At 38.6% G+C, this 144179-nt stretch overlaps 2 protein-coding genes and 1 non-coding gene across 4 annotated transcripts; 1 reads left to right on the plus strand and 2 right to left on the minus strand.

Annotated features, from left to right (window-relative positions):
* Nucleotides 1-21288: 21288 nt before the first annotated feature.
* Nucleotides 21289-76182, plus strand: GLIPR1 (GLI pathogenesis related 1). 2 transcript variants are annotated; one of them, XM_047787220.1, is made up of 7 exons: nucleotides 21289-21561; nucleotides 60253-60539; nucleotides 61647-61892; nucleotides 70488-70600; nucleotides 72778-72863; nucleotides 75889-75915; nucleotides 76016-76182. In XM_047787220.1, the coding sequence occupies exons 2-7, from the start codon at nucleotides 60348-60350 to the stop codon at nucleotides 76159-76161; spliced, it is 810 nt and encodes a 269-aa protein (XP_047643176.1). In that variant the 5' UTR covers nucleotides 21289-21561; nucleotides 60253-60347; the 3' UTR covers nucleotides 76162-76182. The 2 variants fall into 2 exon arrangements, with proteins under 2 accessions (XP_047643176.1, XP_047643175.1); XM_047787219.1 differs by lacking the exon at nucleotides 21289-21561 and adding an exon at nucleotides 30400-30607.
* KRR1 (KRR1 small subunit processome component homolog) lies at nucleotides 75871-88126 on the minus strand. The gene is made up of 10 exons (XM_047787218.1): nucleotides 87989-88126; nucleotides 85621-85793; nucleotides 84127-84261; nucleotides 83830-83955; nucleotides 83659-83742; nucleotides 83055-83111; nucleotides 81509-81679; nucleotides 79169-79246; nucleotides 78974-79067; nucleotides 75871-77426 (listed from the first exon to the last, which is right to left on the minus strand). Exons 1-10 carry the CDS (start codon nucleotides 88053-88055, stop codon nucleotides 77284-77286), a joined length of 1128 nt encoding a protein of 375 aa, XP_047643174.1. The 5' UTR covers nucleotides 88056-88126; the 3' UTR covers nucleotides 75871-77283.
* A 15774-nt stretch (nucleotides 88127-103900) lies between these two features.
* On the minus strand, nucleotides 103901-104007 carry LOC125131899 (U6 spliceosomal RNA). The gene has a single exon (XR_007136074.1). It is a non-coding gene; the product is annotated as a U6 spliceosomal RNA (small nuclear RNA).
* Nucleotides 104008-144179: the final 40172 nt, after the last annotated feature.

Here is a 144179-nt window from a genome sequence, read left to right on the forward strand (position 1 = left end):
TCCTACTAAGCAATCGAAACTTACATAGAATGAAGCAGAGAAAATGCAGATTACGCAATTAAAGATTTTCTTTAAAGGAGTTCTAAAACAGAAATTATTGGAGATACCATTGTGCCTCAGATGGTTAAGAGCCCAACCAGTATCCATGAGGATGTGGGTTGGATCCCTGTTCTTGCTTAGTGGATTAAGGATCAGGTGTTGCCACAAGCTGTGGCTGTGGTGTAGGCCCCAAGCTGTGGGTGTGTTGTAGGCTGGCAGCTGCAGCTGATTCGGCTCCTAGCCGGGGAACTTCCATAAGCCTTATGAGTGGCCCTAAAAAATAAATAAATAAAAAATATTTTACAAAATATGAAGTAATAGTACCAAGCACAAAAGGCTAAAATAGTCTTAAAGATCCAACAGACGTTCATTTCATCTGCAAGGTGCCTGAAGGATAATTTCTAAATTTTCCTCCAAGGGTAGCATCATTGCAAAACAAAGCCCTGGTTGACAGTGGGCTCTCTATGTGTGAGACCTCATTTATCCTCCCACTCTCCTTCCTAGTGGAATCCAAGTGAGCAAAGGAAAGGAAATTTTTTTCCTGAAAAGTATTATTGACAGCATTAGGCTAGATAGTAAAAACAAGCAATACCAGACTCTATAGTTAACCTTATCATGCAGGAATGAAGAGCAACTGAAAGCTTCGGAAAATAATAATTAAATAAGGAAAGTGGGCAGATTCAGAAGATTAATTTGGAATGATCTTGGAGGAGGGAGGAGAAGAGAGATAAAAATAATAGATGTTCTATATTTCAATTAAAAAACAGAAGAGATGTTATAGAATGCTAGAATATTAAAACTGGAACAGTCTTCAAAGGTAAGAGTGAAATGGCTTATATATAAGTTGACAGGATAAAGACAGAATTAGTACTAGAACCCATATCTCCTTTCTCCTATATTTCCATGCTCTCTCTAGCAGACCAGGCCAACTTTCACTGAAAGAAAATATATTGCATTTTACAACTGGCTACTGGTTGAAGGGGGCATATCAAAGATGAGGTCGTGGTATCTGAAAAATAGGGGAATGACATTATTATTGTTGGGAAAATTATCTCATATTCTAGAGAAAGTAGAAATTTTATGCAATTCTTTATGAACTTTCTTTTTCTTTCTAGGTAATGCCGATCGTGACCAAGCCATATGTATGTATTGTTGTCCTTTATTTCTTAAATGATTTAACTACTTTATGTGAAGTCCAGCTTTCAATTGCTTCTTTATTTACAGATTACCGATTTTGGTATCCAAGATGGGAAGTGCCACGGCCAATTGTGTGTGATCCACTGTGCATATTAATTTTGTTTCTGAGAATTATGTGTTTTTCATTAAGTGTCACAGTTGTCTTGATAATACAGTCTCATTTTCCAAATATATTATCGGAAGAAGAAATGGTGTTTACCCCTGGTGTAAAGGAAGATGTAGAGGAGGAGAAAGAGGAGGAAGAGAAGGAGGGAGAGGGAGAGGAGGAAGAACAGGAAGAAGAGGGTGGGGAAGAGGAAAAGGAAGAAGAGGAGGAGGAGGTGTAAGATTTACCACTATTATAGAACAAAGTGTAATACAAAAAAGGCAAAAAAATTTTAAAAAAACATTGAAAAAAACCCCATTGAGCTTTAACAAGAAAAAATATGCACAAACCACTATCGCAATATCTCTTATTCTCTTCTCTTTCCCACATGTGTTCACAAATTTAAATTTGAAAAACAAACAGAAAACATGTATTTTATAATAAGTACTGTAAGACAAGTTCTTGGACATTAAGAACAATTAAAGATGTGATCTGTGATGGTAGAAATACTAAAAAAGATTTGAGCAGTCTAATTAATATTAAGATTTCACTGTATCATCCTGATAAAAGATGAAATTTTCATTTTCTAAATACATTTCTATTTCTGTGTTTTAAATATTTTTAAATGAATTTCTCAAATATTAAATAAGATTATATATGTAAGGTGCTTAGGGACAATTCCAAGTTCAGGACAACCATTTGATAACTTGATTTTGTTGTTTTATTCTTTCTGTCAGTAATGATGGTGATGATATTTTCCATGTGCTAAGTCTTCTAATACCATTGTTTATCTTTTCATTATATGTGTTCAGAAAGTTTAAGTGGCATTTGTATATTCTGTTAGGAGACATATTTATTATTTCTACTTCATGTTGAATATTTCATTAAAGCCTTGCTGTAATTCTTTACTAGGCTACATAACTTGTTGACACCAAGGGCTAAACAATGTCAAAAATTTTAATAAGTATTAATAGTTATTTATGGTTCTTCAATATAGTAAAAGTTCATAAATTAGTAATATAAATGAACTACTTACCACTTGTAATACTAATAAGTGAACTAAATAAAAATACCTAACTTATGGAGTTCCCACTGTGGTGCAGCAGGTTAAGGATCTGGCATTGTCCCTGCGCCAGTGTGGGTTCCATCCCACAGTGGGTTAAAGGATCTGGTGTTGCTGCAGCTGTGGCATAGATCACAGCTGTGGCTCAGGCCCAGAAACTTCCATGTGCTATGAGTGTGGGAAAAAAAATAAGCAAAATACATTAAATGGTATAAACTTCATGTCTGTTAATTGTATTATATTAAAATCCTGTTCTTAAATAGGACAAGATGAGAATACAAAAAAGCAATGCATTATCCCCTTGTATTTGATAGTTTCATGTTTTTTGTTAGTTTTCACTAGCTTTGTTTTTTTTTAAGAGCTTATATTTTATTTATATACTTATATATGTATATACACATATGTAATCTCTGTGAAGTCAGATTTTTTTCTATCCAGTCTCCTCAGAAAAAGCTTTGGGTAGAGAAAAGGGCTGATTATCTACAGAAATTTTATTTACTATTATTATTATATAAGTGTACCACCTCATAGCTTCCAAAGTGCTTTCACATAATTATTTAATACTCAAAGCCAATTTGTGGATTTGGCATTGCTTCCATTTTTAAGTTGAGAAAATTGAGTTTGCAAAGTGGTTCAACCTATGACTGAGAACAAATTAATTTCTGAACATTCTGATATATTTATAAGTATAAATTCCTTGTGATACCACATTCTATTCCCACTGTGACAGACTTGATATGTATCTGTATATCAAACTTCTACTCTTCTGCATCTACTCTCAACATATTCTCCTGTGATTTAATGGAATATTATTGGTATTGGCCAGTGATTCTTAACTGGGAGCAACTTTGCCACCTTTCCACTGATGACATTTGGCAATGTCTGGAAACATTTTTGATTGTCACAACCAGGAAGGTGCTGCTGGTATCTAGTGGGTAAATGTCAGAAATGCTGCTAAACATCCTACAATGCACAGGACAGCTCACACAACAAAGAATTATCTGGTGCAAAATGTCAATAATGTCATTTTGTTTTTGTGATTCTGTCTCTCTAGACGGGGGTGATTCACTGGCCACAGCTGAGCCCAAGCATAGTTTTTAGTTTGGGGATCCAGACAGACACTCTAGGCAGGTTCTTCTTGGTGGCTAACATTTTAATGTGTGAAGCTCTGGGGCTGTGTAGCACACTGAATGGAAATAAAGAATGAAATCCATACAGAGAGAGAAGCAGTGAAAGACTTTTCTTTGATGCCTAATTTCATTTCAACATCTCATGAACTTTTTTGTTTTGTTTTGTTTTTTCAGAATATTCCTATTTCCATCCAGTAAGTTTTCCTCTTTTCTTAGGTTATTTTGAGTTCAATTTCTCTTAACTGATTCAATTGAAGGACATTCTTACTATGAAGTTATTTTAATAAAAATTTTCATTATGCTGAAATAGCATGAATAACTTAATTATAGATGTTCTTCATATTATCATGTGGTCAGAGGAACAGTTTTATTTCCCAAGTCTTTGTTTTCAGTATCTTCTCTATCTCTTCCAGAATCATACACCCTATGTGGTTAGAATGCTTATTTTTACTTTTGCTACACAAGTAACAGTTTGACTCCTTCACAGCTAGCTCAAGTGATTATTAGCATGAATCCAAGAGATGTCTGGGATAATTATCCTTATTCTGTTTCCATGGCACTGAGTTCAAGAATGTACTTTAATCAGGATATTCTAGTATAGAGAAGCTGGGGTAATGGATGAGCAGCCAATGGAAATGACACAGTCTCCATATCCAATATGGATAAATCTCTGCAGGGAAAACTTTGGGATAATAAAGGGGACAGAGATGATATTGTGATACTGTCTTGGTTTTCTATTTGCTGGTAATTTATCTAAGGGTTTGAAAGAAGGTCAAAGAATCAGTTCACTTAATAAATATTTACAAAATGTTAGTGATTCATGCTGTCTTGAGTCCTCCACTTAAATGGTCAAAGATCAAGTATGTTATTCCTTGAAATCAAATAAAGGTGAAGATTGTTGGGTTTGCTATAGGTTCCTCAGTTTCCCATAGCAATGAGCTACAGTGCTGTGTGGTAATAGACACCATAAAAAGAAAGTCTGGGGAAGAGCAGGAATGTATATAGGATGTTTGCAAGGAAAACACACAGCAATTGGGAAGGAACTAGAGTCATGGGGCTCAGGGACTCTAGAGGTAATAGGACCTGAAATTATTTTCCATAGCCATGAACATCTTCTACATTATTCAACATCATGTTGCTGGGAAACCAGGTTGGTCAGCAGTAGGGGGCTAGGGTCTTAGAGTTTAAATGAGCCCAAAACTTGCAGAGCACAAAATCATTCAATGGGTCCTTGGAGATGATGATAATAGGGCCACTGAGTTTCCACTCCTTGATTCCTAGTCCCACGTAGTCCTGCTATTGGCAACAAATCTTTGCAGAAAATTTTCTCTAACCTAGCATGTTAGCTGCACCTTCAAAAGATTATCCCGGAAGTTTTTACATGGTGTGATGTCTCAATCAATGGATTTCATAGGAAGGGTCCCCATTCTGAAAATCCTTCATTGTGAACTGAGACTTCTGATGAGGTGCTAGATTATGTGGTTTTCTATTCCTGTGGATCAGGCACTCAGGAAATTCACACATGGTGGTATTTTCTAAGACTCCAGGGACAAAACTACTATGAGGTACCACCTCACATCAGTCAGAATGGCCATCATTAATAAGTCCACAAATAAAAAATGCTGGAGAGGGTGTGGAGAGAAGGGAACCCTCCTGCACTGTTGGCGGGAATACAAGCTGATACAACCACTGTGGAGGACAGTATGGAAGTATCTTAGAAATCTATACATAGAACTACCATATGACCCAGCAATTCTGCTCTTAGGCATATATCCAGACAAAACTTTCCTTGAAAAAGACACATGCACCCACATGTTCATTGCAGTACTATTCACAATAGCCAAGATATGGAAACGACCTAAATGTCCATCAGCAGATGATTGGATTAAGAAGATGTGGTGTAAGAAGATGTGGTGTGCTCAGCCATAAAAAAGAACAAAATAATGCCATTTGTAGCAAAGTGGATAGAACTAGAGATTACTGTACTAAGTAAAGTAAGTCAGAAAGAGAAAGACAAATATCATATGACATCACTTATATCTGGAATCTAATATATGGCACAAATGAACCTTTTCACAGAAAAGAAAGTCATGCACATGGAGAGTAGACTTCTGGTTGACAAGGGGAGGGGAAGGGAGTAGGATGGGTTGGGGTTAACAGATGCAAATTATTGCCTTTGGAATGGGTAATCAATGAGGTACTGCTGTATAGCATGGGAACTATATCTAGTTACTTATGATGGAGCATGACAATGTGAGAAAAAAGAATGTATACATGTATGTATGACTGGGTCAAATTGTTGTACAGTATAAAATTGAAAGAACACTGCAAACCAGCTATAATGGAAAAAATAAAAACCATTATTAAAAAAAAAAAGACTTCAGGGAAAGGAAAGTCATACCCATACCCAGGGAAAAATGTCAGAATGGGTGTCTGTTCCGATGAGAATGAACCACTTGCTTTTCCAGGATGGAAGGAATCCAGTGTAGTCAATTTGCCACCAAGTACCAATTGGTCTCCTCAAACTATGTTGCCATTTCTGGGACACAGTATTCATCTCCATTGTTGGTAGATTATATGTACAGAGATACTCAGATCAGCACTGATAAGTTAAAGTCTGTGCATCTGGACCTATGTGTGGTATCTATGCATTTTATTCATCTGCCCATCATGCTAATTCTGGGTGGGCCAAGTACAAAGCCTGGCTAATGTCAGCTGTCTACTTGTCTACTTGGTTGTTCATTGCTTCTGGTGTACATTAATACATAAAATTTTCTCACACACCATTCCCACTCCACTCCCCCATCTCCAGTCACATTCCTCTGCCACAGACCCTCTATTTCTGATCTTTCAATCATTTCCCTTCTAAACTCCTAACCTCTAGTCTGGCATTTTCTACTGTCCATGTGTCCATTTTCTCATCTCAGGACACTCATGCTTCTACACAAAGAGGGTAACTAGGTGAATCATTCAAAGCTCTCCCTTGAAGACTGTCTTTCAAGGCCACCCCTTAGTATGGCTGTAATGCAACCACTGTGCATTTGCAGTTTGCCCGTACATGTCAAGCTAGCCAATTGATTAGCTAAGATTTGTCCTCTTTTTCATTACCTTCATTTTAGAGGTATAGGACTTCCTCCCCCCCGCCCCGCCCAAGTATAGTCATAGGTATGACCTGAGATAGGGTTTTAGAGTAATTGTGCTAAATGAAATGAAGGTCTAAGTTGCCTGCTCTTTTAGTTTATTCATGTGCTCTGGTCCTGTGTGGATAAGTAACAGAGATTTCCTGGATTCCCGGGTCATTGTCTCAAGCTACAATATAACATACATCCTAGGGAAAGGACCTTATATCAATAGTGAGAGGAGAGAAAGATGCAGTAGTGTCATTGCCCATCAGTTACATTTACAGGAGGAATCTGCTCATGATTAAGACAAGATATATTTGTTGTCAATGGACTGAATGCTCCAATCAAAAGACACAGAGTGGCCGAGTGGATAAAAAAGCAAAAACCTTCAATCTGCTGCCTACAAGAAACTCACCTTAGGACAAAGGACACATATAGATTGAAAGTGAAGGGGTAGGAAAAAAATATTTCATGCCAATAGACATGACAGGAAAGCAGGAGTTGCAATATTCATATCAGATGAAATAATCTTTAAAACAAAAGCCATAAAGAAAGACAAAGAAGGACACTATTTAATGATTAAGAGATCCATTCAAGAAGAGGATATTACTGTCATCAACATATCTGCCCCAAATACAGGAGCACCCAGATACATACCACAAATATTAACAGACATAAAGGGAGAAATTGATGGGAATACAGTCATAGTAGGAGACTTTAACACCTTACTCACGTCAATGGACAGATCCTCTAGACAGAAAACCAACAAAGCAACAGAGATCCTAAAGGAAACAATAGAAAAGTTAGGCCTAATTGACATCTTCAGGACACTACATCCAAAAAAATCAGAATACACATTCTTCTCAAGTGCACATGGAACCTTCTCAAGAATCGACCACATATTGGGACACAAAGCTAACCTCAACAAGCTTAGAAGCATAAAAATTATTTCAAGAATCTTCTCTGACCACAATGCCATGAAACTAGAAATCAACCACACGAAAAGAAATGAGAAAAAACCTACTACGTGGAGACTAAACAACATGCTACTAAAAAAACCAATGGGTCAATGAGGAAATCAAGAAGAAAATTAAAAAATACCTCGAGACAAATGATAATGAAGGCACAACCTCTCAAATCTGGGACACTGCAAAAACAGTGCTCAGAGTTAAGTTCATAGCAATACAGGCCTTTCTCAAAAAAAGAAGAAAGATCCCAAATTGACAACCCTCCACCTAAATGAATTAGAAAAAGAAGAACAAAAAGACCTAAAGCCAGCAGAAGGGAGGAAATCATAAAGATCAAAGAGGAAATCTGTAAAATAGAGATTCAAAAAACAATAGAGAAAATTAATAAAACCAAGAGCTGGTTCTTTGAAAAGGTAAGCAAAATTGACAACCCCCTGGCTAGACTCACTAGGAAGAGGAGAGAAAGAACTCAAATAACCAAAATTAGAAATGAAAAAGAAGAATTCACAATGGATACTGCAGAAATACAAAAAACCATAAGAGAATACCATGAACAACTATGTGCCAACAAATTTGACAATCTGGAAGAAATGGATGACTTTCTAGAATCTTACAGCCTGCCAAAACTGAATCAAGAAGAAGCAGACCAACTGAACAGACCGATCACTAGAAATGAAACTCAATACATCATAAAAACACTCCCTACAAATAAAAGCCCAGGACCAGATGGCTTCACAGGCGAATTCTACCAAACATACAAAGGGGATCTGGTGCCCATCCTCTTTAAACCTAAGGTTTAGGAAGAAGGTCCACTCCCAAAGACATTCTATGAGGCCACCATCACCCTAATTCCAAAACCAGACAAATATACCACCAAAAAAGGAAACTACTGGCCAATATCTTTGATGAATATAGATGCAAAAATTATCAACAAAATTCTAGCCAATCGAATCCAACAACATATCAAAAAAATCACACACCTTGACCAGGTAGGGTTCATCCCAGGTTCACAAGGATGGTTCAACATACACAAATCAATCAACGTCATACACCACATTAACAAAAGAAAAGTCAAAAACCATATGATCATCTCAATAGATGCACACAAAGCATTTGACAAACTCCAACATCCATTCATGATCAAGACTCTCGCCAAAGTGGGTAGAGAGGGAAGATTCCTGAACATAATCAAAGCCATTTATAACAAACCCACAGCAACTATAATAATAGGGAAAAATTGAAAGCTTTCCCTCTAAAATCTAGAACAAGACAGGGATGCCCACTCTCACCACTGTTATTCGACATAGTTTTGGAAGTCCTAGCCACAGCAATCAGACAAACAAGAGAAATAAAAGGCATCCATATAGGAAGAGAAGAGGTAAAACTGTCACTGTATGGAGATGACATGATACTATACATAGAAAACCCTAAGGACTCAACCCAAGGACTACCTGAACTGATCAACAAATTCAGCAAAGTAGCAGGATATAAGATTAACATTAAGAAGTCAGTCACATTTCTGTATACTAACAATGAAATATTAGAAAAGGAATACAAAAATACAATACCTTTTAAAATTGCACCTCAAAAAATCAAATACCTGGGAATACCCCTGACCAAGGAGGTAAAGGACTTATATGCTGAGAACTATAAAACTTAAAGAAATTAAAGAAGATGTAAAGAAATGGAAAGATATTCCATGTTCCTGGATTGGAAAAATCAATACTGTAAAAATGGCCATACTACCCAAAGCAATCTACAGACTCAGTGCAATCCCTATCAAATGACCCATGACATTTTTCACAGAACTAGAACACACAATCCCACAATTTATATGGAACCACAAAAGACCCAGAATTGCCAAAGCAATCCTGAGAAACAAAAACCAAGCAGGGGGCATAACTCTCCCAAACTTCAAGCAATATTACAATGCCACAGTCATCAAAACAGTGTGGTACTGGTATCAAAACAGACAGATGGACCAATGGAACAGAATACAGAACCCAGAAATAAGCCCTGACACCTATGGTAAATTAATCTTTGACAAAGGAGACAAGAATATAAAATGGGAAGAAGAAAGTCTATTCAGCAAGCATTGCTGGGAAACCTGGACAGCTGCATGCAAAGCAATGAAACTAGAACACACCCTCACACCATGCATGAAAATAAACTCAAAATGGCTGAAAGACTTAAACATAAGACAAGACACCATCAAACTCCTAGAAGAGAACATAGGCAAAACACTCTCTGACATCAACATCATGAATATTTTCTCAGGTCAGTCTCCCAAAGCAACAGAAATAAGAGCAAACATAAACCAATGGGACTTAATCAAACTGACAAGCTTTTGCACAGCAAAGGAAACCCAAAAGAAAACAAAAAGACCACTTACAGAGTGGGAGAAAATCATTTCAAATGATGCAACGGACAAGGGCTTCATCTCTAGAATATATAAGCAACTTATACAACCCAACCGCAAAAAAGCCAATCAATCAACAGAAAAATGGGCAAAAGACCTGAATAGACATTTCTCCAAGGAAGATATAGAGATGGCCAGCAAACACATGAAAAAATACTCAACATCATTGATTATAAGAGAAATGCAAATCAAAACTACCATGAGATATCACCTCACACCAGTCAGAATGGCCATCATTAATAAATCCACAAATAACACGTGCTGGAGGGGGTGTGGAGAAAAGGGAACCCTCCTCCACTGTTGGTGGGAATGTAAACTGGTACAGCCACTATGGAGAACAGTTTGGAGATACCTTAGAAATCTATACATAGAAGTTCCATATGACCCCACAATCCCACTCTTGGGCGTATATCCGGACAAAACTCTACTTAAAAGAGACACATGCATCCGGGCCTGTTCACTGCAGCACTATTCACAATAGCCAAGACATGGAAACAACCCAAATGTCCATCAACAGATGATTGGATTAGGAAGATGCTGTGTATATATACACAATGGAATACTATTCAGCCATAAAAAAATGATATAATACCATTTATGGCAACATGGGTGGAACTAGAGACTCTCATACTGAGTGAAATGAGTCAGAAAGTCAAAGACAAATACCATATGATATCTCATAATTGGAATCTAATATACAGCACAAACAAATCTTTCCACAGAAAATAAAATCATGGACCTGGAGAATAGACTTGTGGCCACCTGGGGGGAAAGGGAGGGAGTGGGAGGGATCGGGAATTTGGGGTTATCAGATACAACTTGGAATGGATTTACAATGACATTCTGCTGAGTAGCATTGAGAACTATGTCTAGATACTCATATTGCAACAGAACAAAGTGTGGGAAATAAAATGTATACATGTAAGTGTATCTTGGCCCCCATGCTGTACAGTGGAAAAATAAATAAATAAATTTTTAAAAAGACAAGATATATTGGTTTGTGTAAGCTTTGGTAGTTTTACTTTCCTGAGATTAGTGTGCATGTGGCTGTCAATTAGGTTTCAATAGGCTCATTTCCAGAAAACCATGGAAGTTCCCTGGGCCAGGGATTGAACCCATGCCACAGCAGTGACAATGCTGGATCCATAACCTGCTAGGCCATGAGGAAACTGCTGAAATTGCTTTTTTTTTTCCCCTGGGATTGCCCAGTTTGTGAATAGCTAAAGACATTTATATTTCAGTCAGCAGACAGATCCCAAGGTTACATCACTTTTTCCCCATGGGAGCAACAAGTTATAATTAGGCTTTCTCTGGTATTGACAGTTTTTTTGGTCTTGCCTTTGTGATTGAAGCTTTGACAAAGACAAAAAAAGGGCTAAAAGACAAGGCTATCCACAAGTACAGGCCCAAACTTAGATATTATCATATCGGGGAATGGCATTTTTTAACACAAGTAGTATTAGAAAGGAAGGACCAGGAAATACAACATTGAAGTAATCCTCTCAACAACTCATATCAACCACAAAGCAGCAGAAAAAAAAATTGAAGTAGGCATTTTAAGCAATTACTAGACAAAATAGGTGGAGTGATAGAGCATTAAGTAATGTTTCATATTAAAAGAATATATTTCAACTCACACTGAAGGATGATAAAGGGACATCACCAGTGAAATTGTTTCTAAGAGATGGAGTTGGCAATGAGAAGATAGAGATGAAAGATGTAACTTATGTCAAAATTACCCAGGTAATTTTTTAGATAATTGTTGTTTCAGTCATTATTTTAAGCATAGAGATTCAATTATATGTCTCCAAGATAGATATAATTCCAGTAATCTGTGACTTGTTATACAAATATGACTGCTAGAATTTCATTAATAAGAGTGATGGGCTGGATCAGCCCTGTCTCTCAAACTAAGGCAGATTTGGTGCTTGAAGCATCTCCCTACCCAGAGGAAGGGAAAATCCATGGACAGCTTGAACGTAGGTTGGAATGAATAGGGGGAGAATTTGGTCATGCCATATTTGCTGCTCACTGTCTGGAATATTTCTCAAGTATGTCTCCTCTGATAGGGCAAAGGAAAGATGCAGATGGAGAAAAAGATAAATGATGGCAGAATCATGCAACCCTATACGGGCATTTTCAAGAAGAGCAGATACAAGAGAAAGTGCTCTAAGCATTCTTACTCTGTATTGTGTGCACCCCTTAAGGAAGGATCTTGAGAGAAGACTCTAGCACTGATCTGATCACTCTGAGCCTATTGCTATGGACTTGGGCAAAAAGTATCCCTGTATGGGCAATAATGAGTGAACATGGTGAATGTAGCCAATCTCTAATGGGATAGTCATAATTTGGAAATAGAAGTGGGAATAATAGTTTATTTAATCAGTGTTGAATTTTTTCCACAAGAACTCAGGGGAAAAATTACTTGACAAAATAGCCAGCCAGCCCATGAATAGAAAGGCAAAGCAGATACCATGTTTTAGAACCCATAAAGGTATTGAAATGGATGCAAAATTCCTAACAACAATGGAAAGGATTTGAAATGGCCTTACCTTGTATAAATGAATACATTTCATGCATAAAGCAGAATAACATGGCTTTTGTAAATGGTTTCTAAATCTTATATGAAAAATATAGTCTTGGCACAACACAGTGCAATGGTAATTGGATAAGAAGCCATGATCCAGAATGAAAAACAAAACTGATTTTTTATGAATTAGAGATATAATAAAGAGAAAGTGGTAAAATGGAAGTCCATGAAGAGTTTCTGTTCCTGGATCTCAGTCAGGGGTGAGAGCTGCAGAAGCTTTGTGAACAGACAATCTAAACTCAGAAAGCTTTGAGACAGAAGGGTTATGGACAACTCATCCCTTTAGATAGTTAGAAGAACTATTGGTTATACTAGGGATTAGGGGATCAAATGTCCATAGTTAGACAATGTCTGGGGATTCTGAGATCACAATTTAAGGGAGAACAAAGCCTGACCCATTTGGGGTCAATAGTGACATGGCAGGCCATTAGTGAAACTTGCGAAGTTAGGTATATCCCAAGAGAATGGTTCTCAGGCTCATCCTATTTTCCCACTGGTCAATCTAGGCTTACTGCCTGATAATAACCCTATTGGGATCCAAGATTCAAGTTATCAGGTGTTCTGGTCTCATATTAATAAAACATATCTAAATGCTTAATGCCTGCAAAAAGCTCTTATTGTGTGAATTCTCTCTCCCTTCATCCTTTCATTGGATATTTGTGGTTTTTTCTAACACATTATACAAACAACAGTAACTATTGATTTCCCTGCTCAAAAAAAGATTCCCCACTACTTGAGGCCAGTTTTAATTTGATGGGGACATGAGAGAAAGTTCTTCCTCCATGCCCCATCTCCACATAAGTCCCATAAAATAGGGGATAACAAAATCTAGGACTGTTCATTGGTAAGTTTTCTAAAAATGACCAATTGATAGGAGAGGAGAACAAGGACAAATGGTGAAGGTATTTGACTTGCTTTACTACATGATCTTTTGGAAAATGTTAACAATTTACATTCCTGTGACCAGCGGATGAGAGTGCCTCCACCTCTTGTACAATGTAGAATGCTATCATTGCTTTTACTCTCTGTAAATGTGAATAATTACAGATGCTATCTTCACATTTAAAAAAAATTTGTTATACTTGATTTACAACATTCTGTCAATTTCTGCTGTAGAGCAAAGTGACCCAGAAATACATGTATATATATTATTTTTCTCATCTTATCTTCTGTCATGTTCTATGACAAGTGATTAGATATAGTTCCCTGTGTTACACAGTAGGACCTCATTGCTTATCCATTCTAAATGTAATAGTTTGCATCTACTAACCCCAAACTCTCAGTCCATCTCACTCCCTGCTCTTCCCCCTTGGCAACTACAAATCTGTTCTCCATGTCTGTGAGTCTATTTCTGTTCTGTATATAGGTTCATCTGTGTCATATTTCAGATTCCACATATAAGTGATATCATAGGATATTTGTCTTTCTGACTTACTTCACTTAGTATGGTAATCTCTAGTTCCATCCATTTTGCTGCAAATGGCATTATTTTTTCTTTTCTATGGTTGAGTAGTATTCCATTGTGTATATGTACTTAACTTTTTTTTTTTTTACTATTAATGAGATAAGACTTTTTTTGGCCATTTCAATTCTTCTATTGTATGCCTGTACTTCTTTGCCCATTCCTCAGTTGGAGTTTTCATCCTTTTCTTATTGATAAATAAGAATACATATATTTAAGAATGATAACCATTACATATCATAAGGGTTGCAATATCTGTCCCCAGTTTGTCACTTGCTTTTATTATCTGTCTATGATGCTGTTGAAAATCTCTGTGTAGCACAAAAAATGGCTGTCATGCCTGTAGCCTTATATCTCACAAAGGAGGGACATTCTTCTTTATCAGCCTCAGCTCGAAACTCAGGAAGTACTCTGATTGGCTTAGTTGGGATTACGCTGTCCTTCCTAAACTAATCACCATGCCCAGAGAATGCAGAGAAAGACCATTCAAGACTCTGACTGGCTCAATCTAGCGTCTGTGCCCATTCCAGTACATGGAGATGGGGGAACACCATGAGAGACAGCCAAGCCACAGCTACACAGAGGTAGTGAAGGAAAATGACTACACAGAAACCAGAAACACCATAGTTGCCACAGTTAATTTCAGCAATGTGCCACTGCAGTTTTTCTCAAATTGATACCTGATTGTCTTGAAACTACTTTTTGAATAATCATCTAATGCCCAGATTTGTTTGGACACATACCAGGCCAAAAAAATTGCACTGCAATTCTGGCCAAAAACTATTTTAAATTTGAAATTTCAGCACTTGAAAATACTAAAGTAAACAAAGTTAAACTGATTTCTTTACTATACACTACATGAATTCCCAGAGGCTTTGACAGACTAAATATGAATTAGGAATCTCTAATATGTGTGTAAAATATGAAGAGTTTTTCACCCTTCTTAGCGTCAGGCAGTTACATATCTGCTCTGTTTTCAAGAAAATATAATTTGGTAAAATGTTGACAATATATTAAATTCTTATAAATATTTGCATTTACTTTTGGGCTTTTATTCCATTGATCTATCTAGTTAGGTTTGTAGTAAGAAATGGATTACACTGATGTGATGGTTAATTTTATGTATCAACTTGACTGAACTATGAGATGCTCCAATAGCAGGTAAAACACTATTTCTGGGTGTGTCTGTGAGGGTATGTCCAGAAGATATCAGCATTTGTATCAGTAGACTGAGTAAAGAAGATCCCCTCAACAATGTGCGTGAACATTATCCAATTTGCTCAGGGCTCCAATTGAACAAAAAGGTGGAGGAAAGGAAAATTCTTTCTTTCTGCATGAGCTGGGACATTCATCTTCTCCCTCAGACACCAGTACTCCTGCGGCTCAGGCCTTCAGGCTTGAGCTAAGATTGCACCACCAGCTTTCTTGGGTCTCCAGCTTGCAGATGGCAAATCATGAGCCTTATCGTTCTCTGTAATCATGTAAGATTACCCCTCAGATCCCTTTCTATATATCTATATATGTCCTATTCATTCTATTTCTCTGGAGACCCCTAATCTAACAAAGATGCTGTTAACCCAGAGACCTAGGAATATCACAGCCATCTCACTCCGCTCCTTCTCCCTGACACACACTCCCTAGCTGTGTGAGAATTATGGAAACCAAAGTAATATTCTACTGTTAGTCAGGACTTTGACCCCAAACTGCCACTAAAGAACCAAAGCTTGATTAAGTTACATCCAGCTATGGCCTGTGTACTCACCCACCCAAACCTGTGTACCTATCCATGGATGTCAGGATTTACCACTGAGTAGAACTGAAAGCCATACCTGCCAGTTATCAGAGGAAACAGAAGCAAAAGAATTTAGCACATGTATATCCCAGGCCTATCCCATGTGAATAAAGGTGAAAGTGGTACAAACTCCAGAAGGAAAGGTCCCCAAGTATGGAAGAAAAATAGAGGAGAGTTCACATTCATGTTTATTATAATTTTTTTCTTTGAATGCTCCTTTCCAAATAACGTGGCCCAGCTAGTGCAATGGAATATGATTAATGAAGTTTATTATTCCTGCAAGGGATGGAGTAAGAAGACTAGAATAAATATGAGGAGCTTGTGGCCAATTTGTTAATCCCTACACTAATAAGATTCTTCTTCTTATTATTATTAATGTTATAGTAATCACCACTTATAAACAGATGTTTGGTGTTTTCACCATTTACAGAGGCCCATAGCATATAGAAATTCCTGGGCCAAGGACTGAATCCATGTTACAGCAGAGACCCAATCCACAGCAGTGACAACACTGGATCCTTAACCACTAGGCCACCAGAGAACTCCAAAAAAGGTGCCTATGGACCCAGGATAACTGGTCTGGCTCCTACAGACCTACTCACCACCAGGTGAAAAACTTCAAATATATACCTTGTATCTTGAGGTGGGAGGCTGCTTGTCATCCCCACCCCTTGATTAATCATCTAAGAATGAACAGGGAGTTTCCATTATGGCTTAGCATAAACAAATCTGACTAGTATCCATGAGGACACAGGTTTGATCTCTGGCCTTGCTCTGTGGGTTAAGGATCTGGTGTTGCCATGAGCTCTGGTGTAGGTCACCAAAATGACTTGGATCTGGCATTGCTGTGGCTGTGGTTTAGGCCTGCGTCTACAGCTCTGATTTAACCCCTGGCCTGGAAAACTCCATATACTACAGGTGCAGCCCTAAGAAGACCAAAAAAAAAAAAAAAAAAGAGCGAACAGTATGAGGTTAGAGTTGATAGAGCTGACAGGAAGAAAGGATAATTTCTCTTTATTTTGCAGGAAAAAATTTACTCTGAAAAAAATCATTAAAATTTGTTAAATAAAATTTTTAAATATCAAAAAAAAATTTTATTTCTTAAATTTTATATTAAAATTGTTTATATTAAAGATATACATATGCATAATTTAATAAATCAAATAACCCTGTAAGGCCTGTAATAAAAACATAATGTAGTTGTCCCAGAACCACAGATGACAAAACATGCTCTAGAAGATGCTTTAACAAGGAAACTGAAACAACAACTACAACAAAAAACATTCAAAGGAAATGGTAAAATTGCTGTTGAAACTACCATTTCCTTAGAGGGGGCAAGTTCAAAATAGTTTCCTTCTTAGAAGTGAGAAATTAATTGGGCTAAAATGTGTAGCTAGCTGAGTAGTGTAAACACTGGATAAGTCTCAATGCTGTAAGATTATATTGGCTACATTATCTCTTGACCATTTATATCTTATATTCCTACCTGTAAACACAGATTATATTTAGGAAGACAGCTATGCTCACCACTATACCACCAATGCCAATACCACACAAGTTATATTTAGATGCCCAGCAAGTCCCCAGACTAAGCTTCCTAGAGCAAGCCCAGATCTGAAAACCATCACCAGTGCTGATGCTGCGTTACAAATGCCAGCGGCAAGTCTTTTATACAACTGCTGGCTGTTAGGAATTCTAGAAAGCTGCTATTAAACTGCAACCTGCAGAAGCTGTACCTATCTGTTGCTACTCATCCAGCAAAAATGGAAACAATGCAGACTGTTTTTTTCGTGTTGCTAATCTCCAAGTGATCAGAAGAGGCTATAACTGACTTAACTGTACATGGATGATTCTAACTGCTGGGAGAAGAGCATAATGTAGGGGGGAGGGGAGGAAGCAAGCAGACTACTTAGGAAGTTGTTGCAATAATCCAGGAGAGAGGTGAAGACAGGTTGGTAGAAGGGGAAGTGGTGAGAAGTGGTTGAACTCTGGATGTATTTCAAAGGGAGAGTCAATCAATTTGCCAATGGATTGCTTATGAGCAGTGAGAGAAGAAAAAAAAATCAAAAGGATTCCTAGATTTTGGCCTGAGAATTTAGAAGACTGGATTGTAATGTACTGATATGGGAAGAAAGATCATGGGTGGAGATTTTTAACCCAGCAGTGAGCACCAGACAGCAGGTGTTTGCAACAAAGAAAGGGTTTATTGCAGGATGATTTTGCAAACTTTGTGGTTTTACAGCAGGCAATTGTGGGCAAGAGCCTGTTAGGTGTGTGTAACTGATTTATCTTTATATGGTAGGCTCTGCTTGAGGAAGGCAACTCTGGTGCCTCAGGAGGAAGCAGTCTGCATTGATGTCAGCTATCTCTTCCTAGTCAATTTGATCTGAACATCTCCAGCATTTGTGCAGGACCAGATGTCAGGTGGAGTCTTCTTTGGCTCAAGCACTCTGAAGTTTGGCTGCCTTCTGGGTAGTGAGGAGGAGCTGGTATAGTCCCTTTCAAGGAGATTCAAGGGCAATCTTTGTTCTTAAGTGATTCTAAATCATAAGGGTAAGAAAAATTTGAAACATTAGTTTGTAGGGTCCAGATATTTGAAGAAACTAGAATTCAGGATCCAGTCCAGTTTACAGATATATACAAAACCTTAAAGACAATTGACATAAAGGAACAATCATCTCCATTTTTTAATCAAAAATAATCTTAGTAAAATGAATTTGTTTGCATTAAACTTGGCCTGATAATCTATATTGACTATATAAGCTCTTTTTTAAGACTACTTTGCTGAAACTGTTATGGCCGCTGCACAGCAGCTTCATGGCCACTGTGTATCAGCTCCAACAAGAAACCAAGAGAAACCAAGTGAGCACTCGGAGAGTTGGAAAACTCAGGTTTATTATGCTGCTGGCGGGCCCAGAGGAGATCACTCTCCAGAGTCTGAGCCCCAAGGAAAGGTTTTGCAAGACTTTTATGGGCTAGCTCTTCTGGGTCCAAGCTCGGCGGAACAGACAAGAGTGGGTATAGGCAGGATTAGGATTGCTGACTGGGTACAAGCAGGATTGCTGATGCAGAAGCAAATTTACAGAAGCATGGGTGGGGTGGTTAGGTTCTATTGGCTGGAACTTGCATAGTCATCACAACAGGGGTGTTCCCCTACTCTTCATCTTGTTGCGGAAACTGCAAAAACCGTGGCAGTGGAAGGAGACAAACAGCTCTCGGAGATATGGAAAAGCAAGGTTTATTCAGCACCGGTGTGGGCTAAGAGGAGTCACCTCCAGAGTCTGAGCATCAGGTCTTTCTTCTCAGTAACTTTTATACACTACAAGTTCTTGATTTTCCCATGTAAGCATCCTGGACCTCCCCCCATCCCCAAGCAGACAGTGTTCCTCCCTAAGAAAATGAGCCGGCAAGGTTACAGAAGCAGAACTGAAAAGCAATGTTGGGTACATGTTTAACAGGGCTGCTGGCTTGGATATAGGGTGCACAGTTGTTACATTATTACAAGAAGGGTGGTATAGTGATGAGCATAGCTGGAAAGGCTTGCAGCTGCCTTCTTAGCCAAGGGGGGTTGTTCTTTAGTTAAAACTCTATTTCAATCTTAGGACATTTTCTCCTTCAAAACAAGGTACTAGTTTGATTTTTCTTTTATTGTCTCCATACAGTCAACCTTAGTTCCTTAAAACTGTCCGGTCATATCTGAGTCTATGCATACCTCTCTCAAATATGACCATCCAATCAATCCCTTGATAATATAGCCAAAGTTTTCAATTGTGTCTATTACAAAGAGAATAGATTCTTAATGAATTTATGCAAATAACCAACTATATTGCCATGAAAACAATACTTAAAGGTTTCTAAATTCTAGAGGAATCATGGAGGAAAAGTGAATGGTTCATCTTTGTTTACAAGGGTATACTTTACCAAAATGCTGCAAGACACAGAGAAGTTTCCTTAGGTTTGGAAAAGCAAAACATAAGGAAACTAGCAATGGCTAAAACAAAAAAGTCACGGGAGTTCCCTTCATGGCACAAGTGGGAATGAATCTGACTAGGAACCTGAGGTTTTGGGTTCGATCCCTGACCTCACTCAGTGGGTTAAGGATCCAGCATTGCTATGAGCTGTGGAGTAGGTTGCAGATGTCACTCAGATCTGGCACTGCTGTGACTGCGGTATAGGCAGGCAGCTGTAGCTCCAATTAGACCCCAAGCCTGGGAACCTCCATGTGCCATGGGTATGGCCCTAAAAAGAAATAAAATAAAATAAAATAAAAAATAAAGTCATAAAAATTATAATAATGCCCATCATTTTATTCAGTCCCATGTAATTATACTCATTCTGATTGAATCAAAATTTTTTTATTAGTTTTGGAAATTTTTACCTAATTTCAGTTGGATGATTTTAAAGTTATCAGAAATTTCTACTTGTCAAAAGTGTTTTCCATGAATTTCTCTGAAGGTGAAATATTTTTGCAGAAACACTTTTGCAAAAGCATTGAGTTAAACAGTAACTGTACATAAAAGACTTTTTAAAAATGTCCATTATTTAAGATCTGATGAGAGTGCATTATAAATGGAATTTTCAAGGAGATGTATTTATTTCTGTGACACAATGTTTTATGAAAATGTATGAGCAGATCACTCAAGACGGTTTTTCTCTTGTTCTCAATTACTGTTTCACCTACTTAACCAGTTCCTGCTTCACCTACTCCCTACTGCAGGACTGACCTTTCCTCTTAGTCATAGATCCTTATCGGCAGGCCCCAGCTAGTGACTGTTCTGAAGATTAGAACATCTCTCCTAGGATAGCTTATCAAAGGGACGGTGCTGGGCATGCGCCTCTGCTAGTTTCCCTGGTAACAGATGAGCCAACCTGACTTCAATTCCCTTCTATATCTGGTAAATTTTCCCTACTCCCACCTCCCAACCATGCCCCCACCTCCCACTCTGTAGCAAAGATTATTGCCCTGTCCTGACTGCCATCTGCCACACACCCTGGGGTGTCGCTCCAGGACTTTGCTTCAGACATTTAAGATCCATCCCCTCCTCTGCCCATTAAATCACTGATGTCCCTATCATTGACTCTGTATTAAGGGAGTAATAAGCTCTGTATTCTATTTCAAGTTAATCACTAAAAGGATGTTGCCTGTAAACCTAAATTATACATTAAGGCCCATCCCTGGGAACCCTCCCTTCCAAGTAATGAAGATTAAGTTAAAATACCTTTGCTTCGCTCTCAGGAAACATCTTGACCAGGCCCACCTGTGGATAACTGCCAGAAGAAACAACACAACACCTCCACCTGAACCAGGAAATGCTTGACTTTATGCCCGCCCCCTTTAGTATAAAAGAAGCCTGAGTTCTGACTCGGATAACAGTGTTTGTTTGGGATGCTAGCTTTTTGGTCTACTGGCTTTCCAAGTAAAGTTGCTATTCTTTGCCCCAGCAACTAGTACTTCGATTTATCAGCTTGTCATGGGGAGTTTGGACTTTGCAGCAAATTTTGTCGCAGCCAGCTGGGAGCGTTACCACTCATGGTTTGTCGGCTCTGATTGAGGAATTTGGGGGCAAGGACCTAAAAGCTGCTGGGACATCTTGTCCTGAGGATCTTTACTTCAAAATTCCCCAAGGTGGCACAAGCTGCCCAGCACTTGGCAATTGGAGCAAGGAATCCACGTTTGAGGCTCCATGCAGTAGGGTAAGTCACTCCAGTATATACAGCCAGGACCTTTATTTCCTGTCTGTGCTTTTTCTCCAGAATAAGCCATTTGAGTTGGGGTTCTCTGTTGGAGTGATGAAATATTGCATCTCTTCTCTGGGGATTTCTCTCCAGAATAAGCAGTTTGTAGTGTATTTGAGTGGGATAAGCTGTCGGAGAAAGAAAAGAGCTATTGAACTTTTACGGAATTTGTGAATTGGTTTGTGTGTTTCTTTGCAGGCTAGCGTTTGCATACTTCTGTGTTTTGTCTTGAATTTCTGTCTTCTGGGGAATGGGGAAATGTTTCAACTATCCCTAAAGAAAGTCCTCTGAGGTGCATTTTGGATAAGTGATGTGACTACAGCTATGAATCCACGGGTGACTGGAAGATATAATTTAACAATGTGTGGCCACAGAACTTGTTAGGATCCCCACCAGGGGTTCAGACAGGGTTATCTTGAGACCCTGCACCATGTACTACCACCCTTGCTATGTTAATTACATCATTTATGGTCTCACATATCCTTGGCATATGTAAAACTCCAAGACCAAACTTATCACTGGCCAAAACTTTTTAATATTTTTGACAAACTTCCCCCAAATCAAATTCTTTTTTTTTTGTCTTTTTTGTTGTTGTTGTTGCTATTTCTTGGGCCGCTCCCGCGGCATATGGAGGTTCCCAGGCTAGGGGTCCAATCGGAGCTGTAGCTGCCGGCCTACGCCAGAGCCACAGCAACTCGGGATCCGAGCCGCGTCTGCAACCTACGCCACAGCTCACGGCAACGCCGGATCGTTAACCCACTGAGCAAGGGCAGGGACCGAACCCGCAACCTCATGGTTCCTAGTCGGATTCGTTAACCACTGCGCCACGACGGGAACTCCCCAAATCAAATTCTAAATGAAGTCCCTTTGAACTCCAGCTAACTTTTTTGAGGTTTTTCCAAAGAGTCCCTGCAATACCTCAAATTATTTTCTCCATCTTAGAGAGAAAAATTAAACTAATTAGGCTTATTTCATATATTAAATTACATGGGAAGCAGTGTTGAATAAACAGTGATAAAACTTCTTAGAGTGTATCATATGAGTAAATATTAATGTACACACACATTCTGGAAATTATATGGAACTTCCATATAATTTGGAACTTACCAAACAATAAGTAACAATATCAGTCATAATCTTAGTAATTATCATAAATCATTACTGCTGTGACAGACAAAAATTTCATTGCAATTGCATTGTAATCCTGGTTGGTTGATACCAAAGCAAAAAGGCATCCTTTTAATGGTTAGAGCTTATCAATTGCTACTTACCATGACTTTGGAATGAGTTTATAGCTACCTTGTGAAAAAATGGAGAAGAATGATATTTTACAAGTATTTGTGCTATTACATCAGGGAAAATAAAAGGAGTAGAATGAAAGTAAGGTTATGTTGCTTCAAAATTTAACTCTTCTAGATGAGCTCAGGACTTCCCCCTCCTTGTAAGGATTAACTAGAAAATTGCATGTCATTTTCTGGAGCACAGGACATTGGCCTGGTTATAACCATCTAAAACCAGACAGGGCACATAATTGGAGCCAGAAGCCATTTCCAGAGCAGGGCAATTTCCATGGCTATTATCTCATATTGGGGGCTAAATGAGAATGGCCAGCTGGGTTTCTCAGACTTATTTAATTGGAAAGATTTCAACTCTCCATTTATAGGGGGGCTCCTCTAAACCTGAAGCCTGTTTGGCAGTGCCCAGAGCTCAGCTAAATTGGGACCCCAATGAGGGAAGAATGTTCTTTCTAGAACACTACTTATAGCATGTTGACAGGGCTTTGAAAAGGAGAACAAAAGCAAGAGTTTGAACAAAATTTAAGAGACTCAGAAAAAAACAAAGCAAGCAAGCAAACAACAACAAAAAAAACCCCTCAATTTTTGGAAAGGATTTATCAGGCCTATAGGTACCATGTTAATACAGCTCCCAACACCTCTGAAAATCTTAGAATGGTAAATTTGACTTTGTCTTGGGAAAAGGGTCTCAGACATCAGGAGAAACTTGCAAAAAGTAGGTGGTCCACTTTGGCTAAAGACTTATACACTGGTAGAGGTTGCTTTTAAAGTGTTCAACAGGGAAGTACAGCAAAAGAAAGAAGATATAGAATGCCACCCTTTTTTTTTTTTTTTTTTTCCTTTTCTAGAGCCTCTCCCGCAGCATATGGAGGTTCCCAGCCTAGGGGTCTAATCAGAGCTGTAGCCATCGGCCTACATCAGAGCCACAGCAACTTGGGATCTGGGCCGCATCTGCGAAGTACACCACAGCTCACGGCAATGCCAGATCCTTAACCCACTGAGTAAGGCCAGGGATCGAACCTGAAACCTCGTGGTTCCTAGTCAGATTCGTTAACCACTGAGCCACAACGGGAACTCCCAAGAATGCCACTCTTTTTGGCAGCAGTATTGGACTCAGGAATGTGAGTAACCTAAAGAGAGGTAAGCACTTTGGGGAAGGAACAGTGTGTTGTTGACTATAAGTGATCTCAGAGATACAGTAGTGAGTGACAGCTTGGAGCAAGATCTTAATTCTCTGCTCAGGAATGAACCGGCAGCCTGGATGAAAGTCTGGGAATCCTAACCTCTAGGCCAGCTAGAGGCTGAAAGTAGAATTGCCCTGATTCCTGCCCCCTGTTGAAAGCAAGACTGTTGCAAGGAGTCAAAGGTTGTGAAAAACAGGTATAAAGTTTATTGTTAGAGTCACAGTACAACATGTGGGAAAAGATACAAAGAAGTAGTTTATTTAAGTCAGAAGCAAAGAAGAAATACACACCCTAAAAAAGGAGTGCAAGTGCAGGGGTTGCCTTCAGTGAGGAGCACACCAGAGAGATGATTTAACTTGTTCATACGTGGCAGTTCTTCTGGGCCTGTTTACCTTTGGCCAATTATCTTGTTTTATTTCTCACACTTGAGTGGACACAGGATCCTCCTCCTCCTCAGTATGCATGTGCATCTTTTGGCAAAGATGGGTTCCAGAGCAAAAGGTATCAGGGGATGGTATCAGGACATATTATGGCCTGGCTCCCTCTCCCTTGACCCCTGGGGGTCTTACTAAGCATGTGTAATTTGGGAGCTCTCTTTGACCCCAGGAGTGATTGAAGTGGTCATCTTTCTACTCCTGAAGGGCTCAGGTCCTGCAAATAACTTTCTCCTTGAGGTGTCAAAGAGAAGAAAGGCCCAATCTACTCAGACTAACAAGTCCCAGCTGTTCTCAGCCCAGGGGACCATCTATCTCCTACCTCATAAGGAGGAAGAACATTGAAACACAGATTGCCCTAGGCTGAAACATGAGAGGAAAACAATAAAAGACTGAGCCTCTCGTATAGTAGAAAGAGAAGAACACTCAGGAATGAATAGGCCCAGGATCTCCCTTGGATTTGAGGTGCCTAATTCCCCACAGGAACATGGCTAAAATTGACAGTGGGGAATGAGCTGATTAACTTTCTGATAGACCTCACCATGAAGTTAAATAGCTTGATATCAGAATCTAAAAATAACCCAAAGACTGCTATCAGACCTCCTCCGGAGATGGCTCAACACAGAGGAACCTGCCCCACCCAGGACTGGAAAATAGATGCTACTGAAACTTGAGCTGCAGGAAATGTCAGAAAACCTGCTAGTGTTTGTGTACACCTTTTCAGAATGGGTGAAAGAAAACCTGTCCTATCTGAACAGAGAATCTCTGAAATGGTAAAGTCCTCCTTAGGGAAATTATCCCCTGATTTGGATTAAGGCCTTGAAATTACACTCATCCTGGAGACCACAATCAATAGGAAAAACCAAGAAAATGAATCCTACATTAAAAAGAAAACTTCTCTAAAGTGCCAAGAGACTAATTAACTTGGGGTAAGGACTTGCCAGCTGCCCTACTACAGATCAATGGCCCCCAGAAACAGGCTTAAATTAAACCCCTTTGAAGTATTGTATGGTAGGCTCTTCAGGTATCTGCCTGGGCAGGAGAATTTATAAATATTCTAAAAGACCTAGCAGTTGCCAGTTATGTTAAAACTTAGGCAATATACTAACCTCTGTTAATGAGTTTACCTCTAACAGTTCTGCCTATCCAACTGGGATAGATGGTAATTTCATTGTAGCTGGAGAAGGGTCAACCAATTTGCTTAATTTTGCCCAAGTAAATAGCACAAGAATTTCCTATATATATATATATAGGGAACTGGAACTAAAACCCCAAATTCAATTACAAATTAGAAAACAAAAGTGCTATGGGGTTTCATCAGGTTCAAATAGCTTTAGATAAAGAACTGATTAAAGATTATAAGGAATATTCATCAACACCATTCAGCAGGAAATAACCAGAACTGTCTTCATCCCTTTTCCCACAAGGTTATGAAATGGACATTGACAGTGGAGAATTGTAATAGGGAAGAAGCTTTGTATTTTATTTCAGGTTAATCACTAAAAGTATGTTGCCTGTAAGTTGCCTGTAAGCCTATTACACATAATGACTCATGGCTGGGAACCCTGCCTCTTAGGTAATGAGCATTAAGCTAAAATACTTTTGGTTAGCTCTCAGGAAACATCCTGACCACCTTTTAATGACTGCGGGAAGGAAGAAATTAACACCTCCCCTCTGGAGGCTGACCGAAACCAGGAAAAGCTTAACTGTACTCCCTCCCCCTTTAGTATAAAAGAAGCCTGAGTTCTTAACTCTGGCAAGATCATTCTTTGGAACATGAGTCTACCATCTTCTTGGTCTTTCTGAATAAAGGCACTATTCCTTGCCCCAACAACTCCTCTCTCGATTATCAGCCTGTCATGTGGGGAGAAGTAAAAGTTTGTGTTTTTTCTTTGATCTTGAGGCTGGGCTAGTACAGACCCAGCAGTTCCGAGGGTGCAGCCCAATAGATAATTGGAATTATGACATAATATTATACCAGGGATCATCAGTTTTTTTAGGAATTTCACAATTTCCAAAACACTTATACACATGTATAAACACAATATAATCTATATACCTGTATAAACACAACATAATCCTAGACCACATGAATTTAAAGAATTTGCTAGTGTTTACTTGTTTTTAAGACAATTAAATAGAACTCTTGAACAAATCATAGCAATACTGTCCAGAGTTAGGTTTATCACACATCTGCTATGTGTATAAACACAACATGAACCCACAGATGTCCTTATATAGTCCTGTTCTAAAATTTCAGCTATGAGACAGGTATAATTAGGTAAAGCTCACTAGTTAGATTCAACTTTTTGTAAGTTTTTTTCTGGTAGATTGAATATGTTTACTTGCTCAGATGGCTAAATCCTTTCACTAATATCTGTGGAGAAACACTTTAAGATTTTTTTGGACACAGCATGCAGAAGTTTCCTGGGACAAGGATTGAACCCATGCCACAGCAGTGACCCAAACCATAGTAGTGACACTGGATCCTTAACCTGCTACACCACCAGAGAACTCATTAAATTTTTTTCAACTTGCCCATTTCTAACTGCATTGCCCCTATTTTGTTCTAATAAGTCTCTCCTTTAAGTTTATAAAACATTCATATCTCCAAGCACAGGGAAGGAATGCAAGTTCCTCCCAGAAAGACTTTGGTTTCTCAAGGCTAATATTTACAAACCTTTTGAGATAGGGAGGTTTTCTGATTGGTTAAAGGAATAACTTTGAACTGCCTCTGAACTGCCTCTAGAGCTGCAATTATTATTATTATTATTATTTTTACAGCTGCACTTACAACATATGGAATTTCCTGGGCCGGGGGTCAAATTGGAGCTGCAGCTGCCAGCCTATATCTATGCCACAGCAACACCAGATCCAAGCTGCATCTGTGACCTACGCCACAACTTGTGGCAATGTAGGATCCTTAACTCACTGAGCAAGGCCAGGGTTTGAATCTGCATCCTCAGGGACACTATGTCAGGTTCATAAATTGCTGAACCACAACAGGAACTCCTAGAGCTGCATTTCTAGTTTTACAAAGAATTTTAAGTACAGTTGTTCTCAATTTCTTAGGGAATTAGTTTGTAATTTAAATGACACCAGAGGTTGATCCACCCATAAATTATTTTACAAGGGTTTTGGAAAGTTTATCTTTCTCTCTGGGAACATAGTTTCATTTTAGCTTAGGGTGGAAGCTTTAAAAAAAAAATTCCTATCAAGCTCTGAATATCAGTTTCCAATTCAGCCAAATTTCTGATCATAAAGTTATTAAACCCCTTCAACTATCTTGCCATGTTTTAGCTGGAACAAAGAGTAAATATTTCTGGCAGTATTAAGTAACTCCATGGACCCAAAAGGTATCCTCAGAGAGGGTGCAAAGGTTACTACATTCCCAATATCTGGAGTCACTCCCAGAGTCACTCCCAAAGATAACCAAAGAAAGAACCAATAGCCTGTGTGTCCCAGGCAGACAGAAAGCTAAGCCAAGCACTTAAGATGAAAAATCAGAGAAGGCAGGAAGTTAGTTACTGAGTAGTTGGTAGTTAGTTATACTGAGTAGTTAGTAGTTAGTGAGAGAGGAAGAATCAGTAACTAATAGGTCTAGATTTAGAAAGGGACAATGTGAAATTTTATTTTTCTCTCTCAGCTGGGCATTACAAACAGGTTCTGGAGAACTTGCTAAGAATTCTCATCCTTCACTGGAATCTGCTAGTTTTTCCAGGAATTCCCTCTCCAGGTTCTAGTTTTTAACTTTAATTTTAGCCTCCCTTGGCTGTTTAAGAGCATAGCACTTTCCCAGGGAAACTCTTGAAGTCCTATCAGTTCTGGGCAGGGAGATGGCTACATGGGGCTATACTTTTAGGAGTGGATATCAGGGCATTCAAATTGATTTTGACAAATTTGCATAGGGCCTTGAAGGACAATCTCTTTTCCAGTGTCCCAGTTAATACAACTAAAACAATCTATGGGGTCAGTATTTTAATGATGGACCCCTAGGAAAATGCAGCATCAATGGGGCCCAGGTATGATTTTTAAGTGCCTGGCCTTGAAGCTGTTGTAGCTGTAAGGATAATGGTTTGGTCAACTTTGTTTATGATCTTGTGTCTTTAAATTTTCATTTGTCTTCTATAACAATTTTTAATGAAGCTATTTTGGAATTTGGAGGGGGTGCTTTTGGAGTTGTCTTATGCTACTTAAAATAGGCATCCTATTCTGTTTGCTTAATTTAAGAGCCCTTACTTTCAAGTACACTTTTTATTTATTTTTGCTATTTTAGGGCTGCATCCACAGCATATGGAGATTCCCAGGCTAGGGGTTGAATCCAAGCTGTAGCTGCCAGCCTATGCCACAGGCACAGCAATGTCAGATCTGGGCTGCCAGCCTATGCCACAGGCACAGCAATGCCAAATCTGAGCTGCATCTGCGACCTACACCACAGCTCACAGCAATGCTGGATCCTTAACCCACTGAGCAAGGCTAGGGATCCAACCCTCAGCCTCATGGATACCATTGGGTTGGTTAACCTCTGAGCCATGAAGAGAACTCCTTAAGCACACTTTTTAAATGATCTTATCTGACTTAAATGTTCTGCATAATGGCCATTGTAATACAGGTTGTAATTCCCCTGAGAGCTGGCAGCAGCTTTGTTGGACCTTGGCTCAAAAATGGAAATTAACCCACATCTCTCTCCAGCCACATTTTGGGACTGACAACCTCATGGTTACTAAGTCAAGTTCTCAAGATCACAAAATTATAGATGTTTTTAATAAAACTTTGCCTTAAAAAAAAAAATACTTGTAGCTTCTGCAGCAATAGTTCTTAGGTATACAATAGGTAAGTTGTGCCATAAGGTAGGGTGATTAACTCTTTAGATTTTAAGGAGTCTTGTTTTTATTAAGCCTTTGGATCTCTCAGAGCCAAACTAATTCCTAAAAAGGGATGTGCTGCTAGGTTGGAAAATGTGTGATATTTAGCTGTGTACTCGTTGCAGAGAAATTTCATTGAGGATGGCAGGTAACTTAGTGTCAATCTAACACATCCTGTGACCAACTTAGGCTAACATAGAAATCTCTTGGTTAGGTGGCAAGTGCTGTAACAGCTCAATGCATGTCCAATAGTTTTTTCAGCTTTTTTTAACTTCTACATTTCTCCCCTTGTCTTTTTAGGGCCGAACCCATGGCATATGGAGGTTCCCAGGTTAGGTGTCAAATCGGAGCTGTAGCTGCTGGCCTACACCACAATTCTAGCAACACAGGATCTGAGCTGCATCTGTGACCTATGCCACAGATCAAGGCAACACAGGATCCTTAACCTGCTGAGAGAGGCCAGGGATCAATCCTGCATCCTCATGGGTACTAGTCAAGTTCGTTAACCACTGAGCCATGACGGGAACTCCTCAGTCCAGTTTTTAGGTTGGACTCAGCAGCGTTTGGCTGGTACAACTAGGAATCTGAAGATCTTGAAACTGAGAAGGGCCTTGTGGGGCTCCTAGGTACAAAAGTCTGTGTCCCCATTTCTTGTTTTTAGAAAAATGGCCTCATTCAGCCTCCATGGCCTTCTCTGAGTTCCAAGGGGCACTGTCTGTAAGGCATTATCTGCTCTGGCCTCCTTTGCCTGGCAAAGAAAGAAAAGATATTTTTTTTCTTTTACCCAAAACTCTGTTTCAAAGTTTCTATTCAGCACCAGTGGACAGAGGCCAAGTTTTAGCAACAAACTTTGGGGGCTCGTTTGGGATCAACTGACTGGCAGCTGGCCGTGTGTGGCCCCTGGACTTCATAAGATGGCTTGGGGTTTCTCTCTATGCAAACCTCTTTCAAGAGAGCAGAGGGTTGGAGGATGACTCAAGAGGCCAGATCGTCAGAGATCCTGCCATTGGGCCATGCCCAGGTCACACCCAGCCAGCCGTCTCAGTAGTTGGAGCTCCAGGATAGGAACAGAGGACTAGAGAGAAACTGCCCAGCAGCTCCAAGGCCTTGAGGACATCTTTATCTCTTTGTGCCCACGCCAGCCCAAACCTCTTACTCTGAGAAATGATTTTGGGGAAGAACAAAAATAGCATCTGGGCCGTTGTGACACCTCTACCAGTATCTGGGTAAGTCCCCCAAGAGCACTCTGAGGCCCCTTGGATCTGATCCATTTGAGAATTCTCAAAGGGCACCACTCGGACTCAGGTCCTGGGCTTAGTGGCACTTGGAAGCCAATTTGAGTTGGTTTGTAGCTTCCTTTTGGCTGGCAATGATTATGCTTTTGCTTTCAGTTTTGTGCGTGAATGTTTCATTTGATTCAATATGGGAAGAACTTCTCCAGTTCCATATGATAGCTATGAGCCCAATGACCAAGAAAATTTATTCCAACTGTTATTTATAATAGTGGATTTTATGTTGTGATATCAGATCCATAATTAAGCTTAGAAAATGAAGATAGCATGATAATGTGAGAAAAAAAAAAAGTATATATATATGTGTAACTGGGTCACCATGCTGTACAGTAGAAAAAAAAATGTATTGGGGAAATAACAAAATTTTAAAAAATTAAAAGAAAATGAAGATAATGAGATCTGGTTGTATGTTTGTATACATTTTCTTTTTACCTTTGATATTATCAAAATTAATTTGTAAATGATCTATAGTTAATTGGCTTAAACAATTGAAATTAAGCACTTATAGAAATTCTCAAAAACAGAAGGTTACTGGCCAGAATTAATTTTAGGTTCATGTGAACTGGGAAATATTCAGTATTAAATTAATACCTGATATTAGGTTTGTTGATTTAAGTGATAGAGACATGTCTTTAGAGTCATCAAGATTAAGTATAAATCTTTATTGTACTTAGCTTTTAATAGAAGTAAAATAAGATGTTGCTGTATCTGTTGCAATTTATCAGCAAGAAAATAACTTGGTATGATAACATTTTTATAAGAAACTTAAATGTAAATGAGACAAGCTTTTGTGTGAACTCTTTAGGAACAATTTGGGGAAAATTGTTTTAGGAATATCTATTTTTAAAATAATCTCTCCAGATATCTGGTAATGTGAAAATTTAGAGTTGCACAAAACTTAAACTATGTTGAATGATGGAAGATTATGGAATAACTAGGTCATTTCCAGATAGGGTAATATACTGAAACATTAATTACTGGACATGGGCTTCACTTTACAGAGAAACTAAAGATATTTGGGACTATTAAATATTCAGTGCCACCCTGAGATGTTCTCTATAAGAAAACCTGTTTTTAGAAATTACTTATATAGTAGTTCTTGGTTGCTTAAGGAAATGAGGATGTATGTTTTCAGTAAAGAAGGGATGAGGAATGTCAGGAATGGCATTGCATTTTCTTAAGGGAAAAGAGTGATTTTTGTCCTAGAGGTGGCTGCTTCTGAATTTAAAAGAATATGGGGCAAAATAATAATGGATACAGAAAGTGATGGAAGGTTGGTGGGGAACTGGACACTGAGAGAAGATTTTGTGCATGGTTGGGACTATGTTTAGAATAAATTTAATTGAATAAATTAATTTAATAGTAAACTGGTGCAAAACTTAAATTTGGAATTATCTGTTAAGACAAGTTAATGCTGAACTGCAGATTGTGTGAAGTTCTTTGCCTTTAAGTGATCTAAATTTGCTCTTGAGATCTGCCATAAATTTGGTTAAAGAGAAGGGCTTATTTCACAGTGACGTATTATCTTATTTGCCTGAGTGTTTTAAAGCCCTTTGACAAACTTCTCAAATAGCAAATTTTAGTTAAAAGTTCTTTTGACTTCCAACTAACTTGGAATGTTCCAGGGAAACTCTGAAGCATCTTAGAGAAATACTAAGTTAACCAAGATTATTTGGTATGTTAAGTTACATGGAAAGCATTTTCAAATGAGAAACAAGCCTTCTTAGGTTAAACTGTATAGATAAGTGTTATTAATACAAATATTCTAAAAATTATATGGGATCTTTTTTTTCTTTTTCTGGCTGCACGTACAGCGTATGGAAGTTCCCAGGCCAGGGGTCAAATTAGTGCTGCAGCTTGTGGCAATGCTGGATCCTTAACCCACTGAATGAGTCCAGGGATTGAACCCACATCCTCGCAGAGACAAAGTCAGGTCCTTAACCTTCCGAACCACAATTTAGATGTTTAGGGGACTCCTAAAAATTATATGGAATTTTTAAAAAGCTGATATGTCCTGGCAAAATGTTTATCAGTCATAATTCTAGTTACCAATCTTAGTGTAATATGTCACAGTAGTAACTAAGTTTCCATGTCAAATCGCATTGTAATCAGATTTTAAACATGCCTTAAGTTTTTTGTCATTATAGACAGAGGTTTTACTCTGATGCCTTTGTAAAAGTGCTTTCTCTTCAAGAAGATCAATAAAAAGGATTTTTTAACTTTTTTTATTACAGTTGATTTACATTGTGCCAATTACTGCTGTACAGCAAAGTGACCCATTCATATACATATGTATACACACACACACACATAATATATATATTCTTTTTTTCTCACATCATCCCCGATCATGTTCTATCCCAAGAGACTGGACATAGTCTTATATCCCTGTGTTGTACACTAGGACCTCATTGTCAGTCCATTCTAAATGTAGTAGTTTGCATCTACTAACCCCAAACTCCCTGTACATCCTCCTCCCCCCTTGGCAAGCACAAGTCTGTCTCCATGTCTGTGAGTCTGTTTCTGTTCTGGAAATAGGTTCACTTGTGCCATATTTTGCTTTTTATGTGTGTGTCTTTTGTCTTTTTAGGGCCGCATCTGTGGCATATGGAGGTTCTCAGGCTAGGGGTCCAATCAGAATTATAACTGCCGGCCTACACCACAGCCACAGTAATGCCGGATCTGAGCCACGTTTGTGACCTATAGCACAGCTCATGTCAATGCTGGATCTTTAACCTACTGAGCAAGGCCAGGAATTGAACCCATAACCTCATGGTTCCTAGTTGGATTCATTTCTGCTGCACCACGACAGGAATTCCTGTGCCATGTTTTAGATTCTACACATAAATGATACCATATTTGTCTTTCTGATTTACTTCACTTAGCATGAGACTGTCTAGCTGGATCCATGTTGCTGCAAATGGCATTATTTCATTCTTTTTTATGGTTAAGTAGTACCCCATTGTGTACTACTTAATCCACTCATCTGTCGATGGATATTTAAGTTGTTTCCATTTTTTTTTGGATATTGCAAATAGTGCTGCAGTGAACATAGGGATGTATGTATCTTTTGAATGGTAATTTTGTCCAGATACATGCCCAGGAGTGGAATTTCTGGATCATATGGTAGTTCTATATCTAATTTTCTGAGGAACCTCCATACTGTTTTTCATAGTGGTTGTACCAATTGACATTCCCACTAACAGTGTAGAATTCCCTTTTCTTCACACTTTTTATTGTTATTTGTAGGCTCATTAATGATAGCCATTCAGACTGGTGTGAGGTGGTGACTCATGGTAGTTTTGATTTGCAATTCTCTAATAATTAGTGATGTTGGGCATTCTTCCATGTGCCTACTGAATTTATTTAGGTCTTCTGCCCATTTTTTGAAAAATGTTTGACTTTCAGATCATAATGTTGAACTCGGTAAGAAATTAGAGAATTCTAATGGGAAATCTGATGAATTTATAAACTGTTAACAACTGCAACAACAACTAAGATGAAGTTTCTGTCATGTCAGGTTCTAGTATCTATGAGGACATGGGTTCGACCCCTGGCCTCCCTCAGTGGGTAAAGGATCTGGCCTTGTGATGTGGGTCACAGACACAGCTTGGATCCCATGTTGCTGTGGCTGTGGTGTAGGCTGGCAGCTACAGCTCTGACTTAACACCTAGCCTGGGAACCTCCATATGCCTAAAGAGAAAGATTATTTACATTGGACTGAGTGAACTGGTGAATATGGTATAACTTTTTATGGTTTCTCTCTGAAATGCTATTGGTTTTAATCTGTGTTTTCTAGGTATAAAGAAATTCTTCCTTTCAAATTAAATTATGATGTACAGCAATTTGGTAAATTACACTATTGTAAGCAGAATTGAAAAATTTCTCTTTTCTCTCTACCTGATCCCTCCAGAGATTGGAAACTTAAGTTCCCACAGGTTTATTAGACAAACCAGGAAGGCCACCTTGCTGCTGGCCTGAAGGAATCTCAAAGTATTTTGGAGACCTTGAAAAGGGAGAAATTGACCTAAATCTGTAAGGCAAAAATCTCTCACCAGCCCTTGGCATGACTTTCCTGGCCCTGAGAAGCCATTAAAAGCTCAGTCTGAGATGCCTTTTTAAAGTCCTAGCAAAACCAATTTTTAGAAAAGTCTATATGACCAATTATATTTATATAAATCACTGGGCCAAGTTTTTTTGGAGACCAGGCTTAATTTGCAAATAAATGAGTTTTATTTTGGCTATATTGGATAAAAATGAGGGTAATTTTAGAAAGAAAGGGATATTTCAATGGACATCTGTTCTTCTGTTAATTCTGTTAATTGAGGTCTGTATTCATAAAGACTCATTTCCCAAGTAGTTCCTTGCTGTTATGTTGTTGCTCTTATGTTGTTGAATTGTTAAAAAAAAACACTAAGTTTGTTTCTGAAGCTTAACTCAGTAATCTATCTTTGGATGAAAAACAGATGCTCCATGATCTATAGCCAGGAGATTTAACAGCAGGCTATGGTACTTTAAATTTAAGGGCTCCCTTATGTTAGGAACAGTTAAACCATATTAGGGATACCAGCCGACTAACACTAGGAAATCAGGCAGAATGTTTTATGAACAATGCCTCCTATATCTAGTCATGAAATGTTTTATATATATATATATATATATATATATATACACACACACAATTTTTGATTAAAGACAAAGATTGGTACAAAGCAGACTGAGCTAGATGACCTGGGGATATACTGGACTGTACCTAATGAAAGTTCTCAACAAATTCTTAACTTATGACAGTACTAAAACTGCTAGCTGTATTTCTTTTTTATTGCCTGTTTTACAGAGCTGTTTCTCACATTATCAAATGTGTGACTGATCCTGTGATAAAGTGATGATATACAGTTCCATATGAGATCAATGACTACAATAGTGTAACTCTAGTTATGCGAAGAAGTAGCAAGAGGAAGTATTTTCCTGGACCACAAGAGACAGGGGGATCCACAGACTTATGGCCCCTGTTAATAAGGCCTAGTCCAGTAATAACACACTGAGTGGCCCATCAGTGAAGTCTTTGCCAGACCTAGGAATGAGTATTCCTAGCACCATGGGACAAAATGGCCATGAAATATTCCTCAAAGCATGAAGGGCCCTGTGAACTAAAAAATGGTACTTGCCATGTACCTCTACAAGCTACTGACCTTGAGAACATCTTGAAAAGAGTTCAGGGTGGAATCGGGAAAGATGGCACTCTGTGCTCAGAAAAAAAATATACTGGCACAACAGGCCTACACATAATTTGATATTTTGAGGTAAGGATTTTTATGAGCCCCAATTCCTGGATCTTCATATCTAGAAAAGCACTAAAATCATTAACAGTGATATCTGCCTTTGTCATTTAGGAAAAACACTATTACAAATTGAAATAGAATAGCTATGGTTCAGGCATACAAGGTAACACTAAGTGGCATTAGAAACATGATAATGAACAAGTTCTTGTGTTGCTGGGAGCTTGGGTTTTCTGAGCCGTGTTAGACTTGGGATGCCACCAGCAATTCTCAAAGCAATGTCTGCTAGCAGCTGGTAGCTGCAACCTTATGGTTTCAAGATATCCTCTTGTACCTATTCAATTTTTAGACAACAAAATTGCTTTAGATCATATAGTAACAGGAAGAATATGTATATGTAATGGCCAGTAGCTCTTGTTATGTGTACATTAATGCTACATCAGAAGTCAAAACCTACTTAGGTACAATTTAGACAACTGCTACCGGTCTCCCCATAGTGCCAGTTCCAGACTGGGTTTCAGACTTATTCTCCTGAATTTCTCACAGAATGAGAGCTATTTTGTCTATTAAAATTCTAGTTGTCATTCCTCCTACTTCTGACTGGGTCTGTCCAACCAAAATGCTCAAGGGATTAAGATCTTAATCATACAAGACTTGGATCCAGGTCTTTGAACTCAGGAATATTCTTTTTTTTTTTCTTTCTTTCTTTTTTTGTCTTTTGTCTTTTTGGGGTACACCCACAGGCATATGGAGGTTCCCAATCCAGGGGTCCACTCAGAGCTGTAGCTGCTAGGCTACACCACAGCAACAGCAACGCAGGATCTGAGCCTCATCTGTGACCTACACCACAGCTCATGGCAATGCCGGATCCCCAACCCACTGAAAGGCCGGGGATTGAACCTGTGTCCTCATGGATACCAGTCAGATTAGTTAACTACTGGGCCACAACTGGAACTTCAGGAATATTTCTAGTTCAGTGTTCACTCCCCAAATTGAGTCAGGACTCATCTTGGAGAGAGAGCAGTGATTGATGGCTTGAAGTGAGATCTTTAGTCTCTGCTCAGGAATTAAACCACTCATATAGGACATTTATTCCCAGTCTTTTTTTTTCCCCCTTTGGCCACTTATCTTGTTTTACTTATCATACCTGACCAGACACAGGACCCTCCCTGATATGCATGCACATATTTTGGCAAAGATGATTTCCAGAGCAAATGGTTATGGGATGATTATCAGACTTATTAAGGCCTGGCACCCCCTCCCTTCTTGACTCCTACGAGTCTTTCTGTGCATGTATACTTGGGGAGGTCTCCTTGACCCCAGGAATGATTGATGTGGTCACCTTTTTTTCTTTTTTCTTTTTTTTCACTCCAGTAGAGCTGAGCTCCTGCCATTATCTTTCTCTTTGAAGTGTCAAAGAGAAGCAAGGCCCAATTTACTCAGCTTAACAAGTCCCAGCTGTTCTCAGCCCAGGGGCACATCGGCCTCCTCCATCAGGACTACACCCCATTTCAGCAGGAAGTAGCCAGAGTGGTCATCGACCAGTTCCTGGAAGACTTGGGCAAAGATAAAACAGAAGTGAGGATTTAAAACCAATAGGATCTCCTGTTGTGGGTGCAACAGAAACAAATCTGACTAGTATCTGTTAGGATCAGGTTTGATCCCTGGCCTTGCTTAGTGGGTTAAGGATCCAGTGTTGCTGGAGCAGTGGTGTAGGTCACAGACATGGCTTGGATCCTGAGTTGCTGTGGTGTAGGCTGGCAGCCGCAGCTCTGATTTGACCCCCTAGCCTGGGAACTTGCATATGCCATGGGTGCAGCCCTAAAAACAAAAAATAAATAAAAGCAGGTACCAGGCTTGTGGTCGCCAAGGGGGATGGGAAGGGAATGGAATGGACTGGGAGTTTGGGGCTAGTAGATGCAAACCATTGCATTCATTTGGAGTGGATAAGCAATGAGGTCCTGCTGTATAGCATAGGGAACTATATACAGCCACTTGTGATGGAACATTATAGAAGATATTATGAGAAAAAGAATATGTGTGTAAAACTTTGCTGTACAGCAGAAACTGACAGTATTGTATATGTGTGGGTCACTTTGCTGTACAGCAGAAATTGACAACATTGTAAATCAACTATATTAAAAAAAGTTTTTAAATAAAAAGACCAAGTTCCCCTGCTGAGTTTGATTTAACATGTCTATCTAAAATATTTATTCCCTTTTTGTCCAACACCTGTTCTCAAGATGGAGGAGTATCAAAGAAAAGGAGGGGATGAAACTGAGCAGGGCCCTGTGGGGCTCCCAGCACAAAAGACTTTGTGTCCTACATTTTTTGTTTTTTAGGAAATGGGCTTCATTCAGCCTCCATGGCCTTCCCCGAGTTCCAAGGGGAACAATCTGCAAGGAATTAGCCTCCTGTGGCCTTCTTTGCCTGGCAAAGCAATAAAAGCTTTTTTTTTTTTTTGTCTATTTCTCTCAAGCATCTTCATGTTTATATTTGGCACCAGTGGACAGAGGTTGAGTTTCCAAAAGTCAGGGGACAAAACCAAGCTTAGCGTTTCCAACCAAATAGGAAATTGATGAAAGCCAATTAGATTGTGAGCTTCATGCAAAGACAGTGGAGCTTAGAGCCAAGGAACTTACCAATGTCCCTTGAAAATAATGAGAAAGACAGTGAACTCAAAGGTTTTATGGGGTACCACACCTGTGTTTCTCTTTGTCCCTAAGTGCCATCAGAAGATTGCTTTGGAGGTCACTGTCACTGCCAGCAAATCTGTTAAGTAACAAAAATTCAACTGTGACTATCTAATTGGCTTTATCTGGCAAGTAGCAAGAAGCTCAGAGGAGCTGTACAAAATGAAAGGCTCATCATATTTTGGGTGACGGAAAGGGGGCTATGTGGCAGATGACCTCACTGGCACTGACCAGAAAAATTACTGCCTGAGCAGTTCAGATGAAGTTTCTAGTTCTCACTGTGGCATATAATATAATTAGTAAAAGAAAGCAATTAAGAAAGGAAGAAATCATTTGTGAAAAGCTGGTTAGAGTAAGTTAGTGGGACAAAGCAGGGCATAACATCATGGAGACTGTTTTAACTAGTTTTTAGCTGTATCACTATTTCCTAATCATTAACTCTTGCATCAACCTTTTGAGACTGAGGGAAAGACTAGGAGGTCAGAGAAACATTTCACTTCAGAAACACAAGGCTACAGGGGCTTGTCCACAGTTTCAATCCCTGCTTTATTTTGATACTACTCAATCTTGAGAACAGGTGTGGAACAAGAAAGGGAATCAAGTTTTAGACTGAGAGATTAATCATAAATTTAGCAGAGGAACTCTGTTTGAGCTCCATTTCTGTTTTAATTTCCCCAACTCTGAGGGAATGGGGCGGCGAATATCCTGAGTTCCAAGCTTAGCATCAACATTTTATATGAAGAAAATAATATGTCCCTCTTTGCTTAATCATAGCACCTAGACAATCATTTGAAAATTATTAGACATATTACAATGAGGATAATGATCAAAATATACCTTTGTAGTAGTCTACAAGAGTCCTCTTATTTTATTTATTTATTTTTTTTGTCTTGTTGTTGTTGTTGTTGTTGCTATTTCTTGGGCCGCTCCCACGGCATATGGAGGTTCCCAGGCTAGGGGTTGAATCGGAGCTGTAGCCACCGGCCTACGCCAGAGCCACAGCAACGCAGGATCCGAGCCACGTCTGCAACCTACACCACAGCTCAGGGCAACGCCGGATCGTTAACCCACTGAGCAAGGGCAGGGACCGAACCCGCAACCTCATGGTTCCTAGTCGGATTCGTTAACCACTGCGCCAAGACGGGAACTCCGAGTCCTCTTATTTTAAATAGCAACCAGGAAGAAAATTTTGGACTATTTCCTTTTTACATATATTCAGTAACCAATTAGCCTTTTGAAATATTTTATATTTAGGTTTTAACTTTACCAGGGCTATTAATTATACATAATAGGAGCTATTGGCCATTATATATGTCCCTTTTTTTTTTTTTTTCTTAATGGCCAAAGCAGATGTACAACCTGTTTAATAGGTTACAAACAGGCTGTTTTGGTTAAAGTTCAAATTCAATCATATATGTCAGAATGACTTTCCCCATACCTCAATATATGAAAATTTCTTCTCTCATTTTCCCCTTTCAATTTGTAAATCTTTCCATAGAAAGCACTGATGTTCAAAACATTTTTCCAACATTGACAGGGTGGTCCTGTTACCTGCTCTGTGTCCATTCATGTCCCTTGGTGCTGGGCCTCTTTTTATTTTTGTTTTTTCCTAGTTCTCCATGTTGTGGGGGAAACTAATCAGATATCATGAACAAGCTCAGAAGTATGTTGATGGGGAAATGCTTTATAGGCCATTCATTTATCATTTATACCCAATCGTCACACAAGTATTGTACATGTGCTTTTAGCCATAGACTTAAAGCAGGAATCTTAAGTAATCTTAAGTAATTACACTTTGCAATAACTCCACTAGGTAATTTTTCTTCCAGAACATCAGGGCAAAAGTGTGGCTAACACAATGACTTTCATAAATATAGACATCAATGAACAGAACTAGAATTTAATACCTATTGAAACATAATTTTTAAAAAATTATCTCCATTAAACAGTTAAACAAAGACATTCATTTCCAGAATAAGTTTGAGCCACTGACCATATAGGGTTTTCCACACTGACTCTGGTGTAATTCTTAAGGAGTCTCAGGTTAAATCCCTAAAAGTCCTCTCATGGCCCAGACTTTCTTACCAATACCATACCATACCAAAGACCTGCCATCAGATTTTTGCCTAGGTAGATTTTTCTCTTCTAGAGGTTCCCAAAATATTTTGAGATTCCTTACATGTCAGGAGGCCATCTTTTATTTACCTGATAAAGCTCCTCACAACCCAAGGGTCTCTAATTTCTGGAGGGACAAGGCAGAGGGAAAAGAAAGATATTTTAATTTTACCCACTGGTATAAATTACCAAGTTGTTGTAAATCATAAATAGCTTAAGGGAAGAGCTTCTCTATACCTGAAAAACAGATTAAAGGCCAGTAATATGTCAGGCAAAAACTCATGCAAAACACTTAACCAAAGTAACAAAGGGTTTTAAAGGCACATATGAATCATTTAAAGACAAAGAAATTCAAATAATTTGTTACCAAAGGCAGCATTCCAAGAAGTCATTCTTCTCTTGACAGGGGAAAAAAAAATCAAGTTCTAATATTTATACTTTCTATCACCAAAAACATATATTTTATTTGCTTCTCACATGGGAATGTTTCCCTTAATACTTTAATAGCTTTAATTACATATTATGTTTTTTAACCCTTAAAAGACTTTAATCTCTAATGAAAACCAAAAAGAAAGCAGTTGTGAACTGTGTCATATTAGCTTTCTCTGATTGGCAAACTTAAAAACATATTCCATAACCTTTAAAAATATTTTCCCAAAGCACAATTTCTCTTTAATGTGATAGTGTATTTAATAAACCCAAACATCTTTAGTTTCCCTCTCACAAGAAAACAAAAGTAGGTAAGTTCACATTTGTTCATCAATCAATGTCCAGTATTTTATCTTAAAAATGACTAGACTTTAATGAGTCTTCATCACTTAATTTAGTAAAACTCTAAACTTTTAAGTCATCAATAATCTGGAAAAACTATTTTAAGTAGACATCTAAAATAATTGTTTTTAAGTGTTCATTTAAGAGCTGTTATCTCATTTTTCTCTATTTTTGACAATATCACATCAAGTAAGTTTCTTTGCTGACAAATGTTGTAATAGATACAGTATTAGCTTATAGAATTTCAGTAAACTTAGGAACAACAAAGGTATTAATATTAATGGCTCTAGACATGTCTGTATTAATAAACAACAAACTTTAATACTAGATAATAACATTGAATACTTCCCAGATCATGTGAACTTGATATTTATTATCTTAGCTTCTCTTGTATTTAGAATTGTTTGATTTGTTTACTTTTCTTAAACCAAGTAAATAGAACTTATTTATACCAAAGACAAAGATTCATACTAGACATGCATATATCAGACAGCTCATAGCTTTATCTTAAAATTTGGTATAGGGAGTATTATGGCCAGGTTATATTACAAAGGAAAATAATCTTTTTACATTTCATTGCATTGGTCTGTTACTGAAAGTGATCCAATTCTGGAGACTGCACCTCAAGGGGCTGCATTCAGGAGACAAATTTGAGTTTTCCATAGCTGGCACATTACATGTACATACAAGACAAATGCAAACATACAAAGAACAAAATCTGATTCCTGCAGGAGAAAATCAAAAGGGTGACAACATTCAATAATTTTCTCAACTTTTTAAGATAAACGTTATTCTTTTTAGCAATAAACACCTTGCAAATGGAAAGATAGTGAATCATGACTGCATGTGTCATGGCAATTCAACTGGCAAATGTAAAACCAAAAATAGCAGTTGGAATAGGTTAAATTTACTGACTTGAATTTAAAAGCCTCTTCTCCCTTCCTTCTCCCCACCCCAACACCCCTGTTTGAAGTTGTACTAAATAACTCAAGGATGAAGCTTCAGGCAAAATGGGCAGTGTTTGTATATTAAGGACATGATAAGAGTTAACTGCATGCTTTCTCCTGGGCATGTATTTGTTCTCTCAGGGTCAGAAATCTGAAAAAAAAAAAAAGAAAGAAAGAAAAAATTCATCAAGCCAGCTTTCTCTAACTGCATATGTATAAAGAACCGGTTTTGGAATTTCAAAGATTTTTGTCTCAACCAAGTTTCTCTGGAATCTAAAGAATATTTCAGCTAAATAGTTTAAAATCAATTTTTTCTTATTTACACTTATGTAACTATAGGTTGACTAGTCTGCTAAAATTTTCCCTAGGGGGCTATCAGTTGGAAATGAAGAGGTGTTTCCCATATTTGATTGAAGAAAAGCACTCATGTGTGGACTGAAAACAAATCAGAGTTCTGCCCAGCAAATGGAAGCCTCAAACCAGAAAAACAGAACCAGACAGCACAAACCTTAGATTGGCTTCCAAGTCTACTCAGCCTGTGACCTTAGTCCAAATGGCACCTTACAAATAGGATTTCTGAAACAGAAGATCCCCAGATGGGATCCCAAAGTTCCTCTGACAGACAGATCCAAGGAGCCTTGACGTGCACTGGGAACTTACCCAGATGCTGGCTGAGGTGTTGTGACATCCTAGGCACTATTTTTTCCTTCCTCCAAATAATTCTTTGGAGTAGGAAATTCAAGCTGGTGTGGGTGAGAGGAAGAGAAGGATGTCCTCAAGGCCAAGGTGGCCTTGGTAGCTGCTAGGGCAGTCTCTCTCCCACCCTCTATCCCCACCCCACTGCCAGGAGGGCAGGCCAGGTATGACAGGGGCGTGGCTCTGCATCAAGAATCCCTGTCCATCTGCCTCCCAAAGAATCTTCCAACCTTCTGCTCTCCTGAAAGAGGCTGGATGGGATCAAGGAAGACTTTAGAGCTTCTGATCAAGCCAGGGGGGCCCTTGTAGGGAGGTCTGCCTGCCCCTGAGTCAGATCCCATAAGAACCCCCAATTTTTGTAGCCAAAACCTGGCCTCTTACACTGACACCAATTAAGTCTTGAAGGCAAGAGTTTTGGGTGAAGCAGAAAGAACAGCTTTATTGCTTTGCCAAGCAAGGGAGGCCACAGCAGACTAAGGCTCTCAAAACTGTGCCTTCCCAAAGTTCCCATTGTGGTTCAGCAGAAACAAATCTGACTAGCATCCATGAAAATGCAGGTTCAATCCCTGGCGTTGCTTAGTGGGTTAAGGATCCAGCATTACTATGTGCTGTGGTAAAGGTAGCAGACATGGCTCGGATCCTGCATTGCTGTGGCTGTGGCGTAGGCTGGCAGCTGTAGCTCTGATTCGACGCCTAGCCTGGGAACCGCCATATGTCATGGGTACGCCCCCCCCCCAAAAAAAACAAACAAAAAACCATTTAAGAAAAACTGCCCTCCCTTGAGAGGGAATAATGAGGGGTTTTATATGTTTAGCTTGAAAAAAAAAATAGGACTGTTGATAAGGATTTTGTTGCCTGCATGTTTCCCCCTCCAGAGTCATTCAAAGTCATCAAGGCCAGAGTCAAGGGGTCCAGTGACAGTTTTTGGTGGTCTCTGGGGTTATTGCACCCTGACCTTCTCTCTATAGTGAAGATTGCTCACAAAAGGAAGGGGCTATTAGGAAGTGTTTCAAAGTAAAGAAAAAGACTAGGCATCCAATATAATTCTAACTAGAAGGTAATCATTAATTTTTATTAATGATTAAAGCAATTAAGGAAGGAAATCATTTGTGAAAAGCTGGTTAGTGTAAATTAGTGGGCCAAGGGATGGCATAACATGGAGGTTGTTTTAACTAGTTTTTAGCTGTGTCAAAATTTCCTAATCATTAACTCTTGAATCACCCTTTTGAGACTGAGGGAAGGCCTAGGAAGCTAAAGCCTTTTACTTCAAAACACATGGACACAGGGGCTTGTGCACAGTTTCAGTCATAAAAGTTTATGCTTATTGTAAAAATATAAATAGAGTAAATAATTTAAAATTAAAAAAATTAAAATACCACAATTCAGAGATAATCACTGAAAATAAATCTCTTTCTTAACACACATACTTTTTAAAGAGACAATGATGAAGAAGAAAGACTCAGTAAAGTTTTGAGCCTTCTGAAAAGTAGAGGCTTGCATTTGCTTAAGGTAAAAATTTCTGTTATTCTGAGAAAAATGCTTCTGGTTTTTGCTGTGGAAATGTAATATGTGGAAACTTAATTGAGTGTTGTAGTTCTGAGGAGCTGAATTGCTCTGCATAATAATGTAAAAATGGTCTCAGTAGCAGAAGACTTTCCATTTTGCTTATTATTTCTGGAAGTTAGAGTAATGTGATTTGTTTGTTTCATTACCAATATAGTATTGTTTATTATTGAGAGTCATATGTATACAAGGTTTGCTCAAGCAACCACAAAAAGTCACTGAATTTCCTTCCCTGCAAGTTCTCATCTTGTCCTTATGTTCAAAACACAGAAATCTTAACTCACAGAGACCCAGAGCAAGATGCAAAGCAAGCTTCAGGCCTGGTTACCACCTTAAGCTGGAGGAGGGTCTCACTGTTGATTGTCCCTATGTTGAACAAAAGGTTACCCCTGAGCCCCACACAAGAGGATGCTTATCCTAAGTCACTATAATGGAAAAGAATGCTGATATAAATTAGACAGTCTGGACTCAATTGAAATTATAGTTGAATACTTTGGGAGGTTATTTTTTGTACATGTGTATGGCAACAGTAATTCCACCTTAATGTTTCTTTACATTTTAGGAATTTCCATTAGGTATTACTATCTCTCCCACCCCATTGCATTCTCTATATCTTTTTTTTTTTTAATTTTCAACTTGAAAAATTTATTTCATAAAGAAAAGTTATGGACATTTGGGGGAAATGTATTATTTTATTGAAGTATAGTTAATTTACAATATTTATTTCAGGTATACAGCAAAATGATTCAGTTATACATATATACATAATAATTTTATTGAGATGCTTTTCCCTTATAAGTTATTACAAAATATTGAGTATAGTTCCCTGTGCTATACAGTAGGTCCTTATTGGTTATCTATTTTGTGTATAGTAGTGTGTGTATGCCAATCCCAACCTCCTAATTTATCCCTCCCCCCTTTCCCCTTTAGTAACCATAAATTTGTATTCTGTGTCTGTGGGTCCATTTCTGTTTTGTATATAAGTTCATTTGCATATTTTTAAAAATATTCTACATGTAAACTATATCATATGATATTTGTCTTTCTCTATCTGGCTTACTTTGCTTAGTGTGATAATCTCCATATCCATGCACATAGCTGCAAATGGCATTATTTCTTTTTATGACTGAATAATATTCCATTGTATAAATATACCATGTTCTCCTTATCTATTCATCTGTTGATGGACATTAAGATTGCTTCCATGTCTTGGCTATTTTAAATTGTGCTGCAGTGAACACTGAGGTGTATATGTCTTTTCAAATTATAGTTTTGCTGGGAAAAATGGCCAAGAGTGGGATTGCTGAATCATACAGTATTTCTATATTTAGTTTTCTGAGGAATCTCCACGTTGTTTTCCATAATGACTGCACCAATTATGTTCCCACCAACAGTATAGGAAAGTCCCTTTTCCACCACCTCCTTTCCAGCATTTATTATTTGTAGGTTTTTGATAAAAGCCTTTCTGACCAGTGTAAGATTATGCCTCATTATAGTTTTGATTTGCTTTTCTCTAATAATTAGCAGTGTTTAGAATATTTTCATGTGTTTTTTGGCCATCTGTATGTCTTCTATGGAGAAATATCTATTTAGACCTTTTGACCTTTTTTTTTTTTTTTGGTATTGAGATGCATGAGCTATTTGTATATTTTGAAGATTTAATTCCCTATCAGTTACATCCTGTGCAAATATTTTCTCACATTTTTAGGTTGTTTTTCATTTTGTTTATGGCTTCTTTTGCTATGCAAAAACTTTTAAGTTTAATTAGGTCCCATTTGTTAATTTTATTTTTACTTCTATTAATCTGGGAGATACTGCTATGATTTATATCAGAGAGTATTCTTCCTATGTCTTCCTCTAGGAGTTTTATAGTATCTGGTGTTAAATTTAGGTCTTTAATCCATTTTGAGGTTGTTCTTGTGTGTGGTGTTAGAATGTTCTAATCTCATTCTTTTACAAGTAGCTGTCCAATTTTCCTAGCACCATTTATTAAAGAAACTGTCTTTTCTCTATTGTATATACTTGCTTTCTGAGTCATAGACTGACCACAGGTGTATAGGTTTATTTCTGGGCTTTCTTTCCTCTTGTAGCATTGATCTATATTTCTGTTTTTGTGCCAGTACCATACTGTTTTGATTACTGTAGCTTTGAAATATAGTCTGAAGTCAGGGAGAGTATTCCTCCAGCTCCATTTTTCTTTATCAAGATTGTTTTGGTTTTCAAGGTCTTTTGAATTTCCATACAAATATTAATTTTTTTTGTTTAGCTTGTGTGAAAAAAGCCATTGGTAATATGATAGGGATTGCTTTGAATCTGTAGATAGCCTTGGGTAGTAAAATCGCTTGATAAGACACAGTATATATTTTCACCTGTTTGTGGTTTTTTGTTTTTTGTTGTTGTTGTTTGCCATGCCTGCAGCATATGGAAGTTCCTAGACCAGGGAACTGTTGTTGGTTGTTGTTGTTGTTGTTGTTGTTTGCCATTCCTGCAGCATATGGAAGTTCCTAGACCAGGGAATCACACCTGCATTACAGAAGTAACTCAAGATGCTGCAGTGAAAATGCCAGATTCTTTTTTTTTTTTTTAATAAAATATAGTTGAGAGTTCCCATCATGGCTCAGTGGTAATGAACCTGACTAGTATCCATGAGGATGCCAGTTTGACCCTGGCCTCCCTCAGTGGGTTAAGGATTTAGCATTGCCATGAGCTGTGGTGTAGATCTTGCATTGCTGTGGGTGTGGCATCATTTTCTCCCATTCTTTAGGTTGTCTTTTTGTTTTTTTTTTAAGCTTTCCTTTGCTGTGCAAAAGCTTGTCAGTTTGATTAGGTCCCATTTGTTTATTTTTGCTTCAATTTCTGTTGCCTTGGGAGACTGACCTAAGAAAACATTTGTATGGTTGATGTCAGAGAATGTTTTGCCTATGTTCTCTTCTAGGGGTTTGATGGTGTCTTGTCTTACGTTTAAGTCTTTAAGCCATTTTGAGTTTATTTTTGTGCATGCTGTGAAGATGTGTTCTAGTTTCACTGATTTACATGTGTCTGTCCAGTTTTTCCAGCAGCATTTGGTGAAGATACTCTTCCCAATTTAATATTCTTTCCACCTTTGTCAAAGATTAATTGACTGTAGGTGTCTGAGTTTGTTTCTGGGTTCTCTATTCTATTCCTTTGATCCATATGTCTGTTTTTGTGCCAGTACCACACTGTCTTGATTACTATAGCTTTATAACATTGTCTGATGTCTGGGAGAGTTATGTCTCTTGCTTTGATTTTTTTTTTTTCCCCTGAGGATTTCTTTGGCAGTTATGGGTCTTTGTGGTTCCATATAAATTTTTGGATTTTTTTTTTCTAGCTCTGAAAAACATCATGGGTAATTTGATGGAGATTGCTTTAAATCTGTAGATTGCTTTGGTAGTATGGCTACTTTAACAATATTAATACTTCCAATCCAGGAGCATGGGCTATCTTTTTCATTTCTTTGACTCCTCTTTAATTTCCTTCATTAATGTTTTATAGTTCTCACTGTATAAGTCTTTTACCTTCTTGGTCAAGTTTATTCCTAGGTATTTTATTTTGGTGGTGCAATTTTAAAAGGTGTTTTTTTTTTATATTCCTTTTCTAATATTTCATTATTAGTATATAGAAATGAAACCAACTTCCGAATGTTAATCTTGTATCCTGCTACTTTGCTGAATTTGTTGATCATATCAAGTAATTTTTGTGTGGAGACTTAGGGTTTTCTATATATAGTATCATATTATCTGCACAGAGTGACAATTTTACCTCTTCTCTTCCAATTTGGATACCTTTTATTTCTTTTGATTGTTGTGGCTAGGACTTCCACTACTATGTAGAATAAAGTGTAAAGTGAGCATCCTTTTCTTGTTCCAGATTTTATTTATTTTATCATTGTTGTTATTATTGTTGCTTTTTAGGGCCATGCCTGTGACGTATGGAGGTTCCCAGGCAAGGGATTCAATTGGAACAACAGCTGCTGGCCAACATCACAGTCACAGCAATGCCAGATCAGAGCTGCCTCTGTGACCTACACCACAGCTCATAGCAAACCCAGATCCTTAACCCACTGAGCGAGGCCAGGGATCAAACCCGCAACTTCATGGTTCCTGGTCAGATTCGTTTCTGCTGTGCCATGATGGGAACCCCTGTTCCAGATTTTAGTGGGAAAGCTTTCAGCTTTTCTCTGTTGAATATTATATTGACTGTGGGTTTGTCATACATTGCTTTTATTATGTTATGTACCCTCTCTACCCACTTTGGTAAGAATTTTTATCGTGAATGGAGGTTAAATTTTGTCAAATTATTTTTCTCTTATTTATTTACTTTTTAAATGATTTTTATTTTTTCCATTATAGGTGGTTTACAGTGTTCTGTCACACATACATATATATATTCTTTTTTCTCACATTATCCTCCATCATGCTCCATCATAATTGACTAGATATAGTTCCCAGTGCTATACAGCAGGATCTCACCACTTATCCATTCCAAAGGCAATAGTTTGCATCCATTAACCCCAGATTCCCAGTCCACACCACTTCCTCCCCCTCCCCCTTGGCAACCACGAGTCTATTCTCCAAGTCCATGAGTTTATTTTCTGTGGAAAGATTTATTTGTGCTGTGTATTAGATTTCAAATATAAGTGATGTCATATATTTGTCTTTCTCTTTCTGACTTACTTCACTCAGTATGAGAGTCTCTAGTTCCATCCATGTTGCTGCAAATGGCATTATTTTGTTCTTTTTTATGCCTGAGTAGTATTCCATGTTGTATATATACCACATCTTTTTAATCCATTCATCTGTCAATGGGCATTTAGATTGTTTTTGTGCCTTGGCTATTGTACATAGTACTGCAATGAACCTATGGGTGAATGTGTCTTTTTCAAGGAAAGTTTTGTCTGGATATGCGCCCAAGAATGGGATTTCTGGGTCATATGGTAGTTCTATAATTAGTTTTCTGAGGTACCTCCATACTGTTCTCCATACTGGTTGTGCCAATTGACATTCTTACCAACAGTGTAGGAGGGTTCCCTTTTCTCCACACCTTCTCCAGCATTTGTTATTTGTGGACTTATGAATGATGGCCATTCTGACTGGTGTGAGGCGGTATCTCATGGTAGTTTTGATTTGCATTTCTCTAATAATTAGAGGTGATGAGCATTTTTTCATATGCTTGTTGGCCATCTGTGTGTGTATATATATATATATTTTTTTTTTTTTTTTGAGAAATGTCTATTCAGGTCTTTTGCTCATTTTTCAGTTGGACTATTGGGTTTTTTGCTGTTGAGTTGTGCAGTTTGTTTGAAAATTTTAGAGATTAAGCCCTTGCCAGTTGAATCTTTTGAAACTATTTTCTTCCATTCCAAATGTTGTTTTTTGTTTATGGTTTCCTTTGCTATGCAAAAGTTTGTTAGTTTGATTAGGTCCAATTGGTTTATTTTTGCTTTAATTTCTGTTGCCTTGGGAGACTGACTTAAGAAAACATTTGAAAGGTTGATGTCAGAGAATGTTTTGCCTATGTTCTCTTCTAGGAGTTTGATGGTATCTTATGTTTAAGTCTTTAAGCCATTTTGAGTTTATTTTCGTGCATGGTGTGAGGGTGTGTTCTAGCTTCATTGCTTTGTATGCAGCTGTCCAGGTTTCCCAGCAGTACTTGCTGAAATGACTTTTTCCCATTTTATGTTCTTGCCTTCTTTGTCAAAGATTAATTGACAATAAGTGTCTGGGTTTATTTCTGGGTTCTCTCTTCTGTTCCATTGGTCTGTCTGTCTGTTTTGGTACCAGTACCAGACTGTCTTGATTACTGTGGCTTTGTAATATTGCCTGAGGTCTGGGTTATGCATACTACTTGGTTTTTTTCCTCCAGGATTTCTTTGGCAATTCTGGGTCTTATATGGGTCCATATAAATTTTTGGATTGTTTGTTCTAGCTCTGTGAAAAATGTCATGGGTAATTTGATAGGGATTGCATTGAATCTGTAGATTGCTTTGGGTAATATGGCCATTTTTACAATATTAATTTTTCCAACCCAGGAGCATGGAATATCTTTCCATTTCTTTATATCATTTTTAATTTCCTTGATTAATGTTTTATAGTTCTTAGTATATAAGTATTTCACCTTCCTGGTCAGGTTTATTCCTAAGTATTTAATTTTTGGGGGTGCAATTTTAAAAGGTATTTTTGTGTTCCTTTTCTTTTTGTCTTTTTGGCTTTTCTAGGACCGCACCCGCAGCACATGGCAGTTCCCAAGCTAGGGATATAATCGGAGCTGTAGCCTCTGGCCAACGGCAACACCAGATCCAAGCTGCGTCTGTGACCTACACCACAGCTCATGGCAACGCCAGATCCTTAACCCACTGAGCAAGGCCAAGGATTGAACTCACAACCTCATGGTTCCTTGTTGGATTCATTAACCACTGAGCCATGATGGGAACTCCTGTATTCCTTTTCTAATATTTCATTTTTAGCATACAGAAATGTGACTGATTTCTGAATGTTATTGTATCCTGCTACTTTGCTGAATTTGTTATCAGTTCAAATAGTTTTTGTGTGGAGTCCTTGGGGTTTTCTATATATAGTATCATGTCATCTATACAGTGACAATTTTACATCTTCTCTTCCAGTTTGGATACCTTTTATTTCTTTTGTTTGTCTGATTGCTGCGACTAGGACTTCTAATACTCCTAAATAAAAGTGGTGAGCATGGGCATTCATGTCTTGTTCCAGATCTTAGTGGGAAGGCTCTCAGCTTTTCTCCATTGAATATTATACTGGCTGTGGGTTTTTCATGAATTGCTTTTATTATGTTAAGGTATGTTCCCTCTATGCCCACTTTGGTAAGAGTTTTTATCGTGAGTGTATGTTAGACTTTGTCAAATGCTGTTTCTGTATCTATTGAGATGATCATGTGGTTTTTGACTTTTCTTTTGATAATGTGGTGTATGATGTTGATTGATTTGCATATGTTGAACCATCTTTGTGAACCTGGAATGAATCCCACTAGGTCATGGTGTATGATTTTATTAAATGTGTTTTTTGATTCGGTTGGCTAAAATTTCATTGAGATTTTTTGCATTTATATTCATCAAATATATTGGCTTACAGTTTTCTTTTTCAGTAGTATCTTTGTCTGGTTTTGGTGTTAGGGTGATGGTGGCTTCATAGAATGCCCTTGGGAGTGTTCCTTCTCCAGTCTTTCGGAAGAGTTTAAGAATGATTTGTATAAGTTCTCTGTATATTTGGTAGAATTTGCCTATGAAGCCATCTGGTCCTGGTCTTTATTTGTAGGGAGTTATTATTATTATATATTAATATATTACTATATATTCAGTAATATATTAATATAGTAATATATATTACTATATATTCAGTTTCATTTCTAGTGATCATTCTGTTCAAATGATCTATTTCTTTATTCGGTTTTAGTGCCTGTATTTTTCTAGAAATTTTTCCATTTCTTCTAGGTTGTCAAAGTCGTTGGCATGTAATTGTTCATAGTATTCTTTTTTTTAATTTCTGCTCTACAAGTTAATATTTATCCTTTTTAATTTCTTATTTTATTTGAGTTCTCTCTTTTATTTTTGGTGAGTCTGGTTATAGGTTTATCAATTTTTTTCCCTTTCAAAGAACCAGCTCTTGGTTTTAATGATTTTTTTTCCTATTTTTTTAAATCTCTATTTTATTGATTTCCTCTCATCTTTGTTATTTTCTTCCTTCTGCTGACTTTAGGTTTTAATTGTTCTTGCTTTTCTAATTTTTTATGTGGTATATTAGTTTATTTATTTGAGATTTTTCTTATTTTTTGAGAAAAGCCTGTACCACTATGAACTTCTAAGAACTGCTTTTGTGGCATCCCATAGATTTTGAATTGTGCTTTCATTGTCATTTGTCTTGAGATATTGTTGTTTGTTTGTTTGTTTTTGTTTTTGTTTTTTTGAGATATTTTTTAATTTCCTCATTGACACATTGGTTTTTTAGTAGCATGTTGTTTAGTTTCCATGTAGTCACTTTTTTCTCATTTCTTTTCTTGTGGTTGATTTCTAGTTTCATGCCATTGTGGTCAGAGAAGATGTCTGAAATAATTTCTATACTCTTAAATTTGTTGAGGTTAGCTTTGCACCCCAGTATGCAGTCATTCCTGGGTAATGTTCCATGTGCACTTGAAAGAATGTTCATTCTGGTTTTTTGGATGTAATGTCCTGAAAATATCAATTAAGCTTAACTCTTCTATTGTATCATTTAGGCTCTCTGTTGACTTATTGATTTTCTGGCTAGAAGATCTGTCCATTTGTGACACAAGTGAGGTTTTAAAGTCTCCTATTATTTTATTCCCATCAATTTCTCCTTTTATGTCTGTTAGTATATGTATTCTGCATTTGGGGTCTCCTAAATAGGGGATTATGTGTTGATTAGTGTAATATCCTCTTCTTGAATTTATCCTTTTTTTTTTTTTCCTTTTAGGGCCACACCCATGGCATATGGAAGTTCCCAGGCTAGGAGTCCAATCAGAGCCAAAGCTTCCGGCCTATGCCACAGGCACAGTAATGCGGGATCCAAGCCACATCTGCGACCTATGCCACACCTCACAGAAATGCCAGATCCCTAACCACTGAGCTAGGCCAGGGATCGAACCCACATCCTTATGTATACTAGTCGAATGCTTCTCTGCTCAGCTATGATGGGAACTCCCTTGAATTGATCTTGTTATCATTAAATACTGTCCTTCTTTATCTTTATGCCCTTTGTTTTAAAGCCTATTTTGTCTGATATGAGTACTGCAACACCTACTTTCTTGTAATTGCCATTCACATGAAATATATTTTTCCATCCCCTCACTTAGAATTTATCTATGTCCTTTGCCCTAAAGTGGGTCTCTTGTAAGTATCATATTGTAAACACAATGCCAGGTTCTTAACCCACTACACCACAGAAGAACTCCTGTTGGTGTCATCTTTGATTTCTTTTATCAGTGTCTTATATTTTTTGGAGTACAGGGTTTTTGCTTACTCAGGTAGGTTTATTCTTATTTTATTCCCTTTGATGTTATGGTAAATAGGATTGTTACCTTAATTTCTCTTTCCAATCTTTGTTAGTGTGTAGAAATGAAACACATTTCCTTGTGTTAATTTTGTACTCTCTGACTTTACTAAGTTGATTGAGCTCTAGCAGTTTTCTGGTAGCAACATAGGATTTTCTATATATGGTATCATGCTGTCTACAGTGACAGTTTTACTTTTTTCCAATTTGTATTCCTTTTGTTTTTCTTCTGGTGCCATGGCTGGGACTTCCAAAATAATGTTGAATAAAAGTGGCGAGACTGAGCATCCTTGTCTTGTTCCTGATCTTAATGGGAATTCTTTCACCTTTCCACCTTTGAAAATGATGTTAGCTATGGGTTTGTCATATATGGCCTGGAGGGTTTTTATCTTCAGTGGGGGTTGGATTTTGTCATAAGCTTTTTCTGTGTGTATTAAGATGATTGTATGGTTTTTATTTTTCAATTTGTTAGCATTGTGTATCATGCTGATTAATTTGTGGATATTGAAAAGTCCTTCCATCCCTGGGATAAATCCTGCTTGATAGTGGTGTATGATCTTTTTTTTTAATTCTAGTAGTTGATTTCTAATCTAATAGTGTTGTGGTCAGAAAAGAAATTTGATACGATTTCAGTTTTCTTAAATTTACCAAGTTTTTCCTTGTGGCCCAGCATGTGATCTATCCTGGAAAATGTTCCATGTGCACTTGAATAGAATGTGTATCCTGCTGCTTTTGGATGTAATGCTCTATAAATATTAAGCTTATCTGGTCTAACATGTCTTTTAAGGCCTATGTTTCCTTATTGATTTTCTGTTTGGATGATCTGACCATTGAAGTAAGTGGAGTGTTAAAGTTCCTGACTAATATTATGTTACTGTCAAATTCTTCTTTAATATCTGTAAAGTTTACCTTATATATTGAGGTGCTCCTATCTTAGGGCATATGGATTTACAATTGTTATATCTTCTTCTTGGATTGATCACTTGATCATTATGTAGTGTTCTTGTCTCTTGTAACAGTCTCTATTTTAAAGTCTATTTTTTCTGATATGAGTATTGCTACTCCAGCTTTCTTTTGATTTCCATTTGCATGGAATATCATTTTGCATCTCACATTCAGTCTGTATGTGTCTCTAGATCTGAATTGGGTCTCTGTAGACAACAAAGATACAGGTTTTATTTTTGTATCCATTCAACTAGTCTATGCCTTTTGGATCATTTAGTCCATTTACATTTAAGGTAACTATTAATATGTATGTTCTTATTGCCGTTTTGTTAATGGTTTTGGATTTGTTAATGCTGGACTTCTTCTTCCCTTCCTCTTTGTTCTCTTATGATTTGTGTTGTATATATATGATTGTTTTTAAGTTGCCAATCACTTTTTTTTTTTTTTAGGGCTGCACCCACAACATATGAAAGTTCCCAGGCTAGGGGTCTAATTGAAACAGCAATGGCCAGCCTACACCACAGCCACAGCAATGTGGGATCTGAGCTGTGTCTGTGACCTAAACACAGTTTATGGCAACATCAGATCCCCAACCCACTGAGTGAGGCCAAGGACTGAACCTATGTCCTCATGGATACTAGTCATATTTGTTTCTGCTGCACCACAGTGGGAACTCCATGATCTCTTAACTTCAAATGCATTTCAAATATCCTGCATTTGTACTCTCCTCCTCACAATTACTGGTTTTAGACATTATATTTGTGTGTAGATAATTTCCTACCTTTATTGTATGTTTGCCTTTACTGGTGAGGTTTCCTTTTCCTAATTTTCTTATTTCTAGATGTTGGCCTTATCTTTTACACCTAGGTTAAGTTCCTTTGGGATTTGTTGTAAAGCTGGTTTTGTGGTGCTGAATTATTTTATCCTTTGCTTAATGATGGAATTGCTAGGTATTCTTTGTTGTAGTTTTTTCCTTTTCATCTCCTTAAATATATCATGTGATTCCCCTCTGATCTGCAGAGATTCTGCTGAAAAAAAAATCAGCTAATAACCATATGGGGATTGCTTTGTAGGTTATTTCTTTCTTTTCCCTTGTTTTCTTTAATATCTTCTCTTTACCTGTAATTTTTGTCAGTTTGATTACAGTTTGTTTCAGTTTACTTTTCCTTGGGTTAATCCTCTTTGGGACTCTGCACTTCCTGGACTTGAGTGACAGTTTTCCTTTCCAATATTAGGGAAGTTTTCAGCAATTATCTGTTAAAAGGTTTTCTCAGGTCCCTTCTCTTTTTTCTCCTTATAAGACCTCTATAATGAGAATGTTTGTGCATTTTATGTTGTCCCAGAGGTCTCTTAAACTATCTTTGTTTCTTTTCATAATTTTTCTTCTGTTAAGCAGTGATTTCCACCACTCTGTCTTCCAGTTCACTTATTCATGCTTTTGCTTAATTTATTCTGCTACTGATTCCTTCTACTGTGCTTTTCATTTCAGTTACTGTAGTCTTCAACTCCATTTTGCTGTTCTTTATATTTTCTAACTCTTTGTTAAAAAATTATTGTAATTTCTTGCTTAGTACATCCATTCTTTTCCTGAGTTCTTGGATCATCTTTATAATCATTACTAGTGAATACTTTATTGGATATATTCCTATTTCTATGTCACTTACTTGTTCTTCTGGAGTTTTATCTTATTCCTTTATCTGGAAATATTCCTCTGCTGTCTCATTTTGTATAAATTTTTATTTTTATTTTTTTGTAGAAAATTCATTGTTTCTTGACCTTATAGAAGTGGCCCCGTGTAGGGTATGTCATATGTATCTCAGCAGTACACTCCCCTCTTGTCACCCAGTGGCCAGGGACCATCTGGACCCAAGGTAGGTTCTAATCTGTATTTGTGGACTTGGTTCCACAGGCTGCTGGATTGTAATTTTCTTCCTTCTGGTGTCTGTCCCCTGTGGAGGGGGAGGTACATATCTGAAGTAAGGTCTTAGAGTGACACTCTACTGTCCCATTCTCCATGTCTGGATTTTCTAAAACATTGGCATTTTCTAGAATCAGATCATACCCCACCTCTAGCCTTAGAGCTAAAAATTCTGTCCTCTAACTTCCCATCAGCCTTGTGTTAAAATCCAAATAAATGGCAGAATCTAGAAGTTCTCCTTAATCTGACTCTTACAGCTCTTCCTGATTGGCATAAAAACACCATTTGGATTCTCAATTCCATGAGACCAGGTGCCATGTTTCCTACCAGACACAAGCAGTACTTGAAGACCATGTCTATAGAGATGCCACAAAGCAGCTCTTTCTCTACTCTTGCCTTAACATCATGTTTCCAGATTCACAGCTCGATATCCAGTTCCTATCCCTGCAATATTCTTCACCTCTCCACCCTTTTTTCATTTGATCAACAACTATCCAGCTCATTGAAGACCTCACTGCTATGTGTAGGAGGCCATCTCTACTCTTTCCAGAATGGGTTAAGCATCTTCACCTGAATCTGTATCCCCCTGTGCTTTCCTCTACCTAGATCTTCAACTCTGGTGTATTTGTCACTACTAATGCACAGATCTTACTCCTGGGAGCTTCCTGAAGGCATTAATGATGTTTTTATCTTATATTAGTACTTGTTCTTGTATCTGACTAGTCATATCAATTGATTGTTCACTTAAGTTCTCACAATGTCCACTTAATTCAGGAATGGAAGAGTTAAAGATGCCAATAGACATTGTGTGTCCATTTCAAAAGGTGTCAGTCCATGTCTCCTATTTGGAGCATTCCATATCTTTGTAAGTGACCAAGGACGAAGATTCTGGCCACTTAAGTCTAATTTCTTGACAGATCTTTCCTAAAACATTTTTGTGTCTAGATTTTTATGTTCTACTTGCCTTGATGATTGAGGATGACATGGGGTATGAAATTTTAATGAAAACCCCAGAATTTCTGCAAGCAAGTGGTTTATCTATGTTGTAAAATGAGTTTCTTGCTCTGATTAAATCCATAAAGAAATTCCAGAGGGAGGAATAACCTCAGTTATTAATGTCTTTACCACTGTTGTGGCATTAGCACATCTAGTCTTATAGATTCAGTCCATCTGCTAAACGTGCAGATGACAACCAAACAGTGAGAATAGCCTAAAGCAAGGGAGGACATGTATAAAATTCACATGTAGTGCCACAAAGGGTAATGTGGGCCTTGGAGGCTAGGGGTAAATTGATTTCTCCCAAAAGTTTGAGATTCACAAGTAGTACACTGGGAAATAATTTGGTCAGAAATGTTACAGATACCTGGGAAAACCAATTATCTTGTAGTTCCTTAACTTTTCCTCATCTGCATATATGTCCCATTTAATGGGATATAAGCCAAAAAGTTAAAGGAAGGGGGATACAGGAAGTCCATTGGCCCACTGTATCCAACTAGTAATGGTATGGTACTCTCTTGCATTCATTTGTCTTTTTCAGATTATGGGGGATTTGCTTAATAGTTGATAATATCACTAAAGAATAAAAATAAGTTTTAAAATTGGGTAACAAAACCAACTGGTATCCTGAGGTTGCAGGTTCCATCCTGTCCTCGGGATCCAGCATTGCCGTGAGCTGTGATATAGGTTGCAGATGTGTCTCAGATCTGGCATTGCTGTGGCTGTAGTATATGCTGGCAGCTATAGCTCCGATTAGAACCCTAGCCTGGGAACATGCTGAAAGTGTGGTCCTAAAAAGCAATAAAATAAAATTGGGTAGAGAAAGGGAAAGGGATGTCCCTTTTGAGCTACATATTTAGTACTTCTATTAGTCCTGACATTTCCCAAACATAGAATATCTCCTTGGTGTGGTCTTAATAATGAACAATAGCAGTTTTAGAAGGGAGGTGAATATCTTATAATGCAGCAATTATAGACCCATTAGCAATAAAAGAGTACCTATGGAAGTTAAAAATCCATAGGATTTCCAGATTGAGCCAATAGCATGGCAGATTCCAAGGGCATATCTGAAATCTGTAAATACTAGCAGTTTGTCCTGCTAAGGTGCAAGCTCTCATAAGGGATATGAGTTCAGCAGCTGGGACTGATTTTCAGCAGCAAATAATGAGGCTCAGGAGGGGAAATGATGCCCTAAACAGTTGTTAAGTTTCCCAGGAAATCTCATTGATGGGAGAATCACAAAGTGTAAATCTGGGTTGTCTAAAGGGGTGTCTGAGAGAGCCTCTTATGGCTTTGAGACCATTTCTACGGTTGCAAGGCAGTCATGTGGGAGAGAGCGGGACTCTCCAGCAGAGAGGGCTGGTAAGTAGCTGCATTCAAAGTGTTAATATAAGATGATGAAAAGAGCCAGCTCATAAGTGACCTGTCACCATGTAGAGAGGTGCCATATCCTATGAACTTAAAAAAGTAGCTAACAGGAGTTCCTGTCGTGGCTCAACAGTAATGAACCCAACTAGTATCCATGAAGATGTGGGTTGGATCCCTGGTCTTGCTCAGTAGGTTAAGGATCTGGCATTGCTGTGAGCTGTGGTGTAAGTCATGGGTGTGGCTCAGATCCTGAGTTTCTGTGGCCGTGGCCAGCAGCTATGGCTCTGAACAGCCCCCTAGCCTGGGAACTTCCATATGCCGTGGGTGCAGCCCTAAAAAAGACCAAAAAAAAAAAAAGCTTGCATAGTATGGAGAAACACAGAGATGAGTAGGGGAGCCTGCCATACACATACTGGGCTTTGTCAATCAAGGTGGGAGCTGCAGCTGCTGCACATAAGCACAGGGCATACCTGATGCCTTAGGGTCTAATTGGCTTGAGGAATATACTATAGAACATATCTGAGAAGCAAAAGATTGTCCTAGAATGCCTGCAGCATTCCCACTATTTTCATGGAAGTATAGACGAAACAGTTTGTCAAAATAAGGTAAGCCAAGAACCTGGAGGGTGGACAAAGCTAATTATTAAAGCTTCAAAGGAGGAGAATGCCTCCAAAGGCCAGGAAATAGACTCTGGGCTGATATCTTGGGAGAAGAGCATACACAGGTTTAGCAAAGGCTGCAAAATTAGGAGTCCATTGGCAGCAGTAGTCAGCTGTCCCTAAAAATTTACATAGCTGTTTATTCATTGGGCAGAGAGGGGGTGGACAAAACTGACTCAACCCCATCACATTCACCATTGTGAGTGAATTCTAGGTCGAAGGATGATGTTAACCAGATACTTCAACCACAGTGTGCTGATATGACTCCAAAAAAAATGTTTTTGAGAAGTATTTTGCAAGAACTTTGCTGAAGTAAGAGAGATGTTTTTAGTTAACCACCAGAGCCTCTGTAAAAACTGAGACTGTTATTCTTGGAGATTCCAGAATTTCCTTTGGAAACATCCCCCCAACTCAAAGTCTGACGAAGCCTCCTAGAAATCCATGTAGTAATAGGTGCTGTGTCACTGAGAACTCCCGAAAAGACAGGGTTAAGAGCCACAAAAGGAGCTGCAAACCATACATGGATAAACCCTTCTTCAAACTTGCAGTGACCTCTAGTTCTGCTTTCTGTCTTAGAGCTGAATACTGTACAGACTGTGCTTTGTGAAACTGAGAGGCACGCACCCCCTTGGCACCCGCAGTGTCTCTGGATTCCAGCGGCCGGGAGCTCCATGCCAAGCAGCCTGAGCATGCGAGTCACACTGGCTGTGACAGCCTGGATGGTCTCTTTAGTCTCCAGCTCTTCCTCTCCAGCAAATTCTCTACCAGATATCAAAAATGAGGATTTCATCAAAGACTGTGTTCGAATTCACAACAAGCTCCGATCAGAAGTGAACCCAACGGCTAGTGATATGCTGTACATGGTAAGAAAGGCATCCATCCCTGAGGCAGAAGTCAGTCCAAAACAACTAAGGGGGATTGATTTTTTGGAGGTGAATCCTTGGTAATCCTGAATGATTTTTCTTACTGCTTGAAGTGTGCCATCAATTCATCTGTGATCAAAAAACCCACTTTTGCCCTGCCTCCTCAACCCTTGCTACAAGCAAGCCCAGCAAGTATGTTTTGTTTCTCTTTTTGGCTGCTTCCTCTCTTTGGGTCTTTGATGTAATTTATGTCTCTCGTTTGCCTGCTAATTCTTATGAGGTTTGGTTTTTTTTTTTTTTTTTTGGTTTTTCTTTGTCTCTAAATTTTTTTTTTCTTTTCTTTTTCTTTTCTTCTTTTCTTTTCTTTTCTTTTCTTTTCTTTTCCTTTCCTTTCCTTTCTTTTCTTTTCTTTGGTTGCTGATAAGACAATTGACTCAGGAAGGCAGCACAGTCTCTAGGGGATTTCAATTAAGTCAGACTTGGGTCTGAATCCTAGCTCTGTAGCTTCGAGCTGTTTTTTTTTTTCTTTTTTTCTTTTTTTAACAGCTGCACCTGCAGCAAAGGGGGCTAGGGGTCAAAGTGGAGCTGTAACCAACAGCCTGCACCAAAACAACAGCAATGCTAGATCTGAGTTGTGTCTGACCTACACCGTGGCTTATGGCAATGCCGGATCCCTTAACCCACTGAGCAGGCCAAGGGTCAAACCCACATCCTCAAAGATCTCATGTCAGTTTCTTAACCCACTGTGCCACAACAGGAACTCCTTGAGCTGGTTTTTAAACTTTCTGTGCTATTTCTAGTTATAGGAGCTACTTTAGTTATTAAATTTCAGAAAATAGGTACATAAAATGGGCCTTCCATGAAATGTGGGTCTGTGTCACTCACTTTGATTCTAAGTGCCTCAAAACTAGGTCATTGCATTTCCCACTAACCCTACTCAAAACCTGAAGACTGTGATATGATCCTCCATATAGAACTTACCTGGGCTGTTCCTTCTCTCTTCTGGACATTGCACCTCATGTTTCATCCACATTCCCACTTGGCTCGCTCCAGTTACATTGTTGGTTAACAGGTTCCATTCTTACTGTTTCATATTTATTTTTGCAGACTTGGGACCCAGAACTAGCCAAAATTGCAAGGTCATGGGCAAGCAATTGCCAGTTTGCACATAACAAACAGCTGAAGCCACCCTACAGGCTACACCCGAATTTCACTTCACTGGGAGAAAACCTCTGGACTGGGTCTCTATCCATCTTTTCCGTGACTTCAGCCATCACAGACTGGTACAACGAAGTTAAATACTATGACTTCAAGACTCAGAGGTGTGACAGGGTTTGTGGCCATTACACTCAGGTAAGTACCTGCCGTATAGTCTCTGAAAACCATCATTTCAAGGTGAGGAGAAAACTGAAATCTGGTGTTTCTGGTGTAAGCTTATGTCCCTATAAATATCAGAGAGTAGGGGTTAGAGGCTTTAAAAATAAGTGGAGTTCCTGTTGTGGCTCAGTGGTAATGAACCCAACTAGTATCCATGAGGATGCAGGTTCGATCCCTGGCCTTGCTCAGTGGGTTAAGGATCCAGCATTGCTGTGAGCTGTGGTGTAGGTCGCAGAAAAGGCTTGGATCCTGTGTTGCTGTGGCTGTGGTGTAGGCCAGCAGCTGTATCTCTGATTCGACCCCTGGGTGCAGCCCTAAAAAGACTGACTGACTGACTGAATGAATGAATGAATGAATGAAATAATACACTGTAATACCAGAGAAGATAGTACTTGCAGAGTGCAGTGATGTGGACATAGGTAAAATGTGAGGCCCACCAATCTGAACAGCCTTTGGATCATTCTGGTAACACCCACCTTCCCAGGGTAGTTTGTTCCATTTGTGAGCCATCAAAGGATATTTTAGGTGAATCGATGTATTTCCAGGTTTGAATCTTCTAGGAAATGTGAGGCAGTTGTTCTGGGAGAAAAACTGGAAGAAACAAGCCAGATTCTTTAATGAGAACTCATGCTCCCCTATCCTCCTAGTCTTTTAGGACTGAGAACCTACAATGTGCCACACAAGAAGGAAAAACCCCACAGTCCCAGCACCAATGGAGAGGCAACATGTAAACCTACGTAAACCATCTTGTGCCAAATCTATGGTCTTGGTCCCAATGGCCACATTTAGAGCCTCTGAGATTTTTTTTTTAATTCAACTTCCTAATCCTAACTCACATTTGCAACATGGTGGAAACAAATCCCTAGGAAGCATCTTCTGTAATCCTAACATGCTGCCTCCCTGGCCTGGCCATGTTTTGATTTACTCCTCTTTCCTGGTGGTCCTTGTGAAACCAAAACTAAAGGTAGTTATGTTTGACCAGTTATGATGGACAAACATTTGCTGCAATGAGGTCTGAGGGAAAACGTTTCTGACAATACAGTTAACTTGGAATATTAGGTATTTACTAAAGAGCAAAACATTGGTAGAAAAATCCTCAATATCCTTCAGCCTTGCAAAGCCTCTTATCTCACCAGTGTTATTACACATGAAGCATGCTTGGCACAGTTAATAGGAACTGTTGAGAGGGAAAGGATTGATTCAGTGAAATTTTCATCTCCAGGTTGCTATAATCAAGGAGGGGCTATCAAATCATCAGTGACTTTGGTCTCTTTCTTAGAAATATAAATAAGGTCTCCCTTAGACTTGTCCAATAAACCATCGGTTTTTATTAATGTTTACAGTGTTGGTTTTTTTGGTTTTGTTTTTTGCTTTTTAGGGCCACACCTGTGGCACATAGAAGTTCCCAGGCTAGGGATTGAATTGAAGCTGAAGCTGCCAACCTACACTACAGCCAGAGCAACTCAGGATCCAAGCAAAGTCTGCAACCTACACCACAGCTCATGGCAATGCTGGATCCTTAACCCACTGAGCAAGGCCAAGGATCAAATCTGCATCCTAATGGATACCTGTCAGGTTCATTTCCCCTGAGCCACAATGGGAACTCTCATGTTTACAAATTTAAAACAGATTCTACTGGATCCCCACAAACCCTAAAGGGCAAGAAAGCTAAATCCAGATTGCATCTGGAGCCATTACGTATTGGGGTGTTTAAATCTCTGGAAATCACATCAGTTAAAGGTGCTGACCCTGTCCGTGTTGAAGCTTCTCCCTGTAACAGGCACTTTAATAAGGCACAAGTCATAAGTTTTAGTCCAGACTCCTAAAAACCAGAGTCTGAGTCCCCATTTTATTGGGGGGTCTGGTTGCAGATGAGTGGAAGGGAGGCGAAATGAGGAGTGGGGCAGGGAAGGAGGAATGGCCTCTGACCCTTAGGAGCTGACTTTCTTTTGGAAGATACCTATGTGTAAGTGGATAGAGTAATAGTGGGTGGCTGATGCAGTTCAGAAAAAAATGATAGGATTCCATGTGAGCAAAAGGGACAGCAACTTGCCTGGCTAAAGGGAGGTATAGAGACACAGGAGTCATTCATATGGCAGGAGGTAAATGGGTTGGTTCTTGTCAAATGAAAAGGAAAGGAAAGAGAACTCTAGGCAAAATGAACAAGTTGTAGAAGATGAACAAAGTGTACCGATGAATTTCAGAAGAGTGGCAAGAAGCTTGGCAGGCTGAATACATAGCCATCCAAAGACTGTTAAATTGACAATAGACTCTCCTAAATCCCACAAGTTAAGACCTTCGTTCCAGGGGGTCGAACAAGAGGAGGAAGCTGGATTTTATGTCATAAAGGCCTGAGATTTCAGACATGGCCCTCCCCAAATTAACTGAGCTTACCTGTAAAATTTCCTCTTGCATCTATGGGGGAGAAAAGGATGTCTAATATCTGGGCCATAGGAAAAGATTTCCTGGGAGTTTCCTACTGTGTCACAGTGGGTCAAGAATCCGACTGCAGCAGCTCTGGTAGATGGAGAGGCACAGATTTGATCTCCGGCCTAGTGCAATGAGTTAAAAGGATCCAGTGTTGCCATAGCTGTGGCTCAGATTCAATCCCTGGCCCAAGGGCATGGCAAAGAAAAAAAAAAAAAAGAAGGAAAGAAAGAAAAAAGGAGTTCCCTTAGTGGCGCAGTGATTAACGAATCCAACTAGGGACCATGAGGTTGCAGGTTCTATCCCTGCCCTTGCTCAGTGGGTTAAGGATCCGGCATTGCTGTGAGCTGTGGTGTGGGTTGCAGACATGGCTCGGATCCTGAGTTGCTGTGGCTGTGGCGTAGACCATCGGCTACAGCTCCAATTCAACCCCTGGCCTGGGAACCTCCATATGCTACGGGAAGTGGCCCTAGAAAAGGCAAAAAAAAAAAAAAAAAAAAAGGTTTTCTAAAAATCCAGTACCTCGGATTCAGGTAGGAGATGATAGAAAGGATGTCCAGGGACCCCCTTGGTCTGGGTGGGAAGTTGCAGCACAAGTAACAATTTTTAAGTGAATGTGGTACTTGGATCTCTGCATTTAAGATCTCATTCAATTCTCACCACACACCTCTGAAATGCTATTATCCATAGATGAATAAACACGCTCAGAGGGGTCAAGAGTTGTTTTCCCAGTGTCATTTAGCTAACTAGTCAGGGGAAGATTTGGCATTCAGGTATAAGATATGTTGCAAGGACTAAATTATCTAGTAAAGTGCTAGTATACAGTAGGATTTTAACAAAAATTAGAGCTCTTCCATGAGCTGTTTTTGCACCAATTATATTGGAAGAAGGCTCTGACAGTCTGGTGAACGACTTCATGTTTTCATCCTTGCAAGAAATTTTGCTGGGAGAGTCAAGATTACTCACTTGTCATTTTAAATTCGCACTGGAAATTCCCTCAAGTGAGTATTCATAACTTTCCATTTATTTTAATTTTCTGTTAATAAAAAACAAACTATTTCCAGATTTTGGCCAGTGAGCAATGGCTGTACAGAGTAAAGACAATAGATTCAGATGCATTGTTACCTTATGAGAAAGTGTGGTATTTCTTGACATGTTAACTCAATACTTTACTTCTATCTTCACTAGAAATATATTTGCATTGTGGAAGAATGATGGTATATCAATAGAGAAGATTGTTCAAATTAGGTACTTTGTTGTTGCAAGTTCAGCTTTGTTAAGAGTGGGAATAGTTTGACTTAAATACCTGTGCGGGCAGCAGCTTAGGTCTGATAGTGCTGAGAATGCCCACTAGATGGCACTATTGACCTCATTTTTTGGTTTTATTTCCACCTCCACACCCACCCCCATACTCTCCGCCATTTGACATTTTTATTTTTACACCCTTGAAGAACCAATGCAAGTGCGACATGTTTTAAAGTTTGTCTAGCCAGTTTTGTATATGTTGCAGTGTTATATATTACTGATTTTGAGCCAGGTGAACTTGTACTCAGAATTAAAAGGGGAAAAATGTTTGGAAGGGCTTGTTAGCTACAAGGGAGAGAAACGGTTGCCCCCAATGGATTGGGTTCCCCAGATGCAATGTTGTTGTTACTATAGAGAGTCATTCCTGATTCTGCTAAAAAGAAAAGCACTGTGGAAGCATCTTGCTTAGGGCATGGACTTTGCTCAAGTCTTTGTGGTCAGTAGAATTAGGTTCTAAAAACTGAGGCATGGAGTTCCTGTTGTGGCACAGCAGAAACGAATCCGACTAGACACGATGAGGTCGTGGATTCTATCCCTTGTCTTGCTCAGTGGGTTAAAGGTCCTGCGTTGCCATGAGCTGTGGTGTAGGTCACAGACGCAGCTTGGACCTGGCATTGCTGTGGCTATGGCTTAGGCCTGCAGCTGTAGTTCCGATTAGACTTCTAGCCTGGGAACCTCTGTATAACGCGGGTGCAACCCTAAAAAGTAAAAAAATGAAGATTGAGGCAATATCTATTTATTGATTTGTTATGAGGTTAAACATGTTGCATGGAATGTACTTAACACTACCCTTGCACTAAGTAAACTCTCAGTAATGAGCAGCTCTTATTGTTTTGTTATTATTTTGTTTATTATATTAAAAGAAATAAAAACATGCAACAGGAATCTGCCTGATTTAAAAAAAAATACTTTCAGAAGTTTTAAATGAGAATAAAATTAGTCATAAGAGAATAAACCATGAACATTTGCTTGGAGCTTGCTATGTTCCAGAAGCTGGTCTAGGCACTTATTAGCCTATTTAAAATGTCAAAATAAGCCTATAGAGTAGGTGTTGTTATCTTCATTTAATAGATGAGGAAGCTAGGCCAAAATCACTCAGCTAGTGATTAAGCTGGAGAATGAACTTGGTCTTTGTAGCCCCAGGCCCCACAAAGTTGAACCTGGGACTCCAATGCCCATGAAGCTTTTAAAAAGAGACCAATTTGAATGGATAAATAAACTGTGATACATCCATGCAATAAATATTACTTAGCAATAAAAAGGAGTGACTACTGGAGTTCCCTTTGTGGCTTGTAGGGTTAAGAACATGACTAGGATCCATAAGTATGCGGGTTCAATCCCTGGCCTCACTCAGTGGGTTAAGGATCTGGTGTTGCCACAAGCTGTAGTGAAGTCATAGATATGGCTCGGATCTGTGGTTGCTGTGGTGTAGGATGGTAGCTGCAGCTCTTATTCTAGCCCTAGCCCAGGAACTTCTGTATGCCATGGGTGTGGCCCTAAAAAAGAAAAAAAAAAAAAAGAGTGACTACTAATGAATTCAACAACATATAATGAATCTCAAATGCTTATGCTTAATGAAAGAAGGCAATTTGAGGAGTTTCCATAGTGGTGCAGCAGAAATGAACCTGACTAGGAACCATGAGGCTGTGGGTTCAATCCCTGGCCTCACTCAGTGGGTTAAGGATCCGGTGTTGCCATGAGGTAACATGGTTTAGGTTGAGGATGCTGCTCAGATCTGGTGTTGCTGTGGCATAGGCCGGCATCTGTAGCTTTGATTCGATCCCTAGCCTGGGAACCTCCATATGCCATGGGGGAAAAAAGGCAATTTAAAAAAGCTACATTTAAACTGATCCCGCTTATATAATGTTTTGGAAAAAGCAAAACTACAAAGAGAGAAAATAGATTAGTGATTACAGGATCTGGGGACAGGGATAGGAGCTGACCATAAAGGGGCACAAGAGAACTTTAGGGGAAATATTCTAGATTTTGAATATGGCATCAGCTGCATAACTATATGCTTTTGTCAAAACTCATAGAACTATGCACTCAAAAAGGATGGACTTTATATTAATTGCAACCTAAATTTAAAAAGAGAGGCCAGCTAAAACCCAAAATGAACAGTAGCTAACATTTGCACAATCTTTGCACAAAAGAAACCAGAAATGTAAAAGAAAAGAGAATAAAAGAAATAGTATAAAGCATTAAAGGCGTATGTAGGAGGAACCCAAAGATTAAGGATATTCAAGATACAACACCGGAAGAAAATGCTCAAAGACCCCACCCCCTGCCCCCCTACCCCAAATGATTGACTCTGGTGATAGTACACACAACATTGCCAGTAAGCATGCGTAAGAATCGCCTAAGGAGTTCCCGTCATGGCTTAGCGGTTAGTGAACCTGACTGGAATCCAAGATGACACAGGTTCAATCCCTGGCCTCGCTCAGTGGGTTAAGGATCCAGCATTGCCGTGAGCCGTGGTGTAGGTTGCAGATGTGACTTGGATCTGGCATGGCTGTGGCTGTGGCGTAGGCCGGCAGCTGTAGCTCCGATTAGTCCCATTAGACCCCTAGCCTGGGAACCTCCATATGCTGAGGGTGCAGCCCTAAAAAGACAAAAAGACCCTCCCCCCAAAAAAATTAAAAAAAATAAAAAACACCTGAGGAAAACATGCTAAAATACAGATTTCATTTTTAAATTTTTTTAGCTGAAAGTATTCTCGTGTGTGTGTGTGTGTGTGTGTGTGTGTGTGTGTGTACAAACATACATCTTCCTTAAGGAAATCCTGTCATTTGCAGCAACATGGATAGATCTAGAGAGTATTCTGCTACATGAAATAAATCAGAGACAAATACCGTATGATTTCATTTACAGGCAGAACCCCCAAAATAAAATAAACTCTTAGGAGACAGATTGGTGGTTGCAAGGGGTGGGGGGAAGGTGAAAGAGGTGAATGTGGTCAAAAGGTTCAAACTTGCAGCTGTAAGATAGATACATCCTGGGGATGTAATGTACAGCATGGTGACTGTAGCTAATATTATTCTATTGTGTATTTGAAAGGTGCTAAGAGTAAATCTTAGTCCTCATCCCAAGCCAAAAAAAAAATAATAATTATATGTAGTGATGGTTGTTAACCAGACATTGTGGTGATTGTTTTATAATATATACAAATAATGAATCATTATGTTGTACACCTAATACTAATATAATTTTATATGTCAGTTATACCTCAATTTTTAAAAAATGCAGATTTCAACAAAAATTCCAATGATTCTCATGCAGTAAGTACGACTGCCATGGGCCCAGAAATCTGAATTTTAAACTAAGCACCCCAGGGGAATGTCGCTTTGAGAAGCGGTGAATAGAAACTAAGAATTTTTTTTTTGCCCCAGGCAAGGCTTTATTGGGGCCATGGTTGAAAACAAACAACAGGTTCCCTTGCTCACTCACCTCTCATGGGTGCTCACTTGACCCTCTTAATTGGGGTGAAGGTAGGGGTGGGTCCAGGGGTCAAGCGATAGGGCTGGCTTAGGTGGTTTGCCCAGCCCTTTGGTGGTGGTGTTTGCAGGGGGCACACATGATACCCTGCTTTTGTCCCAACACCCTGCTTTTCTCTCTAGCCTCTTCAGAAGTGGCAGTTTGTCTGTTTATATATTTTTTATTTTTTTATTAAAGTATAGTTGATTCGCAGTGTTCCTTCAATTTCTTCTGTATAGTAGGTTGACCCAGTCATACGTATGTATCTTTTTTGTTGTTGTTTTTAGTTTTTGCTTTTTAGGGCCACACTGGCAGGTTCCCAGACTAGGGGTCAAATTGGAGCTACAGCTGCTGGCCTACACCACAGCCACAGCAACGCAGGATCCTTATTAACCCACTGAGCGAGGCTGGGGATCGAACCCGGAACCTCATGGTTCCTAGTCAGATTCTCTTCCACTGTGCCATGATAGGAACTCCTTTTTTTTTTTTTTTTTTCATATTATCTTCAATCATGTTCTAACCCAAGAGATTGGACATAGTTCCCTGTTTTGTACAAATGGATCTACTAATGCATCTACTAACCCCAGACTCCCTGTCCATCCCACTCCCTCCCCCCTTCTCCACTGGCAGCTACAAGTCTGCTCTCTATGTCTGAGAAACTAAGAAGTTTTTTTTAAATAAATACGAAAATGATTGGGAAGTTTAAAGTACAAGGATCAAACCTGAGAATGAATGGCTATAAAATTAGGTGTTCTCCGCAAGATAGAGGCCTAATTCACTTGGTTACCTGGAGTTCCCTGCAGGGAATTCTAAAGTATGTGGTGGGAAGGAAATACCCTCCCTTTGACCAGGGAGCACCGAGGGCTATCCTTAGCCAAAGGAGAGCACAACTTCTCCTTGGGAGACTTTCACCTGCCTTCCCAGCTCCTCCCAAACTGTCATACAAGGAGAGGAGGAGGACCAAAGGCCCCAGCCCTGCCCTCCCCACCGCTTCCTGAGCCCCTCCCCAACCTCACTTCCCCGCCCTCCCCCCTTGAAAGCAGCCCCCTCCCTCCCCAGCACTCACTCTATCCTGTTACTGGTTGATTTCTTCATTGCACTGTCAAAAAACATCTTAGTTACTGTTTATTTCTCCCTCTCCCGCTCGCGCTCTTGCTCTCGCTCTCTCGCTCTCGCTCTCTCACACACACACACACACAAACTAGTTTCCAGCTGAATTCTGAGCACCTACAACTCTGGTGGTAACCACTCCACCTAACTAGAGTAATATATATATACCCCATCATCATCTTTATGAAGGCCTAGTCATACTCAAATGTTTCATTTTGTTATTTCTCTCTTCTTAACACTCTATTTTTTTTTCAGGTTGTGTGGGCAGAGAGTTATAAGGTTGGCTGTGCAGTACAGTTTTGTCCCCGAGTGGCTGGCTTTGACACTCTTCGCAATGGAGCACATTTTATATGCAACTACGGACCAGCGTAAGTGCCCAAATTACCTCTTTCTGGAAAAAAAAAAAAAAATCTATTTTAGAAGCACTTACCTTCATTATAGAAAATAAAATTAATGTTACCATTAATTGCTCTGCCCAGAGATCTACTCCATTTACATTCTGGCACATTTTTCTTTGTAGGAGTGTTTATCAGTATGTGCACCTTTATAACACTACATAAATACACACAAACACATATTTTTAAGAGTAGCAAGACTAAAATGTCTTCAGGGAGATAGATTACTTGGATATGATAACACAAGATGGGAAGATTAATGTTTCATTGTACTTAATGACTTATTAAAACATTTCAAAACAAAACAAACTCACTTTGAATTCCTCAATTTGTATAAATTATTTGACTTTTTTTTTTTTTTTTGTAACAGACATTATTTTTCTCCCTTTGGAAAATGGGAAGGCACATAACATCCCTCCCCCAACTTCCTTTAAACTTATATATGTATGCTTATGCATCACACACATATTTAGAAAACTGAGATTGTATTGGAAATGCAGGTTTTCTGTTTTTTACTTAAAAGTATACATAAGCATTATTCCATGTCATTAAAACTTTAAACGTGATTACAATAATTAAAAGCAGATGTTTGTTATGTGCAAGGACTGTTCTAAGTGCTTCACATATATAAAACTAATCTTCATAAAAAGTCTGTGGTATAGGTTCTATTATTATCCCTGTTTTACAGATATGACAACTGAGGCCCCTGCTCCCCAGGCTCCCATGTTAGTGAATGTTATATAGCTGGACTGTAACCTGGACTTTCTGGCTACAGAGCCTGTGTTCTTGATGGTAACACAACAGCTCACCCTATTGAATTCAGATCATTCCCTGTATTTTCTTCTCATGTATGATGCACAATCTTGCATATAAATCTTTGGTCATACTGTTTCCCTACAATTCCTAGAAATGGTACTAATAGGTAAAGGTGTGATTATTTTTACGTTTTTAAATATTACATACTGCTGGAAGTTCCTGTGTGGTATGGTGGGTTAAGGTGCAGCAAAAAAAAAAAAAATTACATATTGCTAAATATCCTCCACCATTTTATATATAAATCTATACTTCCCCAGAGTTCCCTGGTGGCCTAGTGGTTAAGGACCTGGTGTTGTCACTGCTGTGGCCTGGGTTCGGTCCCTGGCCTTGGGAACTTCCACATGCTATGGGTATGAACAAAAAAACAAAAATCTATAATTCATCATGACTGGAGATAATTTTTCAATATTTTCTCATTTGCTAGAGAATGATACTGTATGCTTCCTTATTTTTGCAAGTTAGTGATTATAATTTTTCACCTGATTGCCTACTTACATTTATTCTTTTGTGAATCATATGGTGTGCCCATTTTTCTACTGGAGTGATTTTCTTATTGATATATACTAGCTTGTTGTATTTGAAACAAAGTTTGTCATAACAATTTTTCTTTGTCATACTATAACAATTTATTGCCCTGAATTCATAATTCAGAATTTTGTTGGGATTTTACCAATCTTCAGGGCTCCTGAAACCTTGGTATAAGAAACCTCTCCCTCATTCCCTGAAGCAATGTTCAGAAGAGGTGTTTCATGGTTTTAGCATGGTTGGGAGTGAGGGGACTAAAATCAGGTGTCCAGAAGGGAACAGTTCTGACTTTTAAGTCGGAAAATGAGAGAAAATGCTTCAAATTTGGAGGTCACTGGGCATGGAGTGTAGAGAAAGGATTGCAGGCAATCAAGGGGACAGCATTTTGGATGACAGTGATTACACAGGCCAGATAGTAAGTAGAAGGAGCAGTGCTCTGAAATCGGACAACTCTAGATTTTGTTTTGACTCTGACATGTGTGCATTGTGATTTTTGGCAACTTAGCCTTTTAGAGCTTTAGTTCACTTACCTGTGAAAACAGAAGTAAAAATAAACTCCTCCCCGTGTTATCTTAAGAACTAAATGAGATGATTAAGACACCGGTTCAGAGACACAGGCACTTACAGAATGAGCTCTACAAATATTAGCAGGCTTCCATTTCTGCTTTCCTCTCTCCACTTCTCTTACCAACCCTCTGAAGCTGTGGACTTCCATCTAGGATTCAGCCAAGGACTCATAATAAATTACAAATGAAAAAACAAACTGAAACCAAAAAATCTACTAACAGACAACTTTCTTTTCTTCATAGAGGAAATTTCCCAACCTGGCCATATAAGAAAGGATCCACCTGTAGGGCCTGCCCCAGTGATGACACCTGTTTGGATAATCTCTGCAGTGAGTAAAGAAACAATCTACCAATAATACATTATGTTCAAAACTCTTGTAACTTTCTACAGAGCTAAGAAGGCAAATATTTGTTTTATCTCAATTGCTATTTTCAGGGAAAGTGGCATCAGGTAGCAATCAAACCAATGGCTTACTGTCATAGGAATGAATGTATGTTCAAGAGAAGTTTAAAGAAGCAAACAGTACTCTTTTCACTTAGCACCAATCAGAAAAATAAATGACTGGTGTTGAAAACTGCAGACCCAAGCATTTGCTAATTTTAGCAAGATCAAAATTTTGTATAGCAAAGTTATCCAAAAGATTTCTGAATTTTGTGACAGTATCTGTTCAAAGCACTCAAGACTGGCATTTTCTGTCTTTTGTCTTTTTAGGGCTGCACCTGCGGCATATGGAGGCTCCCAGGCTATGCCACAGCCATAGCAACTCTGGATCAAAGCCACAGCTGCAACTTACACCACAGCTCACGGCAATGCCAGATCCTTAACCCAACGAGGCCAGGGATTGAACCTGTGTCCTCATGAATGCTGGTCAGGTTCATTAACCACTGAACCACGACTGAAACTCCAAGACTTGCATTTCACCTGTAGAATAAAATAAGTGAAATAAAGCTGCAAGGTGGCACTTTTTACTAGTAAGACAGCATTTAATGAGAAACTGTTGATGGCCAATGAAGCTAACTTGCCAAGGATATTTTACATAATTTTGAAATATTAATATACAGTGGGCCAAGAGTCTATTTATGGTTCTTGTCCCAAATACATGCCTTTCCATCTCAGTATGTTTAAAATTTTTGCCACAGTGTGAGGAAGGGAAAAACCCTCAATCAAGCCATTACAGTTGTTCAAATCCTACAGGTACCTTGGTGTCCTCATGCGTACCACCTGAACCCCCAGTGCTGCAGGGCAGGGGTGGGGTGCTAGGCAGAGGGAGGGTGAAGTGAACTGAGTTTAACTGCTTATTTTTTGGCAAAAGTGTTCCATTGCATTTTCCAAGGTCCCTTCCAGGTCTAAAATTATAAAATTGTTTTAAACTGAGTGTTCCCTTCTTCCTCATTTATAAACACTGAATTCTCATTTTAACTTCAGCTTTAGCAATATTTTTGAGACCAGCTTTCTGGTCAGTTTAACGATTCTTTGTTTCCCTCACATTGGTTTTGTTTAGAGAGCTCAGTAACATGCACCCGCAGTACTACGAATTCCTTCTCAGAGCATCTATACATTGACTGAACTTTTCATGTTTCTACAACACTACAAAGCATATCCCCCCACCCCAAGTTAGGCAGTTGGAGTTAAAGCCACAGATTTCAGAAATAATATGTGAGTTCAATTTCTAGTTCTACCCACTGTTACCTTGGGCAAGTGTCTGAACTTACTTCAACAATAAAATGTAGATGGTGGCACCTCTTCAAGGTGCCTCGCATACAGTAGCACTCAGTAAACATTATCTATTATACTCAAATTCATCCTTCCTGTAATTCCAAATCTTGGGTTTACTCCTGGTATTTTGGTATCTTCTTTATGCCCAAACTTTAGGGGATAGTGTGTTTGCTCATGAACAATTCTCATGATGTTTCTTTAAAATCAGTGATGAAAACTGATACAATTAAATTATGTAGAGTACTTTAATTGTTGCCACTGGTTAGCTGTCATTCCCACTAGACTCTGGATTCTCAACAGGCTGGAATCATGCCTAAATTCACCTTTGTCACCAAAGGGCCTAAGTCTGCTGGCAACTAAGTCCGAATTTGACTATTTCCTAAGAAAAACCATTCTCTTTAAAAATCTACGTAATTAGTAACACTAGGATAATGGTAGTAAGACAACTGCTGGAGTTTTTAGCTTTTGATCTTAGAGATATAGCTTGAAAGGGTCTCTAATCTTGTGGGATAAAATTCAGAAAATTAAAGCTATACTCCAATAATGAAAAGCCGCTGGGTTCTTAAGAAAGACAAAGACACGCTAATTTGCATGGGGCAAGAGTTAAAGGATAAAGGCTTTTATAACAGATTCCATCTTTGACAAATTATGGCAAACACTAGAAGGAAAAAAGAATCCCTGTTTGGTATTCTAGATACTGCAGGTAGGTTCGACAAATATCAAGAGGCCAAATCAGGACAGTTTTGTAAAACGTGCTGGGTATACTAATGGTATATAAGCTGCTGTTAGCTAGTGCATGGACGGATGTATATTTCTGGCAATATTCAGAAGTTGAATATTTAACATAAAAAATATATATGTAAGAAAAAAATTTAACCAGGACATCATACCTTGATTTCATGGCTATAATTGCTGAGAAAAGTTAAAGAACAGAAGCTACATGGCAGTTCACTGTAGACAAAGGCCAGTCACAGGTATGATGCCCAAGGATGTCCACAAGCATCCAGGAGGTCGGCTCGTTGATGGATTCCATTCCACTACAGGAGTCCAACAGCTGATGTGGAACTGCTGTAGGAAAGGTGTCTGACTGTTTAGTTTAAAAAGTATCCAGAAGGCTATGGCAAATGTGGAATTGTCTTCCTAGTGCTCTGAATATCAAAATCTTAACAAAGCTCAGTGGAAGGAGAGAGTACTCAGGACTTTATCAATAAGGCATTTGGCTATCATAAATTAATGACATACTGGAACAGAGGGGAGGCCGCTGTCTCTTGATTGCTCACTGATTATAAACAGTCATTTTTCTCATGGAGAAACATTTTCAGAAACATTTTAATAAATCATTCACATTTATTATTTTTAATTCTAATGTTTTATTTTTAATTATTTTATCTGCCAGATATGGTACATAAAATGAGTTTCCACTTACAGTAGTGGTGTGTGTGTGTATATATATATACATATATATGGTTTATATAAAAAGTTGATTAAAAAAATCAAGTTAATACAGTAACTGCAAAAAAATCTTTAACCTTTGAAAATTACTGTAATAAAACCAAAAAGTCAAGAGACTGGGCTTTTAAAAATAAAAGCCTTGCCACTACCTATTCTTTTAATTTTTGTCTTCTCTGACTTTACAGCCAACCCAAAACGAGACAAAGTCACACGTATGTACACAAATCTTAAGTTGTTCAAGATTTATGTAAGCAATGTTTCTGCATCATGAAGAACAATATTTAAGAGGCTATTTTTATGTTTGTTTCACAGGTTACTATTCTGTTGTGTTTCCAGACTGGCTGATATTTCCACGTAATAGATACCTATCTCTTTTTCTCATTGTTAGTCCACCAATCCTATTACTGAGTGTTATAATTACCATTTTGGTTAAATACCCTCATTTAGTTCTCAAATAATACAATCAAGGAAAAACAAAACCCTCATGTACGGCTTTTTTTTAATAAGTGGGTGTATTTCTATTTTAAAATTTTGAGAGAACATATATTGTTTACATTGTTGCAGCAAACCCTTACTCAAAAGAAACTTCAATTTAGTAACACTGTACGGTAAACTCATCTTTATTACTTCCCACACTGTAGGATAAACTCGTCTTTGTTACTTCCCACTCTGTATAAAAAAGCATTGTTTTTAGGCTGCCACTGCTGTGATTTCAAACCCTGGTGTTCTTCAGCTTCTAAATATGTAAAGTCAATCTTGAAATAGGTAGGTGAGTATAAGTAACTGCACTGGACCTTATTAACAAAACATTTCTATAATCTGTTGCATGCTGCTTCAACTCTAAATATCTGGTTTTCCCTTCTCTCCTGCAATTTTATGACTTTCTGGTTTACAACTTCCTCAGATTCAGAACGGAATAGTAATTAAGGAATAAAATTTAAGAAGCCTTGCTTTTTTGGATTATGAGATTATAGACAGGGGAGTTTCAACTGTGGTACGTGAGTTAACCATCTGACTACAGCAGTTTTAGGTTGCTGAAATTCCTCTGCCCAGCAAGATCCAGTGTTGCTGCAGCTTGGATTCAATCCCTGGCCCAGGAACTTCCCTATGCTGTGGGTGTGGGCAAAAAGAAAAACATTTACGTGTTATCATTAAAGCACTGAAAAATTATCTTCCACAAAACCAAATTATTTATCAAATCCAATGTCTGGCATCAGACACCTGGACTGGATGGGTAATTACAATAGCCATATTCCCAAAAATACAACCTATATAGAATTACTCCTAAAATCATTCTTAGACAAAACCTGCCTGGAAGAGACTAGCTGCAATGCATATAAACACATTTATACCACTTTCTTGTATAAAATTTTTCAAAAAAATTATGGAGAATGCAGTAATTTATAAAGAATAGCTGTTTATGTAAACACTTTATATCAAGAACAAAACAAACTCAGAAAAATGTGATCAGTGTATTACCTTTCACAGATAGGCAACTAATGCCCTAGTATCTCAAAATCCTTTACAAAAGGAGATAGCTTAATACATTCTAGTTCAGGAGTTTTGGCCTTTGGTCTTTGCTACTTTTTTTTCTTCTTTTTCTTTTCATCTGCTTCCATTTTAAGCTTAACTTCTTCAGCTGTAAGAGCTCCCAGTTTCTTACTCTTTGCTTTCTTAACCTTTTCCTTGATGGTGGCCACATCAATTTTAGTTTCAGTAGAAGCTAAATAAGTTAGAAATACATGTAACAAGATTTATCTTAATATCAGAGTACTGCTGTAATTGAAAGGTCATGTTATAAAACTACAAAACATCTGCTGAAAGTTAGAAATTTCAAAATGGCATAATTTATATGAACAATTACTCAATTCAACTATATTAAAATTACATTTTCCTCTTAAACTGAAATTATTTTCTTTTCCATATATTGGAACTTTTTCCTTAATACGCCAACTTTCCCATTAAAGTAAATGGGAAGTAAACTTTCCCATTTCTTGCCCATTGAAATAATTTAAATATATTTAGCTCTTCTGGCTTCAGTAATTTTAGCTAATCATGAAACTATAGGTCAAAATCTACTTCATCTAATACCATATTAAAAGCTTAAATAGTTTTCTAAATATTAGTTCAATTAATGACTAGTAGCATTTCATTTAGTAAGATTTTGGTAATAATCTGAGAACATCTGGAGGTCCTAACAGAACCCAACCATCCTACCACCAAAAACCTTGAAAACAGAAAGAAAGCAGTGAAGGGAAAAAAAACAAAAAAAAACGAAAAACCTTTCTCTTACATTTAAAGAATAGTTTTCAGGACATAAAAGAATCACAAAATAAAATGACATCATACAAATGACCCAGCAACTTGAGATAAAACTTAAAAGCCTAATCCTCCACTACAGTAGAACAGCTACACTTCTAATCAGTAATAAACTGAGATTAAACTAGCTACTGAATACCTTCAAAGTACATAACTGACAGGCTATACAAACTAGAAATTACAATGCTTATGTTTTTAACTTTTATATAAACAATCATCTAAAGAGTAGGATACAGTATTTTTAAAGCTGTTAACACCGACATAACACTACTATTTTAGTAATTTACATCTGGCTTTGGTGCAATGCTGCTGGTGACCTCCCTACCCTCTCTGAGCCACTGACCACTTTGGAGAATACCTGACAGAAGAGCACAAATGTTACTAGTGGAAAAGAAAATGCAAAAGAGGAGATGAGAGATCAAAATGAGGCTAGGGAATGAGAAGAAAAGGCACTAAAAGTGTTTTATCTGAGTGTCACTTTTAGTTGCCCCTGAATAAGAAAGATCTTCCTGCTCTTTTAACCTAAGGGGATGAGAAATCCATGTTAACAATACAAGAATCAAAATTTAAAGCCAGAGGTCACACAAGTAAACAAAAGCACTACTTTTGGTAAGCTCTTTTTGAGAGGCATGATAGCAGAGCTCAGGGATCTTATAGTTTTACTTTTTACAGCGGGTTCACCGCTCTGGTTCATATCTTTAGTCCTTCCTCAGCATAATCAGAAGTCAGGAAGGGACTGCCAATTTGGGATACTATTAAATAGGCACTAGCCGCTACTAAACAATAAATGACCTCAGTCACCTCTTGTCCCTAGGGTTTGTGATTAATGAAATGCTGAGAATTAATGACAGGGTTATTTCTTACCAAAGAGAGTCAGACAAATTCACTATGGGTTCACTTTTCCTATAAACAGACTTTTACATCAACCAAGAGCTGGAAAACGAGCATTACCTTCCTTAGGTTTCACAACTGGTTTCTCTTTAGGTGGAATAAAAGCTTTGTTTCTTTCCTCTTGTCTCTTACTAAGAGCTTCAGCTTGTTTAGCCTACATCATTAATAAAAAAACTACATTAGTAAAACATTATATGGCTAAATTATTCAAGTTTCTCTGAACTTTTGCAATTATTGCTTATTATTATAACTTACCTTTATTGCTTCCATTTTCTGTCTCTTCTTTTGACTTGCCTTCAAAAAGTATTCACCACTAGCCAATTCTTTATCAATCTGTTGAAAGCAGTATAAATACATACAATTATATCAGAAATAATGTAGATGAGAATTCCTAAAAAAGTCATAGTGACCTTGAAGAAAAGACAGTAGAGTCAAAACTCTGATTACTTTGTAAGGTAGCAACACTAAAAGAAGGAAATGTACTTCAAGCTTAGGGGGATTACATTCCTCAAAGTATGTGTGAGGGAAAGTAGGTGATGCATTCATGAAGTTCACAATAGACTGCTTCAGATAGGGTAGAAGGGCAATGATTCAGAAACGTGTGAGAGGAAACTGGAAAGATTGTTTTGGGAAAGCTTGAAGAAACTTGGATGACAGGTAAAGGAGGTGGGGATGTGATTTAGAAATGACTGAAGGTTCCTGAAGTGAAAAGAGCAAAGCAGCATTTTATAAAAGGTACAGAAGAAGAAAGAAGAGATAAAAGCCTGGAATAGAGATTTTGGCATACAAAATGAAAAGCAGTAACTGCCAGGATGTGGCAACTAATTAAATACTAATTAGAGAAAGCAATAGCTCATTCACTCCATATACAGTTAACATATAACTGGTCTATTTAATACAGAGCATTAGTATATCTAAGGCAATGTTGTTCTAAACTCTTTACAAGTTCTCTACAATTTACTAACTCAATCCTCATTAACAATTCTTTGCGGTAGGTATTATCCCCATTATATGGAGAAACTGAGGCATGGAGAGGTTAAATAAACTGTCCATAATTACACAGCAAATAAGTCAAATGAGACATCACTGATTCAAGCAGCTTATGGTCATACAAGAGAAAGGTAACTACTAAGTACAGGCCAGGACCATATGAAATCTATCAGGTGTTATGGAAGCATGTGGTTTAGAAACTGGATCACTCTACTCTCCCCCAAATAAGTTTGCTTTTGGCTTCACTTTCTTCCTTTTCCAGAGCAGACCTCATGATCCAACATTGCCATTGTTTTTTTACTGTGATGACCATTCCTTTTTTATCTTTGACCTTTCATCAAATCTTCCCTGAAAATCTACAAACACAGGGCTATGGGGAAGACAAGATAGGGATGAGTTTACATGCTGAGCACAAAGAACTAGTAGAAAGGGAAGACTTTAACATACTGCCAAGGGAGAGAATAAAGAAACAATCCCCCTCAGAAGACAGGTGAAGACAATTCAAAGAAGAGGTAAAGAAAGGACTGATGCAGATGAGGGCGGAAAAAATGTGAGAAAAGAGGAAGTTGAAAGCGTTCTTCCCTGGAGATCTCAAATATTTCAGTAAAATAAAAGGCAATGTTAGGAGTGGGAGGATGCCTAAAGAATTAAGAGGATGAAGAGAGCTGCTGGACAAGACTGAAAACCTGAGGCTGGAAATGTTTTTTTTTTTTTTTTTGGCTGAGGTGGTTACATGTATAAGTTCTCAGGCTAGGAACTGAACCCACACCACAGCAGCAATCTAAGCCACTGCAGCGATAACACTGTATTCTTAACCCACTGCACCACATGGGAACTCCTGAATTTGTAAGGGACACAGTCCAAAGATAGGACTTCTCTCCAGCTATGTTTAGCGGCCACATTAAAGGAAAAAAGTCAAGTTCTAAGACTGATCCAAGTCTTAGAGTTCTGTTGGGCAAGTGTGATATAAGGAAAGGGAGTATGAAAGAAGAGTAATGAGCAAGACAGGAAAGGAAATTTTAGAAAGGAAATGGTGCCAGAAGACAGCTAACAAAATGAGACATTCATATATTAGAAAAAGGATTGGGTAATAGAATTTAAGATTTCAAAACAAGAGCAATCATACAGCACATGGTCACATGAATGATGCGAAAACACTGTGGACTAAATCATTGAACTGTTTTATCCATGGAACATTTACAGTGGCTACTGATACACAACTGACACCAACCACCTTGATCCAGACTACACAATAGAAGCCTCCATTCCCCACCCATAAACAGTTCATTCAAATTAAGCCTATTTAAGAAACAGCAAGGTCCTAATGTCTAGCACAGGGAACTATATTCAATATCCTGTGATGAATCATAATGAAAAATATAGTGTATAAATATATATATAGATATATCTGAATAACTTCGCTGTACAGTAGAAATTAGCACATTGTAAACAATATATGTCAATTAAAAAAAAAACAAAACACCTTCAGTTTCCTGTCTCTCTACACTCCCAAACATACACAGAAATTCCACCTAAATACCCTAAAAGTTTCTGACAAAGCAGATTAAAATGGTTTCCCCTCATGTAAACAAATTCAATACTGACCTGACTTTCTGGCTGTGGTGGTGGGAATGGTGTATACTCTTTCTTAGTAGTCTTTTTCTTTGGTTCTTTGCGTTTATTCACATTTTTGTGCTTGAACTGAGGCAAAAATCTCTCCCAACTCTGTGATCTTAACTCCGAATCTTTTGCCAGTTCTCGTTTAATCATTAAGGTCTGGGGTCAAGGCAATATATGAACAAAGTAAACATTTTTCATTTTAAAAGATATGTTTTCTCAAACTAAGACATTATAAATAGTTACTATAAACAACAAAATTAAAAGGAACAGTTCTTAGTCTCTTCGGTAAAGATTAAAATAATCCTATAAAAAAATATGTAATCTTAAACAGACATAATTAACCAAGCATCAGAAAACCATTATAAATTTAGATTAAGAAACACAATCAGGAGTTCCCATAGTGGCACAGTGGTTAACGAATCCGACTAAGAACCATGAGGTCGCGGGTTCGGTCCCTGCCCTTGCTCAGTGGGTTAACGATCTGGCGTTGCCGTGAGCTGTGGTGTAAGTCGCAGACGCAGCTCGGATCCCGCGTTGCTGTGGCTCTGGCGTAGGCCGGTGGCTACAGCTCCGATTGGACCCCTAGCCTGGGAACCTCCATATGCTGTGGGAGCGGCCCAAGAAATAGCAACAAGACCAAAAAAAAAAAAAAGAAACACAATCATTAAAATAAATTGAGATGAAAATAAGACTAAGAACTTTTCAACCATTATTTCATTAAAACCTTTAAAGTTCAACTTTATTATGAAGTTGAATTATTGTTATTAATAAACAGAGTTCTTAGTGATGTTTCCTATAAGCAGGAAATTTTCAGTAGCACCTGAAATACCACAGGGAAAGAAGGCAGTTTCCCGTGATCAACAAAATCAGTATTTTCACATTTCCTTCACTCCTTTTGAATTTTATAGACACAGCGTAGCTCAAAATAGTTCTTTCACCCCAATCTAAGAGTGACTTTTTAACTTGATCAAATTTAAGGACTATTTAACAAATATCCATCATAAAATAGCTCATTGTACCATGGTTACATTTCCAAGAATGATCGTGATTATTGTACATACAGGCATGTATAACAGATCTCTCTCAATAAGCCTATAATTTGAGTGTTAAAAAAAAAGTTTTAATCCAATCTGAACAATTCCAGACTTTACTTTTAAAAAAAGGCAGAATTCTGAAAGATCACATCTTTAAATATAGTACGTGGGCTCATAACCTAAGAAAACTGGATTGGCGACATCTACAACAAATTCTATGAAGCTTATTTTCTTTGTATTAGAACTATATCAATGCATTAACATGCCCCCTTCAATAGTTTTCAAACTGTATTCCACCAGAAACCCAAGTTTCCAAGAAAGCAATTACAGGACTGGGATAGAACTGAGTGGTCGGAACTCGACCTCTAATTTACTCCAAATAGCATTTCTTTATCTGTTTTGTGTATCAGGCTTTCATAAAAGACTAACTTCAAGAAAGGTTTCTGTAGCTAAACAACTTTTTTACTGTTATAGAGTAACATATAGTGAACACTCACTTTAATGTTATAAATTGGATGAATATTCTTCATAGTGTCTAGGACTACTTTTCGAACCTGAAATTTGCAAAGAAAAATGAGGAGTTAATAGAAACAGTATCTCTAAAGATTTTCTCTTAACATTTTGTCAAGCTAGTGAAAATGGTCATAAAAACACTAAATTAACATTACATAAAAATTCAAACAAAATTATCTTGAAGTTTTCTGAGCCTGATTTCTACTGGCTGTATAGTTTCTACAAATCCCAAGATCTGTTCAATTCTCCAATCATTGAAGCTCATGTAATTATACTACATTTCTTATGTTTGCTACAGACTGATATCTTAAATGCCAACTTAAAATCTGTAGTGGAAGGAGTGATGATATGCAGACCCTTTAATTCAGGAATGGATCCCTCTATAGTTACAAAAGGTTGGCATGATGCTAGAGTCCAGGAAAGATTATTCCCTCAAATTACATGAATAATTTAGTAATGGGAAATCAAAGCACATTCTTAAATAGTAATTATAAAACAGTAATTATCCAATGAACTATTAATATTATACCCATGTTATTTTATCTGTTCTCAGCTGAAAATTAACTGAAGAGAGTAAACAGTTCTCACCTCTTTTAAGCCACTAAAAGGTCCAATGGCTGAAACCGTGTTTCCCTGAACCATAATGTAACAGTTTGTTAAGAGTTCCAATGCCTATATCAAAAGAGCAGTAAGTTGAAGTTCAATACACTGAAAAACTACTGATACAGGAAGATATACTTTTTCACTAATAAAAAGTACCTTCAATGTAGATCCTTTGGGACCAATAAGCCGTTGTCTTCTTTTTACAAATCTTTCTTTGTTTCTTACTAAAGAACCTATTTTAATGATGTCACATGCAACATCATCCTGAAGAATTCGTACTGCCTTTTGGGAGAATCAAGAAAATACTCCATCAACATTCTTTACAAATATATTTCTTTTCCAAGCCAAGAAATTTAAGCACAAAATGAAAACTATGCAGGGAACAGCACAGTGCTATATATTGTTTTTAATACTGATGCAAATAAAGCAAAGTCTCTGTAATTCTAAATTTACCTGTTCAAATGAAACACTCCTTGCTAAGAGTTTTATTAGGTCTCTGGCCCTAATGATGATGTATGGATCAAAAGTCTTCTTTGTTGTACAGACAGTCATGCTTCCCTCAATCAGGTCCAGAGTTGCATTAACATGCTACAAAAAGAGCAAATAAGCCATTGTCTAAAAATGAATTCAGATTTAGATAATTACAGAGCCTATCCTAACCAAACTATGCGTTTCTGTGCCATTCTGTGCTCTCTCTCAAAATCTATCAACTGTGCTTGAAGAAGCTGGGTAGTTAATATAAACAACTAATACTTTATTACTTTCATACTTCAAAGAATATAGGAAACTCAGGCAATTGAGAGCATTTACAGTTGGCTTTACAATAATTTATACTTATTAGAATAAAGATTTCTAGTTAAAAAAATACGTCAATCAAAATAAGGCCATGTTCAAGACATAAGGTAATAATGTAAAGCTTTATAATTTCCCTACCCTGGCTGGACCCAGCTCTAATCCATTATCTGCTCCCTAGAGTGAGAATGGATTTTCCCCTTAAAACTTTTTTATAGCTGCTTTGTATTAGATAAACACAAAGTAAAAACGAATTGGCATAGGTTTAAAAATAAAGGCAATAATTAGGGAAAATATGTATTAACTTTCAAAAGGAAGAACCAGATTTCAATAAAGCAAATAAAAATGCTATTTTCTAATTTGTGAGCATAATTTGAGAATATTTCAATATAGTGGATAATAAACAATGAAACATAAGTATGTATGCATTTACAAAAAAAAAAAAAATTGAGTCTAATCCCAGATGCAGGCATTTGTAAAACATAGCATACTGTTAACTGAGCCACTCTCATATCCAGTGGGCACATATGACTGCAGAGCAGTTCCAAACCTCAAAAAACATTTTCTATCACAACCTAGTGTATGTATACAAACACACACCCCAAAAGTTTCATAAAATAATACTTATCTTTACACCTGTGATACATTGACATATTTTTTTAAGGCTCATTACATGCACTAAACTGACTTACTGGTTCACTACAAGGTCCCAATCTAGTTAGAAAATAAAATAAAAACAAACACACTGCTCTAGGGGTATAGCAGCAACAACGAATAGGGAAAATGTGGCCATACCACATCTTTCATTTACAATAAAAAGCCAAGCCATGCCAGGAACATGCCTTAGCTCAAACTGTTCATGGCAACTACCATAGCAGAACAGGCATTCCGAAATTTGGAGTTCGCAGGTGAGTTTCAGGCAGTCTGTGAAGCCCCTAAACATGTAAAAGCATGTGAATTTTTCAAAGTAATTTATTACAAAATTACAAACGAATGAACTATAAGGATAAAACTTACTTACTTTGTTTAAAATACCAAAGGAACCATATTAATCATATGCCAACACCTTAAAAAAAATCCATCAGCACATAGTCACTTACTTAAAAGTAAAACTATAAGCAAAAGCAAAATCTCAAATATATAAAATATGCATACATGTTCATTCAAGGCTTTCTGTACCAATGGCCAGCACTCTTTCAAGTAAGCCTCTCTGTATTTTGGGAACAAAGTTGCAAAACTGCTCTCCTCCAAGAGTCCTCTGGGATTGTCCTCTTTGGAAAAAGCTGGCTCCTTCCAACCATCGGGAACAGTGAGGAGTTCTGATTCATCTACAAAGAGCGAAAAATCTACACATCAGATTTAACTTCTTTTGGATATTTTCTGAACACTTGTATGCATACATTCACAAGCTTCCCAATACTCTCCTTGCATTTCCTTTTCCCCTGCCTTTTATATTATTAAAGAACATGCCTCTGTTATAATCGTCAATATTAAATTGATTAGAATTATCCACACATGTTCCAGTTGCCTCATAAGACAAAGTTCCTCCTTTGAGCCACACTCACTGGCATATGCCTGACAGAGAGTGGATACTCAAGAAACTTGTATTTCACTACACTATCTTAGAGTTCAAGATACAAATTCCATTTTGTTTATATTAGTGTTTTAAACATAAGCAACCTTCAGACTTAACTGAAGTGGAGTCTTGATGTAAAAATATTTTCGGAGTTCCCGTCATGGCGCAGTGGTTAACGAATCCGACTGGGAACCATGAGGTTGCGGGTTCGGTCCCTGCCCTTGCTCAGTGGGTTAACGATCCGGCGTTGCCGTGAGCTGTGGTGTAGGTTGCAGACTCGGCTCAGATCCCGCGTTGCTGTGGCTCTGGCGTAGGCCGGTGGCTACAGCTCTGATTCAACCCCTAGCCTGGGAACCTCCATATGCCGCGGGATCGGCCCAAGAAATAGCAACAACAACAAAAAGACAAAAAAAAATATTTTCATGTGTACATAAAACTTTTCAAAGCTGATCCTGGTGTACACTTTCAGTTAATATTCACTACTGTGGGGTTTTAGGTTTTCCAAAGAGCTTTCATGTGCCTTATTTCTGTATACCTTCATGACAACTAAGAAATGAATCAGTATTATTCCCATTTTATAAAAGACATTCAGTTCAAAGTTCAAGTGAATAATAAAAACGAAGTAAAGCCTAAGAAGGAAGACACAAAAGAATACCTATGTTCCCTTTTCATTCACATAAAATTCAAAAACAGGCAAAATTAAAACATCCTGTGCATAAGTAGTGAAGATTATAAAGAAAGGGAACAGAATAATTGACATGATTCACAATGGTTACTTTGGGTCCCTAAAGAGATATCTGAGAGTTGTAAGCAGGGGATTTTGAGGGTAAGGTAATGCTCTATTTTACTTTATGGTCTGTTTTGTTTCACTTGTTGGTTTTATTCTGTAAACTGTACACGTACTATCCTCTTTGCTATATACTTTACTTACTTAGGACAGCAACAACAAAACACCTTTAGTATTTCCTTAATGCCAAAGGAATGAGAGTTCAAAATTTTTAACACTTTCAATAAGACTAGTTGAGCAGGCCCTGGGCTATTTCTCTGGAATAGAGAGAAATGAATAGAAGATATATTTCTTCTATTCATACTGAACGAAATAGAAAAACAAAACTACAAAGCAAGAGAAAAGTTTAAAAATTATGCAGTCAGGAGCTGTGCTGGCAAATGCTTTAGCAACCTGACAAACAAAAATAATGATAAACTTTCCAAAGTGTCTTTCCTAGCTGACAAACTAGTGCTAAAGACAATGGCAGCTACCTTCCATCACTACGTCTGTCTGAGTCCTTCATTATCATTCTACCACTTGTTCACTTTACAAAAAGATCTCCCAGAGTTGCCCTTGTGGCTCAGGAGGTTACCCTAACATAGTAGGTTAGCCCAACATAGTGTCCGTGGGGATGCGTGTTCAATCCCTGGCCCCATTCAGTGGGTAAAGGAATCAGGTGTTGCCCAGACTGCTGTGTAGGCCGACAGCTACAGCTCGGATTCAACCCCTAGCCGGGGAATTCCATACGACGCACGTGCAGTAGTCAAAAAGAAAAAAATAAAAACAAAGCAAAACAAAATGACCTCCTACCCCCGCCTCATCCCATCCCTCATTCTGTCAACGACTTCCAGCCAATGCTGCGAGTGTTAAGACTCCAAACTCCCTCCTCAATTTCGTTCTTAATACTCCTCCTTACTTTCACACCCTTTTACAAAAAAACGCATTCTGCAACATCTCTACTTTGGAGACTTCTAGCAAAAGCAATTAGTTAGGAACACGTTGCCGGCACCTTACTGGTCTTCTAGAAAGTCTGCCAACAATCCCAACTGGGAGCAATTACCGGTACTCAACCTCAAAGAACAGACTGAAGGCGGAGTTACACGTTTCTAGCCAGTGAAAGACAAAAATACCAACTTAAAACCCACAAATCCCGGGCTTTTGTCCTCACACAACCTCACCTCGATTCTCTGGCTTCGGCTTCTGACGGCGAACTGCAGCCGGAGCGTTCTGCTGGGAGGACGCCATCTTCAAACTGCTTCCGGCGACACCTGGAAGCGAGTCCTTTCTTAAATCCTACCAGCTAAAATCCCCGTACTCAAAATGAGTTCCGCAGAACGCAAACGAGGAGATCTGCGCAGTCTCCGTGTGTGCACTGCATGCTGGGAATTGTAGTTTAACAGTGTGGGCGAGTCGGAGAGGGTTTTATCCACGGTTTTCTCGTAGCCTCAGGGTGTAATCCGTAACTCGGGACTCCAGGCTTTAGGCGGAGTGCAACCTAAATATCATTGATATCACTCATCTTTGTATAACTATTTATATGACCATCAAATATGTGCTAGGCGTGGAGAGGTGGTAGACGTGAGAATACAAGGTCCTTGAAGTCAAGAAATGACAGTAATAGTTACCATTTATTTTGAGACTACCTTGTGTTGGGTACTTTATTTGCATTATTTCTAATCCTTGAAACAAAAGCAGAGTTAAAACTCTAAGATTGCTTTTTTGTTTGTTTTTGTTTTTTGTTTTTTGTTTTAATTAGTTTTTCCAAGCCACTGTTTCTGATGGTTACTTTCTAAGGTCGTGCTATTTCTCTTTCTAAGCCGCAGGGATAGAAACTAAGCGATGCTTCTGAAGTTTTCACCTAGTCTAAGATTTCCTCAAATGACTAACTCCTGCCTATTTTAACATTGCACATAGCTGGCGTCAAGATGTGGGGCTGGAGTTCCCATCGTGGCTCAGCGGTTAAGGAATCCAACCCTGGCCTCACTCAGTGCGTTGAGGATCCCAGGTTGCAGTGAGCTGCGGTGTGGGTTGTAGACTCAGCTCGAATCCCGGTTGCTGTGGCCCTAGCATAGGCCGGTGGCTACAGCTCTGATTAAACCCCTAGCCTGGGAACCTCCATACGCCCCTGGTGCAGCCCTAGAAAAGACTAGGAAAAAAAAAAAAAAAGATGCGAGGCTCACCAGAGCTATACATTTTTACACTTCTAGGAAACTAAAAATTCTTAAGCTAAAGGTAAGACTTCTTTTGATGATTGCCATTTAAAAATTTTCCGCAACACAAATAGGGAAATTGATAGTTGAATTCCTTGTATTAGTGAAACAGGAAACGTTTATCCCAAATTCACCTTCGCATATCTTCTGTAAAAGACTTTCCTTTATGAAGTACTTGTATAAAACAGTTCCGTGAAAGGTACTGTGAAGCCAAACTGACTAGTTTGCCAACTACTGGCTATACAGCCTTCAGCAAATTTCTTACCTACTCTGCAAAGAAGAGTTTCCTGCAATAGAGAGAATAAGAGGAATTCAGTGACTTTACACATATGAAAAGCTTACCAAAAAATATTTTGTATGTGGTACACATTCAAAAGTTTTTAGGTATTATTTCTCTATAATGGCAAAAAAGTAAAATCATCTTAACTTTCAATTAAGGATATAGTTAAATAAATTGGTTTTGGCTTCATAACTGTGAGATATTATACAACTATTAATAAGAATTAATTAAATCTATATGGGAATATTACCTAGAGGTATTGAGTAATAAAAAGCCAGATACAGAAAGATAGGTTAATTATATATATGTAATTATTAGACCTTTATAATAATTACATGTATGTATAGATAACATCCCATTTTTATGAAGCAAATCATTCAAATTTTCATAGAGCATCTATAATGTTTCAGGCACTTTAAAAAATACTTGGTTCCGTTCTATGTTCTGGACATAATAATGTGTTTGTGTGTATGTGATTGTACAATGAACAAAGATTTGGAAGGATACACATTAAGTTTTCAAGGCTGACTACCTTAGGAATGAAGGCAATTAGGAAAGAATAAGGAAAATTCCTCTGTGGCTCAGTGGTAATGAATCTGACTAGTATCCATGAGGATTCAGGTTCGATACCTGGCCTTGCTCAGTGGGTTAAGGATCTGGCGTTGCCATGAGCTGTGGTGTGGGTTGCAGATGCAGCTCAGATCTGGTGTTGCTGTGGCTGTTGCGTAGGCTAGCAGCTGTAGCTCTAATTCAACCCCTCACCTGGGAATTTCCATATGCCATGGATACAGCCTTAAAAAGACTAAAAAAAAAAAAAGAAGAAGAAGAATAAAAGAAGGAAGTAGGTTAAAAAAAAAAAAGAATAGAAAGATGTCCGTAATAACACAGCAGGCGTATAAATCTATTTACGTAAAACTGTCTGTATGTGTGTGTGCACATATGCATGGATAAGGAAGTCTATGAAAAAATGGTCACCAAAATGTTCACTATGTAGAGACATTTCAAATGAAATTTCAAAGGATGGAAATTTAAATAGCAATGCCATTGTAAATCAGTCACAATTTACATCATTTTTTTTAACTTCCTTGGAAATCTGAATATAAATATGTACTCAGATCTACAAAGTTATTTCCAGAAATTGCAAAAATAACACCAAAAGGGGCGAGAAAAATTGCTGTTCTTAGAGTTCCTTGGCACAGATCAGGCTGGAAAAGTCCTCTCTGGCAGACAGCCCGTATTGGGTCTGACTTCTTTCCTCCTTGGCCTCTTAAAGTAATCTGGACCCACGTGCAGCCACCTCCCTATAAATGATGTCTTCTACCAGCTCTCACACTGCTTACTCATTTTTCCAAGAAAGGCAAATTGGCCTCATAACTCTCCTTTGGAGCTAGAGACCTTAATTCACACAAAATTAACCCAGAGAAGTCAGGATGTGATATCAATGTCAGGGCTGTGCATTTACCTCTTATTTTAAAAAATAAGGCAAATAAATGTGATTTATTTTCCATTTAACATTTCTACACTCATGTATCAGAGATAAAAATATTTTTCCAATAGTAATCTATCGTGGGGGTTTTGCTAATTTTTTAAAAATAAGCAATCAAGACAGGGTTTTTCAAAAACCAAGAGTTGCACATTTTTATTTTCTAACACACATAAGCAGCTTTCTATTCCAGTCAACCTCAGAGACAGGTTTAAAATCTTAAATCAATATTTATCTATTGGAGTTCCCTGGTAGCTGAGTGGTTAGAATTTGATGGTGTCACTGCTGTGGCTTGGGTTTGATCCCTGGCCTGAGCTCAGCTAAAAAAAAAAAAAAAAATCTATTAACATCAATAACAGCAATAATAACTGTGGCTCTAAAAATAAACCTCCTTTAACTCCAAGTGAAGGCATATTAAACGTGATCTAGTGATAACAGTTGAAAAGAAAAACACAATAAAGCAGACTAACTATAAATTAATCATGGTATTAACTTTTTTTTTTCCACTTTTTAGGGCCACACTCAAGGTATGTGGAGGTTCCCAAGCTAGGGATCAAATCTGAGCTGCTGCTGCGGGCCTACAACACCACAGCCACACAAGATCTGAGCCATGTTTGTGACCTGCAGCACAGTTCATGGCAACCCTGGATCCTTAACCCACTGAGCAAGGCCAGGGATAGAACCCGCATCCTTGTTGATACTAGACGGATTCATTTCCTCTTCGCCACAAGGGACTCCTTATTAACCTATCTTTAGAAAAATAATGTTAGTAAAAGCAAAATATTCTGCACAAAAGCCTAGGAAACCTGGGAATCCTGAGAGAGACAAAATTTGAGGAACATATTCAGCCAGTCTTGGACTGTTTTCTGCTATGCAGCAAGATGTTTCATGGGTCAGGGTGCAGGTGTTCTTCCTGCAATTCTGTGCTTAGCAGACCCTCTGGATAAGGAGCTGTGGTGTACTATGGGGCTGCTAACCAGCTGTTGAATCTTGAGTAGGCATTTGACCTCTGTTTCTTCAAATGTGAAATGAAAGAGTTTAGTTAGATTACTGTTTATTTGGCCAACATCAGAATCACATGGAGGGGTGACCCTACTCCATATTTAAGTTCGGCAGGTCCAAGGATTTTGCAGCCCTGACAAGGAAGAATTATATAAGCCCAGATGTCAATAGCTCTAGGGTTGAGAAACTTGGGTCTACAGGTGTTCCTAATTTTGGTGATTCTCCCTCAAAGGGCCAGCCAGAAGTTTCACCCTTCTAATCAATCACGCAATGAAAACCACATTTTTTTTTCACTCTTACCTACCTAGGGCAGAGCTTGCCTGGTATCAAAAGCCAGTTTCCAGATGGCTGTTCCTTATGCCGAGATCCTCATTATACAATCCTGCTCAATTTCCCTTAACTCAGCCTCTGTCCTTCTGGAATTCTGTTGTCTTATCACCCCAACAGACAAAGGGACTTGTACATACAATGAATGCTTGGGATCTAACTACACTCATTATTGCTTGAATATTTGTCTCTCCAAGCCCCAGACTCACAGAACATTAATATTTCATTGGGAATCTAATCTAGCCTCTCCTACTGTTTCCTGCTCTTTCTCTTCCTTATTGTTCTTGTTGATAAACCAACAGCTTTTGATTTAATTTCGTTATAATGTTCTTCTCCCTAAAGGAAAGCTGGAACTCATTTCATGATATTAGGTTCCACCAAAGCAACAGAAGGCTTTTTAATGCATGCATGAATATTCAAGATCTAATCAGTGGCATGTGAAATGTATTGATACTACAGAGAATTATTATTTTATGCAGATAGAACAAGCAAACTACAGTCTTTTATTTGTTTACATGACACTGGGGGGATATTTGAACTTTTCCAGGAAGCAATTTCTAGTCATTTCTTAAGTCTAAATGCCTCTCGCATCCTTCAGATAGTAGTAACCAGAGATGGCCCGTGATGAACTTTTAGATGAAGTATTTTAAACATTTAATGGGTTTTTATTTAAACAAGTCATTTCATGTTGTTAATATGATGCTGACATTGCTTCTTCATTATTTCAAATTCTCCAATTAAAAAGTTTAGGTTTCCCTGTCATGGCTCAGTGGTAATGAACCTGACTAGTATCCATGAGGAGCAGGGCTGGATCCCTGGCCTCACTCAGTGGGTTAAGGATCTGCATTATGGTGAGCTATAGTGTAGGTCACAGACGCAGCTTGGCTCCCAAGTTGCTGTGGCTGTAGTGTAGGCCTGCAGCTGTAGCTACAATTCAACCCCTAGTCTGGGACCTCCATATGCCATGGGTGCTGTCCTAAAAAGACCAAAAAAAAAGTCTAGGAGTTCCCACCTCAGTGCAATAGGTTAAGAATCTGACTGCAGCCACTCAGGTCGATGAGGAGGCGTGGGTTCCATCCCAGGCATGGCACAGTGGGTTTTAACTGTTGCCACAGCCCTCATTCAGATTCAGTCCCTGGCCTAGGAACTTCCATATGCCTCAGGTGCAGCCAGGAAATTAAAACAAACAAATAAAAATGTCTTGCTACATGACATGCTTAGAGAACTGGAAACTCTGACTTTAACATTATTCTTTGCCTATAATTATTTAGCAAAGATATAATTTCTTTTGTTTTACCAGTCTCTTTACTAATGTGATGAAATCTATGGACCCTTCCCCCAGAAGAGCACATACGTTTGAGTACACTATCATTTTACTCACAGTGTGATGAGATGGTCACACACCTGCCACATTCTTCAAAAATCCCCTGGATGATCACGTTGTCAGGTTAAGGACCCTTGCCTTAAAACAGCATGGCAGGAGCATCTCAGAAGCCTGGATCTGACTTCATGAGCACTGGAGGCCCCTGATCTTGGAGCTCCCCAGGAGAGGCAAGGGGGCTGGATTCCTTTATGTTAAACAAGCACATGCCTTTCACAGTTAGAATTTTAGGATGCTTCAGTAACTGCATATAGGTATACTTCTCAAGATTCTGTTGACTGCAGGTCATAAAAACTAAAAGTAACAAATATAAAAGAGGATTTATTATCCTGCATACCTGGGAACTGGATCTAGGACCTCAACAATATTAGGGAACAGCAATCAGATCATGCTCTTTCTCAGTATTACACTCTCGAGATATCCACACCCCCCCCCCTTTTTCTATGTTGTTTTCATTCATATCTACCAGCAGACTGAGAATTAAATTCTCAACTGAAGAGGAGTTTCTATCTAACAAATTCATAGAAAGTCCCAGGAACACTCTCAATGACCAGTCCCAGATCCCAAGCTGGAGCTGGAGATGGATCATAAACCACATGGGCTGGGAACGGGAGGGAATGACCTCTAAGGGGAAATTGAGAGCTGCTGCCTAAAGAAGGGGAATGGATGCTGGCCAGAGGGGCAAACGCACAGTGTGGACTGCAGTACAGAAAGTAAGTTACCTAATGGGGTTAATAAAATTTCAGGCTTTACCATCATCATCCCTCATTACCATGCCACCATTTCTGACAAAAGCGGTGCGCTTAAAGAATGATGAGATCCAATCAAAAGATAGATGGAGGAATTATTTGCTAAAATTTTATTGTAGGGGAGGATAATAACTCTCGATATTTTCTGAGAGGTTTTAAAAATGCACTGATTGGGGAGTTCCCATTGTAGCTCAGGAGTAACGAACCTATTATCCATGAGGACGCAGGTTCAATTCCTGGCCCCACTTAGTGGGTTAAGGATCCAGCGTTGCTGTGAGCTGTGAAGCTCCAATTCAACCACTAGCCTGGGAACTTCCATACACCACAGGTGCGGCCCTTAAAAAAAAGAAAAAAGCATTGAATTGTCTAATAAGTTGATTTCTATTTCTACAGGCAAATGTGGTAATACCGAAAAGGTGATCTGCTGTAATTGTGGTGACTTGGTATAACCTTCTTTTATAAAGATTATTTTCCCATGTAGCATATTTCCCCAAAGAAAATGGCTGTATTTTTTTCTTTTAGTTTTGAAAAAAAGTATAAAAAAGGAACATTCAAGGAACAATGCAACTGTCATCCAGGACCCCTCTGCCTATAATTAATAAATGTTAGCATTTTGACATTTTTTGCTCCAGATTTACATAAATGCTTGTATAATAAAATCTTAATAAATGCAAAATGAAGTCACCTCTTTTCACACTTCCATTTCTGTTTTCTAGAGGCAATAACTATATGATTTAATTTTTTAGAAACTATTCCAGACTTACAAAAAAGCAAACAGACTACTGTAACAAATGTGTATAGTCATAATTAAACTTAAGACATAAAATATTGCCAGTTAAAGCATGTGGAAGTTCCAGGGCCAGGGATTGAACCCTGCCACAACAAAAACTCTAGCCACTGCAGTAACAACACCAGACCCTTAACCTGTTGCACCACCAGGGAACTCCTTCCATGGCTATTTTTGTTTCTATAGCTACTACTGCTACTACTACTACTACTACACACACACACACAATATTTAATCAAGATAAAATAGGCTTTAAGTATCTTATATATGACATATTTATACATTAAAAATTTGTATATATTTATTACATAAGTATTTTATAGTAGTCATATGCATATAAAGTAATATACACATAATACCGTATGTACCTGTACAACTTGGATTTTTTGTCTTTTTAGGGCTGCACCCATGGCACATACAGGTTCCCAGGCTAGGGGTTGAATTGGAGCTGTAGCTGCCGGCCTACACCACAGCCATAGCAACTTGGGATCCGAGCCTTGTCTGTGACCTACACCACAGCTCACAGAAACATCTGATCTTTAACCCACTGATCGAGGTCAAGGGTTGAACCTGCGTCCTCATGGATACTAGTCAGATTCATTTCCGTTGAGCCACAATGGTTACTTACTCCTTAGTGGAATAGCTTTTTTGAGGTTTTCTTATGTCGAAGCTATATAATTCTAGTAATTCACCCATGGCATATAATTTTTGAAATTAGTTGGCAAAGGACATTGCATCTCTCTCTTTCTTGCATTCTGCCTGGGGGAAACCAGTTGCCATGTCTTCAGCAGCCCTGTGGCAAGGTCCATAGGGTGGGGAACTAAAGCTTCCTGCCATCGGCATCTAGGCAAGCTTTCAGGTGACTGCAGCCTCCTAAGAGACCCTGAGCCCAAAGCACCCACCTAAGCTTCTGGCAGATTCCTGACCCTCTAAAACTGTAAAAATATTTGTGGTTTAAAGCTGCTAATTTTGGGAGTGTTTCTACATAGATGAACTAGAACAATATTGAAGTAAGTCTAAGCATTCATCAAAATATTTATCAGGTTTTGATGGGGTGTGGACTTGTACTTTTTCTCAGGAGAAATAGTTTTCCTTGATTTTTGCCACTAGAGGGCACAATAGTCACAAATGATGGCTTTCTCTAGCCAGAGAACCACAGACACTGAGAGGCAGAAAAATCTTAGAGCCCATCTAGTCCAGTTCTGTCAGGTTACAGATGAGGATTCTAACACCTAGAAATACTAACTGACTAGTTTGAGGTCATGCAGACTTAGGTCTAAATGTATAAACTCAGATGCATCTAATAACATGCAGACCAGGTAACTGTTAATTCCGTTGTTTTTTAAAAATCGCTAGGTATATGGAGTTCCCATCGTGGCTCAGTGGTTAACAACTCTGACTAGGAGCCACGAGGTTGCAGGCTCAATCCCTGGCCTTGCACAGTGGGTTAAGGATCTGGCGTTGCTGTGAGCTGTGGTGTAGGTTGCAGATGTGGCTCGGATCCCGAGTTGCTGTGGCTCTGGCGTTGGCCAGTGACTACATCTCCGATTAGACCCCTAGCCTGGGAATCTCCATATGCCATGGGAGCAGCCCAAGAAAGGGCAAAAAGACCCCCCCCCAAAAAAAATCGCTAGGTATAAAATAAATAAAGAAGACTTTTTTTTTTTGCTTTTTAGGGCCACACCTGTGGCATATGGAAGTTCCCAGGCTAGGGGTCGAATCAGAGCTGTAGCTGCCGGCCTACTCCACAACCACAGCAACACAGATCCGAGCCATGTCTGCGAACTACACCACAGCTCATGGCAGAGACAGAGACATGGGCACTGAGGGAGGCCAAAGATCAGAACTGTGTAGTCCTGGATACTAGTCAGCGTCCTTACTGCTGAGCCATGATGGGAACTTCCAAAAGAGAACTTTTTTTAATCGTAATTCAACTAACTTTAATATCCCAAGACCAAAAAAACAAAAAAAAAAAAAACCCAAAAAAACACAAAACTTTCAGCAAACACTCCCATTTACTGGGTGTCTATTATGAGCCACTTTTGAGGGGGACAACTCAGTCTTTGATTACACCAGAAGCATGTTGCTTCTGGAAATCTTTTAGTATTTTAAGATACCTAGGTAGTTGCCATATAGCACTAGAAGAGAAAAGGAAAAGTCATTTGATGATTCACCTTTCCTTGTTCTCTGAGATCAGTCTCCCTCTCTCTCCTTCTCCCACCGCCACCACCCCACTTCTCTTCATTCTATCTGTCCAGCTGTGTGATCTTGGTTAACTTTCCTGGAGCTTCATTTCGTTGCACCTCCTTTATTATCAAAATGAGAACACACCTACCTCCTTGAAACTCTCAACAGGGATGCTGTGATGATTAATGAGGAAGTCTATGAATCTCACTTGATTTTGCAGAAGACAGGTGCTTAATAAAGCTGAAGAATGAGTTTAATGGTAATTAGTCATACTTTAGGATGGACGGACAGGTGTCTGGCTGGACTTGGCTGGAGCTGTTGCCACACCAGAGCAATGAAGTAATGTCCATTTGTCAGTAGCCTCAAGTTAGGAGCCAGGAGGGTGCAATGTCTGCCCAACTCACACACTGCTTTGATCATCATCCCTGCCTGGCGCATACTGGCACACAGCCACAACAACCCAAAGGCAGGCAGGCAGGCCACCCCAAGCAATACCACCCATATTATGATAGGCAGTCTCCAAGGACAGCCACCATTGATGCCCTCCCTCCTTGGATATGCATGGCACTGCTCACAAGAGACTGAGTCTACTTCTTTCCCTTGACTCTCCACTGGCCTGTGACTTACTTAGACCAGTAGGTTGCTGTGGCTATGACTCTGCTAATTCCAGGTCAAGCCTTCAAGAGGACTGACTGGCAGCTTCTGCTTCCTCTCTCCTTGAAAGAGGGCTGCAGTATAAGGAGTTCAGCCACCCTGCAACCACATCACTAGGAGGAAGCCAAATCTAGCCAAGTCCAGGGACAGAGACAGAGACGTGCCTCCTAGCTCTCAGATGTAGTCATCACAGCTGATGTTACGGACATGAGGAGTGAAGAATCAAGCTTAAACACTTTAGCTCCAGTAGACGCCACACAGAGCAAAAGAAGTATCTAACCCAGAATCCAGAAACAGGAGAGTTAATAAATATTTAGTATTGTGAAGCCATTATGTTCTCAGGATGTTTGTTACTCAGTGATAGATATTTGAAACATCTGTGACCATTTAGAATAGGACCCTATATCCCTTGTCACTCTCTCTTTTCTAAAGGAAATTGAATATTCCATCAGAGAAATGAAATGAGAAAAAGTCACATTTTGGTAAAATAGGTGTGTGTGGGGGTGCTAATTCCTTTTTAGAGGATACAGTTTTTAGCCTCATAAAAGTTCTTGTGAAAACAGAGCATTTATTGCTTCCTTTAACATTCATTCAGACTCAATAGATATTTGTTGAATAAATTTATTGTCTACTGTACATTTGACACAATTCTGGGCATAGAGTACATAGTGGTAAATAAGACACATATAGTGCTTACAGCCTAATTGGAGAAGACAAACATATACAGTGAAATTTCAGCTAATGATAATGCAATAGAGAGAGAGGGGATGTGATAGAATTATTATAGTCTCTGTGAGCATACCTTCCTCATGTATCCGCAATAAACAAAAAGAAAGAAGGAAGGAAAGAAAGAAGGAAGCAACGAATGAAAGAAAGAGAGAGAAAGAAAGAAAGAAAGAAAGAAAGAAAGAAAGAAAGAAAGAAAGAAAGAAAGAAAGAAAGAAAGAAAAGAAAGAAAGAAAGAAGAAAGAAAGAAGGAAGGAAGAGGGAGGGAGGAAGGACAGATGGAAGGAAGGAAGAAAAGAAAGAAGGAGAGAAAGAGGGAGAAAGAAAGAGTTCCCCTGGAACTTGTAACACAGTTTAATTATCTGCAACTTAATAGCATATATTCACAATTCAGGAACTTCGCATTTTGGACTTCATGCTAACATGGAAACAGATGTTAAGGATAGGATAAGGAAAAGAAAGGTTTTCCTCCTACCTCAGGACGTTGCAGGAGGTGAAGGTAGGATGTGCTAGCACTGAAGGAAGAGGTGCTGTGCTGGCCAGGGGCTTGTCTATGAACACAGTCTCTGAGCCATGGCCACTTCTGTGCTCAGAGAAAATAATTAGGAAAGAAACAAAGAGCTATATATTTTACAATCTTAATTTTCTGAAAGGCTTAATTTACTGATTTTCTTCTAAAGAAAGGGTATTTTTCAAAAGAGAATTCAAGTGGAAAAACCACTCTTCTTTCATCCATATCATGGCTCTCTGTGCTATCCTGAGTTTGCCCTCAGCCACTCTTATATTCTTTTAAAATTAGCAGTGACTTTGAAAGCAGGGGCTCTAACTTAACTTTCTTTGCTTCTTCAGCCTTTTACACACTATCCCTTCCATAGCACGTGCTTAACAAATAATTAAATGACCAGCTATTGGATAAAGAGACCAGTGTCTGTATCTGAATCCTAGTTCTGCAACTTACCAGCAGTGTGACCTTGGTCAAGTTACTTAATTTTTCTACATTTCCATTTTCTCAACTGTAAAGTAGGAAATGTATTATTTTACGTGATTGGCTGTGATAAAAATTACACACATGCAGATACTACATATACATAAAACAATTAATGCAAAGGTTGTATGTGGTTGAAGCTAACTAAATGTAGCTCTTCCCCAAAGAAATTATTTTCCTTTAGTTAAAACCTGGGAAAGGTGGAGATAACTGCTACCATCTGAATGTTTCTGTCCCCCCCACCACCCCAATTTATATGCGAATCCTTACCCCCAAGTTGATGGTATTGGAAGTGAGGCCTTTGGGAGATGATTGGGTCTAACCAATGGGATTTGTACCCTTCCCAAAGAGAGAGGCCAGGGAAAACGCCTCTGCCTACCTCTGCCAAGTGATGACAGAAAAAAGACAACCATCTGTGAACCAGAAAGTCAGCTCTCATCAGACACTGAATCTGCAAGTGCCTTGATCTTGATTATAACCTCTACCAGGTGTGCTTAGCATCTTTCAGATCATCTAGTTTTCCACTTACTCACTGTAAAAATATGTCGTGTCTGCTTTATCCCCAAAGTTGTACCGGACCCTAGAAAAATAGTGCATAGTCTGTAGCTGCATGAGAGTTTACAGTGTAGATGTGAAAGACGCTAATCAGGTATTTTCAGTTAAGTGTTGTGAATGGGAAGCTCACAGTGCCATGGCAACACACTGCAGGAGTGTTCCCACTTCATCCAGCTGGTAGAATAGAAAAGAACAACAAAAAGACCCTTACCTGCCTATCCCAGTGCAAATAATTTCTTGGGATTCAGTTTCCTCAGATGGAGTAAGAGGGCTTGGACAACATGAATTCTGAAGGTTCCTTCCAGTAATAAGGCACTGGAATTCTACTTCCATCTCTTCAATCCCAGTGGCATAGTCAAGGTCTTCCTCTGAAAGGATAATTTGAGAACTTCTTGGAGACTAGGTACAGATTATAGTTATTATGTCTTTGTTCATCTCTAGAACGGCAGCTGTGAAGGTCCAGTTCAGAATCCTGAGATGCTCAATAAACCCTTGTGGACATTGTTCTGGGAATAAAGTCCCTATGGTACCCATATGGTCTTACTTTCTGTTTCCCAAGGGCCCCCCTCTCTGTGTGTGTACCAAGCTAGGATCCTACTCTTTTTTGGTCATTGTGAGCAGTCACATGCCCTAAAAGTGCCACCTCAAAAGGAAGCACCCTAATGTTTTCTCCCTGAAGTAACCAAGTAAATTAGCAAGAACCCAAATTATCTTAGACCTTTCATTATCAAAATAAGTGATGAGTCACACACACGAAGAGAGATGTAGAAACATCCCCATGTTTTCCATAGTTTCTGAGGTAAATCTGCAAATGACTTCTGTCGTCAATCTTATAGCTCTTCTAAAATTTTTTCCAACGCTTCTCTCTTGTTTTTCCCACCATTGAAGTTAAAAAACAAATATGTTCAACTCCCAGCCGTTTGGCTATGTAGCTCAATTCTGACTTTTAGATGGAAGTCCCTGGGGACTAAGCAGGCTTTTTGTTGCTTTGCTTTTCCCCATTCTTACTGCTTGAAACATGTCTGTGATAGATAAAATTATAGCAGCCATCCTGAAACCATGAGGATAAAAGTCATTACTAAGGTTGATAGAGCAGAAAGAGAATGAAGTTAGTTCTTTGATGATAATTCAGACATGCTGCCTTAGACTTGGAGGGTCTACACTAAACCTTATATTTTAAATATTTATTGGGTTCTTGTTTTTCACAGATGAATATCATCCCAATTTATTAATATCTATAAATAATGTTGATTATATACAGAGGGCTCATACATAGAAACTTCAGAGTGGGCTTGGTATACTTAGCAGGAGCCTAAAATTGATTAGAACTTGTTTTTATGTGTTTGGGTGGTATAAAATCGTTTTGGTTTTTTCATAGCACTTTATCTTTAAATATGAGATTTCAATCAATAAATATTAGAATATTTGAATCAAATAGAAACAAAGCTACCAGCACCAACTTATCTCAACAAAAAGATGTGAATAACTTAATTTTGAGAAGCCTAAATTTGTAACTACTCTGAATTCAATGATAGGGGCTGAGCTCCATTTGTAGGGACAGAGTCTGAGCTTGAAAATACGTGTTTTTAAAAATGGAAGGCTATCCCAAGCTACATATTATGGGGCATATTAAATACAAGTTCCCATTCTGGAGAAGATATTTCTCAGATATTTAAAAATTTAAAGAATATTAGAAGTTCATTATATCTTATTCAACCAAAAGTGTTTTGAAAATATCTCTACTCTAGGCTCTAGAGTCATACTACTTGGCTCAAATCCTTGCTTAAATTCTTGTTGGACAAGCAATGGAACTTCAGTAATGCTCTGTGCCCCCATTTGTATAAAGGAGTAATAATAGCAATTACCTCCTAAGACCATATATGGTGTGCAGTAAACTGAATGTTTATGTCCCTCCAAAATTCATGTGTTGAAATCCTACTCTCAAATACACTGGTACTAGGAAGTGGGGCTTTGGCAGGTAAGTAGGTCATGAGGGTGGAGCCCTCATGAGCAGGATTAGTGCCCTCATAAAAGGGACCCCAGAAAGCTCTCTCAACCCTCTTTCCATCAGGTGAGGGTACAACAAGAAGGTGGTCGTCTGCAACCTGGAAGAGGGTCCTCACCAGAACTCTGCCAATGATGTTACCCTGTTCTTGGTCTTCCAGTTTTCAGAACTGCAAAACATAAATTCCTGTTGTTTATAAGCCACCCAGTCCCTGTTACTTTGTTATGCTGGCATAAACTGTTAATGGCATATTGTACACAGGTGAATTTCCAAGTGTTATTCATTATTATAATTGTCATGATAGAAGATTTACATTGAGGGTTTGTCTATATTTCATTTTAGGTTGACATAAAATTTCTTTTACTGTGTTTAAAGTGTGTCAGTCTTTGTGAGCAAGAGGTCATCAGTAATATTTTTTTTGGGGGGGTGGACCCATGGCATGTGAAAGTTCCTAGACCAGGGATGGAACCCACATCACAGCAATGACCTGAGCCACAACAGTGAAAATGTTGGATTCTTAACCTGCTGAGCCACCAGAGAACTCTCATCAGTAATATTTTTAATAAATGAAATGTGAGCTCACTAGACTCATTGAAGACAGTGGAGTTTCTTAGAGACAAGAAATATTTTTGCCCTGTGTCAAACATAGTGTTTGGCACATAGTAGGTATAGAGTAAACATTTTTTAAATAACCAATTGAATGAATTCTATGAATTCCCATGGGTAACTTTTTATCACATTACATTCCTGAAGGGCAAATACAAGACCTATCATTAAAGCATCAAGTCCCTGATGTCTCCATGTGCTAATTTCTAAGTTTTTAGATACAGTGTTATTAGCATTATGAAAAGACCTCAGCTTGTCTGGGTCCTCTTTGTTATTACTTATTAGTGTTGTTTGGTTTGTTCAAGTGGGATAGTGGGGGTGTGGGAATTAACTCTAAGCCGTTGAATTATTCATTAAAATCTAACATCCTCAAGCATGGAAGAGCAGAAACACAGAACAAGAAACAAATTTCATCAACTCTCAATGAGCTGTTTTTGGGCTTCTGCTGATACCACACATAGAACCTATGCACTTCTCTACCAATAGGTGAACACTTTTAGATAAACATAAGTTCAAACAAAAATAAGGAAAAATTATATTGTCAACATTGGGACTTCTTTGGAATTTTGAGACTATAGTTGATTGGCATTCATTGTTCATGAACAAACTTATCACTGAAAATATAAACTGATAAGAGAATGATTTCAATTGAGCCTCTGATTACTGTCAGCATGATGGAGTTAGCCAAAAACTCCTGAAAAATGCGACCATAAATTTTTTTTTCTTTTTTTTCGTCTTTTTGCCATTTCTAGGGCCGCTCCTATGGCATATGGAAGTTCCCAGGCTAGGGGTCGAATCGGTGCTGTAGCTGCCAGCCTACGCCAGAGCCACAGCAAGGCAGGATCTGAGCTGCGTCTGTGACCTACACCACAGCTCACGGCAACACCAGATCCTTAACCCACTGAAGCAAGGCCAGGGATCGAACCTGCAACCTCATGGTTCCTAGTCAGATTCATTAACCACTGAGCCACGACAGGAACTCCCCAATGACCGTAAAATTATGATTTCAGATTCTGTCACTGCAGAGCAGGAAGAATAAAGAAATTCCTGAAGATACTAAATACCAATTTTTTTTAACGTTTTAATTTTGTTATTTATCATGTTTCTTTTTAATGTTATAACTGGAGGGGGTTATTTTATTTTATTTTTTATTAATAATATGGAACGCTTCACGAATTTGCGTGTCATCCTTGCGCAGGGGCCATGCTAATCTTCTCTGTATCGTTCCAATTTTAGTATATGTGCTGCCGAAGCGAGCACTAAATACCAAATTTTTGAACTTCAGGTTAGAGAAAAAGCTGATGTCTGCCACTTTGTTGACATGGGACATATTCTTAGGTATTCTGTTGCATTAATTTGATTGTTTACAAGTTAAAAAAATAACACCAAATAGTCACAGCTCTAACAAGATAGTTAAGGGGTCCAGAGTTAAGGAAGCGTAGATTGGAGTAGACATTATTTTTTTAATATATATCGCTTTTTAGGGCCATACCCGTGGCATATGGAAGTTCCCAGGCTAGGGAGGGGTTGAATTGGAGCTACAGCCTATGGCCACAGCCACAGTAATGCCAGATCTGAGCCCTTTTGGTGACCTACACCACAGCTCATGTCAATGCCAGATCCTTAATCGACTGAGCGAAACCAGGGATAAAACGTGTATCTTCATGGATACTAGTCGGGTTGGTTACTGCTGAGCCACAGTGGGAACTCCCTGGTGTAGGCAGTCTCTATAAATATTTAGTCTCCAAGGCTAGGGAGAAACTCATATATTTTAAATATAATTTTGGCAGATTTGAGAGATCCCATGGAATGGTTTTGCTATGTTTTGATTGAAATGAATTCTATGTGCCTCTTAGCTAATTTCAAAACTGACATTCACCCTTAAATAACAAAACTTTGTCAGAATTTAGAATATTTTTTAAAAGTAATGTAGAATGCTACATCAATTTAGGAAAGATGTAACAGAGACATTAATATATTAAAAAAGCAGTTTGGAAAATTTTTCAGACACACACACACACACACACGTGTTTGTATTCCAGGAACACTAAATTGGAATAAAGGCATTTTTATATGTGATCCTATAATTTTTTTTATTGTACCCATTCAACAGATATATTTCCCACAAACGTCCTAGGTCTGCAATGAGCAAGTCACCTGCATATTTTTAAAGATGGAGTTCTGGTCCTAAAGGAGTCTCAGATGCATAAACATGGAACCCCAAGCCGCAGGCTATGTTCCAAGTGGCAAGGGCTATCACAGAAGTAAACACAGATGGGGGATAGAGGAACCCAGAGGGGCTGGAGGTTTTCTGGGCCAGGTGTTGTGAGAGAGACAAGGGCTGTAGAGGAGGGAATCTGGCAGGGCCCAAGAGACTTGTGCCAAATGGCAGAGAAACACCACAGCCACAATTTTTATTCAGCCAGATAATGTCTTTAACCAGCTTTGCCAGAAGCACCTTTTCGATGGTTCAGCCACGCCCCAGAGAAAGAAAGTCCTACGTCTGGTTTATGGGGAGTGAATAGGAAAAGCCCATCAACGCTTAGCAGCCAGACACCCTTTTTAGCAAGCATGCAAGTCTGGAGCCTCACTGCCCAACAAGAGGCAGTGGGGCATGACAGAAGGAGAGACCAAAATACTGAAATAGCTCTGTCCTTCATGCCTTTTTCTGCATCTTCGTTTAAAAGAAAAATGTAAACTGAAGTCTCTCCAAACACAAATTCAACTCAGCCATCCATGACTCCCTGCTGCATGCTGAATTTGCTAATAAATTATTTCTGTGCCCTCTGACATTTCCAGAAATTTAGTTTATTAGGAGACTAGATTTACCTACCTCCAATTTTCAGTTCCATTCAGACCATCGTCCATACACTCTTCATCTTCAGAGAGAGCATCACACAGGGATACAGGTGTGCACATGGGCTGAAAACACAATTTTCTCATATTTTTAGTGATCAAACCTTTTTAACAAATACAGATTTAATACTTGGCTAATGTACGTACTATGTCCAGATGAAGGCATGAGACCCTTTTGCAAGAATAATTTTTCTACTGTTTCTAAAAAAAACAATATAATGTTGAATAGAACTATCACACATTGTTTTTCTTGGGGGGGGGGGGCTGGCCACACCCACAGCATGCTGAAGTTCCTGGACCAGAGATCGAACCCACATCACCACAGTGACCTGAGTCACAGCAGTGACAATGCTGAGTCCTTAATTACTAGCCACCAAGGAACTCCATATATGTTTTTAAATATTTTCTGATTAATCAAATATACACACACAAGTGTATACATACAATTCACTTATTTAAAAGTCAATGTATGTTTAAATTTTGTTTAATTATAAAATATTTTAGACACATAGAAAAGTACAGAAAAAAATAACATTGTCACCTAGTACCCACTACTGAGAATAAATTTTGTCTTATTTATTTTCAGAATTCCTAATCCTTTGCCCCCAGTGGTTATCACTGAGGGTTGGCAGGTATCTTTCCTGGGCATATCTTTACACTTTTAAAACATTTGAATACACCCATAATATCACACAATATTTTTTTGTGCAATTTTAATTTACATAAGGATTATTCTGAACATATTTTACAACATGCTCTTTTACTCACTATAAATCCTCATCAACATTTTACCAATCAGATAGTCAAAAAGTAGTATTATGTTGTGTTGGAAACAACTTCTCTCAGTATATAACTTTTCACCTTTTTGTGGTATCCTTAGATGAATAGACATTATGATTTTAATATAATCTAGTTTGCAACACTTTCCCTTATGATTTGCAATTTTTGTGTCCTGTTTAAAAGTTTTCTCTTGTTCACAAAATATGATCATAGATTACTCTCATTTTTTTCCCTTGTAGCTTTCAGGGTTTATTTTTACATTTTGGTCTTAATTCATCTTGAACTGATTTTTCTGTGTGGTATAAAATGGGAATCAAATTATATTGTTTCCAAATGGAAACCCATTTGTCCCAAGACTATTGATTAAACTGTCCTTTCCTGTGGCTTTGCAATGCCTCCTCTGTCATAGATCAAATTTCCATATATGGGCTTCATTGGTTTACTTAGCTATGCCTGTACTAACCATGCACATACTGTTATATATGTAACATCTAGTAGTGAGATCCTCTGCATCCTAATACTTTTAAAAAATTATGTGGGCTATTCTTGTCCCTTTGTTAGTTAATTAAATGTTTTAAATCAGTTCTCTAGTTACATACACACACACACATAGATACAAACACACATAAGGAGATTTTATTGTGACTGCAGTGAATTTAAAATTAACTTGGTAGGAACTGACATCTTTATGTATTGAATTTTATATACATAAGCATGGTATAATCTTCTCACTTATTTAGATCTTCTTTAATGTCTTTCCATAACATTCCATACATTTCCACATATCCTAAAAGGTATTCCTAGATATCTAGTCATTGTGTTCTCATTTTAAAAGACATATTTTAAATTTACATTTTTGGTATAGCAGATAATTAGGGACATAATTAATTTTATATATAAATATTATATGTAGCAAACATTCAGGACACTATTGAAGTCTATTAATTTGTAGATTCTCATGGGATTTTTACATAATCAATGAGGCCATATCTGTATAATGGTAGTTTTGTTTATTTCCAATCTTTAACCCTTTATTTCTTTTTCTTACCATGCTGGCTTGAACATCCAAAATAACATTGAAATAGAGGCATCACAAACAGTTTTCAAATATCCTCCAATTATACAAATATAACACATACCCCATACATATATATTTATTTTAAAGCCGTTACCTATTTAGATCTAATTACATGCCTACTATTTCTTTGCTTACTACTGTCACTCTTACACTATAGATTCAATTCCTTTCTCCCTGAAATATACCTTTGAGTAATTCTTTCAGTGTCAGTGTATAAGTGCTAAACCCTTCTTCACAGGTTTCTTCAGATAATGCCTTTAGTTTATCCTACTCTCAGAGAAATTCTCTTGGGTATAGAATTCTAGATTTACATATTTCAGCATTTTATGGATATTTTTAAATAGTCTTTCTGTCTTTATTGTTGCTGGTAGCAATATGGCTATCAGTCTAATTGTTCCTCTGAAGGTAATCTGTACTTCTTATTGCTTTAAAATTTTTCTTTTTGTCTTTGGAATTTTGTAGTTTTACTACAATGTACTTATACATAGATTTTTTTTCCTTCATTTTATTTTATTTTTAAAAATCAAATCAATGTGGGCTTTATTATATTAAACTAAAAAAGAAACATGATCATCTCAACAAACAGAAAATGCATTTAACAAAATCCAACATGCATTCCTAATAAAACCTTGCAGCAATCTACAAATAGAAGGAAACTTCCTTAACTTGTAAAAGGGCATTTATGAAAACATACAGCTTCCTGCTGTATAGCACTGGGAACTATGTCTAGTCACTTATAATGGAGCATGTTAATGTGAGAAAAAAGAATGTATACATGTATGTGTAACTGGGTTACCATGCTGTACAGTAGAAAGAAAATAACAATGTACTGGGGAAATTAAAAAAAAAAAAAGAAAACATACAGCTAAATCATTTTTAATGGTAAAAGACTGAATGTTTTCCCCTTAATATCAGGAACAAAACAAGAATATCAGCTCTCATCACTTCTACTCAACATTGTACTGGAGGTCTTTAGCCAGGGCAAAAACCAAGAAATAAAAGGCATTCAGGAAGAATGCAGAAATCCAATGAAATCTATGAGATTAAAAAAGCTCACAGTACAAATAAGCAAGTTTAGCAAGGTTGGGGGACACAAAATAAACATCTTAAAAAAACCACTTGTATTTGCATATAGCAGTAATGAACAGTTTTAAGAGAAACTTAAAAAAATTTTAATACCTTCTTAAATAAAAACCTATGAAATACTTAGGTCTATATCTGACAAAATATGTGAAAGTGTATACCACTCTGAGAGAAATTTTAGAAGAATTAGATGAATAGAGAGATATAAGTTGTTCAGTGATCATAAAACTCAGTATCATTGACGTCAATTCTCCCAAAATTTATCTACACAAATTCAATGCAATCTTTATCAAAACCCTAGCAGGCTTTTATTTTTAAATTAACAAACTCATTCTATAATTCACTGAGATATGTAGAAAAACTAGAACAGCCAAAAAAACCTTAAAAAGTACAAAATTGGTAAACTATGGAGTTCCTTCATTTTATTTTTTAATTGAAGTAGAGTTGATTTACAATTTCTCCTGTACAGCAAAGCGACTTGTGTATGTATATATATATACACACACACACATTATTTATATTCTTTTCCATTATGATTATCTCAGGATATTGAATTTAGTTCCCTGTGCTATACAGCAGAGGATTTTTTTCTTTATTCTACTTAGGACCTGCATTTTTTCAGTCTGTAAACTAATATTTTCACTAATATTGAGCATCTTCATCTGTTTTCTCCTTAAATATTATTTCTTACCCACTGTTACTTTTCTCTCATTCTGTAATCCTCATTAGAGTTGTGTGGTTGTCATTCTGTACTCCATTTATTTTAACTACTCTTTGATATTTGGTATCTCTATGTGTGTCTGTTCTTCATTCTAAACCATTTCCTTGGAAGTATCTTCCAATTCACTATTTCCCTTTTTAGTTGTATCATTCTTAAAAGTTTTATTTAGTTCTTTTTCATATTCGTCTTCTCCCTTTTAAATGTATCATTTTTTGTTTTTGGTTTCTAGCCCTTCTTTTATCTCTTATTAAACATTTATTTTATAGTCTTTTTCAGATTGCTGTAATAGCTCGAGTTCTTACAAAACATTAATCCACCTAATGGTTGTATCTACTGACTTTTTCTCATAACCAATGGTTCTTGAATAGCTAGTAGTTTTTTCCTGTTGTGAACTCATTTTCTTTTTTCTTTTTTAAAATATTTTTTTATTTATTTATTTTTGCTTTTTTTTTTAGGGCCACACCCACCAGACATGGAGGTTCCTAGGCTAGGGGTCAAATCGGAGCTACAGTTGCCAGCCTATGCCACAGCCACAGCAATGAAGGGTCCATGCCACCACATCTGTGACCTACATCACAGCTCACAGCAATGCCAGATCCTTAACTCACTAAGTGAGGCCAGGGATCGAACCTGCAACTTCACGGTTCCTAGTCAGATTTGTTTCTGTTTGGCCACAACAGAAATTCCTGTGAAGTCATTTTCAATTAAGGAATTTTTTTTGCTACCCTGGAGTCCTGAGCATTCTGTGTTTGAATTGTTAGCACAAAGTAGTTTTATATATGTCTCTACCGGTTATCTTAAGGTGTTCATTGGCCAAGGATCACATCATTGTTATTTTTCAACCAAAGAATCCTACACAAAGATAGTCATAAATATATTTGGATTCTATGTCTGTGTCTGACACAGGCTCTTAGTTTTTCCAATACAGCTTTTTTCCCCACTCAGCTTTAGGCCAAGATAAACTTTTCTGTCACTCATCTAGCAGCCTTTCCAATGTTCCATGTATGTGTCAAGGCATTTTCAGTTACGATATCCCAGTACATGACAAAAGACCAAATTTATGGTCCTTTATGGTCCTAAAATGGACATTAATAATCCTAACTGCCAACTAGGATCTTCTAAAGTGTCTGGACACAAGACTGTCACATTGGCTGTAAGTTTTCTCTTTTGATGATTTAGAGTGTCCCTTTCAATTAAAAAAAAAATCAGGGAGTTCCTTTTTGGCACAATAGGTTAAGGATCTGGCATTGTCACTGCTGTGGCTTGGGTCACTGCAGTGGTGCAGGTTCGATCCCAGGCCCAGGAATTTTCACATGCTGTGGGCACAGCAAAATAAATAAATAAACAAATAAATAAATAAATAAAACTAGTTACTAGTGTGTGTGCACAGCCTTGTCTGTAGGTTGTATATTAGGCTGTATTCCATTTATTTTTAACTTTCCACACTAGGTTGGTCTGCATTACTGACAGAACTTTTTAAAGACAGAAAAACTTTGACTCTATAGAACATTCCTTTTTGTGAAACTTTTTGAAGTTTTCCCATAGTGCTAAGACAACTTATGTACACAAACAGATTCTCAACCACGTGTTTATTAATGACTTCCCAGATTTATAGATTTATCTCTAAATCTAGTTCTCAGCTTTAAAAAAGCTCAAATAAAGTTTACTTATAAATAAATGTGTTAGGGAGCTCCCATCGTGGTGCAGTGGTAATGAATCTGACTAGGAACCATGAGGTTGTGGGTTTGATCCCTGGCCTGGCTCAGTGAGTTAAGGATCCAGTGTTGCCGTGAGCTGTGGTGTAGGTTTCAGATGCGGCTTGGATCTGATGTTGTTGTGGCTGTGGTGTAGGCCAGCATCTGTAACTTTGATTAGACCCCTAGCCTGGGAACCTCCATGTGTTGCCCAGGTGTGGCCCTAAAAAGCAAAAAATAAAAAAAAAATTAAAAAAATAAATGTGTTAGGTTATTTATATTGTAATAATACATATTGATCCTACAATATGAGCTATACATCTTATGAAGATATTTGAAAGATAAGTCTTAGGTCCCTGGAGGTAAATTAAGTAAGCCAATAAGGAATTCTTCCAACATGTCATTATTTCCAGGAGAATAAATGATTTGGGTTGAATATTATTTGTAAATAACAAACAAGATTTTCTCCTGCTTTCACTAATAAAGTGTCTATTTCATTAAAATAAAAATAATGGGTGTTTTAAAATTTTTCTAATTCCCACAACTGTCTATTTAATGTAGAGACTCCTAAAAAGACTGATCTATTTTTGTTTAAATGTCTTCTTTTTATATCATAAAATATGTAGCTATCTATGTGTCAGTTACTGTTGATACACTTGAAAAAAATGACATTTTTCTCTATCAAACAATGGCCCAATCATAGAAACATGTAAACAAATGATAATATTTTTTGATAGGCATTATGCAAGAGATACAGGATAAAGGGTCATAGGATCTTAGAGGAAGAGGGTGATTCTGTGGACAACTTCATCGTAATATCATGTTTAAGTTACATTTTTGAAGCCTGATGAATGAAGGACTCAAACAGTTCAGATTCACTCAACCTGGAGTATGAAGTGGGGAGTGGTAGAAAAGATAGGCTGGGGCCAGGTCATGGAGAATGACCTTGAATTCCATGCGAAAAATTCCACACTGTATACTGGAGATGCAGGTAAGCCACTGAAAAAGTTTAAGCATGGAAGTAAAATGGCCGAATTTCATTTTAGGTAGGTGACAAATTTGAGGAATCAAATCTCAGAAGAAGGAGACCAGTTAAGAGGCTATTGCAACATTTTAGGCAATAATGCACCCAGTCAAGATAAAGGGATGTAGCTATGAAGATGAAGATGGAGGAAACAACTGATAAATATTAAGAAGTAAAATCATCAGAACTTGGAGACTGATAGGATATAGTTAAGAAAATGTGAGGGCACAGGAGAAATCACATGTAACCTCAAGGCTATTGGCTGCAGTGATGCTGTAGGTAGTGGTACCATTAACTGGTACCAGAAGACAGAAGGAGAAGCAACGTGGGGAAACTAATGACAATTAAGTACTTAGTGGACTCAAGATACACATCCTGAGTGCATAAGAGAAAAGGCAGGGATAGAGAATGGGGGTTTTGCATCATGAATAAACAGGCCATGGCTAATACCACAAAGAAATGAAAACTGTCTGAGGAGGGCAGGCAGAGTAGAAACCTGGGAAACTAAATTCTAGAAAGCATCATGTTTGATAGCAAGTGGGTGATGAGATGAAGAGTGGGAGGAAAGTCCTCTAAGACAAAAAGGCAGAATTTTAGTGAGGAAATTGTGTGTATTTCTAAGATACATCTATTCACCATCCTCACACCCATGCACACACACACACTTCTAACCCAGGCCCATTTAGGCATTTCTAAGATACATATCTCTTCACTATCCTCACTTTTTGTAAGAACTCCTGATGGACAACAAAGAATCATTATCTGGAAATACAAGCATTAAAAGTAAATACCTAAAACCTTGAAATTCTTGGGTACGGAATTAGAAAAGAATTAGAGTTTTGTCATGAAGCTCATTTTCTTATCGTCCAGCAGGATAAGACCATTATTGCTCATAGTTATTGTTAACAGAGAAGTTAAAAAGCTATTCTCAAAGAGAAAGACATCCCTTTACCTGTACAGTAACTAACTAAATACCCCTGCTATTAATGCAAACTGAAAACAAGGAGGCAAATTTTAATTAAAAATATTTATAGCAAGTGGAATACCAGCTGTTATTTTCTCTTACCACTCATTGAATGTTTTGCAGCTGGCCATAATTCTCTCTTATTTCCATCAGCTTAACCAATAATAACTGTTCACTAGGTAAGGGATGTTTTATTATTACCCACATGATATGTAGGAACTGGTAAAGAAATCCTTAATTGAAAAGTTTTCAAATGAACCACACTTCGGGTCTGAAGAATCATTGTTTAAAGGACTTTTGTTTCTTTAAATAGGTAAAAAAAATGCTTTTGACCTCAGAAGTATCTCCATCGTCATAAGGCTCAAACATTTCTACAAATTTCCTAATCTATTGCCTTAAAACTATAAGAACATCTTAGACCACATTAAACAAAACTAGGAAAAACAAAACAGGAAGGGGTATTTGGAGGAGCTAAAGAGTGTATACAAGAATGAATTTGATGCAATAGTTACGGTGTTTCTTGAGATCATGTTCCTAGAGATGTTAGCAACCCTGTTCGTGAATCAAAACACCACTGAGTCAGGGCCTAATCACAGCTTTTTGTTTTTTTGCTTATTTGTTTTGTGTACAAAGTTGCCAGTGTTTCTGTGCCTTGTTAAGACTCCCTTCCAGTTAGTGAAAAACAGAAGTCAGATGAGAATTCAATGAAACCAACGGAAGTTGCTTAAACCGATGACACACATCACGAAAAGGAATCTAGCAAATTTAAGACATGCGTTCAGAGAGGAAACATGACTCACTTGAAGGGGATCCACGATAGTGCCTTGCTGCTCAGAGCAGTGTTGCCTTGGTATTTATACTCATGTGGAGCAAAACGGATCTGTTAGCATGATTTAATAAGGGAAGGAAAAAATGTTTTCTTCGAGAAAAATGTACAAAACAAGCAAAAATATAAAGAAAGTAGATTCTAACGGAGTTCATGGTCCTGCTGTCAGGGGAGACGGCAGGAAAAAGCTGAACTGAAACTGTGTTCCCATAAGCAGATCAAGCTACCCATAAATGGCACATGCTCCTTTGGTATACTACTTTCTAAACATGTCCCCAGCTTCCACTTACTAGAAACCATTACTTATGGAATTTAATGAGATACCAGAGGTCAAAATCCCTTGTAGTTTCCAAATGTCTCAGACATTAATTTTTTTCTTACTTGATGAACCGATTGAATTTAAAAAGAAAACGAACACTGGAAATGAATAAAGCATTTTTCCCTCCTAACTTACATGTTCCTTCTAGTCAAAACAGAAAACAATGAAAGATATTTTAAGGTAACCTTCCTTTCCTTTGCATTTAAGTATGATGCTTTTTATGGTATGAGCCATCCTTTTTTAAACAAAAGGAAGCAGACTATTGTAGAGAAGGATGGAGGAGAGCAAGCCAGAAGCTGGAGACAGAGAATGGAATCACCTGGGTCTGAAGCACAGACTTTTTGATTGTTCTCTTTCTTTTTTCTTTTTATTGTTTTGTTTTTGTTGCTTGCTGAGCCTGCAGCATGTGGAAGTTCCCAGGCCAGGGATCCAACCCACAACACAACAGCGACAACTCTGAATCCTTAACCTACAGAGCCACGTGGGAACTCCATGAAGCAGAGATTTCTTATAACTGCTCTTTCACCTTCACAAAGACCTTGCTCAAGCTCTGAGGTGGTCAGTTGCAATATTTTGACTAAATTTATAGTCAGGAGGCTTTCTCTTTACCTGTCTTTATTTTAAGGAATTTACTTCATTTTCTATATACAAGTAACATAAAGGGCTCTAGATGACTTTAAAGGGTTCTTTCTGTTCTGATTTTCTTCTAAAACATTGAGTGCCTTCATCTGGGCTATACTAAATGTATGGCAGGCAGAGAAATAGTCAAAAAGCCAAATTTACTTCTAAATGGGCCAGAAACTTCATTTTAAATAGATAAGAACTGGGAGCTCCCGTCGTGGCTCAGTGGTTAAGGAATCCGACTAGGAACCATGAGGATGCGGATTCGATCACCGGCCTTGCTCAGTGGATTAAGGATCCGGTGTTGCTGCGAGCTGTGGTGTAGGTCGCAGACGCGGCTCAGATCCCGCCTCGCTGTGGCTCTGGCGTAGGCTGGCAGCTACAGCACCGATTCGACCCCTAACCTGGGACTCTCCATATGCCACGGGAGCGGCCCAAGAAATGGCAAAAAAGACAAAAAAAGATAAGAACTGACAGAAAATAAGAATGAAGCCAGTGCAATTTCTAAAGAAGGGCATCTGATTTTTGTTTTAAGATGAAAATGGAAAAACAAAATTAAGAGGGATGAGACAGAGGGAGAATTTGTAACAATGGGATGCTTTTGCTATTTCATTTATATGCTTAGAATAACTGACTTGTTTGAAGCAATCTGACAATTTTAGTACAAAGCAAAACATACAAGTCTGGGGCTTTGAGATGGCAACTTAACAAGCAGAAACGATAAAAACAGAATTAATTTTTTCCATTACATTTCGCTGGACCTCCCCGTTGAGACGATTTACTGGCTGCTGTGTAATCCTTATGTTGATAAAACAACATGCTCCGGATTTCCTGATCAGATCAGGGCAGAATAATTAAAGTATACAAGTACAAGTGGTTATCTCTGCTCTAATTCCATAAACACCAGGGGATTATCAATTAAAGATGCCCTCTCAATCTGCTATGAAAAAAAATGTATATGGGGGAAGCCAGCTGAATTTTGATTATACCAAATTCCCTGTTTCCCACACTCTCTTCCCACTGTTTTTTGGCTTGGATAAACCTTTATAAATGTGACGTATGTCTTGATTCACCAAGTCGCATGCAAACCGTAATACATGGAGCAGTGGGATGTGGTTGATTCATAAGGCCGCACATCTCCTGTTATCACATTAGTGCGGTATACATTAAAGGTCTGTTTTTTTCCCAGTATCTTTACATGTTTATTTTCTTTTAAACCGACTTGGTCCTGCATGACTTGTGTCGGCTTTAGCTCTATTACATTTTATCCTTTAACTGCATTGCTTCAGGAAATGCAAGCCACACTTTAAAAAGGGTATTCATAACACTTCCGTAAGGATTATCTTAATGGCTTAGTAGAGATAAAGTGGAGGGAAAAAAGAAAAAAAGAGAGAAAGTTCAGATAGAAAAAAAAATTTGCAAATCATTCCTCTGTTTTCCTTTCTTTTGACTTTTCCTTCTTGCTCTTTGGACTGTGGGTGAGAAGATTAGCTATAAGGGGAAAAATCCCTAGCAGCCTAAATTAAGCAGTAACTGTGGGGCCTGAAAAATAAGTCAGCTATACAAAAAGAATAAATGTAATCAAATTTAAACTGATGATTGTTAATTAGCTCTCAACAAGTCTACCCCAGTACCCTATAATTTATTATGAGGAATCAAGTAGGAAAAAAAATCTGAAATTAAAATTTTCCTGTTTACTGTGGATATATCCCTTTATTCATTCAAATGAAAATGAAAGCCTCAATTTCAAGAAGTTTCTGAATAAAGATATGCCCAATCATTTAGAGGCAGTCAATTGAAATCGACATAAAATTACAAATTGATTTAACAATCTTGGTCTTAGATTTGTTTTTCATATAACTCATTCTTTCTGAACCCTGTATAAGTAAAAATTATCTTTTGCTCAAATATCTTGATTCATGTTCTTTCATGAACTATTTAGTGCCCTTATATTATTTTAATTTAGTTAATAACCCAGAGGTTCTTTGCCACAGCAATGTCAGATCCGAGCCGAATCTGTGACCTACACCAGAGTTCATGGCAATGATGGATCCTTAACCCATTGATCAAGGCCAGGGATTGAACCCTTAACCTTATGGTTCCTAGTCAGATTCGTTTCTGCTGCACCATGATGCGAACTCCTCCTTGTTTTGTATTAAACAAAAATTATATATTTCTGGACTACTGGACTCCCAGACTGCTGTTTTCTTCTCAAATCTATAAACAGGTAAAGGAAGGAAAAAGATAGTTTGGGAGGAAAAATACAAACTGGACACCAGACACATAGAGATCCCAAGATTTACTGGGTATACCTTGTTTGCTTGGCCTAGTGCTAAGCACTAGATGAGGAGGAGAGAGTGGTATAAAATCTAGACTAACAGAGTTTACCCTCGGGGTGATGAGATTAGTATATTCGCATCGATTGGCTGAAAGACCGAGGCACCAGTGAGACATGCTGTTACTAAGGACTTTGGGGATTTAAATGGTGGGGGGGAATCAAGAGTGAACCCTGATGCTAAAACTAGATCACCCAGAAGTATTGAAAAAAGGAAGAATGGTGGTGATTGAAAAGATTACCATTATTTTCCTACATGCAAAAGTGGAAAGGATGATATTTTGGGTGGAGAAAAGCGAAAATCAAGAATGTGGCTGAATCAAAGAATTCTAAGGGCGAGGTTGGACTGGAGTGCAGCCTTTGGTTGGATCACCAGAGTAGATAAGAAAAAGGAGAGTGGAGAGGGATTTTGGAGTACTTTGAAGGTCAGGCAAAGAGGACATGGAGAAAAGAGTCTAAAACTTGTTTTTGTGGGCAGTGGGCAGTTGCTAAAGAGAAAAAAAGTCACCTCGAGATATGAGATCATTGAGTTAGGAGACATTGTTTTATTCAGACAAAACTAAGGCAGTGAATTACTCCAAAGAAAGTTGGTCTTCTGAATTTCTTCCTTGCATACACTAAGGTTCTTTAATAATCAGTTGACCTGAACTGATATAATCAATAAATGTTAATAAGATACCACAATAAATTAACCTATGATAAAGAATCTACTGTATGCCAGAGTCCCTCATACAACCCTCACAAGACCCAGTGATATGGAAGCATACATTGCCCATATGAGGCTGACCTTACAGATGGCTAACTGATTGCTGGCCCAAGGGCACAGCACATAAGTGATGAGCAGGACTTGACCCCAAGTCTTCCAAACGAAAATCTCTCTCTCTTTCCTCTATTTCACTCCATTTTAATCTATGCCAGGCACTGAGCTGGGTAGTTTTTATTTTAAAAAGAAAGAAACATGGATGTACTGTTACATATTAATATTTTTACTCAGAAACATTGCCACATACTTGGAGACTAACAGGAGTAATTTTAGGGTTTTTAGTAATTCCCTCAATTCAAGAATAGGTAAATTTACAGATACTGGAAAAATAATGAGTAAGGAATTAAAAAGTTTGATCAGTGAATACCTATTTAAAAGTTTATTAAGTGTCATGTTTTATAGAAATCATGTTTTCACTAAAAAATGGAAATTTTGTTCTTTGTTGCTTTTTTACTTCATAAAAAATTATGCTAGGGTATATAACATGATCTCTCTTAAGAGTTGGATTCTATGAAACATAAAAAGTTTATCAGAATTACTTCTATATGTTCTTAAATAAAATTAATCTAATTTTCCATATGTACAATTAAAGTAGATCAAATTATTGTAAATGTTTAATAATTTGGCTCCTTGAGCAAAAGTGATCATTTCTGTAGGGCAGTGACCTACAGAAGCCACTAGAGGGATGTCTGTTTTCAATTTACTTGGCAGTTTTCAAGCCACTAGAGGCATGTCACTGAACACCAGGCGGGAAGGATGCACAGAGATAACACACTATCTTATGTTATGGTATTTATTTCACCACACAGATAAAAAAGCCATAAACAACCACAAGGGTAGAAATAATAGTAAAATTCAGTGAAATAATTAGGGAGTGTTGTGTTTAAGGTATTTATCAACTTGGTTTTAATAATTATTTATTTAACAACGTGTTCCTTTTCATCTTTTTAAAAAATTTTATTGGGGTAGAGTTGATTTACAATGTTGTATTAGCTTTAAATTTACAGCAAAGAAATCAGTTATACATATACATATATCTAGTCTACTTTCCCATATAGATTATTAAAGAACATTGAGTAGACCTCCCTATCATCTATTATTTTTTTAATATTGGCAGTATTTAACAATCAGATCCCAGGGTTCTCATCATGGCTCAGTGCTTAACGAACCCGACCAGTGTCCATGAGGACACTGTTTCAATCCCTGGCCTCGCTCAGTGGGTTAAGGATCTGGTATTTCTGTGAGCTGTGATGTAGGGCACAGACATAGGTCCAATCCTGCATTGCTGTGGCTGTGGTGAAGGCTGGCAGCTGTAGCTCCAATTCAACCCCTAACCTGGGAACTTCCATATGCCAAGGGTGTGGCCCTAAAAGGACAAACAAACAAACAAACCCCAAACCCCAAAAAAGCCCTCCAAAAACCAATCAGATCTCAAATTCATAAAAATTTAACAACTGGCTCTTGCAAGCTGCCTTTCAGCACATCATGGAAGAACAGGAAAAAGAAAACAGGTATCAAAAGCGCAGGAATATTTAAGCAAAGATAAAAACTCATCGCCTATGTGAGTCATGTGTATGATGGGTCAGTTAGGTATTCATGAATATTTATTGGGAAATTATTAAATACCAGGCAGCTCTGTGTGTCTAATTTTTTACTTATTCCTCACAAACATCTCATAAAGTTGTATTACTATTATTACTTTTTGACAGATGGGGGAACAGGCATAGAGATGAAAAACAACTTTCCAGGTAGGAAAGCAGGGGTTAACCCCAATTTTGTTTGACTCAAATGCCCCTGGTGGTAAAAGAGTATATACCACCTCTGAGGTCCTAGTAAGAGACCTTACAACCTTCAAAGGCTTACACTCTGAACGCCACTCAGAGCTCCAACTTTAAAGGACAGTGGACTTATTCCTCCATCAGGAAGGTCTCAATGAGTAAACATCAGGTGTGGGAAGTAAATTACAAAGATGGAATCAAACTTCACTCTGACCCTCTTCCACCTAAATTCTAAGAGTGCACACATTCCTCAGATTGTACAGTTTATTTTTCCCACAGGTATGTTCATCTGGGCTTTCCAATTTCCAAGGAAATAGTAAATACAAGCTGCTAAGGCTACATGCTTTTTTCTCCCTTCCATTTCCTAGATTTCCAGCCATTGTTCTGGGAAGAGTGGGCTCAGTTCTTGTCTGCCTGGCAGAGTGATTAATTAGATTTAATTTCATTCTGTCTTGTCTGCCTTCCTGTCCCTGCCCACAGTGACTAAGGACTCCTCTGCAAAGTCCAAACAAATGGCCACAGTATCTAGTTTTTATTTTTGGAAGTTTTCCCCAGCCAAAATGCATAGAATCTCTTCACAGGCAGCGGTTTAGAAATTCCTGGCCAGGATTCCTGCTCTTAACAGCCGCACTTGATACAGCTACATGGCCGGTTGACTGATACCCTGGGTGGCAACGGGCCAGCTCAAAAGTCGTCAGGCTATTTGAATCAAGAATCGGCACGGGGCAGTGACAAATATAGATGAGCAGCCTACAAAACAACTCTGTCAGGGGCCGTATCATCTTCAGGAAGTAATTTTGTGCCAGCACTAAAGCATTAACACTGCATGTCTTTTTCTACACTTGACATCTGTGGACACTTAGAGTGTGTGACAAAAGGAGGAAGAGGATAAGAGTGGAAAGGAAGACAAGAGAGGTGGGTGAAGGGCAGCTGGAGCCCAGGAGTCCACGAGGAGCCCCACCTCCCTGGCTTTTTTAGCATGAGCTGTGAGCACCAACTACAGGCAACTTGTTTCAAGGTTAGAGCTTTGCAAACTTGAAGGGCAAGTCATAGCTTTGTTTCTAGAGCTTGCTGTAGACAGCACCTCCCCCAACTCCCCCAGCCCCCAGTGCGAAGGGTCCATAAGTCATATAGGCCACATGGCCACCAGGTGGAAGCTTAGGATAGGAAACAGCCCCTTTTCCAAAGAGTTAAAACTTGTCATGAACCCAGATCACTAGCAACTTGAGGGGGCGAGGAAATGCGGCTGTTCAGACAACTCCAGACATCCAGACAAGCTTGACATAACTTCAGTAAACTCATCAGGGAAATGAAGATGTCTAGTGATCTAAATATGTGTGTGAGCACCGGAGAACTTTAGACTCAGGATTTGTGGGACTGAAACTCTGCCCTGTGGCTAATTTAAGGCTCAAGAAGGTTAACAACTGGCCTGGTATCATTTTACAGATAATCTTCAATTTCCTCATTTGTAAACTGAGAATAAAATTAAAATATACCTCACAGTGTGGCTCTTAGGCTCAAATGAGAGGATTTATGCCAAGCACTTTTTAAATGGTAAAGTCCATGCAAATGTCTCATGAGGTATTTTGGGAGCAGTTCACTCCTTTGTAAAAATGAGTTACAACACTAATCACCATCATTTTTCCTTTTAAAAAAATCATCTGTAAAACACACTCGATAAGACATGACTCTAATATTAATACCACAATGTCTGTTTTTGTTTTTGCTTTAATTTTATGGCCACACCACAGCATATGGAAGTTCCCAGGCTAGGGGTTGAATCAGAGCTACAGCTACCAGCCTAGGCCACAGCCACAGCAACACCTGATCCAAGCCACGTCTTTGACCTATACTGTAACTTGTGGCAATGCTGGATCCTTAACCCACTGAGCGAGGCCAGGGATCAAACCCACATCCTTACAGACACTGTGTCAGGTTCTTAACCTGTTGAGCCATAATAGGAACTCCCTACAATTGTTTTTAAACTAGTAGTGTTTCAGAAAGCAAGGAAGTCATTGTACTTTCTAAAAAGTCACCTCACTGAGTTCCAGAAGCTACATATAAACCGAAGAAAAGTTAGCCTAAAAAATCATTGCTCATTTATGACCCAAAATAATATCTGCTCTATTTACTTAACATACTCTGAATGACTTCAGGCTCAGATACAAAATCATGTTCATCCTTAAGGAACATATTTGTATTATGCTTCATAGCAACAATTTCACGTAACCTCAGCATTTGAACTTCCCTGTGATTTCCTACCTTCGAAAGGATTTCTTATCCTAGGGAGAAATTTCCTTTTATTTCTTATGTGTGTTCCCACTAAAGTCCTCAAAGCATTAAATCACTTTCAAGGTTTAGCTGCAAAAATATCTTGAACAATGCTATCACCATTGGAATATAAGTACCATCCCTCAGAGTGGTCATATTGAAATTATTAACATCTCACAAGCGTGTCCTGATATATTCATTTCAAAATCAGTCTGTTTAATTTTTTATCTATCTATTTCTAAATCTTTCATTTTTAGAAGAAACTGAAGCTCAGAAGATTCATTGATGTTTGGGTGAATTGCCAAGGTCACACAGCAACTAAGTATCTAATCATGAGGAAACACACAAGAAACCCAGGTTGGCTTGTTAGAAAATAAAAAATAATATGGTGGCTTAAAAAAAATGATGCCTAAACATACATGGTGTTATGAGTGTGAGATTATTTTCAAGTTTTGAATTTATTTTCCAACCTTGAAAATTCACTCTAGAATGACTTTATTTCTTAACACACCAAAATTAATTCTTAGCTATTCAACATTACTTCCTCAGGGAAGCCTCATTCTCTCCTCTAACCACTATAAATGATTTCTTTCTGTGTGTCCCACTAGCATTTATTGTTTACGACTGTTCTAACATTAGCATTTTTTGTGTGTGTTTGTCGATCTCTAGTTTACACAGTGTGTGCATTTTAAGGGCAGAAACGCTTACTGGTTCTTCTCTTCTAGCACCTAGCATGATGCATAATACATAATAAAGTGTGTTCAATAAATTTTGGATGAATCAATTAATGGATGCAGAAAAGGTAAACTATAGGACAATGGAAATAAACAAAAAATGATTATACCATATAAACACAGATCCAGCCTGATCAAATGCTTATCTATTTACCACAGTCTCCTGATCACTCAGAAAAGTATGAGGCATTTTGATTCTGAGTATTCTAAAGCATATGGAGCCACCTCTGAAGGACCTGGGTTGAGGACACTGCCATGAGGATTATTGTTGTCCCTTGAATTATTTTTAGTACTTCTGTTTAGTTGAATGCATTCCTCAGTGGGAATTTAAAGTGCTTCATTCACATGTCCGTTTAATTGTCACACTCCTGTGAGCTGGGTAGGGACAGAATTATCAGCTTGTTTCATGAATGAGTAGGCTGGAGAAGGTTGACTCATTCAAGGCCACTCAGGTGGTTTTTAGCAGGGAGATTAGAGATGCTTTTCTTATTTGTGGTGTTTCTGTTGTGTGGAACTGTCATTCATCTTAGCTGCAAGAGTCATCAAAGCTTGGCTCCTTCTGCGAGACTCAGAGGTTCGCTTGGATACTGACTCAGGCCTCAGACAACTCAAAGCTGCCACCACCACGAATACCCTGTGTCAGATTTGTTCTTCCTGACATCCAGAGCCTGGAGATGTTTTTGTTTCTTCCTTCTTCAGGACCAGCTACATAATTTGCAGGGTCCAGCACAAAGTAAAAACACAGGCTTTTGTTAAAAAATTATTAAGAATTTCAAGAAGGATTTTGCAGAGCATTAAACTTTTCTGAGGCGGCAGGCCACCAAGGTCACTATATATCTACTCTTCTCCTGTTTTCTTACAAATCCTCATAAGGTGTTGCCTTTGGGCTCCTAGCATCTCCTATCTTCTCCATCTGCTTTCAATAGGACCCTATTCAGCACATCCTGTATGCCCGCATGGGGGTGAAATTGGTAAAATAAAACTCTGTTGAGGTCACTACCTCATTTAAAAACCTTTTGGGAGTTCCTGCTCTGGTGCACCGGGTTAAGGATCCAGTGTTGTTTCTGCAGTGATTGGGATCACTGCAGAGGCACAGGTTCGATCTCCGGCCCAGCACAGTGGGTTAAGGATCCAGCATTGCCACAGCTGTGATGTAGGTTGCAGCTGTGGCTTGGATTCGATCCCTGGTTTGGGAACTTCCACATGCCTTGGGTGTGGCCAAGAAAAAAATCTCAAAATTTCTCATCCTCTCCTGGGATAAATTTAAGTTCTTAGGCTTCTCTTTCAGTTATTTATTGCCACAGAATGAACTACCCCAAAACTCAGTGACTTAAAACAACAACCATGTATTTCCTCACAATTCTGGGTATCCCTGTTGTATTTGCAGGGCTCACTCATGTGTTTTGTGGTCAGATGGCAGATCAGCTAGAGACTGGCTGGCCCCAGATGACAGCCACCTGGGGATGTCAGCTGGGGGGCCTCAGTTCTATACTACAGGGACTCTCCAGTGGGCTGGCTGGATCCTCTTGTGAGGCAGCTAGAGAGTGAAACTGGAAGCTGGAAGTGCTTCCTGGGCCTCGGATCATCACACAGTCCCTCTTCCACATCCTATTGGTCAAAATAAGTCACCAGACCAGCCCAGATTTGAAAGGTTGGAAAATAGACTTCCCTTCCTGATGGAAAGAACAGCAGCATCATAGTGCAAAGCCATGTGACCAGAGATGTGTGAGGAACTTTTCCCCACTGTGCTGTGTGCCCTTCCTGACCTACATCTGCTGGCCTCTCCTTCCTTGGCTGCCATTAGTCTCACGAGATGATGATCGAGCCTTGGTAGTGTGTTGGCCATGAGAACCACCACCACAGATACAATGATACTTTGCCTCAAACACTGTAGCCCTTGTTGTGCATATATCATTATACTTCATCCTCCAAATTTCCTATCATGGAGGTATTTTCCTACTTTAGGGATGACAATACTGAAACATTCAGGAACATTCTTGCTTGTGAGACATTCTGAATTGGGATTCCAACTCAGGTATATTTGATTCCAACATCCATTAAGTTTTTACTAGGACACACAGACACACCGAAATAGCTGCCTTATTTAATGGGTACTCATAGGGCTTTGTAACTTTCACATGCCTTTACCTTTGCCTGAAAAAGCCTCCATCTCTCTCTTCTCTCCTCTTCCTTTTCCTTTCATCCTCCTCTCCACTTGCCATGAAAAAGCACATACACAACTCTTCATGAGAACTTCTCTCACTCTCCCAGGCAGTTAGGTGCCCCAATTTGGGACCCTATGAAACCCTTGTGCTTATTTTTTCCTCCTACTTGACTTTTTGCTCCTTCACTGTAGGAATCTTATCTTATTTTTCTTTGCATCTCCCTAGCCTGGTACAGTCCTTCCTTGGCTTATAACCATTTGTTGATAAATGATTGTTGAATGGAATTTTCAAAAGCCTGCTAACTTTACACACTACTATATACAAAATAGATAAAAACAAGGGCCTACTGTATAGCACAGGGAGCTATACTCAATATCTTGCGATAATCCATAATGGAAAAGAATCTGAAACAGATTATATATATATGTGTGTGTGTGTGTGTGTGTGTGTGTGTATATATATATATATATATATATTCAACTTAAAAAATGCACAGCAAGTAGACTAGAAGAAAATGTAATAAAAAATTAAGTTAATATGGGGGGGATGTTGAAATGTTAGGTAATTTTCTTTTCTTTTGTCTTTTTTTGTCTTTTAGGGCCATACCCGTGGCACATGGAGGCTCCCAGGCTAGGGGTCCAATTGGAACTGTAGCTACTGGCCTACATCAGAGCCACAGCAACATGGCATCTGAGCCACATCTGTGACATACACCACAGCTCTCGGCAACACTGGATCCCCAACCCACTGAGCAAGGCCAGGGATTGAATCCACATCCTCATAGATGCTAGTGGGGTTTGCTAACCACTGAGCCACAGCAGGAACTCTGGTAATTTTCTTTTCTATGTCTACTTTATTTTTCAGATTTTCTATGATGGACATGTATGGCTTTTATAATGGCTAAAATAAATTTGATAAAGAGAAAAAAAGCATGCCTTTCAATGAACATTATACTCATTCATATTAATAATTTTCACTGAAATAAGCAATTGAAAGAGTCAAATGGTCAAAGCAGTTGTCCATGTAGAGTTTTAGATCTTTTGCACGTGTCAGTTTTACCAGGCCATTCATTCATTCATTTATTTGTTGATTTATTCATTCTCCTATATACAGGGCATTATGTATTTTGATAAAACATGCATGCATTTAGTTAGTCATTTAGAAAATTACCAGATGCAAAAATCAACTAGTTTTATGTTTAAATGTTGCTGGATTCTCTTTTGTTTTGTTTTGCTTTTGTAATCAATACTGTGATCTACACTATGGGTTAGCTGACTTAACACTCATTCCCAATCCTATTATTTCTTTATTGCCTTCACTATCAAGGCTATAAACACCACATAATTAATTTTTCAGCCTCTCCTGTAGATATGGGTAGTCATGTGACACAATTCTGGTCAATGACACAATTTTAAGTATGGGAATACAATTTTTGTATTTTATTCTCTCTCTCTTTTTTCTTTTAAGGCCGCAGGATATGGACATTTCCAGGCTAGGAGGTGAATTGGAGCTGCAGCTGCAGACTAAACCCACAGCTACAGCAATGCCAAATTTAAGTTGTATCTGCAACTAAACTGTGGTAACTTTGATCCTTAACCCACTGAGTGAGGCCAGGGATTGAACCTGTATCCTCATGGACACTACGCTGGATTCTTACCCCACTGAACCAAAATAGGAAATCCTCTTTAAAGAAAGCATAGACATAGCTGGCTTCATACCTGTCTCTCCTTCTTCCTGCTGCGAGCACACACATAATGGCAAGAGCTGCAGCAATCATTCTGAAACTATGAGAAACAAGAATCATGCTAAGCATGGTGGATTTGTAAGACAGAGAGAGCCTAAATCCCCCATGATATGTTTGAGCTGCTGCATAAGCCCCCAGACAATCTATAGCCAAAATTCTTGTCAAATGTGAAAGAGAACCCTATTTTTTTAAACCATTCTTGGTCCAGTTTTTCTTACTTGCAGCCAAACGCATCCCTATATAATACAAATACAGCTTGATAACATAGCATGGAAATGACATAAAAGGGGAAGGAGTACTTATCATCATTAAGCAATAATAGCAAAAATACTGTACCAGAAAGACTTGGAGGGCAGGGATATTAGTTTTTTTCTTATTCACTATGTTATCTCCAGAACATAGGATAGTAACTGGCACACAGTCAGCACTCAAGCAGTTTTGCTAACTAAACGAATAGTGTTCCTATATAGGAAGCTTCCCCCTAAATTATGTGTCCTTCTTCACTTCTGCAAGATTTATTTTCAGCTACACTTCTTAATAATAGCTCTTTGAAATCTAACATGACCACTGAAAGTGTTTCTTTTTTTTTCTTTTTTCTTTGCTATTTCTTGGGCCACTCCCAGCATATAGAGGTTCCCAGGCTAGGGATCGAATTGGAGCTGTAGCCACCAGCCTACGCCAGAGCCACAGCAATGTGGGATCAGAGCCACGTCTGCAACCTACACCACAGCTCAAGGCAATGCCGGATTGATAACCCACTGAGCAAGGCCAGGGATGGAACCCACAACCTCGTGGTTCTTAGATTCATTACACCGCGCCACTACAGGAACTCCATCTTTCTTTTTTTTTTTTGGCTGCACCTACAACATGTGGAAGTTTCCAGGGCAGGGATTGAACCTGCCACAGCAGCAACCTGAGTCGTTGCAGTGACAATTCAGATCCTTAGCCCACTGAGCCACCAGGGAAATCCCTAAAAGTGTCTTGAAGCCAGTTTCATGCAGCCTCAGAAGAAGTTGAAGAAATGTATCACAGGAGCCCTCTAAATTTAGTGACATCCTATACTCCTTTTACGATAATATCACAAAGGCCAGTGTCAGAGGATACTGAAAAACGGAGCTGAAATAGCAATGTCATATATATATCTTGTTTCACCTGCAGCCGGACTCTGTACACCTGAATCCCTCTTTCTTTCAGGCAGGATGTGATCTAATATGAGGGCTGGCCTCCAGAACAAAAATGTCATCATAAAATTTGTGGTTTATTGCCTTCTCTCTCCATGTTCTCATCAGGGAGATGCTGGAGGCTCATGAGGCAGAGGATTAGTTGTTGAGCTTTGGGCTTTATGATGTGCTCAGGTATTTTGCTATCTTTCATATCCAATATTTCCCCCAAAGACCAAAAGCATTGAATGACATTTGGGTGATTTTCATCCTTAAATAATTAAACATGACTCATCATTCCTTCATCTATGTTCAAGAAATATCTTAAAGGGGAATTCTTCCTCCTGGTGACCCATTCCAACAAAAACATCTTTATTTCCAGCCCCCAGTATATCTGTGAGAAAATACCTGGGGCATGTACAATTAATTATAAACTGTCAGTGTGAGGATAACAATGCTGATGAAATACACTGATTTAAAAATAACTAGGAAGGAAGTCATTCTTCTGTTAATAATTTGTCATCCTCTGAAAACATAGCATCAAAATCACCACTATTATTATTTGCCTTTTTAGAGATTTCTAACGAAGGACTCACTTTGATTCTTTAAAACTATTCTTTGTTAATCTTCATAACTACTGTTACTGTACAGAAAATAATACCAAATATGAGAGTTAAAGTGGATTTTTGTGCTATAATAGTCCTGCCTGTGATGTCCAAGGAGAGAAATTACTTTCTGGAGAACAGTCTAAACTAGTCCAACAATTTGCTTCAGGAAAGCCTGAAGTAAGGGATTATTTTCACTTTGTTTTAAAAATAGAAACACATAAGGCTGTATGAGTTCAGTGTCCGTGAATGAGCCGAATTCTCAGCTGAAAGACATGAAGTCCTTAGTTTGTTCACAAGAATTAGCTGAGTCAGGCACACCTTGTTTCACTGCCCTTTGCTTCATTGTGTTTTGCAGATACCACATTTTTTACAATTGAAGATTTGCGGTAACCCTGTGTCAAGTACACCTATTAGTGTTATTTTTCCAAGGGCATTTGCTTACTTTGTGTCTCTGTGTCACATTTTTATAATTATTATTAAGATTATTTTTAAGAGCAGCTTAGGGTTCACAGAAAAACTGGGGGGAAGGTATACATTTTTCATATCTTCCTTGCTCTGTGTTACATTTTGATAATTGTCAAAATATTTCAAATCTTATGCCAGTAGACACATTGAAGGCTCAGATAATGGCTAGCATTTTGTGGCAATAGGGTTTTTTTGTTGTTGTTTTGTTTTGTTTTGTTTTTTTGTTTTGCTTTGTAAGGCCGTATTCTTGACATATGGAGGTTCCCAGGCTAGGGGTCAAATTGGAGCTCCAGCTCCAGCCTATGCCACAGCCACAACATCACATCTGAGCTGCATCTGCTACCCCACACCACAGCTCAAGGCAACACCATATCTTTAACCCACTGAGCAAGGCCAGGGATCAAACATGCAACCTCGTGGTTACTAGTTGGATTCATTTCCACTGTGCCATGATGGGAACTCTAGAAATAACGTATTTTTAATTTTTTTTTTTGTCTTTTTGCCATTTCTCGGGCTGTTCCCGCGGCACATGGAGGTTCCCAGGCTAGGGGTCTAATTGGAGCTGTAGCTGCCAGCCTACGCCAGAGCCACAACAACGTGGGATCTGAGCCTTGTCTGAGACCTACACCACAGCTCATGACAACACCGGATCTTTAACCCACTGAGGAAGGGCAGGGATCGAACCCGCAACCTCAAGGTTCCTAGTCGGATTCGTTAACCACTGCGCCACGACGGGAACTCTTAAAATTTTTTATTATAGTTGATTTACAATGTTTTGTCAATTTCCACTGTACAGCTAAGTGACCCAGTTATACATACATATGTGTATATATATATATATATATATATATATATATATATATATATGTATATACACACATTCTTTTTCTCATTATCTTCTTTTTTTTTTTTTGTCTTTTGTCTTTATAGGGCCACACTGGCAGCATATGGAGTTTCCTAGGCTAGGGGTCCAATCTGAGCTGTTGCTGCCAGCCTATGCCAGAGCCACAGCAATGCCAGATTTGAGCCGCATCTGTGACCTACACCACAGCTCACGGCAAAGCCAGATCCTTAACCCACTGAGCAAGGCCAGGGATCAAACCCGAAACCTCATGGTTCCTAGTCGGATTCATTTCCGCTGTGCCACGACTCGAGCCACTCATTATCTTCTATCATGTTCTATCACAAGTGATTTGATACAGTTCCTTATGCTGTACAGCAGGACCTCAAGCAATAAGTATTTTTAATTAAAGTATGTATATTTTTTAGATATAATGCTATTACACACTTAATAGACTACACTATAAAGCAAACATATTTTTTACATACACCAGGGAACCAAAACATTCATGTGATTTGCTGTTAGTGGCGTTTACTTTATCACGGTGGTCTGGAACCCAAGCCACAGTATCTCCAAGGTATGCTTGTCTTGGGAAGCCCTTTTAGTTTTCCATTTTTCTACTCTCTTTGGCACTCAGGAGCTCTAATAAGTACAATGGTATGATGTGACATCTCTCTAAATAGTGCTGTAAGTTTAGTTTTGAGAACCAGATTTGGAAGTGGTTTGTCGCATTCCTTTTGTTTTTCATTTGGGATTTTCCCCACCTTGTGCAGAAGGCAGTATACTTGTCTTTGGAGAATTCACACTGGTTTTGCTACTCCAGAAAAGTAATTGGATTCTTCTGTTGATGCTTGACCCCTCTTCTAACCTCAACCATTATTCCTTCTCCACCCCGAGGGAAATCTGAACTTTGTTTACAAGGGGAAAATGAGGAAGAGTCATCAGAGTCATGTGGTAATGAAACCCTGGGATCAGGTGGTGGAGGCTTTAGCATCTTTCACAGGACACTGAGCAGGAATGAAGACTCAAGGGCATCTTTCAGAGAACAGCAGAGGTGAGGACAGTATCCAGGGCTTGGCTATGCGGGAGCACTGACTCCTGCAGAAAATATCATCAGCCAGGCAATTGGCCTGCTCTATGGAAAGATTAAGTCATTTTTGGCGAAGACGCGGTGAAAATTATTTTATAATTTTGAAGGGCACTAGACATACTCTATGAGGCAATGAAAAGTATGACTATTTCACAGATTCTCTCCCAAACTTAGCTTCCCAGGAGTACCTCTATACAAGCCTGTGATTTCTGTTACTTTGGATGTGAAGATTGGAACACTATTTTGGGAACTGACAGCGGGAACAGTCAGCTTGGCTGCATTCATGCTCTTGAGTGTATATAGGAAATCACAAAATTTGGCTTCTTGATGTGAAATGACACCTGATATGGAATTGTCCCCTAAGGAGGTGTCAAACATAAAAATTCAATGGAGAGGAAGAAGCATGAGTCCAGCAGAGCATGCACACTGAGCAGAGATGGGAACTGGTAAAAAGTAAGCATGTAGGAGACTTTCAAACAGTCTCCTACATGCTCTGTTGGGAGACTGGTTTGGAGCTTAGTAAGGGGATAAAGAATTCTCTAAAAGCCATGTTAAAAAAGTTACCAAAGATGTGTAAAAGAATATCTAATGTTTGTTTAGTATTTGTGAAGAGCCAGGCACTGTGTTAAGTAATTTTCAAGCATCATCTCATGGTTTCATGATCAAATGCTTTGAGGAAGGCACTATTATGAATCCCAGCTGAGGAAACTGAGGTTTTAAATGGTCAACTAACCAATAAGTGGTTAATACAGGTCTGTCTGATTCCTATGCCCCCAGATTTGAACCTGAAAGACTCTGTTGAATATTCACTCATAATTTCATAGTTTCAGTCAGTACACCAAATAAAATTAAGAAGTAGCAACCTGGAAAATGTGACTAATTACTGGACCCCAGAGGAAAGTTTATAAAGACAAATTCTGAGCTATCCCACTAGACAGCCAGTGAGACTTAAGTCGCAGATGGAGTCAAAGAAATTGACATGTTTCTTCCCCACAGCAATTAACTTCAGAGTAGCAAGTTTGTCAACACAACTGTCCTTCGACTAAAGTAATTTTTCTTTTCTTTTTGTCTTTTTAGGGCCATACCTTTGGCATATGGAGGTTCCCAGGATATGGGTCAATTCAGAGCTACAGCTGCTGGCTTATACCACAGCCACCGCAATGCCAGATCTGAGCCATGTCTGAGACCTACACCACAGCTCATGGCACCAGATCCTTAACCCACTGAGCAAGGCCGGGGATCGAACCTGTGTCCTCATGGATACTAGTGGGGTTCATTAACCACTGAGCCATGATGGGAACTCCCTAGAGTAATGATTTTAAAAAATACAGGCACTGTACTCTTCTCATTGTTTTGCCTTTTACCATGATGCTCAGGGGTTCTATGCTGAACTCCAAGCCTTCTTTTTTCATCCATTCAGTGGTTTCAATGAGTTGGTACAGATAAACACACCCGTGTTGTCAGAACTTTTCTTACTTAGGGTTACTTTAACTAACGTGGGTGAAAATGTCCATTTCTCCCAGGAAAATCCAGGGTGGTTTAGTGGAAGGCAGTTTGCAAGCCAGTTCTAAAAGCGTTAATATTTATTTTCCCCACTAGAGGGCAGTGCTTGAAAGACTTACAGTCCTTACCTCTGAGGTTAGGTTGTACCCAGGAGGGAACAATCCCCTCCTTGTTACTTCCCCTAACCCATGTGCAGAGCACATTTATTTCTTTGGAGAAAAGGGAAGATATATATTTGCTTTAACATGATGCAGAAATAAATGATGCTGTCCTAACTTGCTGAGCATGAGAAATGCTGGTTAAAATTTAATATTCAGAATTGTCAAAGAATACATGAAAGAAGACAGTCATAAATGTAGGTGAAATCCTTTTACAATAAACTCTTAAAGAGAGGATATTAATTGAAGCTGTGACCAAATGCTCAGAAAAATCATCTCTGTTGCTCTGGCTTGATTATCATTAGAATTTACTGGAGTGAATAATTCATTTCAATAAACCTTTTCTTTTTTTTTCCCTTTCATCAGTATAACAGTCACACATGGTGTATGGTACAAAATACAAGCTGAAAAATATATAATTTACGTAACGGTTAGGTCTTGCCCTTTGAAGAAGGGATGTGTGCCGAAAGGGGTGTAGTTGGTATTGAAAGATGAATTTAAAAGCTATAGAACTTTGCCGACAACTGCCTTTGGTTACCTGCTTGAATCTTCCACTGAGAGTATCACTAAATAGATAGGCTGCCGAAGTGGAAGCATTGTTTCCTTAAGCCATAATTAAAGCCCACAGTCCTTGGGTCTTGACCTCTGCTTTAGCAAGGATAACTGGGACCTTGAGGGATTAACTATACTTTTCAAAACAGGCTAGTGGGGATGGAGGAGCTGGGGAATACATAGAGAGGCTGAGGATGAAGTTTATCCAAGGGTTCCAAATCTAAAATGTCTCATTTTCCTCATCAGCCCAGATGATTCGTCAATCCGCAAGTCATTACTGAGAGCCTGCAGAGTCACAAAACTGGAAAATATTGGAGAGTGTGGAGCAGTGCTGGGTACCATAGGAGATTATGAAAATCATAAGTCTTTCCCCTGCCCTGAAGGATAAATGAATACACTCAAAAAACATCACTTGCAGAAGATGAGAGATACAGTGGGAGTGGAAAGAGGTTAGATGTGAGGATGGGGGGAGGGGGAGAATGGAGGGTACTACTTCTATCTTTTTTTTTTTTTAGGGCCGCACCTGCAGCATATGTAAATTCACAGGCTAGGGGTCTAATTGGAGCTACAGCTTCCAGCCTATACCACAACCACAGCAACTCCAGATCTAAGCTGTATCTGCAACCTACACACAGCTCATGGCAATGCTGGATCCCTGACCCACTGAGCAAGGCTAGGTACTGAATCCCCATGGATACTAGTCAGACAATATGTGGAAGTATGTGACTCATAGATACTGAGCCACAATGGTTGGGGAATATGTGGCTTATGGATACTGACCCACAACAGAAATTGCCCTTCCACCTTAATTCACTTAATTCAGTAAAGAAGGACTCCTTGCCTCTGATAGCTTACAGCCCAATGGAAGAGTTATTCTGAACACTCAATGAACCATCTGCTTTTCTGGTTGGTGGGCAACCCTATCTGAAGTGTGTTCGCTCTCATTTTCTGCTGTTGGCTTGAACGGAACAGTCTCAGGGACACCCAAAGCAAGATTTGTAACAAAAATCAGCATAGTCTGGAAGATGAAGTTTCTTATTCACCCCTCCCTGTGTGACTCTACATGACCCTGTCCAAGATGATGAACCACTCTGTGCAACACCAACAGTTTTCCTCTTTGTAGAATGAAATTACAGGTACGCCCATGTCCCAGAATACAGTTTGTGGATGAATGGGAAATAAGGGGTAGAAGCCACTCTGACGGCCCTTCTAGACCTCTTTCTGTTCAGCACCCATTGTCATCTCAAAGACCTCACTGATTTCAAAGGAGTAGGTTTCATTCAGCCATCGTTTTGGGTGTATAAACATACAGCCCCAGACAAATGGAGACCCAATTATCCCCATTTCAAAGGATTTTTAACTTTAAAAGCCTTAAAGCAGATTTTTTTTTTGAAATAAGCACTTTTTTTCTTTTCAAATGAAATAGCTGTACAATGGTAGATCTGGAAGTAATTTGAGATCTTTGAGACACATATGCATGCACACAGACACACTCCTGATTTACAGAAATGGAAAGAACAATCGGACTGTTTTCCCTGAGTCAAGATCAAATTTTTAGAAGAGCTAGAACCATGTCTTCTGATTCTCAACCCTGTGGGCTGGTCAGCTGAGAACCACGAACACAAGATTCAAATCAAATATAAAGTGACTTTAAGACCATTAGGTCGTTCAGTGAGATTTGCTTGCTAGTGAATTCTATATTAGATAACTAGCTATTCAGAAATACATCTGAAGTACCAATACCAAGAGTAACAAAAAGCAAGGGTTACAAACATTCATAATTATGTGCAGTCACCAGTCCCTCAGGTTATTTCTAGTCTTATCAAAATCAACATGGCAATAAAATGTCTCCTTGTCCTTCCAACTTCATTATTAAAATGCATTAAATTTGTTTTTCTCACACAAAGAAAGATAAGGTTGTTAATTGCAGGAACTGCTTATCAGCAAAAATGTAAAATAGCAGGAGAGTCATTTGTGTTCAGCTAAGAAGAAAAAGGAAGGGAGGAAGGAAGAAATTCAGAATAAAGGGAAGCTTAGGGGATGAACAGGAAATCAATAAAGGATAAGGATTACATAAAGCATGTAATATTTATAAATTGAAATATTTCCTAGAAAGTGTCTCTGCATTTTAAAAGAGATAATACAAAGTTTAGAAGTATGTGTCTATGTAAACTGCCAATTAAAATTAAAGGAATCAATTATGTATAACATTTGCTAGAACTATTATAAATAAAGAATATCACCTCACCTCCAGAATGGTCCTGGAAGGATTGTGGATGACCTGGGGGACACAGAGGTATGAGAGAGACGTGACCTCAGAGTCTACTCCTGGTGATTGAATTTGATTCCTTAAAACCCTGTCAATAATTGGGAGTCTGGAGATGTTGGCTGTTATGAGAACTTAATCTTACAGTGATTTAAAACATAAAAGCTGCAATTGAAAGCAGAGGGTTATCGTCTCATCAGAAAGAGAGAAATGAGTATTTGATTTCATCCACCTTCCCTGGGTTTAGAGCACTGTTGCTAAACGCACAGCTGGCTCTTGGCTCTCCTGTTTGCTTGCCTGTCAGTCAGAGTGCTTGAGAAATGGATTTTCAGTGGTAGGGGTCAGTCAATAACCTCCGTCTTAAAAAAGACCACATCAAGTTTGAACTCAGTGGCATTTAATTTCTATGAATTTATATGGCATAGTCACAGGCTTTGGCTTCCTCCATAAAATAAATTAGCGAAAGTCACTTGTATGGATGCAAACAAAGGTTTTCGGATTAATTCATCTAAGATAACCCACGTAAATTTAGTAAATTAGTCATAACTCCTAATATAGAGGACTAGGCAGATAATGGATTTGGGGAGACATTATTATTTTATTATTAATTCTTTTATTTAATTTTTTACTAGAAAGGAATATTTCAAATATATTTGGGTATTTGGTGAAGGAGAAAGGATTTAAGTTCTCAAAGCCTTATGGCCAGAAGCTGTGCTTTTTTAATGTAAAACTACAGCATTCTATGTATACCATCTGCCTATCTATTCATCCAGCTTTTTATTAAGAGTAGTTTTCTAAAGTTTTTCAGCCATAGGATTAAAAAAAAAATTGTAACTTAAATGTAACAGAAAAACAAAGATGCTCTGGCTATTCCTGGGGAGAAGCCCACACAGGGTGGGTAGGCTCTACTGTGTCCCTTCTGTTTGGGAAATGGGGTGGTGGCAGTTGAAGAAATGTCTGTGACCCCCATGGCAACTGCTTCTGTCAATCTCAAGAGGAAGTGCTTGCAAATCAGCCTGTGCAACAGTCACCAAATAAGCTGCTTCAGCCTTTACCAAACCAGAGACTGTTAATAATTTATTATCATTAATTAATAAAATACACAATCTTCCTTTTTAATCTGTACTGACCGGGAACACTGTAGCAAAATTAGCAAACACTCTAAATAATGAATCCTATGTGCTAAACACCCCCCAAATCATAGTTTCCGCATAAAAAAAGAGGACACTTTCTAAGCACATGGCAATAGAGTAGTTTAGGAAAAATCCATTGTTTAACAATTTATAAAGAACCCATTTATAAAAATCCATTTATAAAGAAAGCGTATCAATTTGCATTCTATACTGCACTGGGAGGAGTGGAGCCCTCTTACTTTATTTGCTTGCACTTTTATTATAACCTATAAAGAAACCTATTTTGATGGCTGAATATTTATCTAGTTGGCCAAGTGGTGTTTAATCGTGTATTAGAGCCAGTGTTGGTCAGGGACTGTGAGCTCTCAGAGGATGGACTCACAGCTGCTGGCCATCAATTCTCAGCCAACTGCTGTGTGTATTGGGCACCTAGGGATGGGTTGGACTTCAAGCCAGATCCCTTTCTGCTTCTTCCTGTTCCTCCCTGTTCTCCCTCTGGTCCCCACTCAGACTTTAATAAGAGCAAACCACTTCCCTTCTTAAAAAGACTGCACCTGCAGAACTTTCCCCTTGAGCATCTATCATGCAGAATTGAAAATTCCATAAAATGCAGATGATACTTGGTTTTAGCCAAAACAATTCAAAGAGACTTTGAAGGCAAAGGGGTCCCACTGGCCAAGTGTTGCCTTTTTCTTTCTTTCATTTTTTAACATTGAACCCTAGCGTTAGCTCATCAAATCATTCAAGTAAAGTGCAGTGGTTCAGACTACAGTCTCAATGACAACATCCAGTAAATGACACAGTGAGTTGACAAGTTATGATTCTCTATAACAATGGAACAGCCAGGTTGAATGACTTCTTAAACATGGGTTCAACACCCTCTGAAGCCCTGGCAGATTACATCTGATCCCTAGCTACCGTCTAAGATCACAAAAATCAAAAATCTATTCTTTAGTTGCTGCTTCAAGCTAGGGAGTCTTTGTGCTTTCAAAAGTCCCTTCAAATCCTCAAGGGAAAGGGACGTTCTTTGAAATGTATATGTCTCTCAGTAAATTTGGATCAGTGGATCAGTCCAGGCAGTATAGCAGTTTTCAGTCCTTGGGAAATAAAATCAACCTGAAATGAACCAATCTTTTCATCTATCTGTATTGGAAAGAAAGGGGTAAAAAATGGGGAGGGCGTGTGGAGGCCGAAATTGAGTATCACTTATTCTCAGATATAAGGGTCTTGACTGCTTTAAAGGAGCATTTGCTGGAAACAATTCGTAGTCCATTCACTCATTCACCCATTCATTCCTTAGATGTTTATTGGGTGCCTTAGATATACTAGGCATTGTGCAAGGTTTGGGTTACAATAAGGAGCATCTCCTTTCCTTGAGGGTTTATAGGTTTGTGTTCCAGACACAAAAATAAACACTAAGGACCAATAATGTACTGACTGAAGATGCAATAAGGTGCTGAGGGAGAACTGAGAAGGGGGACCAAGACCAAACCAAGCCTTGGACCTGAGGGTGGCATTGAGATGGGTTGGGCTAGAGAAAGTGGGTGTGAGAGGGTGGAAAGAGGTAAGGAGAGAGAGGAGATCAGGTTTTGAAAGGCCTTGTCCACCAAATTAATTTAGCTGCCCTTCATCTGCCTTTGTGTTTCACAAGACTTTGATATCTTGGTGTGGCCCATATCCCAAAACCACAGAATAAACAAGAAATGTCTTCCTGGAGCATTGATCCTACTTAGTGGTGAGTAATTTAAAATATTTGTTACTAAACAAGTAGAATGCAAAACCTGCCTACATTTGTAAGATAAATCATGAGATTCCTGAGATATTTTGTACTTGTGATGGGTAATTTGAGGTATCTCTAGTCCCACTTTCTCCTCTGCCATCAGGGGACCCTTGCAAAGGTTGCAAAGCACAGTGTAATGGGAACTGCTTAAGGAGTTAAACAGACCAATGACAGGGGCCAATATGCAGTTCAGAAAGACCCCAGGCTACAACATAGATAACGACTCAGAGAAGGGTCAGAAAGCAAGGAAAGCAGCTTGGAGGCTTCTGCATCCGCCATTCTGAAGCTTTATGCTGGCTCTGACTGGGGATGAACAAAGTGACTTGCAAGATATTACAGAGATAGACTCAATGGGATAATTATTGATTTAGTCTTTTATTTAATAAACATTTATCAAGTGGCTAGCATGTTCCAGATTTTCAGCAGGGAACAACGCAGAAAGACCCCTGCCTTCTTAAGCCTAATGCTTGTGGACGAGACGGACAAAAACAAGTAAACAAGAAATCAACTTAATTGTATAAATACGTGATGAATGCTGTGAAAGAAATGAAGTGGGCAATGTGATATTGCCTTGGGGAGTGAACAAGGTGCTTGCTCAGGAAAGGGATTGAAAGAGAGAATGGGAATGAAGGCAAGAAAGATGGGTGAATGATGATGTCTAAATGGAGACCTGAACACAAGAAGATAGAAAGGTTAGAGAGGAAATAATGTTCAGGTCAGTTTGGAGATCCATGAAAACATGAATATATGTATACCATCCATACACACACATACATGCTCATAAACATACATGCACACACACACACAAACACATGTGCTCCCTACATGGAATCACTCCATACAGAAATGGGGAAGTACTGAAACTAGAGATCAAAATAGCAGTGGTATAAAGTAACAATGAGGTCCTAGAGACCTCTTGAGGGTGTGAATGAAAGATCAGTTATGCTCCATGAACTAAGAATCATTGTCAAGAATGCAGGAATGGCATGTCCCATCCCTGTATCCAGTACATATAGTCAACGGTTTCATGGTTTGATTCAGCACATGTGCTAAGCTGCTTTTGTTTGTGGAAGTAACTGTGTGTCTGGGTTGCTCGGTGAAGCAGCCTGTGCTCTCCTGCAGGTGTACCCTGGACAGCACTTCCTCACTGTACAGTGGAACTTCAAAAAGGCACCTGCGTGGCCTCCAGGGAGACTCCAGGCTGTAATGAGGCCCATGTCTAGCAGCTCAGGAAGCCATTAAATCGGTGAGAGAGTCTGGGGCTCTTCCTTGCAAGTTCCTTAGAGCCCCAATTATGGAATTTACCCGCCCCCCAATTCTGAGGGGGTGTTGACATGGAAAAATCCCAATTTTTCCCTCCCCAGCCAATGTGAGTCAATAAAACCTCAGTCTACAAAAGGAGAAAGCCAGAGAAACTTGTTCTGGGAAGAGGTGGAAGAACAGTACATGAACATTTTTTCCCCTCCAACAGCCTTCCATTGCAACTAAATGTCTGTCTTCAACAGCTATTGCTTAATAATGTCAGCATTTACACTGACCTCTAAACTGGTCATTTGGCTGGAGACAGTTTTCTCTGAGGCAGATTTAGCTAGGAAAGTGCCCACTGGTCTATGCTGAAATCCTTTGTAATTATTGAAAGCCACAGACTTCACTTGTCTGTTGACGTCCAACATCAACATTAAAAAATACCCCACCTTCAAGAAAAAAAAGTGCCCTTATGAAAGGGCACTTTGAGTAAAGGAAAGTTTCTGATGTACAACTTTAAATAAATCTTTTCATGGGTTATCCTATTACAGTGGAGGGAAATGAGTGATTCTTTCCCTGTCATGGGGTTATATACTAAGAGTGGGCTGAAAAACCAGAGTGTGTGGCCAAAGCCTGGAAGACAGATGTCTTAGGAGGCTGTTGCTCATGTTGATCTGGTAATTGGTTACTCAGGGAATAGAACTAGACAGGCCGGATCTTAAAAGAAACCAGGATATGAGATAGCATGTGCTCATTCAAAAGCCATATTCTGGCACAGGAACGTAGGGAGGTGGCTGTCCTTGTTTTCCTGCATTTTTTTTTTTTTCCACATGCTCAGAGTCTCAGGAGATTTCTGGTGAAAAAAAAAAATCTATGCTCTTAGGCTGATCTACACACTCATCTAGACTACAGTACCATAGACACCAAAAAGCCCCTAATTTTCCTAAGTCTAAATAGGAGAGGATATCCAATGACCAACTGTATGTGCCTATTTGTAGTCTTTTTTTTTTTTTTAGGGCCACACCTGCAGCATATGGGAGTTCCTGGGCTAGGGGTCCAATCAGAGCTGCAGCTGCTGGCCTACTTACACCACAGTTCAAGGCAACACCAGATCCTTAACCCACTGAGGAAGGCCAATAATCAAACCTGCATCCTCATGGTACTAGTTGGGTTCATTTCCACTGAGCAACGATGGGAACTCCCTAATCAATTGGTATTGATTTATAAGACCAAGTTCTCAGTCATCCTTAAATATTTAGATCTAAATTGCTAATGTTTGCCTGTGGTGCTCTTTTTTCCCCAATGCTTCTATGGCACTAATTTCTTTTTAATTTATTACATTAGAACAATTGCTTAGACTATTGATAATCCTTGAAGCCAGGGACTCATTTTGACTATTTTTAAGATTTCTTGAAATAGATTTGTGCTTAGCCATTCATCCTTCAAAGAATAGCCATTAACTTTATTCAAATGTAGCCCTCTACCTGTACCTTGTGAGAAAGAGACAATTTGAGGGTTTTAGATGTATCTAGGACAACAGTAAAAACAGTTTTCTATAGATTGACATAATCCATTATATAATAAATGGAAACTAAATTTCTAGTGATTCTACATGAAAATAGTTAATTTGGCCCAACTGTCCCAAAATCTGATGCCTCGATGAGAAAAATTTCATGCAGCTCATTTGTAGCATAAAACTATCATTCTGTAGAAAATTTTCTCATGAGTAATTATACAAAAATTAAATTAAAATGTTGCCATTGAGAAAATTTGTTAAATTGTACTCATAGTATCAGGGCCTCAATTTAATTGTCATCTGTCTGTAAATACTAGGGAAGAATTTGCCATCACTTCAAAAAGATAATGAATGGCAGTTTTCCAGACTTATTACTCAAAGACAGGACAGCATTGTGTAGACTGCAAACACTTGCACAAAGGGTATGGATTGTGTCTGAGGTAAAGTAAGGACATGAAAGAGGAAATACTACTCTGATACCCATTACAAATATCAAGAAAAGAATGGGAAGAGACAGTGCCATTGAGTTAATGAAGGTGACATTCCAACACGTACAACAGTTACAGAGAAAAGCATCCTTCAGTTATAGACATCACAGAAACCCATCAAATTTCAATCAGGCTTGTGCTATAAATATTGGAGCGGAAGGATGAGAGATAATTACTTATAGCAGATCACTATTTTTCTAGAGATGAGATAAAGATGGTCATGGAACAAAATGTGGCTGTTTTTTTTGGTTCAGATGAAATGGAAGCAGGACAGCTTTTGAATGAAGGGAATAGTGACTCAGAGAGCTGGGCTTACAGGTGGAGCAGGCACTGGGTGTTGCAATCCAAGCAGCAGGAAGAAGCCCCTCCCCTAGGACAACTCTGCCCCTTAAGCCCTGCCAGGGAAATTCCCCCCTGGAGTTTCTCCACACAATGCTGCTTCTATTGAGATTCAAAAAGCCATTGGGAATGAAAAAACACTAAGCAGCTGCCAATTATTTACTTTTTAGTGGGAAATAATTTCACTACATTTATTTCACAAAGGTTTATTTATACACCAGGCCCTATAACAGATGCTACGGATATAATATGGAATGAAAGCAACTAATACAGATATAATTCCTTGTCTCATGAATCTTAGGTTCTAGCTAAGAGGGTGGCCATTAATCAAATAGCCCCTAAAGCAGTGTTTAATTGCAGAAAAGAAAGCTGGGCCTAAAAGCACATAGGACCTCATCGAAGTTGGAGTCTTGGGGTCCGTTCCCTGAGGAACTGATCACTGCGCTGACTGCTGAAGGCAGAACAGGAGACAACTAGGTGAAGAAAAGAGTGGAAAATCATTCTGGGCAAAATAACTGTATGTTTAGAATTCCCACTGTGGTGCAAGATCAGCAGTATGTCTGCAGTGCCAGGATGCAGATTCCATTTCCAGACTGGCACTGTGGGTTAAAGGATCCAGTGTTGCTGCAGCAGCAGTGCAGGCTGCAACTTGGCTCAGATCTGATCCCTGCCCTGGAAACTCCATGTGCAATGGGGCAGCCAAAAAGGGAAAAAATTAAAGGAATAGTATTCAACTATAAAGAAGAATGGACCCTGAGAACTTCCATATGCCAGAGGTGTGGCCCTAAAAACACGAAGAAAAATAAAATAAAATAAAATAAAATAAAATAAAATAAAATAAAATAAAATTAGTAAAATGGCTAAAAGGATGAATTGTAGGTTATGTGTATTTTACCACAATTTAAAAAAAAAAAAAAGAGAGAAAAAAGTATGTTCAAAGACTCTGCTCCTGGCAGGAGTGAGCACCACCCCTTCCTAGAAATGGAGGATGGCTAGTGTGCCAGTGTGGATGGATGGATGGTGGAGCATGGATAGAAATTGAATGGATGGCAGGGGAGCAGGGAGACCAAAGGGACCCAGGCCAGGCGAGGCTGGGACCAGAGCATGCAGAGCCTGGAGCCCATGTTAGGGTTTGGCCTTTAGCTTGGAGGAATGGTAATCACTTAAAGATGGGGAAGGGCATTATCAGATATATGTTTTTAAACATATATATTCAATTAAGAGTGAGTATTCACAGCTTGCAAGTAAGATGTGGTAGAAGATGGGAAAGCAAAGGGTGCCTCCTTCCCACTTTTTATAGCCCTGATTCTGTCTGCATTTGCCAGGCAGGTGTGTATAGAAGTCTTAGATTATCATGACGCATGAGGACATTTCAGGGCGAGGTAAAGCAGAAACCTGAGAGGAATTATGGAGGCTTAAGTATATTGGGGAAAATTCCCTTAATAAGAGAAAGCAAAAGATTGGATTAGCAGACATTTCATGGGCTTTCAAAATGAGGGGCCTGGGTGGTACTCAATATAGGTATTTATATTTCTTCAGTGTGAGGCAGGAAAGAGCAGGCCCCAGAGAGGTGGTCATGGTGTAACTGAGCTAGGGCCCTGTGGGGCTCCTGAGCACACAAGCCTTTCTGTGTCCTCCATTTCTTGTTTTTAGGGGATACGTTTCAGCATCCACGACCTTCTTTGAGTTCCAAAGGGCAGTTGCTAATCAAGGAAGGGAGGGGATATAGAGACCAGGGAGGGGCAATCAAGAGAAGATACTGCAGCCTTGAGGTTCCTGGTTCCTCCTCAAGGGAGCCACGTAATAACATCTTTGAGCCCTTCTGCAGAACCACTACCTGATGAAGCCTTCTTCATTCCAGAAAGGAGGAGGACCCCCAGAACCAGTCGCAGGGCCACTAAACACCAGCTTTGAGAAACAATGCAAGGTTGCCTCTACCCTGATCCTTATCTGTGGCCCTATTTTCCACTCCCAAAACTATAAAACCACCTTATAATCTCTCCCAAGGGGGGGCACAGTCTTTAAGGCATCAGCCTGCTTTGGCCTCCTTTGCCTGGCAAAGCAATAAAGCTATCTTTTTCTCCATCATCTCAAACTCTGTCTCTGTGTTTCTATTAGACAGTGACGGACAAAAGCTGAGTTTCAGCAGCAATGGCAACAATATGGTATTGGTTTTCCATTCTTACTGAAGTCTCCTGAGGAGTGACCAGAATTCCTGGACTCCAGATCATTTGTGGAATGCTGTGGAGTAGCTGCAGGGACAATTGGCATTGCCTCTCTCAGCACTAACATTGGTGTTGGGTTGCAGCAGGAACAAGGCTTTGTCTCAGTTTAGGGAAGGTGCTCAGGGAGTCCACAGGCTAACTGATTTTGAAGTTGTGGGGCTGCTACACAAATATAGCATTATAAATGTGTATATTAATCTGATTGTTTCTCTCTTTCTCATTCAGCAAGTTTTGTTTGTTGTTTTTGTTTTTGTTGAGTATTGCCTATTGTGGGGTGCTTTGCAATGCCCAAGTTCACATGACTAAT

The sequence above is a fragment of the Phacochoerus africanus genome, chromosome 7 (genome assembly GCF_016906955.1).
Source record: "Phacochoerus africanus isolate WHEZ1 chromosome 7, ROS_Pafr_v1, whole genome shotgun sequence".
Lineage (NCBI taxonomy): Eukaryota > Metazoa > Chordata > Mammalia > Artiodactyla > Suidae > Phacochoerus > Phacochoerus africanus.

Excerpts from the sequence above, each read along its gene's own strand:
- KRR1 (XM_047787218.1), bottom strand. The coding sequence starts at position 88,055 with ATGGCGTCCTCCCAGCAGAACGCTCCGGCTGCAGTTCGCCGTCAGAAG. Across the intron at positions 83,112-83,658 it reads CTTTTAGTGGCTTAAAAGAG|GTTCGAAAAGTAGTCCTAGA; the intron begins GTGAGAACTGTT and ends TGCAAATTTCAG. Across the intron at positions 77,427-78,973 it reads AGTTGTGAAACCTAAGGAAG|CTTCTACTGAAACTAAAATT; the intron begins GTAATGCTCGTT and ends TAACTTATTTAG.
- GLIPR1 (XM_047787220.1), top strand. The coding sequence starts at position 60,348 with ATGCCAAGCAGCCTGAGCATGCGAGTCACACTGGCTGTGACAGCCTGG. Across the intron at positions 72,864-75,888 it reads CTGTTTGGATAATCTCTGCA|CCAACCCAAAACGAGACAAA; the intron begins GTGAGTAAAGAA and ends CTGACTTTACAG. Across the intron at positions 75,916-76,015 it reads AAAACGAGACAAAGTCACAC|GTTACTATTCTGTTGTGTTT; the intron begins GTATGTACACAA and ends TTTGTTTCACAG.